Genomic DNA, 144179 nt, shown 5'->3' on the forward strand with positions numbered 1-144179 from the left:
TAAAACACTTTCTAACATGCTATCATAGGCAACTTTTTCATGAGTTACAGGATATATTGAACTTTGTTTAATGGTGTTAGCAATGTAAGTTGGTTTCCAGTAAATATTAAATGACAGGTGATTATTCTTATGGCTTGATAATGTTGTGGCTAAATAATTAAGCGAGTTATTAATCTCCATTTCCATAGTGAATTTAATATTCTGATCTAAACTGTTGAGTAATTCCAAAATTTCCTTTCCATCGTTAATGTTACTATCTATGATGGCTAGAACATCGTCAACATAATATGTCCAGTATTTTATGGCTTTGATCTTATTTATGATATTTGTGTTAATTTGTATTGTGCCAATAGTTATTACTTCTAATATTGACTAGCAAGCTTCCGTGGCTCAGGTGGCAGCGCGCTGGTCTCTCACCGCTGGGTTCCGTGGTTCAAATCCTGGTCACTCCATGTGGGATTTGTGCTGGACAAAGCAGAGGCGGGACAGGTTTTTCTCTGGGTACTCCGGTTTTCCCTGTCATATTTCATTCCAGCAACACTCTCCAATATCACTCCATTTCATGTGTCATTCACCAATCATTGCCCCAGAGAAGTGCAACAGGTTTCGGTAACTGGCACAATTCCTATCCTTGCCGCTAGATAGAAGCTTCATTCATTCCATTCCTGACCCGGTCAAATGACTGGAAACAAGCTGTGGATTATCATTTTCATTGACTAGGAGGATATCAACATAATTTTGTAAGACGATCAACAGTTGCATCCGTTTGTTTAAACTGTGCTACTGTCCAGAAAACAAATAATTCATTGATACCGAGAAGTTCAGCGTAGAAAACATTTCCTTGGCTTGCTTTCCACAATAAATGACGGCAATACAGCGATACAATTCTCATACACTCTACGCTCCATCTTTCACTGCCGAGGAGGACAGAGATTTGTCCTGCAATGCCATTTGGATGAGGTGGCGATCGTCTCGGGGGTGGTCTTGGTGGTGCGACCAGACCTATATCGTCGTGATCTATGGCCTTCTGTGAACCATTCTGCACACCCATTGCACTGCCGACACACTTCGTCCCACACGATCAGCAATTTCCTGGATGGATAAATCACGTTCTCTCATGCCAATACTGTAATGCGCCATCTTTCAAACTCACTCATTTGACAATACAGTTCTTGCATATGGCTACGAGGCATCCTGCATGTCTGCTCAAGTCACACTGATCCATTACCTTCGGTTTATAGCAACAAAGAGAGCCGCAGGTAGATTTTACCAGTTGGTGGTGCACCGAGATATCGATGTGGACCTTGAACCTGAGGGCCGACATGGTTCAAATGCTAATCATTTCTTCAGAACTACTATTCCATATGTCCTGTGAATATGAACTTCCTAGCTCTAGTCTTTCAAGGTGTTCTGGTATTTATGAACATGAGTGTACGAGGAAGGCAGGGATGAAATGGCTTCATAAAGAAATAAGATTAGCATAGTGTGTAATTAAGGTACCTTCTGATTGGACAAAAGCAGTAATTGTACCCATCTATAAACATGGTAACAGGAAAGATTGCAACAACTATCAAGGTATCTCATTGATCATTATACTAGGCAAGGTGTTCACTACGATTTTGGAAGGGAGAGTGCGATGAGTGGTTGAGTGGGATGAAAACCAGTGTGGTTTCAGACCACAGAGGGGTTGTTGGGGCAGATTTTCAGTATGTAGTAGGTACCAGTAGTTGAAAAATGCTATGAGAGGTACAGACAGTTATGATTATGTTCCATACATGGAGAGAAGACATAAGACTGAGTACTGAAGGAAAATATGTTCACCGTACTGGGGGACTATTGGATTAAGGGCAGATTATTAAAAGCAATCAAAGGCATTTATGTTGACAATTGAGCTGCAGTGAGAATTGATGGTAGAATGAGTTCTTAGTTCAAGGTACTTACAGGGGTTATACAAGGCCGCAATCTTTCACCTTTGTTGTTCATAGTTTACATGGATCATCTGCTGAAAAGTATTATGTGGCAGGAAGGGATTCATTTAGATGAAGATGAAGTAAGCAGTTTGGCCTATGCTGGCTACTTTGTCTTAATGGCAAATTATGCAGAAAGCCTGCAGTCTAATGTCTTGGAACTTGAAAATAGGTTCAATGAGTATGGTATGAAAATTATCCTTTCCAAGACTAAAATGATGACAGGAGGTAAGAAATCCAAGAGAATTGAATGTCAGAATGAGGATACAAAGCTGGAATAGGTACAGAATTTCAAGTATTTAGGATATATGTTGTTTTCCCAGGATGGTAGCATAGCAAGCAAGATCGAATCAAGGTGCAACAAAACTGTTGCGATCAACAGTTTTCTGTAGGAAGGAAGTCAGATCCTGGATGAAATTATCTTTACATCGGTGTGTTTTTGGGCCAACTTTACTTTATGGGAGTGTAAGCCGGGTGAACTCAGGATATCTTATTCATAAGTTAGAATTAACAGATATGAAAGTAGCGAGAATGATTGCTGGTACAAACAGGTGGGAACAATGGCAGGAGGGTACTTGGAATGAGGAGATAGAGGCTAAGTTAGGAATGAACTCAATGGATGAAGCTGTAAGCATAAACCTGCTTTGGTGTTGGAGTCATGTCAGGCGAATGGAGGAGGATAGGTTACCAAGGAGAATAATGGACTCCATTATGGAGGGTAAAAGAAGTAGATACAGACCAAGATAATGATGGTTAGATTCAGTGTCTAACTATTTAAAGATAAGAGGTATAGAACTAAATGATACCACAGAACTACTTACAGATACAGGATTGTGGTGGCAGTTACTAATTCACAGAGGCTTGCAGACTGGACATTTAAAGGTATAACAGTCTGTTATGAAGTGTTAGATAATGCTTAGGACTTTTCTTTTTTTTCTGTGACATTCAAGAACTTGTATTAATTTTGTGGCGTGAACACCAAACTTGTATTAACCCTAGGGACAGCATGCTATTTCATCAAGTGGGATATTTTTTTCTTCTTTCGGATGTAAAGTGTCTCATCCTTGGTAATGTACGGTGATATAATAAGATGTTCAGGCTAAATTGGATGCTTATAATATGAGATTTGTATCGGTTTCTTTAAGTTCTACATGAACTGTCTAATATTGGCAGAGGAAACTCCTCTGTATCTTGGGTGAATTTTGGTATAATGTGTTGTGTTATCTGTCAATAATAATTATACTGAGGAGTCTCCCCACTGGTTCCGTTGGCTCTTGTTGTACGTGTGCTGTCCGCTACGTGGTGGTGGTGATTATTATTTAAATAGGAAGTACAACTAGGCAACCATCCTCTATATAACACTAAAAAGAGGGGAAAATACAGAAGGGACCCGACACTTCAAAAAATGAAGGTATCGGCCAAAGAAAGACAAGGGCCATGAAGGGCGTGAAAATGAAAGACTCCCTAGGCCTCGAGTGCTCTAATACCACCGGGATCAGAAAAGAACAAGAGTTGACCGAGGGAGATTGGATAGGACAGATGAAAGTAAGGAGCCCGGCACAAGTAAGTGGAAACAATGCCAGGACTCAGCTAACAGCCCCGTGGTCACCAACCCATGCTCCAAAGTTCAGAGACCATGGGGGCCCCTTTTAGTCACCTCTTACGACAGGCAGGGGATACGTGGGTGTTATTCCACTGCCCCCACCCACAGGAGAAAAAGAAGCAAACCTATACAACAAGCATATTATCAGTTATTAACAAGTTTTTTTAAGGATTATAAAGTTGCTTTAATGCATTTTTATTGTCTATGTCATTTTTTGAACGTTTTTAGTTGAAGATGTCTCCAAAAAAGAGATGAAACGTCCTAACGTAGATATATATATTAAGTGTTAGTCATTATGTGAATATAAGAAAATAAACTTGACAGGTGGAAACTACCTCTAAATCGTGCAGCACACAATGGTCTTGGTCTTCTTTGAAGATGAGAGTCCTTGATGCTTCCATTACAGATTTTGACATCATGTGCATCACAGTGGCAACAATGTGATAGATAATGTAACTATGTTAATAAGCTCTTACTTCACCCTATTCTTTTCATAAGGGATCTTCCTTTATAATTTTTTTTTTAATAGACCCTTTCATCCATGATTAGTTTGGTAGCTTTTAACCTTTACTGAATAGCAGGGTGTATTGACCAGAATAACCATAACATTGTCTTGAAGGTGAGAAAGGACTCTTTGAACCCTTTACCATACATTTCTTTATAATAAATCTTCATGTACTTTGATTCAAATAGCAACAAACCCCTCTTCAAAAAGCCTCCCTAGCTACCAGTGTGCATAATTATCAACTTTCTTCCCTTTTCAGAAGGAATTTTCAATCTAGAGAACAATCCCTTCAAAAATTCACTCAAAAATGTATTCTATCTGAAAGTCCAAATACATACTCCATGCATGTCCACAGCTTATCCATGTCTCCAAAACATAAAAATAATAGATAGGTCTTCCCTCTTCCAGCAATCTGTTTGTTTGACATAGAGGAAGTTATTGCCAAGTAACTATCTTGTCCTTATCAATTAGCATTGGCTGGCAACAACGTAATGTTAACTTAAAACTTCAAAGCCTTTAAAAATTTGTATAAATTTGCTTGTGAAAATGTGGATATAGTATTGTCACTATTAACATAAACTGTACCAGTATCCTGTATGTAGTAAGAATTTCATTCCAAAAGAAGAACACACGTATCTTCCACCAAATTGCATCCTTTGTTAAATTATCATGTGGAGGTTAAGCTTATTGCATATATTTTATGGGATGAAATAAATTTCCTGGCAGATTTTCTCTATTTTTCTCAGCAATGTCTGTACCTTTGACACTGCATTCGTCACCTCCGTGAGAGTGCTGTTCAGATTTATGTACAGAGCTTTGTGAAAATGTTTTTCTCCACTCCTCAATGGTAGTAACATGAGCAGGACGAGCTATACCCATTTTCACATCACTTGGCACTTGAACATTACGTGAAACCTATGAATCTATCATATTTACCATGGAACTAAATACAACAGCATGAGAAAATTATATTCTGCATATTAGACTGATGTTAGCAGGCTGATTCATACTATGCTCACACCATAATGCTCTTGCAACCACTGGACTTTTTACCCAGTAAGTATATGTTGCTGCACACCAAATTTGATTACAACTGCAAGGGAAAAACATTTAGAAATAAAACAATATGACAATGGGCAAGGAACGAAGTGACATTGTGTAATATTCCATGATTTACATGGGAAAAAAGAAACCATATTCAACTGCTAAATTCTGTATACAGTGTGCATGAATCAAAATAACAGGGCTTCTTCCATTATTTCAATGTTTTGATTGCCAAGGCAAATGATGTAAGTTATAGAACAGGAATTATTGCATCATTCACACGGGTTGTGTCAGTGGACAAAACTATTCGACCTAAAAGGCCAACTCACCTTCATTCTATTTATTTTTAAATATGCTTTGTCACTTTGAGTTCACTAATTACTAGTTAAACTCTAATGCAAATTTTAAGTTATTCACTGTTCTTTACCAGCCCTTCCTCAGAAGACAGACAACCACAACAGTTATGTTGAGATCCATTATATCACTTTCTTCACTTTAAAAAACCCTATGAATACATACAATGAAATATTCGCAGTCCCAGTACTACTTTCTCCAATTGAGAAATAAAACTATGATACGTGGCATAAGAGACTTGATTTGCAAAAGGATAAATAGAGAATACAATCACATAATCAATTCCACTGTGCAATTTGCGTAACAAACTCAGCAATTCACATATTACCATAAAACAGTTTCTTATCTTGAAGTTTTAAATAATCTCTTCCAAATACTGCTGCACCGATTTCCAATGCCAGTGTGTTAACAAATCTGAAACGAAGTTGATATTAAGTGTAAATAGTTTCTATTACTCTGACATATGGATTTTCCTACTTTGCATAGCTTAAATATACGTCTTATAAAAACAAAATTATTTCATGGAATAATTAAATCAAGAATATTTCATGTTCACAGCTGTCTGGTATTCCAGGAAATGGGGATACTGCAGAAACTGAAGAAAGATGCGTTTTCTCCAAAACTGGTGAACGATCCAGAAGACACCCAAGTTGTCACCCTTCATCATATTACTCCGATTATAACTCTTCTTGCAGTAGCACTTCTCATTTCCATTATTTTGGTACTGTTAGAATGGGCATTCTACACCGTACAAGTTCGATACATGAAAGTATTTCAAAATTTACACAGACTAAACTTTAAAATGTGATCCAATATATAGAACACTTAGTACACAAATTAGGAATATGAACAGAAATAATGATTGAAATTATTTCTTGTGTAACTGTGGTACTGTAGTAGAGAGTGTGATTTTAACCGTTTGGATCTGTCGCAGAACTAAAAATACATATTACTATGGCATATTTTCTGGAGTCAATGTGAAAAAACTTGGGGACCGCTCAGAATGCCCATCAATTGTGCCAGGACTCAAACTTTGGAACTCAGAATAGTGCAGTTTGAAGCCATTCAGCTTTGAGGATAGGCAATAACAAACAAAGGTTTACAACCTTTCATAATACTGGAAATTTACCTCCACAGTATTGTCCTGTATAATTATTAGATACAGTATTATTTTTGAACATTACTGAATAATATTTTCATATTAAATCATGTGTAGCATTGGCAAAGGGGCTCAATTTTAGGGGAGTACCATAAGCTTTGTATTGTTTCTTTTTTTTTTTTCAGCAATCAAAAGGAATCCAATAGGAAAAAAATGAAATCTGTGGTATCTCTGATAAGCATTTGCAGTTAGTGCTATAGTATGATTCCATGAAAAAATGTCATACCAAGGCATAAATTGCCAAATTGATATTACTTTTCTTTTTTTGCTCAGAAATTTTTATAAATAGTTTAAAATGTGTTGTTACAGAAAAAAGCATCAGAAAACCATTTTGCAATAGCCCATATCTTACTTCAAATTTTGTGACATTGAGCACACTGAGAAATACACCAAATAACGTGCATTTTCCATACCTTGATATTTACAAGTAATTTTGTTTTCTTCAAGCTCACCTTTTTTTATATGTCAATATGCGATCTTTCCTGTATGTACACTGTTATAAAGTATAATTTTCCTAATTCTCTTAGTAGTTTGAAAGGACACTTTATCTGTTTAGGGTAGATTGAAGTCAGTCAGTCAGTCAGTCACGATAAACATAGGAAAAGTCGTCTACATAGCACAATAATCAATGGAATAAAATTTCCTGCAGGGTCCTATATCACCTCAATGACATCAACAAAAACATATCTGAACATTTTCTTCTACAGTGAATCAGTTCCCAGGGCCGATGACCTTCAATGTTAGGCCCCTTAAAACAACAAGCAAGCAAGAATCAGTTCCTGCTGTGGCACTTTGACTGACTGACATTGCGCACGCAATGCTATGCACACCTCTTCACAGTCCATTCAGTTGCTTTAGAGACACTGGTGAAGTTATAAGTGAACTGTGGTAGTGAAACAATAATATGGGGAAGTCCCCAGCAGAAAGACAATGAGAATACAAACAATACCTGAAAGAGAAAGGTCGGTATAAAGAATGGCGAGAAAATGTAAAGATAGCAAAAAAGAAAAGAAAGGTCTAAAGCAAGAATGACTAAAGCAGGAATAGAGACTAAAATTACAAAATAGAATACATAAACAACCCCGACAGAAAAGGGACAAATTGGCAAGAGTGCAAGAAGTTGACAATCGTGCCGATATTGCAATGCCTGATACAGCATTCAGAAGTAGGCAGCATTATGGTAAATGCAGAAAATGAGTAGAGGAAGCATTGCCCTTTTCACAGTGAAAAAGAAAAGAACTTGCTGTGTATTTAGCAGAAAAAGAGGGTTTACAGGCTAGCAAGACAAGAAAATGTGTGCCTAGAAAGCAGCTATTGGGTGATGTTAAAGTAGCTCTCATTAAGTTTTATGGTGATGACACAGCCATCTCATATCTGGCTCAGGGAAGAGACAATTTTAAGAAGATCTGTGTTAGTGGTGAAATAAAGGAAGTTCCAATCATATATTTAATGGCAACATTAAAGGAAGCCCTTGCTTTATTTACACAAGACTATGAAAATATGTCAGTCAGTTTCTCAAAGTTTGCTGAATTGCATCCTTCTTGTGTGTATCTTTAGTATGACATATCTCAACATTTTTTGCTACAGTGAATCAGTTCCTGCTGTGGCACTGTGACTGACTGACATTGCGCATGCAATGCTATGCACACCTCCTCACAGTCCAACCAGTTGCCTTTGAGACACATTTACCACAAAAATACGAAATCTCTTTTGAAGGCGCTGCATAGGAACCAAGCACCTGTACAGACTGATCTTAGGGAGTTTATATCTCAAGGGGTTTGTGACCAGAACTCGGGTGAATGCATACAGTCAAGGTCTGAAAAGTGACCACTGCTAAGTGCAAGCAATATCGCAGATGAACTTTGTAATTCACGGTGTGAATAGAGTCAATGGTTGTTTTCAAATAGACAAGCTGAAATTGAAGGCGAAGAAGGGTCAGTAATTGATTGCATGGAGGCACTGAGCACCTGTCTGCCACATTTACTAAATCATGTTTATGTCAATCGGAGGCTTTTAAGTGTGCTCAGGAAACAGTTGAACTAAACAAAGCTGTCATCTAAATTGACTTCTCTGAAAACTACACATGCAAGGAGCAAAATGAAATTCAGGCAGCTTATTGGAATAATAAACAAATCTATGCATTTATTGCAGTCACTTGGTTTAGAAAAGAGGGTAAACATGAAGTTCAGAAGAAGTAATTCGCTCTCGTGTTAAATTATATGGCACAACAAATATGCAATGGATGTTTTTCTTAGAACATTGTTTTCAGAAGCATTGGAGATTGTCCTGAACCTAGAAGTAATAAAATGATTTTCTGATGGAGTAGCGAGCCATTTTAAGCAAAACTATGCCGAGAAATTTGGCGTTACTTTCTGCCATATCTGGGTTTAAAATTTAATAGAACTTTTTTGAATCATACCATGGAAAAGGGGCCAAAGTAAAACAAACGGCATAGGTAGCAGTGAAATCTGGAAAGAAGGTACAGAGTGTTGAAGATTTTGTTACCTAATGTTTGAGCCACAGGTTGAAACAGAAGAGGTAAAGAGATATCTTGAATGATGATTGACATATTTCAGGTATTCCGGCCACACAAGAATTTCATTATGTAGCAGTACTGGTCATATATGTTATCGAGTATGCACATCTTTCATGTGAACAATCAGTGAGAAAGATTCACAAGTCTCGCAATTAAAACAAGAATTGTCGGACAATAATGTGTTACGTTGAAATATTGCACTAGGCAGCATTCCTCACAGCTGTGTGAGGATTGCGTTGTGTGTTCCATCCACATGCACAGACAGTGAAGAAGGTTACAATGTAAATTACAAACTACAATCAAAACACAGCATTATGCTCGTCTGACTATCAATGTCAGCTCACCACTAGTAGCTGACTAGATTATCTGATAAACTCACCAACAATCCAATCATGCTTTCCAGGAATAACATCAGTTAGGTTATTTACTCCGGTCTAGAAAGCCAAGAATAACGGCCAAGATGATTCATCATGCTGACCACACAACACCTCATAACCTGCAGGACTTCCGGCTGAGCAGTGGTCGCTTGGTGGCCCTTTGGCGCTGCTGTGCCATGGGTTTTTTTTTTTCATTTTTTAGATTATTTATTTCAAGGTATACTGTACATCTAATTGGTGAATACATTTACATTGTTGTACTTTAATCTTGGATAGTAAATATCTATGTCCTCACTCGTGATTAACTCTCTTGCCTTTATTTTTTTAAATACTTTTTTCAGAAATTCAGAGAAAGTCACAACACTACAGCATGGTGCAAAATCAAGCAGCAAATTTGTTGAATTAATGAAATATGTTACGTTTTGTTGAATGAACAAAGGGATTTTACTTTTTTTAATGAAAATACTCTTCATTCCCAGCCAAGGAATTGCAAATTGTAGCTTGTATGCTTAAACCCTGTACCTATCTTTGTAAGTTGTAACACAAAAATTATAACGTGTCAGTTTTCTTTGAATGTACAAATATAAGAAAACAACTGTTTATATAGAGTGCAGTATAAATAAAATCGGAATATCTTGAAAAGTTTGGTTTTCTTGTGATTATAGCAGTTTTTTAAAAATCTGTACCCAAGTCAGAATTTCACTGAGTAGTGAAGGAGAGCTTCGTAGTCACAATCGAACATCACTGCTTCCTTCCCTGCAAAATGTGTTCGCTCTTTCGCTTCACTATGATGTATGCTTGCTATGTAAGCTGCACGCATTTACCTCAGGCCAGCCTGGCCACACTGGGCTATCCTTAATGGGTGCCCAGCTGAGCACCTCTGCTCTATACCACAGTTAAATAATACAAACAACAGTCAAAACATGCACATACCTCCAGGCATTCCTTGCGATGAGAAAAGGAAGCCCTTATCTAATGCGTGGACTCACAGAAGAAATGTAAGATGTGACACAACAAAAGTGTCAAAAATAAGGATACAGAAAGCGTCTGCATTAAAACAACCCACAAATTCTTTTTTAACATTATCTACCCAAATTGTAACAAGCAGGCTGCATACTGTTAAACTTCACTCTCAATGCCCATAGCGAGGCCCATCATTTCATTTTCAACAGCATGAGGCATGTAATAGCTGAGAAACGCACTATGCAGGATGGACTGTTCTTGACAACCATCTGGAAATGTTTGAAGTGACCCTGGAAATGTTGCATGTCAAAGGGGAGGCTTAGGGTTGTTGTTTGGTGGAATCACATGGGATCATTATTCACTTTTCCTGGTCATTCAAGGCTCCTCTCATTATCATCCAACCCACTGTGGAACATGATTGGGTATTTAAAAAAATAATTAATCTAGATGTCCAACATGCAGGCATTCTGCCTGTCTTTGCACTGCCAGTACCGTATTGATCAAACAATAGGGCTTGTTGCTTTGAGGCATGAGCTCTGTTTAACATGTTTGAGAATGATTAAGAAAGTTGTTTTTAACATGTCTTGACTAATCACAATCTGTAAAACCCATACAAAATCACCACTGATGAATGGAACAAACAGAATCAACAATGACTTGATTGGTTGGCAGATGATATGCCAAGAGAGAGACAACCATGCATCACTGCAAAGGGGCGAGTTAGTTCCGTTACTTCTTCTGCAAGTCTCTCCTTGGGCCAACATTTTTGCAGTTTAACCTACCTATGATGTAACTGTTTAGAGCAACAATATCAAGAAGCATGTAGAAGATTCATAATGGCCAGCTGTTAGTTTTTCCTGGCAACTGTGTAGAAACTCTTCAACACATCCATGCAGTCTACACTATCCTTTGTCATATTGTGATGACTTTGGATTTAGCCTGCTCCTTTGTTGTTCCATCAGTGTATTCTCCTTCATGCACTGTGGAGATTAACAATTTTTTTTCTTCTGTTTGATACATATGAACAAAATAATGTGTCTTTTCCATGAGCAAACATTCTTGAAAGTAGGAATGGGAATTTCTCTCATTTAAGAAGATTGAAACCAGTCCCAGTATTAATAAAAACTACGATCCTAGAAATTGATAAACAATGGTTTCTAGAGGACCCGCTGCAATCGTTGTTGACGATTAAGATGCCAGATACCATACCACCTGGACTACATTTACGAAATAAAAAGCATACGCCTCAACCCAGGATCAATCCCTCGACCTCCTGCATGCTAACCCAAAACTCCATCCGCTGCACCAACTGTACAGCATGACTAATATGTGCTGACATGTGGTTACAGTGTTGCCAGATTGCCACTCTTCAACATACTTTTTCTGCCGAATATACTCAGACGAACTTTTGTGAGATACATTTTTTTACTGCTGACATGTGAGGAGTCGCGCTGCGACGTCCGAGTGCGCGAATTTCGGTTCATCCTGTATATAGCTCAAGTATAGGGTTGAATAATTTTTTCTCTTTCAATTTTAGTAGGTAGCTAATGAAGGGTACAAAAATTTTAAAAATATATATAATTAACATTATACAAGGACATTACAATCAGCATTTTAACATAATAGAAAAAATCCAATATATATAAAACATTCCATATCACACAACAATCTTGTATTATTGTCTGGGCTTCTTCTCAGGGGGTGGCTTCATATTCCGTGGTGTATCTGGTTTCTCAGTTTTTATCTCGGTTTTAATCTCAACTTTTGGTTCTTCTGTAAGTAGAGGACATAGGTAACAAAAAATATAAAAATAGAAGCTATACAAAACAGTACACTGGTAATTAAAGAAAGAAGTGATTTGAAGACAAGGAAAACTATGAATAACTGAGCATTACAACAGCAGCTTACCATTAGCATGAACTTGATTTAACAGTCAATTAATTATAAATAATAATATTAATTATTAATAGAGCCCAGAAGTTAGGCAAAATGCCTTTTTAATCTGACTGGATATATTGGAGAATCAGATAAATATGTTTTCGTGCATTTAGAAAGTGTAGACACAATTTTTTTTGCCTATTTTAAGATTTAAAGCCTTTTTTGCCTTTTTTGATCGTTATGCAATTTTTTCTGCGATTTACACATTTTAAAAAGCACATAATGAATTTCCATACATCAAAGACAAAAAAAAAAGGTTGCACACATGAAATTACATATTGCCGTCACAAATATCTATTTAGAATATTGTTCCCTGTAAATCATTTATTTGTTTTCAGGCATTCGAAAGCTTATTTTCTCAACCCATTCATTTAACCTCTGTAAATAGCAGAACCTTCATTAGTGAAAGGAATACACAAGCATAATGAATACCAGGAAAGAGAGAGGATGAGGGAAGTATGTCTCTTCTCCTTCCTCACACCCCTTTTGCTGTGACAATGCGTAATTACCTGGTATTCCCGATTTTGAAATGATAAGATAATGCAGAGGAAGGGAGGAAATAACTTCTGCCTAACACGTCAAACATAAAAGAAGCTGTTAGTCTACTGTTGAATTTGTTAAACGCAACTCGGGTGTTCGCGCTGACTTATTTATCATTCCAAAATTTTCATCGTTGCATGGTAGTTTTGGTTTGGATACACTTTCTACTGTTGGAGCTATACTCTTTTGCAAAATCTGAAAAATCTATTAAACATGAAAAAAAGTACTTTATAACTCAACATTTTGCAACAACAAAACATAAGTCTAGGTTAACTATTGTTGGCCCTAAGATCAATTTAATATCAACAGCAGTTACAACATCCAGCAAGCAATCTCAGTTTTCCCTGGATCTATATGAAGCTTTCTTGGACTCCGGAATTTCGTTCTGGAAACTGGAAAATCAATCCCTCAGGACGTTTCTGCAGAAGTACACTAAAGAAGAAGTTCCGTCAGAATCCACATTAAGAAAAACGTATTTGAATATCTCCTCTGAAGAGATCCTGCAGAGGATTCGAAGCCGAGTTGCAGAAAAGAAGATCTGGATCTCCATTGATGAAACTACGGATGCAATGGGACGTTACATGACCAACGTCATCATTGGAACTATGGAACCAAAGCAAACTGACCTATCATCAGTATGTCTTTTGATGACAGAAGAGATGGAGAGAGCAAATGGTTCCACAGTGGCACAGTTGTTCACAAATTCATTAATGTTACTCTGGCCGGATGGAATACAGCATGATGATGTCCTACTTTTTGTCACAGATGCGGCACCTTACATGAAAAAAGCAGCTACAGCCTTGAAAGTTCTCTTTCCTAAAATGCTCCACCTCACATGTCTAGCCCATGGACTGCACAGAATTGCTGAAGAGATAAGGAGTTTGTATCCTCACGTGGATAAGTTAGTTTCAAATACCAAGAAAATCTTCCTAAAATCACCCTCCCAAATCCGGGTTTTGAAGGACGTGGCACCAGAGCTCCCTTTACCTCCACAGCGAGTTCTCACCAGATGGGGAACTTGGATCTCAGCAGTCATATATTACAGTAACAATTTGGTCAAGATACATGAGGTACTTAATGCCCTATCAGTGGACGAAGTTGCTTCAGTTCGCGAGGTAAAACGTACCTTTTCCATGATGAAAAACATTCTTTCTGACAAGTGTCTGTCTATGACAGTTGATACTTTGAAAAAACACCTTGTTGTTGCTTGTAACCAAAGAAAGTAAGAGTAAGTACGCTTATTATGTGATAAATTGATAATAAAGAAATGAATGAGTACTTAAAGTACATAATTTCATTAATAATGAGTGAGATTCCTCTTTGCTTTCACTCCTAATAAATGCCTATTTTCAGTATTTCAAGTGCCTTTTTGCCTGCCTAACCAAAAATAAATTCCTAACTTCCGGGCTCTAATTATGAATATTATTAATACAGTATTAATATTATGAAGGTGGGAATAATAAGTGTTATGACACTGACAGAGAAATCGTAAGAGTTGATTGATTTTTATGGAGATGGAGAATGTTGCAATGATGAGACTGAGTGAGGTCAAGTGGAGGGGAAAAGGAGTGAAGAGGGTGAGGAAACAAAGGAGTAGGAATGATTTTTAACAAAATCGTGGATGAAAATGGTGATAGGGTAACTACGTTAGCAATAGAATAATCAGAATGTGACTGAGGACGGAAGGAGTGAAAGACTTCATCCAAGTTTATGCACCCCAAACCGGAAACGGTGAGGAAAATGTAGAGGAATTATTGGAGGCACTCGAGGAAGTAATCACCGATGTGGAAGGGATAATCATAGGAGACCTCAATGTGCAGCTTGGAAATGACAGAATTGGTGAAGTAGTAGTGAATGGTCCATCTATAGACATACAATAAGAATTTTGTCTGTACATTGCTCAGATTAAAAAGAATGGTATTTCTGTACTGGTCATGTCCACAGTAACAAGGAAATGCACTTTTATACTTTTCCATAATGTCTGTCTGTATGTATGTACGCCCATCACGAGAAAACGGCTGAAGAGAATTTGATGAAAATTAGTCTGTAAAGTCAGGGAATGAACCACTACAATCTAGACGATAAATCATTTTATTAATGCTGAGTGAAATGGTAGTTTAGGGGTGCGATAGTACATAAAGCACACCCTCGCACTATATTCAGAAGTAAATTATATTATTGTCATATTAATGTTTGAGTCATCAGTCCATAGACTGATTTGATGCAGCTCTCCATGCCACCATATCCTGTGCTAACCTTTTTGTTTCTACATAACTATTGCAGCCTACATCTGCTCTAATCTCCTTGTCATAATCATACCTTGGTCTACCCCTACGTTCTTACTGCCTTCACTTCCTTCAAAAACCAACTGAGCAAGTCCTGGGTGTCTTAAGATATGTCCCATCATTCTATCTCTTCTTCTTGTCAAATTTAGCCAAATCGATCACCTCTCACCAATTCGATTCAGTATCTCTTCATTCGTGATTCGATCTATCCATCTCATCTTCAGCATTCTTCTATAACACCACATTTCAAAAGCTTATATTTTCTTTCTTTCTGAGCTAGTTATCGTCCATGTTTCACTTCAATACAATGCCACACTCCAGATGAAAATCTTCAGAAACATCTTTCTAATTCCTATATCAATGTCTGAAGTGAGCAAATTTCTTTTCTTAAGAAAGCTCTTCCTTGCTTGCGCTAGTCTGCATTTTATGTCCTCCTTACTTCTGCCATTGTTAGTTATTTTACTACCCAAGTAACAATATTCATCTACTTCCTTTAAGACTTCATTTCCTAATCTAATATTTCCAGCACTACCTGCCTTTGTTCAACTGCACTCCATTACTTCTGATTTGGACTTATTTATTTTATACTCCTTACCCAGGACTTCATCCACACTTTTCAGCAACTTCTCGAGATCTTCTGCAGTCTCAGATATAATAACAATATCCTCCGCAAATCCCAAGGTTTTGATTTCCTCTCCTTGGATTGTGATTCCCTATCCAAATTCCTCTTTGATAACCTTTTCTGCCTGTTCTATGTAAACATTGAAAAGGAGGGGGGACAAACTGCAGCCTTGCCTCACTCCTTTCTGGATTGCTGCTTTTTCAAAGACCTTGATTCTTATCACTGCAGACTGATTTTTATACAGATTGTAGATAATTCTTCGTTCTCGGTATCTGAACCCAATCACCTTCAGAATCTTAAATAGCTTGGTCTAATCAACATTATCGAATACCTTTTCTAGATCTACGAACGTCATGTACGTGGACTTGTCCTTCTTAATTCGTCCCCTAAGATTAGATGTATAGTCAGGATTGCTTCACGTGTTCCTACATTTCTTCTGAAACTGAATTGATCTTCTACCAACTCAGCTTCTACTTGTCTTTCCATTCTTCTGTAAACAATACATGTTAGAATTTTGCAGGCTTGAGATACTAAACTAATGGTGTGGTAGTTTTCGCACTTTTCGTCGAAGAGAAAGCCCATTTTTCTTCATAAAATTACCCTCCAAGCCAACATTCTGATGATGAAAATTTTTTCAACCAACAGGTCGGACCAGCAAACCACAATGTCAGATCATATGGACTTGACGCCGTAACGGTCATGGTCGCTGGCAGGCTTTTGGAAATACATAGAGGCCAGTCAGTTTGACATGCATTGCATGTAAGCTTTGGTAAAGCATTCTTTCTGATTATATTAGACAGGTTTGCAAAATTAGTAACTGGTTTGATAGAAGGCAGTTCAGGTTTAGGAAAGGTTATTCCACTGAAGCTCAACTTGCAGGATTCCAGCAAGATATAACAGATATCCTGGATTCAGGAGGTCAAATGGACTGTATCACAATTGACCTATCTAAGGCATTTCATAGGGTAGATCATGGGAGACTACTGGCAAATATGAGTGCAATTGGACTAGACAAGAGTGACTGAATGGATTGCTATGTTTCTAGAAAACTGAACTCAGAGAATTAGGGTAGGTGAAGCTTTATCTGTCCCTGTAATAATTAAGAGGGGAATTCCTCAAGGCAGTATTTTTGGATCTGTATGTTTTCTTATATATCAATGATTTGTGTAAAGAAGTGGAATCAGAGATAAGGCTTTTTGCAGATGATGTTACAGGATTGCGAGAAACTGCAAAATGACCTAAATCAACGTTGTGAGATGGACAGTGGGCAATGGTATGATGATAAACGGGATTAAAAGTCAGGATGTGAGTTTCACAAATAGGAAAAGTCCTCTCAGTTTGAATTACTGCATTGATGGGGTGAAAGTTCCTTTTGGGGATCATTGTATGTACCTAGGTCTCAATGTATGGAAAGATCCTCATTGGGATAATCGCATAAATATGATTGTAAATAAAGGGTACAGATCTCTGACATGGTTATGAGGGTATTTAGGGGTTGTAGGAGGGATGTTAAGGAGAGGGCATATAAGTCTCTGGTAAGACCCCAACTACAGTATGGTTCCATTGTATGGGACCCTCACCAGGATTACTTGACTCAAGAACTGGAAAAAATCCAAAGCAAAGCAGCTCAATTTCTTCTGGGTGATTTCCAACAAAAGAGTAGCGTTACAAAATTGTTGCAAAGTTTGGGCTGGGAAGACGTGGGAGAAAGGAGACGAGCTGCTTGACTAAGTGGTATGTTACACAAGTTCATATTCTCTATTTTGGTCCGTATTGAATTGTACATTAAAATCAAAGAAATATTAATGTTTATAAAATTCCACCTATTCAATACATAAAGAGTAATTTTAATTAAGAATTAAAACTTATTAAGTAAATTACGGGGACATGTTTTGCCCTTTTTTTAAGGGCATCTTCAGTCTTAATCTCAAACCTGAAAGATAATAAATCAGGATCCTGATTGCTCTTAATTGTAGTTTTTTAAGAAAATTACAAATTATAAATATAAGGATGATGATGTAGGTACATGCATCAAAAAAATGAGCGAGAGGGATGACAGTAGTTAAAATATTCTTACAATAAAGCCTTTATAAAGCTGGGAAGACTTGGGAGAAAGGTGATGAATTGCTCGACTAACTGGTGTGTTACAGATTATTATTCTCATATTAGCTGCCTCTGTGGATCAGCGGTAGAGTGTCGGCCTCCGGATCCCAAGGTAGCGGGTTCAAACCCGGCAGAGGTAGTCGGATTTTTGAAGGGCGGAAAAAAGTCCATTTGACACTCCATGTCGTACGATGTCGGCATGTAAAAGATCTCTGGTGACACATTTGGTGTTTATCCGACAAAATTAATTAAATCTCAGCCATAGACGCCCAAGAGAGTTTCGGTTTGCTCGGTCTGCCATCTAGTGGGGGCCTAGAGTAAAACGGAACGTCGAAATTGACGAGCAGACAGCCAGATGGCGTCAAATTGAAATGTCTGCACACGGTAGCTGAGGCCATACGATTATTATTATTATTATTATTCTCATATTTTGGTCCGTATTGAATTGTACAGGAAATATTAACGTTTATTAAATTCTATACTTTTCATCATTATTCTAAAGATTTTTTGTTTTGTTTTTTTGTTTGCTATTTGCTTTACGTCGCACCGACACAGATATGTCTTATGGTGACGATGGGACAGGAAAGGCCAACGATGGAAGGAAGCGGCCGAGGCCTTAATTAAGGTACAGCGCCGGCATTTGCCTGGTGTGAAAATGGGAAACCACGGAAAAACCATCTTCAGGGCTGCCGACAGTGGGGCTCGAACCCACTATCTCCCGATTACTGGATACTGGCCGCACTTAAGCAACTGCAGCTATCGAGCTCGGTATTCTAAAGATTAAACTCAGTCCTATTTATATACACTTTTATTAATTGTCCTTGTCTAAAAATGTGGTAATAAGTTGCATATTAGTAGTTCTACAACCGAGCTCGATAGCTGCAGTCACTTAAGTGCAGCCAGTATCCAGTATTCGGGAGATAGTGAGTTCAAACCCCACTGTCGGCACCCCTTAAGATTGTTTTCCGTGGTTTCCCATTTCCACACCAGGCAAATATGCTGGGGCTGTACCTTACTTAAGACCACAGCCGCTTCTTTCCCACTCCTAGCCAATCCCATCTTCGCCATAAGACCTACAAAGTACCTGTCAATGCAACGTAAAGCAACTTGCAAAAAAAAAAAAAAAAAATAGTAGTTCTATAAGAACACGATTATTGCTGCGTTGAATTGAACCTTCTTAAAAAGTGCCCTGTTTTGGTTGAGGGTGTAAGAAATAATCTTGGGAGCTTAAAACAGCTTAATATTTAGAATAATAACGAAAAAAAGTGTTAATGATTACTCCAAGTGGAGTTAAAATAAAATTTTAAAGTTGCTAGATTGTTGTTGATCTATTGTGATGAGATAAGTCTGCTGCCTTCTTAAATTACGTTGTGGGAGCGAGGAAAAATGCTAGATAGTAAGCAGCCGTAATTATAAAGTTCTGTAAGAACGCAGTTAATCCTGCGTTGAATTGACTTGGAGTGATCAAACGTACTTTTCTTCGTCATTATTCTAAAGTTTAAACTGTTTAAGCTCTAAATTTATTTCTTATGCCCTCAACCTTTACAGAGCGCCTTTTAACAAAGTTCAATTCAACGCAGGATTAACTGTATTCTTACAGAACTTTATAATTATGGCTACTTACTATCAAGCATTTATTCTTGTGCCCACAACGTAATTTACGAAGGCAACAGACTTATCTCATCACAATAGATTAACAACAAACTAGCAATTTTAAAATTTTATTTAAACTTGACTTGAAATAATCAATAACACTTTTCTTTGTTATTATTCTAAATATTAAGCTGTTTTAAGCTCCAAGCTTATTTCTTATACCCTCAACCAATACAGAGCACCTTTTAACAAGGTTTAATTCAACACAGCAATAATTGTGTTCTTATAGAACTACTAATACACAACTTGTTACCACATTTTTAGACAAGGACATTCATAAAAGTATATAAATTAGGACTGTTTAAAACGCTTTATTTTAAGAATATTTTAACTACTGTCCTCCTCCTCGCTCATTTTTTGACGCATGTACCTACATCATCCTCCTCACATTTATAACTTGTAATTTTTCTTTAAAAACTACAATTAAGAGCAATCAGGATCCTCATTTATTATCTTTCAGGTTTGAGATTAAGGCTGAAGGATGCCCTTAAGAAAAAAGGGCAAAACATATCCCTATAATTTACTTAAGTTTTAATTCTTAATTAAAATTACTTTTTATGTACTGAATAGGTCGAATTTAATAAACATTAATATTTCTTTGACTTTAAGGGGTATGTTCCAAGCTGTCAGTGGAGAGATGGTGTGGAATGACATCAGTAGACGAATAAGTTTGAGTGGTGTCTTTAAAAGTAGGAAAGATCACAATATGAAGATAAGGTTGGAATTCAAGAGGACAAATTGAGGCAAATATTTGTTTATAGGAAAGGGAGTTAGGGACTGGAATAACTTACCAAGGGAGATGTTCAATAAATTTCCAATTTCTTTGCAATCATTTAAGCAGAGGCTAGGAAAACAACACATAGGGAATCTGCCACCTGGGTGACTGCTCTAAATGCAGATTTGTAGTAACTGATAGTGATTGATGACACACTGTGACTATATGCAAACCCACATTTATAAAGTAAATGTCTGATTGTGCTTCATAGAAGCTGTACATTCCAAGAGAGTATCAATTGAATTTGAATTTTCGGTGTGTGATTATTATTTGTGAAATCACCGCATCTTGTAAAAACATTTGTAAGATGTTTCGAAAATACATAATACTGCTCATCTGCAACCATGAAAATGCTCAGAAATTTCTGGACAATCTAATGAAAACGATAATGTTACTTAGGTAATGAGACTGTTTAATATACCCACCAACAGGAGGCTTTTGCTGAGGTATAGGTATAGGGAATTTACGTGTAAGTTCAGCAAGCAACATGTCAACTCTCTGCCGCTGGAATAATGAACTTGGCTCTTCCCTTTGAGTTTCCTTCTTACGTTCGGGCATTTTCCTTTCCTTCAAGTCCCATGAATAGCCCTTAGATGGATGATAGCGTGAATATGAACTGGCCTCTTCGAAAGCAGATTGTAAGTGATGGATTGTCGACATCTATATATGAAGAGATAAAATGAGAGAAAATTAAAACAAGTTACTTGAAATATTAAAAGAAAGAACAAATCAGAACATTACAAGCTAGTGGATGGTTTAGGCAGTTAAAGTGAAGTGGATGACTCAGTTTCAAGTTGATTTAAAAGCAACCCTACCCTGTTAATAGTAATTCCACTGACAATTAAAATATTATTTGGAACAAAATACAAAACATCCCAGCATCCCATTAGCAACAAATGGAACTTTAAGACAAACACTATTATTATTTAGAAAAACTGGTCACTGCGGGTTGTACAGAATTGTAATTTATTATGAACAAATCATGGACGATGTAGCTCTTTACTACTATTACCAATAACCGCTTTCTTTGTACCAGCCAGCCACTAATTACCATCATTTTATCCAATACAAATACAAATTGATATTAAAAAAAGTGAGAGCCTCCATGGCACAGGAGGCAGGGCACCGGCTTCTCACCGCTAGGTTCTGTAGTTCAAACCCTGGTCACTCCATGCAAGATTTGTGCTGAATAATGCAGGGGTGGGACAGATTTTTCTCCAGGTACTCCAATTTTCCCTGTCATCTTTCATTCCAACAACAGTCTCCAATATTACTTCATTTCATCTGTCAGTCATTAATTATTGCCCCAGAGAAGTGGGACAGGCTTCGGCAGCCAGCACAATTCCTATCCTCGCCGCTAGATGAGAGCTTCATTCATTCCATTCTGACCCAGTCGAATGACTGGAAACAGGTTGTGGATTTTCATTTATTCATTAAAATCACTCATAAATGGCAAAGCTGCACGACAAAATGGAATCTATCCAGAAGTACTAAAAAGCTGTGGTCAAGCTACAAGAAGATGGCTCGCTGCATTCTTCAGCTCCATACTTCAGTTAGGCAGACTTTCCCCAATCATCAAGAAGTCAAAAATTATTGTCTTTCTGAAACCAGAAAAAGGATCCAACTCTCCCACAAAGCTATCGACCTATAGCTCTCCTCAATTACAATAAAAAGGAAGCTTCCACCTAATCAATACTTTATTTTATCATATTTGATCTACAGGACCGGTTTCAACCTTTCTTAGGCCACCTCAGCTGGTCACACAATCTGATATTGACATACATGCAATTATAAACAGTACTAAATCTAACAAGGAATGTCACATGACAATAACACCATCAAATTTGTTTCTTCTCATGATTAGGGACAATCGTCGAATTGGAAACTTGAATTTGATATTTAAATTCACTATCTTCTCATAGATAACATATATAAAAAGACATTTATAAAAAGTCTGGAGTGTTCTTAAACTTGAAAAATTCGTAACATTTCTTGGTTCACTCTAAAACTAGCCTCAGAGTTACTAGACTTACAAGAAGGAATGTTTGGCCGTTGTCCTTGGCATTGAGAAATTCCATTCTACCGCGAACACAGTCATTTCTGGGTACACACCGACAATCAAGCGTTGTCCTGGATAAACACAAATGTGAAAAAGTTAGGGAGAACGATTCGTTGGATTCTTCGTTTGTTTTTTTATAAATTTATCGTTGTGCATGTGAGGGGCAATGACAAAGTTGTGGCTGAATGTCGCGTGTGTTTGAGGGTGTAGGGAAACCGACCATAGTTCTGAATGTAATCCTGTGTATAGTTTTCCTTTCAACATTCTTCAGAAATAACTAATAAGTTAAAAGAAAGTATAAAATGGTTTGACCTTTCAATACTAATAAAACAAGAAATGTAAGTTCACATTCCTATTTAATTAAAATTGGTACCAGTTTCGATCAGTATTTTTGGTCATCATCAGCCAATCACAAATAAGTGTAAAACAATGCACAGATAAATAAACTGCAAAGTCACAAGTGTCCCCGGAACAAGTCTTCTAAGGTATTTGTTCCCCGTGACTTGAGGGCTATGATTCATGTCTAGGTGCACACCGTGGGCAACTGAAAATCTTCCACAAGATTGCTCGGAACTATTACTGGCCAAACTTGAAAAGGGATGTCTTTGAATACGTGAGGAGCTGTGACGTTTGCCAAAAATGCAAACCTGCTTGAAACAGTCAAGTCAGTTTCCACTCCGCTAACATTCTGGACTCTCCTGGGGAGAAATTGTTCAATGACTTCTTCGGTCCACTGGTAAAATCCAGAAATGGAAATATTGGCATACTATCTGTCATTGACGGTTTTTCTAAGTTTGTTTGGCTGTTCCCTGTTCGTAAAATTAATTCCGCTGTCACCGTTAAATTGCTATCAAATCATAGCTTTGCTATTTTTGGCCCTTCCACGACTTTGGTGTTGGGCAACTCCTCTGTTTTCACCTGCACCCACTTCCGGAACATGTCCTTATCATGGGGTATAAAACACGTTTGTCTTAGTCAGCAATATCCTCAACCATCTCATATAAGGAGATTCCACCGTAACCGTAAGACGTGTCTATCTGCCTTTCACCGTAACAACCAAACTCGTTGGGATTCCTGCTTATCTTTTTTCAGCTTAGGTTTCAACACCGCCATCCACAGAATCCTGCCATTTTACTCCTGCTGAACTATTTTTGGGCAGAATTCCTAATGATCTGCTTACATTGCAGAGGAATATAAAATATCTGTCTGCTCCTTCTTGCCACATGACTGTCCAGGATAAATGGAAAATTGCTTCTCAACATCTAATCAAGGCAAAAAAACAAGGTGGCTCAGAAATACAACAAGGGAAGGAAGCCTGTTCCTTTTTGAGTTGGAGACCTTGATTTGATTAAAAGATCCCCACCAGTTCTGCCGTTGACCACGTCAATGGGAAACTGTCTCAAAAGTGGTCCAAACCAAAGAAAACTGTCGAATTTCTGGGACCTGTAATCATCAGACTGGAAGAAGTCGCTAACCAGGTTTCATCCAAGCTCATGTTTCGCTTTTAGAATCATAATATCCGAGGAGCCCGTGATATCTGACTATTTCTTTCCTAATGTAGTATTTTCTGTTCTCCCTATATTCATTAGAAAATTTTAAAACAAACCTGTGATAAGAGAACTGTACGCTCACAACTTTTCTGTTTCAGGTATGGAAATCATTTCCCTTTCCTTCTAAGAATCTGTATGACGACAGGGAGAAAACTAGGTTTAAAACTCCAAACTAATAATATAAAAAATAAATGGAATAAGATATACGGAGTAAGACCATACCTGACATATTCCAGTCTTCACGATTTTGATGGACCGCAATTGTATAACTGTCTGAAGATACAATTTTTCTTCAGGTGTTGTGTTGACCCGAGTGAATGAACATTTGTACCAATATATTCCTTCAAAATTTGTTTATGTTTGTGTAAACGTGTGTAATTATCTTTCTAAAATGTTTAGATTATCCTTTAGTATAAGTTTAGCTGTAGTCACACACACGCATTTGGTTTTAAGTCTTTGCCCTTGTATAAAATGAGCCCCCCTTGCTTGATCAACAAGGGAGACTCGTTTTGGAGAGGTGGTGGGAATGTTGATCCACACCTCGTAACCTAGTTGCTTGTTTTCATATTCTTCAGATACCGCATTTTATGTGATGTCTTATGTCAGTCTGTCATGGCTGCTTGGCATCATTTATACCATGCCCGATGTGCAATTTATCCCTATTTAGACAGATGGCAGCTCATGCCATAAGGATCGCCAAAGCATTTCTTTCTATAAGAGTTGGACGGTGAGAAAGAAAAATAAGATGGAGACTGTGTTTTGTGATGTGGCCTTCGTCTCTTACAGAAGGTATTATAAACCTTTTAACCTTTTCCAGTCCAACGACGAGGTCACGCCATGGTTTATTGTAAGTGGTCCAACATCGACATCACCTCGACATTATGTTTCATTCTATTTAAGAAGTTATTTACTGAAGTTCTTTGACCTGATTGAGGTCAATCGATATCCCTGAAGCTTCTAGAGCAAATTTTTTGTGCACAAAGAAAGCTGTTCTGTTATCTTCATGGAAATAATACGATATATATGTAGCCGTGTATCGCCATGGTTACCCACGGCCTGTCAGCTGTGTTTTGTTTACATTGAGTAGTGCTGCACACGTGTTGTACTAGGCGTGTTTATCTGTGAATGCAATTTGTCTCAGTTGAATTTGCGATATAAAAGCGGCCAATAAGAATGATGAAGAGATACATATGCACGTTTGTTTAGAGAACAGTGATGATGATTATTTCTTTGAATTAGACGAAGTGTTTAGAGAACTGCCAAGTGAAGAAGGAGGTGCAGTGAACTCCAGCATTGCAAGTGAAACTTCAGCGACTGGACCTGTGCGTAAAAAACCATGAAATGATCCCGGACCATCATATACTGTTTCTGAAGATTCAGAAGGGGAAATTCGAGTGACTGCTACAAAAGCAAGACGACGCACGAAAGTAATGGACTGGGTGGAGGAGGGTATACGCCACGTGACAATGATGACACTTCTCAGGTCAGTGTTGATATATGAATAACAGTGATGCTGAAAATACTTCCACACATACAAATGGGAATACAAACGACAATAGTGTTTACCAGAATGTAACATTTCATGATAGTGAGCCTCCTAGACTAAGTTATTCGTCAGATCAGGAAACTAGAGGACCTCCGGTTCCTCCTAGCTGCATCACTCCACTTTTTTATGTTATTTTTCATTCCTGCACTGATGACTTTTGCATAAAGCTGTAAGTAACTCACTAGACTTGTGTTTATAGAACATAATAATCATATAATTATGTTTACTAATAAAAGTTCTGAGTTTAATCTGACTAGGTAAAAATGTGCAAAATTAATTTGGACCAGACTGTTGAAACATGTGACAGAAAATTGGACTGCAAAGGGTTAAAACGTTATTCCGTACAACTCTCAGAGTTTGGAGTCGGAATTATGACTATTACTTCTCGAGGTAGTTTTCCTATCATTCTCGGTTTGCCATAAGGTAGTTATAAGTAAGCCTGTTTGTAAGGAGATATCTCGTTTTGTGTGTTATTTCTATTATATCTTGGTGCAGACTTAAGTTACCTCCCTTCCTTTACATGTCTGCTTGTGTGTGCTCATTTCGGCTAAGAGCAAAAGGTGGCATTGGTCCGATTGTTCATGTGCGTGGTGGGTTTGCTTGCTATGTTTGATTGGAGACCTTCAATTTTTCTTTATCTTCAATGTCTTGGCCTGAGTTTGTGCTCTACATCGTGTTTTGTCGCTGATACTGTATGATTCATGTTCGTCTTTCTGTACGATATGAATATGTGTAATGCAGTGAATAAGTTGTTTACGTTGTGTGTTTGGACTGGATGTGCCATACCTTTTTGCAGCAATCCAGATTTCTGATCGAACTCATGAGCCGTTGACCGAAGTATTTTATGCTGCGCGGTTCTTGTCGTCGTGTGTCGTGCCATCGTACTCAAGTACTTCATATTTCGTATGCTGGTCTCTATGTGTGTGCGTGAGTGTGGTGTGATAACCGAGCACATGCTACTTTTCAGTATCTAGTTATTATTTATTATCATCATTGTTCCCATTTTGTCTTACTTTCATATCTGGCCTTCCTAGCCAAATTATCTGTTTGATTTGGATTTTAACCTCATTTTTACGCCTTCTGCCACGTGTTTATTTCTTGTTGCTATGGCAAACCTTTTCTTTACTCTTTTATGTTCCATGATTGTTCTTTTCAGCTGTTCTCGATTTCGCTGGCAACTTAGATTTTATTGGGGATTTAATCTCAGTGGGGATTGTCAAAAAATAAAAAAGAAGAGAGAGTAGAAATTCAGGATTATTATATTTTTTATTTTGAGAAAGAAATACTTTGGAATTTCATCTAAAGCATTATGCTCACTGTGTGGTCAAAGAAATATTATATCACAAATCAAATTCCTCTATCGTGCTTTCTAGAGGTATAAAAAGTAATTAAGAGATTGAGTAACACTCCCTTTGGATGGGCCATTGTTGAACGTCATGTATGTAACTGACTTCCCATATCCCTATTTATCTATTCTTTTATGCCAGTCTTGGGCTGATTTCTTCTCAATTTGTGTTAATAAATGTGTTTCATCTAACCCCAGATCTACGTTATTTTGTTATTACTTTTGGGGCGTGCCTTTTTCACTCTGTTTATAAGTCTAAGAGGCCCAGATTCAGCTCCTGGTGATTTTCTTAACCAGTTTCGACCAATCCAGTGAAAATAGGTAGTAGTAAGTAAGTTTGTTGACACCAGGTATGTCCATTTTTCTCTGGGTCTGCCCACTGGCCATTTTCCTTTTACTTCTCTTTCATATTCTCTTCCTGTAGTCCTGCTTGCACTCATCCCACTTACATGGCCAAACCACTTCAGTCTTGCTTTCTGGATCGTCTGCAGTAGGGAGTCTCCTATTCCCACCTCCTCTCGGACTTTTTCATTCCTGAACTTGTCCTTCCTGATCTTCTCTATCATGGTGTGTAGGAACTTCATTTCTGCAGCTTGGAGTTTTGAGTAGTCTCCCATCTGGATCTCCATCATCCACTTTGGCATTCTTCTCTCTTTCATCCTCTTAACATGTCCAAATCACCTAAGTTTTTTCCTCTTCATTCTGTTTAAAAGTTTTTTCCTCCCATTTCCTTCCAGATGTCCTTGTTTCTTACTCTGTCCTTTCTTGTCTTTATCACACTTCTTAAAAATTTAATTTTACTGTCCTGGATTTTATACTCTAGTCTTTTTGTCAGTCTGCATTGTGTCAGTACTCAGCAGTAGTACAAATTTTTTACACTTCACTGGTACTTCCTTCTTCCACACCAGGTTTCTCACACTATGGTAGAATGAATTTCGCAGTTGAATTCTTTTACTTGATCTTCATGTCCAACCCTGCATCAGTTCACTTCACAAGTATTTCTCTCCACAATTTTGAAGGTTTTGTCCCTTTATTTTTATAATTCCTTCCCCTCCTCCTCTAGTCAACACCACTGTCTTACTCTTTTCCACACTGATTTTCAGTAATCTCGCACAACATGCGAGTTGTCCCAGTACTTCCTCTCTGTTTGCTCCCCATACCACAACACCATCTGTAAAGAGCATTACTTTCAGCTTCCTGTCCCCATATTTTACTTTTCTCTCCTTCATAATTTCATCCATAACCATTATGAATAATAGAGGTGACAGCACACTTCCTTCGCGTAGTCCAGTTTCATTCCAAATCCACTCTGTCCTCCTCACATGTGTCTGGACACTGCTACAATTTTTGTACATTGCTTGCACATATTCTATCATCTGTTTTCCAAATCTTTTCTGTTGCATTACTTTCCATACCTCTGCTCTGGATACACTATCGTAAGCCTTTTCTAAATCCAGGAATGTCATCATATCTCTTCTGCATTCCCAATGTTCTTTCATTACTACCTGATACCGAAGATGAGGTCTAGTGTTGAGCATCCATTTCAAAAGTCATATTGCTCTTCATGCAATTGGGTTTTTTTGTTATTATTTTTTATGTCTCATACCAGAATTTTGTTCCGTATGAGTTCTTTTACTTGCCAGTAAATCTACAGACACAAGGCTGACATATTTGAGCCCCTTAAAATACCACTAAGGCAGGTCTGAACCTGTCAAGTTGGGATCAGGCCAGCACCTCAACTGTCTGAGCCACTTCTCATTTTCTTTTCTAGTAGCCTTTCAAACATTTTTGCTACCTGAGATATGAGTGTGATTCCTCAATAATTATCACATATCTTCTTGTCCCCCTTCTTAATACAGGTATTATCAGTCCATTGCTCCAGTCATTTGGTACCAATTTTTCTTTTCAAATACATCTAAATAGCCTATAGAGCCACTGTAGACCAACAGGTCCTGCTGATTTTATCATGTCCACTCACAATTCATCCAATCCTGCTGCTTTTCCCACCTTCATTTGTTTGACAGCAGTTTCCACCTCTTCCATTGTAATTTCACTCTCGGATTCTGTCTCCTCATACTAACACCATCACATCGTCTACACCCCATTCCCATATTCACAAGTTTCTCACAGTAATTCATTTTTTCCTTATCCCCTCCGCTTGTGTTATCCTCGCTTCTTGTTTCCCTTTCAAATGCTTTGTGTAGACTAACAAGCACTCTCTGCACAGCTTACAAATGCCTTCTTGAAATATCCCATTCCACTTCCACATGCTCCCTCTCAATTCTGGGTTTCTGATATTTCAACTGATATTGGGAATTTTCTTCCTTCCATATCTTTTAATTTCCATAGTTTATTTTCACTATTTTTTCTACTTTCATTTTTTTACTACTACTACTACTACTATGCTATGCTCTCCATTAAAGGCTACTCATAGTAGAGCTGTTACATCTAACAACTGTCTACGATTTGCTCTTTCCACAAAGAAGTAATGAATTACTGTTTTTGGCCTTCTGTTTCCCAATCCATATCTTGTAATCCTTCTATTATTCTTCTTCCTGAACCAAGTATTGCCCACATTTAAACCATTTCTCACACAAAAATCCACCAACTTCTCCCCCTCTTCATTCTTTTTTCCATATCCAAAAGGTCCAATTGTTTCTTCCATTCCTTTTCTGTCGCATCCCATCACTCCATTAAACTCTCCCACGACAGTCACTTCCACGTTCTTTATTTCTCTCTACCGTGTCTCCAGGAATTTTTCCTTATTTTCCTTATCCAGTCTACAGTGCACACACTTGGATGAAATCTTTACTCCATTCTCGCCCAAAATGGTATCTTTATTATTCTATCACTCATGTAGACAACTTTATCTACATACTCATCTAAGATCTTGTTGGTTATTATCCCCACTCCATTCTTAGCCTCATGCCCTTCACTCCATTCTTCCTCAACTTCTTTTCTTTTCTTTTCCTCTCTACTTAACCTCACTCAATCCCATCCGAGTAATATTGTCCTTCCATCATGAAATCAATTACCTCTTCTGCCTTTCCATTTGAGGAAGATGATTATCGTCACCTTCATAATGTTCTCTACTGGTTGCCAACTTCTCACAGTTCCCCCAGCATTAGAACTACCCGTCACTTCTAGAGAAATCCCTAGCCTTTTCTGAGGCTGATTTAAGAGTGCCATTTTCATTTTAGGCTGTTATTGTGATGGGATCGCCACTCCCAAAGGCACTTTAGAATTAATACCAGCAGGTGATCAAGCTGCTCCTAACATGGAGTACAGGCGTCTTTTGCTGCCGCTCCTAACCTGGGGTCAGATTCCTACTCAATGGGTTCCAGTGTTATTTCCTACAGTAAGGAGACTATCACCCTGCCGAAGGAAACCCATCTCCCCAAAGCCATGTTGCCTTAGGGGATTGGGTTATTTACCGCTGTCCAGCACTCAGCACTGAGACACTGGCTCTATGGTCTACTCATTACCATAGCAAGATAACTGGCCACACAAAATGATATCAATATAATAATAAATTTGAGATTCTGAAAGAAAAATTACAACTTGTAGAATACAAGCCATGTTTTCCTTGGCCCCACATCTGTCCTGATCTTGATTTCAGGTATCTGGCAACCCTGACAGGGAAATGCCTCATTCATAGCACAAATAAGTGCAAAAGTTTTACAATTTGCTTCATGTCGCATCAATATAGATAAGTCTTATGGCAACGATGGGATAGGAAAGACCCAAGAGGGAGAAGGAAGCAGTCGTGGTCCTAATTAAGGTACAGCCCCAGCACTTGCCTGGTGTGAAAATGGGAAACCACGGAAAACCATTTTCACGGCTGCTGACAGTAGGGTTCGAACCCACTGCCTCCCGAATGCAAGCTCATAGTTGCGCAACCCTAACTGCACGGCCACTTGCTCAGTAAGTGCAGAAGCAAAGCCCGTGGTGTTACATTATGAGGGCTAATTTTACTATCATCTTCGGTGATCATTAGCCTTGACGTGCTGAAATCCCTTCCAGCAGAAGCACTCATTGCAAGGATTGCTAAAATTCTGGCGGTTTTGATGACGTCATTATCTCCAGGGTTTCCAGGTGTCCTGTAATTGAAGCCAGAAAAGCATTTCCTGTATTGACCCCTTACAAGATGACAAAAAAAAACTGTTTTAATAGACCAGTAACAAACAATAAATTAACTTTTTCTTCATTAAAATTGTAAGGCATTTTGCTGTACGTAGAAACATCACTTCAAGATAAAAATACGTAGCTCAACATATCATAGGAGTATAATCCAGCATGTCGAGTAATCATAAACAGCCTTGATATTCATGTTCTTGAGAAGGCTCATTCTTATGTGCTTGTAAGTGGCTAACGCGGAAGAAATAGGATAAAAACAAATTGCAACAACACAATGACATTAAACTATTAAAAATGCAAATGAACTTGAATTCTCATTTAGTAACAATGATTATAATTTGTTAAGAAGGGAGCCATACTTTTCAGTGTCGACTCAATTAATGTAACTTAAGTTTTTCAGTCTGTTGAACACCTATAACATACCTGTAAAAAAACTATTAAACAAAGAATAACATGTTTTGTGTTTGAAACATCATCAGATTCTATCAAATCGCACTTTTTTTTTAATTGTTGTAAATGGTTTATAAATATAAAAACAGTTATGTTATACCCATTAATGCCTGAAAGAAGTGCTCACCTTGTTAATCCAACAAAGTATGTGAGGTGGTGTAATGCTCTGTCACTGGTGTGAGTTCAGCTGGCTAGTTTGTTGGTAACTTTCCGTTATATCATGCTCCCATAATTGTCACCTGCTACTTTGAATTGTACTTTCAGCCATATTCTTATTATCGTATTTTAATTGTGCTGAAAATTATATAGGGGTTGTTTAACGAGCATTTAACGGGCTGGCTAATTTACCAGTAATTTTCCATTACATCATATTCTGGTGCCGTCAATGCTCTTTGTTGTTGTTGTCGTCATTATTTGCTTCCCCTACCCCATTAGTCTTGTCACTAACCAGACCTAACCAATACAGTCCAATGGTCTTGTCACAAGCTGGACCTAATCAATACAGATATAGTGTTCTTGTCATTAGCCAGACCTACATTCCTAAGCTGGGAGCCTTGTGTAGTATGCTGTGACGACATGTGAGCTGCACCATGTTGGACACCTAATGTCTTTTTTTCCGTACCCATTAGCAAAGTTTTACCTTATAACATTTTTATCTCTTTGAGCCAGAATTTGCTACTGTAAGGACTGCCTCTTCTGAGACATCTGGTAAGAGATATTGAATATCCATCAACAGAAGCTCAGATATATTATGAACATCAAATGGGACGACTACATTCCAAACACAACAGTTCTACAGAGGGCTACACTCGCTGGCCACAACTATTGCAGCTGCTGTTGCACAGTTTGAGCACAAACATTGTAGAAAAGAAGCAGAAAAACATCATAGGTGTAAACAACGCCAGGCTCAAACACAACCTCCACTCTTTATTAAGGTGTAACCAATGTGATCTTATGTTTCATGCCAGAATTGGTCTCCATATTCATCAAAGGCATCTGCATTCCTGAATTCAAGTATCAGAAGAATCTCAGGAGAAATATGAATACTCTGATACAAGTACTAGGCGACGACGACGATACACCATTTATACATCTATTGCCTGGGTACTTTCTTGAATGTTTACTTTTAGGATTTATATTACCTGTTTTTCCTGTGAAATGAATTTTTGTAGATTTCTTTATTGTGACACTGATTGACATTTTACAAAGTATTATGCTGTTTATGTGAAATTTGTTACTAATAAACCGTGTATAAGTCCCCTGTGTATACATCTGTTATTCATTGAATTGCTTCTACAGGCCAGGACCCTTATATAAGCGTTGTATAGCGGTGAAAAAGAAATGAGTGATCAGTGTTCTATTTTAGTGGTATTTACTGTCTGCAGAAATTTAATCGTGGTCAAATATCCGACTTATCCATTAAGCACACACAGAAAGAATGGAAAATAACGATGATCTTTTCTAGTCTTGTTTATTGGAACATTCTATTGTCACTTTTCTCTCTTTCTTTATCAACAGATACAAGATGATTTGGCTTCATGGCATAAGTCAACAGACTGCAGCAAACATGTCGCAGGCTAGCCACTACTCTCGCTAGCAGAGCCATTGAATTCATTAAGATGCCATCAACAAATGCTGAGCATGAAGAAGAAATTATGAAATATAGACACATATGCAGATTCAGGAACATTATACAAAGGGCACTAGGAAAGTTTTGCAATATGCAAAAACAATTGGCTGGACACTCCTGTTATGGTGAGGGATGAAAAGACAGGTGAAAACCGGTCTAGAAGACAGCAAGGCGCATCCTTCACACCAGTTGTTACCAAGCAGTGGGATTGAAAGCAAGTTAAGATGTCAGTGTGGTCTAAAGGTGAATATCGCGCAATTATCCGCTACAATTTTGCTCGTGGATTAACCCTTGACCAGTGCCTGGAGGAAATGACTCCTGTGCTGGGGAAAGACTGTCCACATCAGACAATTTTCTGCTGGTACAAAGAGTTCCAGAGGGGAAATTTTGGGGTTGAAGACGATCCTCGTTCTGGGCGACTGTCTGGATCAGTGACTGAGGAAAACATTGAAGCTGTGAGGAAAATGTTGCAGCAAGAGAGGCGGTTGACATATCATCAGATAGAAGAGACCCTCCAAATCTCTGTACAAGCTATTCATTTAATTCTACATGACCATCTCCTTGTTAGAAAGGTTTGTTCCCTTTGGGTGCCCCATTCACTTTCAGAGGAACAAAGGGCACATCGAGTGAAATAGTGCCGAAATATGCTAAAATAGTTTGACAATGGGATTTCACGTAACGCCAGTAGCATCGTTACAGGTGACAAAACTTGGCTTTATTATTACGATGTCCCAACATAATCCCAGAACAAGGTGTGGCTGCTTGAAGATGAGGGTACTCCTGTGACTGTGTGAAAGTCAAGGTCAGTGAAGAAAAGGATGATTGCAATATTCTTCACTAAACAGGGCATCCTGACTTGGGTTGTGCTAGCAACACAAAGGACTATTACTGTGAAGTGGTACAGTGAGACTTGTCTGCCTCAGGTCATCCAGGCTCTCAAGCAGCTCCGTCCAAGGTCACGGCTCAACACTTGGCTCTTGCACCACAACAATGCTCCAGCACATCGTGCTAATGTAATATGGATTTTCTTACCAGATCAGGGTTGACTGTGCTTGATCACTCTCAATACAGTCCTGATCTTGCCCCATGTGACTTCGCACTCTTCCCAGAAGTGAAGATGAAGCTGAAAGGGCAATGTTTTGCATCCGATGAGGAGCTTCTGGCAGCATGGGATCAAGAATGTGAACATGAAACCGAAGAAAAGTGGCAGAGTTGGTTCAGTGACTGGTTTCGACGTATGGAGAAGTGTATTGAGTGTGATGGAAATTATTTTGAAAAAGACTAAAGCGTTCACTCACATTGCAAAACTTTCCTAGTACCCTTTGTAGGTGCAATCGACAGCGTTCATATTAGAGTGGAAAAGGTGCCAGGTGAAGTATCACAGTACTACATAAATAGGAAGGGATATTTTTCTTTCAATGTTCAAGTAGTGTGTCACACATCCTTGCGCACAAGGGATATTGTAGCAAGCTGGAGGGAAAGTATGCACGACAGCAGAATTTTTCGCAGAAGTTGGATTAAACTAAGTTTTGATACGGGTGAATTTAAGGGATGTCTTTTGGGAGATTCTGGCTATGCCTGCATGCCTTATTTATTTACTCCAATCTTATATCCAACTACTGCTAAAGAAGAAAATCTGTACCAGAAACTTAGTTGAAAGGTGTTTCAGAGTATGGAAACAACGATTCAGCTGTTTGTTGAAGGGTTTCAAAACCATCCTGAAAAATAGATAAGTCCGCATTGTAGCACTAGCTCTGCTACACAAAACATTGCTATTGACATGGATGAAGACCCCGATGACAAATCTGTAATTACTCCAGAAGAACCTATCGTACCCAGAGCTCGCAATCTGAGAGGTAATGCTATCAGAGCAACTATTGTTAATGAATGGTTTTGAAGGAAATTGTCCAAAAATCAGTGGATTTAAATTACAAATAATTCATGTATTCATTTTTTCTTTTAATAAGAAATTTAAAAAAATTAGATTGTTTAGCAGGCACTCTTTCATTACAAGGAGAAAATCCATTTTTATAGTGTGTTGGGTTTGTTTCTGCTCTCTTTCTTCCTCCAAATTCTTCATTCATGCATGGTGCTCTTTTATCCTCATTTCCACCTCCTGCTGCAAATTCTGCATTTATATAAAAAGTTGTTGTTCTTGCTATTTTTTTTCTTTCTTGGAGCTCATACACGACCAAGCTGCTGAAATGTTGTCAGATACAAGTCAATTGCCTGCTATCTTTCATTTCATGTTGCCACAGCCATTTCGATATGAAAAGTTTATTTTTGCTACTATGCAACTTCTCAAGCTGCTAGCAAAAGCGATTATAAAGGTGGTGAACGTGACACATTACGTCAGTGAACTGCAGGAAGAGATTCCTACAGCTTGGAACGAGTGTATACGTGCGGTATAGTAATACAATGCCTATACCACATTAAAATAGTAAGGAAAAATCTGCAATGCTTATACACGGTTTATTCAGTGTATAACTATACACGTGCTAAATAACTTTATAAGGATTTTTTATTACTAAGACTGAATCAGTCTTACTAATAAACGGTGTATAACCTTTATACAAGGTTTATACACCGTTTATGTCCAATTTGTTACTAATAAGCCATGTATAAGCCTCCTGTGTATACATCTGTTATAGCTATTCATCAGTCTTTTCATCGCCATAAGACATATCTGTGTTGGTGCGATGTAAAGCAGGTAGCAAAAAAAAATCATCAGTCTTACTAATAAACTATTCATCATCATCATCATTTTCCTTTATCCAGCTGTAGCCGGGTAGGGGCAAATATGGTTCCTCTCCACTTTCTTCAGTCTTTCCACCACTCCTCCTCCAACACTGTGTCCCAGTCCAGGTTTCTTTCTATAATGCTGCGTTGGATGGTATCTTTCCACCTCAATCGTGGTCATCCACGGCCTCTCCTTCCTTGGATTTGCATTTCCATCACCTTTTTTGGCATTCTTTCGTCGCTCATCCACTTTATGTGCCCAAACCATCTTAGTCGGCTCTTCTCTATTCTATCATTCATTTTTTCCACTCCGATTTCTTCCCGGATTTTCTCATTCCTTATTTTGTCTCTTCTACTCTTCTGTATCATACTCCTCAAGAACTTCATTTCGGCTGCTTGTGTTCGACTCTCATCCTTCTTTGTCATTGTCCAAGTTTCTGCTCTGTAAGTTGTTATGGGTACGTAATACATCTTGAACATAGTATCCTTTGCTTCCGTTGGCACATCTTTGTCCCATAACATGTTTCTTACACTATGATAGAAACAACTTCCAGCTTGAATCCTTTTACTAATCTCAGCATCCAGTCGAGCATTCTCCATTAATTCACTCCCCAGGTATTTAAACGTTTCCACTACTTGCAGGGGCTTGTCTGCAAGTCTAATGTAACCTTTCCCTTCTTTCTCCCCTCTAGTCATAACAAGAGTTTTACTCTTTTCTACACTTATTTTCAATCTACATTCTTCACTCTTCCCATTCACCACATTCAACTGTTCTTGAACCTTCCTGTCGTCTTCTTCCCAAATCACAATGAAAATGAAAACCTGCAACCTGTTTTCCAGTCATTGACTGGGTCAGGGATAGTAGGAATGAAGCAGATATAGGCTATTAGTACGATGGGGTCACCACTCCCAAAGTGATTTATTAATGACTGATAGATGCTATGAAGTGAGAATGGAGTGTGTTGCTGGAATGAAAGATGACAGGGAAAACCGGAGTACCCGGAGAAAAACCTGTCCCGCCTCCGCTTTGTCCAGCACAAATCTCACATGGAGTGACAGGGATTTGAACCACGGTACCCAGCGGTGAGAGGCCAACGCGCTGCCGTCTGAGCCACAGAGGCTCTCCAAATCACAATATCATCTGCAAATAACATCATGTTCATTTCTCTTCCTCCATATGCTGCTTTTGCTGTTCTCATGATGTCATCCATTACTATTGTAAACAGGATTGGTGATAGAACACTTCCCTGTCTCAGCCCACTAGTTTTTTTGAACCAACTTGTCCTGCCAACTTGTGTTTGCACGCAACTACAACATTCCTTATACAATGCCATGATCATTTTTATTAATCCCTGTCCAATTCCTTTTTGCACCAGACTGTCCCAAGCTTTCGTCCTGGGGACACTGTCATATGCCTTTTCAATGTCAATGAATGTCATCACCATATCATTCCCGTACTCCCAATGCTTTTCCATTAGTTGTCTCATAATGAAAATGGGCTCTATTGTTGATCTTCCACTTCTGAAACCAAACTGATTTTCCTGTATCTGATTCTCAACCCTCACTCAACCTTATTCTACTTTCCAGTATCCTTTCCATTAGATTAGCAACATGGGATATTAGAGTAATTCCCCTATAGTTCTTCAAAACTTTCCTGAAAATTGGGATGATTATTCCTTTCTGCCAATCCTCAGGGACCTCCTTATTCTCCCAGACATTCCTGAGAACCCGATATGTCCACTGCAGGCCTACAGCTCCAGCTGCCTTTATCATCTCCACTGAAATTTCATCTATTCCAGCAGTTTTTCCATTCTTCATCTTTCTTACTGCCATTTCAATTTCATTCATTGTAATTTCTTTATCCATTTCATCATCAACTAATTGCCTTTCCTGGTCGTCCATTGAATGACTGTCATTCGTTCTTATGTTCAGCAGCTTCTGAAAATACTCTCTCCATCTATTTCTTATTTCTTCTGGCTTTGTTAAAATTATGCCACCTTAATCCTTCACAAATCTGGTGTTTACTTGATCTCTTTTTGTTTCTTAAGATACCATACAGTAATTTCTTGCTGCCCTGCGTATCATCTCTCAATTTCTGTGTGAATAAGGCCCAGCTTTTCCTCTTTTCTTCCTCCACTACTTTCTTGGCCAAATTCTTTGCCTCCACATATTTTCTTCTACTTTCTTCAGTCTTAGATGTTTTCCATGCTTTCCATGCCATTTTCTTTTCCTTCACTTTAATCTTTACCCTATCATTCCACCAGTGTGTTTCTTTGTCTTTCACATTTCCTGATGATCTACCACACACCTTTTCTGCACATCCAACCAGTGCTTCCTTAAATCTTTTCCATTCCTCTTCAACATTCCCCACCTCTGTCCTGGGTACCAAGGGTATTATTTCCCTTTGAAATTCTTCTTGTATCCTTTTCTCCTTCAACTTCCATACTTTAATTCTTTTCTCTCTTCTTAATTGGGGTTTTTCAATCAACTTTCAATTTTCCTATCACAACTCTATGATCTCCACCAAAGGCTTCTTCAGGCATGGCTGTTACATCTACAAGGTTCTTCCGGTGTTCTTTCTCTATGATTATATAATCAATCATGGTCTTTGTTCGTCTGTCTCCCCAACCATACCTTGTAATCTTCTGACTGTTCTTCTTCCTAAACCAGATGTTTCCAACAATCATTTGATTCCTCATGCAAAAATCCACCAACAACTCGCCTTCTGGATTAACATTTCCATATCCAAAGGGCCCTACAACATCTTCCTTTCCTTGTCTTTCCATTCCAACTTGTGCATTTAGATCTCCCATCAATAGTACTTCCTTATCTTCTGTCTCTCCACTTCCTCTAAGAAGTCCTCTAGATGTTCATTTATGCAACCAGTTTGTGGGGCATACAACTGAAATAGATCTATCACGCCATTTTCAAACTGGAGTCTCATCATCATCATCCTATCGCTGACGTACTTTGTACGTTCCACATATTCTTGGATTTCTCTTCTAAGTATGATGGCCACTCCATTTTTTGCTTCAGGTCCTCCGCTGTAATACAGCCTGTATCCTTCTCTCAGAGAGATCTCCCCTGTACCCCTCTTCTTGGTCTCGCACAGTACAAGTATGGCTATATCTTTTTCTATCACGAAGTCAACCAGTTCTTCTGTCTTTCCCGTCAGTGTCAGTACATTTTACTGTTGCAATTTTGATGTAGTTTGGTGCTGGTTGCCCATTTTTCACAGTTCCCCCAGCACCTGAAGAGCTGCGCGTCGCTTTTAGCAGGGGACGCCCTACCCTTTTCCGAGGCACCATATCTGCTTTGTCCATATGGGCTATTGTTACGATGGGCTCGCCATACCCAAAGGCATTTTATACCTACTGCCAGGTTCAAAATTAGGCCGCCCCTAACATGGAGACAGACGCCTTTCGTAGCTGCTCCTCTGGAGTACAGACGCTACGGGTATGCCCCTTCCGCCATCTCCGCCGTGCCGAAGTCCACCTTCTCCGCCGTAGATGCCGTTGAGGTCCTCACTCGTAACCCTCAGCTGGGACCCATACCAGATGTTACACACCAGGTCAGTGTGCTCCAGGACTCACATAGGCAGGGGCGCCACTCCCTGGGTAGGGCTGCCTCCGAAGAGGGTCCCTACCTGCTACCTATTATATCAGGTTAATATACCGATTATGTACAATTTGTTACTAATAAACTGTGTATAAGCCTCCTGTGTATACATCTGTTATAGTTATTCACTGAACTACTTATACAGACTAGGACCCTCGTATAAGCGTTGTATAACAGCGAGTGACGAAAAAGAAACGAGTAATCAGTTTATTTTAGTAGCATTTACTGTCTGCAGCAATAATATCATGGTGAAATATCTGACTTATACATTCAGCACACACTGGACGAACGGAAAATGATGATGATCTTCACGATATTTCTAACATACAGTAGAAGATAGAACATTTTGAGGTTATGGAGGCTGGAAATGTTCGTAAAATAAAAACTTTAAGAGGCAGAGTGACCCATTTCTCTTAGATGACAGAAGTTTTAAAATTATATCACCTGGACAGAAACTGAGACAGCCTTAAAATCTAAGCCTAAAGAAAAATCTTCAGATGCAGATGAATTGAATGTAGACATGATAAAGGCAACAGGCATCCAGGGTATACAATGGCTACACAGAGTACTAAATGCCATATGGACAGACAACAAAATACCTGCAGATTGGAGCAAGGGCATTATAATTCCCGTTTTAAGAAAGGGAGCAGACGGAAACCCACCAATTATAGAGGAATAACACTGCTGTCTCATGGGCTAAAAATTCTAGAGAAGATCATAGAAAGAAGATTGAGAACCATCATTGAACCACAGTTAGAGGAGCAATATGGATTCAGAAATAACAGATCAACAATGGATCTCATTTTTTGCACCCGTATGCTGATGGAAAAATGTTGGGAGAAAGGGAAGAACCTGGTCATTGTATTCCTGGATATAGAAAAGGCCTACGATAGTGTTATAAGAGATAAGATCTGGGAGTGCCTGAGGAAAAATGTGCCTATAGGACTGGTAAGGAAAATTCAGATGTTGTACAAAGACTGTACGAGCTGTGTACAAATTGGGGAAGGTCGATCATCATGGTTTGAGACCAAGAGTGGAGTTCGGCAAGGAAGTGCACTGTCCTCACTACTGTTCATTACTGTTATGGACAATATAATGAAGAACGTGAAGGGAAAGTTAGGTGAATTGAATGCAATGGCCTTTGCTGATGATATCATGATTTGGAGCAAAACAGAAGAGGAAGTACAGACCAGACTCCACGTACGGAAATCACAGTTCCAGGAATATAATCTCAACATCAGCGAGACCAAGACAGTGGTAATGGCAGTCAACAGATAAGGGCATCCAGCAAGTGTAAAACTAGGAGACAACCAGCTAGAGTGTGTGGATAGTTTTACTTACCTTGGAAGTGTAATCTCCAGTGATAATTTGGTCAGAAAGGAAATTACAGAGTGCAAAAGGGATCAGAATTCTACCAACAAATAAGAACACTTTTATGGGATGACATGATTCCAAAACCAGCCAAACTGATGATGTTTAACAGCTATTTCATACCAATATTGGCCAATGGTATTGAAGCATGCACCCTCACAAAAAGACATTCATCAAGACTGCAAGCATCAGAGATGAAATTTCTTAGATCAACCATCCAGAAGACCAAGATGGACAAGGTAAGAAATGAGGAAAGAAGCTGGAATAAAGACATCCCTATTAGACCGAATCAGTACATCCAGACTACGGTAGTACGGGCATGTGATGAGGATGGAGCCTACAAGAACAGTCAGAAAAAATTTGGACAGACAGCTGGAGGGGAAAAGACCTATACAAAGACGTAAAACCCAATGGATGGACATGATCAAGGTTGATCTAATTACCAGAGGATGGACAGTGGATGATGTTCTCCAAGACAAGTTGTATATGGATAGGAAGAAGTAGAAGAGGCTCATTAACAGTACCCGGGAAACTGGAACTGTACAATGATGATGATGATGATGATGATGATATTGATTTACGAAGGAGTACACTCGAATTGTCATTAACACAGAAATAATGAAAGATCCTAGAGGTGGCTTTATATCTTGCGAACTTCAAGTTCTCACAGCACTATGAACATGAGCGCGAAAAGGGGTTAGAAATTATTATCGAGAGCGAAAAGGGGTTAGTAATTATTATCGGTGACAGTTTCTTCTTAATGTGAGGATCCATTGTGCACCCTTCTGCCTTTGTTCTTTGAACTAAGAACGCACAAGCACGCACTAACAAACTACACAGACTTCACAAACACAATCCACTTGTCCTCAAGAATTGAACATTTATCACTGAATTTTATTTGATCAATATTATACTACTGATAGAATGAACACTGTACTGTATACGAACGACTGTCTGGAGATATAAATGCGCACTGTTTGGGAGATCCCCACTGGCAAATCAGCCAGCCAGCAGTGTCATGTGTGAAACCTAAACAAAGGAGAGATTCTTCCTGTCATAAATTAAGAACTAAGCAATATAAAGACTTGAGGTTTGTTTTAAAAATAACTTCCGTATCCGAAGACCATTTGCCTCGCTCTGAACCCTCGTGTGAAGTTAATAGTAAAGATGTTGGCCAGGGAGTGACTTTTTAGTGCTTGTGCATACCAATTTTGAACATGACTGTAAGGAAAGACACATACTGAATCTTTTTATCATTCAAATTTAAAATCAAACTTATCTACGTTCAGCCGAAATGTTTCTTTACCAGCAATGAAAAAAATCAGAAACATAATGAAGATGAAATGGGAGATATGACATGTTAGTTCCATATAATGAATTTTTTTATTTGACATAACTTTCATTATATTTTCACACTCAATTACTTTTAAACATTATATTTCTTAGCGGCATTAAATGCGGCTTGAAATTCTGTACGTAACTGGATATTCACCTATTTCAGCCGATAACATTCAGATTGATATACAGATAGGCCTAATCAGCAAAAGTGATATGAACGTGAAGAAATATGTCAGTGAACGGCAGGAAGATATTCCTACGGCTTTGAACGATTGTATACGTGCAGTACAGTAATACAATGCATATACCACGTTTATTAGTAAGAAAAATATGCAATACTCATACAGGGTTTGTTCAATGTGCAAGTGTTAAACAAGTGTATAAATTTTTTATTAGTAAGACAATGTGTTTAAAGAGTAATGGCTACGTAGGCAATATGCATGATCAGATAGTACAACAGGTTTGTCTATGGCCGCCTATCATTTTAAATCCTTTATTTTGTTTTTTGTTTTACGTCACACCGACACAGATAGGTCTTATGGCGACAATTTTTTAATCTTTTACTTCACTGATGTCTTTATGTACGATTACTGAAAGTTGATTGAACTTTGAGACCTATCAATGCTTGACTGCTCATCAGTAGGTAATTTTAAAAAATGAAGGAAATCAGTCCAGTAGAATAGCTGGACAGACAAAGCTATTTTAGTAATTTTTTTAATTATATAGATTCCCAATTAATGGCAAACAATTATCAGAAACACAATGAAAACAGTATACAGAAAGTTTCTTATTTTCACCTTAATGCTAAAATTAAACAATCTTATACTAACCAATCTTGAATTAATAACAGATAACAAGTCTGGAGCCTGGTAGACAATGCCTGCAATTATATAATAGTCTGCTAAAGGTGTGGCTTGAGTAGGTGAATGCCGATGCTGCTTACGAATAACATACAAAATTGGCTCTTGAACATGTAGCAGTATGTACTCCAAGCCTGTCATATTGCTGAAAAGAAGAGGAAACATTAACAGAAAATTTGCTTCTCAAGAGTTTAACTGCTATCAAATAGATTAAAAATACGATCGATCATGACAATTGTTTATGTGCTTTACTTGACAGATCTCTCCAACAAACATTTTCAATACCAATATAAATGGTCTGTTATTCGATATTATAAATTTTCCAGCTAACTCATTCCTGGTTGCCAGCATTTTGCCCCAGTGTGCTAAAGATTCACAATTAAGTATTTATGTATTTTCCTACCTAGTCGATACAATGATTGCTTAATGCAATTTAATGGTTAAAAGTGGTACATGTTTTGTAATTTCGACAATTACTTATAAATTGTATAATTTTTAATTTATGAATTGACCTTTTTTCATGAATCATTAAGACATATTCTCTATGAATATTATGTATATATATTGCCGGGCTGAGTGGCTCAGACGGTTAAGGCGCTGGCCTTCTGGCCCCAACTTGGCAGGTTCAATCCTGGCTCAGTCCGGTGGTATTTGAAGGTGCTCAAATACGTCAGAATCGTGTCGGTAGATTTACTGGCACGTAAAAGAACTCCTGCGGGACTAAATTCCGGCACCTTGGCGTCTCCGAAAACCGTAAAAGAGTAGTTAGTGGGATGTAAAACAAATAACATTATTATTATTAAAATCTATGAATATTGTACAAGTGTTTCCTTGACGACTGCTTTCAAATGTAGAAATAATTTATATATTTTCTCTTGAGTTATTTGTTTGTTTTAATGTTGTCAATCTTATGTTAATTTTAAGGACACTTCCTCTAAAGCATTACTCTGTCAATTTATATATTTTTCATCTAAACAGTGTTATGTGGCTGAAGATGTTGATATTATACGAAACATGTACCACTTTTAACCATTAAATTGCATTAAGCAATCATTGTATAGACTAGGTGGACAATAAATAAATACTTAATTGTGAATCTATTGAAGTGCAATACGGACCATGAAACTGATTTTATGTAAACCAGTGTGCTAAGTCGGCTGTCTGGCCAGTCCGGTCCACTACGGTAAAAGAGTGGACCATACAGCCAGAGACTCTACGCCGAGAGTCAGGTAGCGAGAAGTAATTTGACCCCCCTAAGAGGACCAACAACTTCGGGCAGGTGACTTCTCTTAGGTGAGGTGATGGTCCCTAGGAAATGACACTGAAACCCATCAAGCAGTGCCTGTCCCTAGGTCAGGGGCAGCTAGAGAAGGCATCTATACTCCATGTTAGGAGCAGCCTCATCACCTGCTGGCAGCAGCTCTAAAAAGCTTTTGGGAGTGGCAAACTTGTTGTAATAAAAGCCTAAAATGAGTGCAGATATGGAGCAGCCTCAGAAAATGCTACGGCTTTCCCTGCAAGTGACACGCAGTTCTTCAGGTACTGGGGGGGGAACTGTGAGTATATATATCCAATATATCCAGTCAACATCCTAACCCTGACAAGACAAGACCAAAGAGCTTATAAGAGTCATGAAAGAGAAAAACATAGCAATCCTTGGTCTTAGTGAAACAAAATGGAGAGGAAGAGGGGAACGAAAACTGAAGGAATAGTACAAGTTGTTTTACAGTCAAGGACAGGATGCACTAAACAGAGTAGGAATGATCATTAGAAAGGATGACCTGGAATATGTAGAGAAGGTGGAGAAGATCAATGACAGAATGATCATAGCAAGGGTACAGTTTGAGACAGGAACATGAGATCTGTTCCAAGTATATGCTCCAAAAACTGGAAATAAAAGAGAGAATATAGAATAATTCTTTGAAGAAATGACGAAATACACTGAAGACAAGGAAGTAATTATAATGAGAGATCTGAATGCACAAGAAGGATGAGAGAGACTGGGAAGAGAAGAAATTCTAGGGCCATATGGATATGGCAACAAGAATCAAAAAAGTTATATGATAATGGACTTTTGCCAGACGAACCAACTAATAATAGGAAACGCATGGTTCAGAAAGAAAAAGCCAGAAGATTGTCAGGTATGGATAGGGAGATAGAAGAATGAAAACGTTGATTGATTATATATTAGTTGGAAAAGTACATCGGAAAGATCTTACGGTTATGCCAGAGGAAGTCTTTGGTGGTAACCATAGAGAAGTGATAGCGAAGTGAAAGTAGGCAAGGTCACAAAACTACAAGGAAAAAGAGAAAGATTATGGTCTGGAGATTGAAAGAAAAGAAGGCCCAGAAAGAGTTTAGGAAGGAATTACAAAAACTGATACCAAAACAGACATTAGTCATTTTGAATAGGAATGGAATAATTTTAAGAGTACATTTGTAAGGTGTGCAGAGAAAACATGTATTAAGAAGGAAGCCATATATTCCAGTGTCAAGACAGTTAAGTGTAACTTAAAACCGTTCCACTCTGTCGAACACACAAGTTCATTATAAATATTACACTATAATGAATCTGTAAAAAGAGACGCTATTAAACAAGGAGTGTCTTGCACTCAAGTGTGTATGGAAAGAGAAAAAAGTGCCCAAGGAGTGTGTATTTTTATTCCTTCTTTAATAGTGATTTTTTTACAGGTATGTTACAGTATAATATTTACTCTGAAGTTGTGCGTTCGACAAACTGAAAAGCATTTAAGTTACACTTCGAGAAAACATATGGCAGAACATCAGAAAAGGTAAGCGAAAGAGATACAACATGGTGGAATGTTACAGTTAAGGACGAAGTAAAGGAAAAGAAAAAACTTGGAAGGAATGGAAAACACAGAAGACTGAAGAGAGTAGAACAAGACATATAAAAGAGAAAAGAACCTGCAAAAAAGTAGCAGCCAAAGAAAAGTTGGGAAACATTCACCTAGGAAGTAAGGACAGATTTGAACTGTGGGAAAAAATTATTATTTGGAACTATAAGAAACTGTAGGAATGAAACAGTGCATGTAGGGTTTATGAAGAATGAAGGAGTAATACTGACAAAACCAGAAGGGATAATGAATAGATGGAAAGAATATTTTGGTGAGCGTGGCGAACGTGTGAAACCAGACATGTGGAGAACGTATCCAGGCAGCAGGAATATAAGAAGCAACAGAAAAGGAAATTAGATATTACAATGGCAGAGGTGAAATGGGCAATTAAAGATGGGGAAAAGCTGTGGAAATCAATGAAGTAGCCATAGAAATGATCAGGACTGTAGGTCCAGCAGGACTTCAGTGGACTTACATAATACTCAAGTGTGTAGTATATGGAGACAGGAAAGGTGCCCGAGGATTGGAAAAAGGGGGGTTATAATATTAATATTCAAGAAAGGAGATAAGAAGATGTGAGGTAACTACCGAGAAATCACAATCATCTCTCATGTTGCAAAGGTAATGGAAAGGATATTGGAAAGAAGAATCAGAGAAAAGGTGGAAAGTCAGTCATATGATGAAAAATTTGGATTCAGAAGTGGATGGTCGATAGTGGAATCCATTTTTATTCTGAGACAGATCGTGGAAAAAAGCTGGGAATATGGGAAGGATATACCGTATTTATGCGTATACAGGCCCCACCGTATGTAATATTTTATAAAACAAATATAACTTTTTCCTGGTAAGGTGTTATGAAATGTGTCAACACTGTAAATTGTTTTGTTGCCTTGAATTACATACTGTACGACCTTGAAGGGGGTGGTTATGCCGCAGGTAGTCCCAACTTAACCAACCCAATAAACCTGCCCGACAGGTTTTACCAGTCTGTACGTACCTAACCATAGCTCACTGAGGGTTTTGGAAGTGAAGGCCTTTCGGGGTAAAGAAGCAAAATACCCTCAGATGAAAACAGAGCTGCTAGAATATGTGTGCAAAACAAGAGCTCCAGGTTCAACTTGAAGCTCAAAAGATAGCCAGTAAACAGAATATTTTGTCTACTGAATTCAATTACAAGTTGTCCATTTCATGACCGTATCGATGTTTAATCAAGAAGTAAGTATAAATAACCACCTAATCGATACTTTATTAATGCCTCAGGCAAAATTGAATAAAATTAAAACTTGCAAGTTTCATCTTCAGATTAAGATAGATGTTCGTAATGTCATGAAATGGACAACTTGTAATACGAATGCTAACCAAGCAGGAAACATTACGAACATCTATCTTAATCTGAAGATGAAACTTGCAAGTTTTAATTTTATTCAATTTTGCCTGAGGCATTAATAAAGTATCGATTAGGTGGTTATTTATACTTACTTCTTGATTAAACATCGATACGGTCATGAAATGGACAACTTGTAATACGAATGCTAACCAAGCAGGAAACATTACGAACATCTATCTTAATCTGAAGTTGAAACTTGCAAGTTTTAATTTTATTCAATTTTGCCTGAGGCATTAATAAAGTATCGATTAGGTGGTTATTTATACTTACTTCTTGATTAAACATCGATACGGTCATGAAATGGACAACTTGTAATACGAATGCTAACCAAGCAGGAAACATTACGAACATCTATCTTAATCTGAAGATGAAACTTGCAAGTTTTAATTTTATTCAATTTTGCCTGAGGCATTAATAAAGTATCGATTAGGTGGTTATTTATACTTACTTCTTGATTAAACATCGATACGGTCATGAAATGGACAACTTGTAATACGAATGCTAACCAAGCAGGAAACATTACGAACATCTATCTTAATCTGAAGATGAAACTTGCAAGTTTTAATTTTATTCAATTTTGCCTGAGGCATTAATAAAGTATCGATTAGGTGGTTATTTATACTTACTTCTTGATTAAACATCGATACGGTCATGAAATGGACAACTTGTAATACGAATGCTAACCAAGCAGGAAACATTACGAACATCTATCTTAATCTGAAGTTGAAACTTGCAAGTTTTAATTTTATTCAATTTTACCTGAGGCATTAATAAAGTATCGATTAGGTGGTTATTTATACTTACTTCTTGATTAAACATCGATACGGTCATGAAATGGACAACTTGTAATACGAATGCTAACCAAGCAGGAAACATTACGAACATCTATCTTAATCTGAAGTTGAAACTTGCAAGTTTTAATTTTATTCAATTTTACCTGAGGCATTAATAAAGTATCGATTAGGTGGTTATTTATACTTACTTCTTGATTAAACATCGATACGGTCATGAAATGGACAACTTGTAATACGAATGCTAACCAAGCAGGAAACATTACGAACATCTATCTTAATCTGAAGATGAAACTTGCAAGTTTTAATTTTATTCAATTTTGCCTGAGGCATTAATAAAGTATCGATTAGGTGGTTATTTATACTTACTTCTTTACTGAATTCAAAGCAAGCGATAGATGGGTAAGGCGTTTTATGAAGTGACATGATCTGGCAATAGGGTGGCGGACATCAATGGTGCAACATCTTCCGGAAACATACCCGGAGAAGCTACTAGAGTTTCAAAAATATACTATCACGCTTTGAAAGAAGAATGACTACAACCTGGCGGCCATCAGTAATACTGACGAAACACTCGCGTCGACATGCCAGGCAATACAACAGTAGACGAGCTTGGTGCTAGTACAGTTTAGGTACGTACAGCTGGTGCACTATGATGTAGCAATCACTGCTGATGGGCACAAACTTCACCATACGCTATTTTTAAGCATAAGACTCTCCCCAAAGGAAAGTTACCATCAGATGCTATTGTCAAGTGAAACAAAAAGGCTGGATGACTGAAGACCTTTTCATGGACTGGTTGAAAACACTGTGTTTTTAGCGACCGGGTGCACTCCTACGCCCACGTTCGATGTTTGTACTTGATAATTTTCCAGGTCGTTTGACAGACGGTGTTAATTTGTTAAAAATGAAGCCATGTTTTCCAGTGTTGACTTAGTTAAATGTAGCAAAGGCTTTTCAGTCTGTCAAACACATAGCAAATACAATGTAAATTAAAACACTAAAAGCATATCTGTAAAACACACACTAACATACAAAGAATGACATGTTTCGTTCTACAAGAACATCCTCAGATTCTATCAAATCACTTAAAATAAGCTTATATATGTACAGTATTGTTTACGTAGCGTAAACTTGTCAATGATAGAGAGATAAGTGATAACATGAAACAGTAATGACAAAAAATAAATTATATACAATTATAATATAGTGAAAAACTTACGTATTTTTCTAGACTGCCGATGTTAAGTCTGTTGTCACCAAACACTATTTCAGGACTGTGGTCATGGAAAGTTTGTGGTGAGCCACGCTGTGCGTGGAGAGGGGAGGGCAGGACAGGGAGGGGCCTAGTAGATCGATGTGGATCTCTCCTATTGGATGATAAAATCGGGTAGACTATAGAGTGGAGAGGGGGGGGGAGAGATGTAGGGCGGAGCGGCTGGAGCGCTGTGGAACTTTCCATCAACATTGGAGGGGGGGGGGGGAGAGATGTTATTGACCTATTTCATGTTAATTGTACCTGTATGTAATATGGATGAATGTAATTATTATAATTTTTATTATTTATAACAGGAGAATGAAGTACGGAATGGTATTATTATTATTATTATTATTATTATTATTATTATTATTATTATTATTATTATTATTATTATGAAAAAAGCAATTCACCTTCCGTCAACATTGGAGAGGGGAGAGAAGTTATTGACCTTTTCCATGCGAATGTACCTTTATGTAATATGGATGAATGCAAATTAATAATTTTTAGTTGAATAAAGTAAGGGACGTTATTATTATTATTATTATTATTATTATTTACGATAGAAGCAATTTAAGGAGTAGGTGTTGTCAGATATTATGCGAGTAGAGCAAATAGGGGGGAATTATTTAAATGTGTATTATTATTATTATTATTATTATTTACGATAGAAGCAATTTAAGGAGTATGTGTTGTTAGATATTATGTGAGTAGAGCGAATAGGGGGGAATTATTTAAATGTGTATGCTCATTCAGGTTATTGGCATTAGTATTTTTTGCGACGTAAATTTCTATTGCTTCTTTTATATTCAAAGATTTACTTTTATTTTCGAAGTGTAAAATTTTTAGATCAGTGTTGATGTCTGTGAAATGGTGTGAACAGTCGTAGATGTGCTCCCCGAAGGCTGAATGCCGATTATATCTGATCGCGTTTTTGTGTTCTTTGTATCTTGTATGGAAATTACGTTTTGTTTGACCTATGTATGTGGCGTTGCAGTTAGGTTCTTGGCACTTGAGTTCATACACTCCTGACTTTGAGAAAGGGTCCTTTTTATTTAAGTTGCACCTGCTGAAGTGTCTCTGTAGTGTGTTATTCGTTCGAAAAGCTACTTTTAAACCTTGTTTCTTGAAAATGTTAGCTACTTTGTATGTGTTATTGTTAACATAGTTGAGAACCACGTAGTTTTCTTTGTCGTGTGTGGTGCTTTCCCGGCGACTTATCTTATGTTTATTTAAAAGTTTATCCACTGTGCCTGGAGGATGGTTGTTTTCTTTCGCGATTTGTTTAATTATTTGCATTTCTTCATTGAAATCTGTTGTGCTCATTGGTATGGAAATAGCTCTATGTATCATTGTATTCAGTCCTGCTATTTTGTGTGTGTATGGGTGGTTCGAGTTGTTGTCAATAGTGTGTGACGTCTGAGTGGGCTTTCTGTATACCTTGTAAGATAGGTTGTCATTATTCCTGTTGATTGTGATGTCTAAATAGTTTATTTTCTTGTTATTTTCTGGTTCCATTGTGAAGCTGATGGATTTGTGTAAAGAATTTAGAGTGTTTAATAACTGGTCTGCATTAGTGACGTCATTATCATATATGCATATGACGTCATCCACAAATCTGCTCCAATGTAAGATTCCTTTTGAAAGCTGGCCCATTAAGAACATGTTTTCGAAGTTATTGAGAAAAATGTTTGCTATTATACCTGATAACGGTGAGCCCATGGCTAGCCCTTCTGTTTGGCAATAGATTTTGTCGTTAAATGCAAAGCAATTTTGGTGTAGTGTTGTTCTAAGAAGGTTAATAATTTCTTTGGTTTCTTGTAGAGAGGTGTTTTCCTTAAGAAGGTTTTCGATAATTTTAATGGATTCATCTATTGGTATGTTGGTGTACATGTTAGTGATGTCAAAGGATATCATACGTGTGCTCTCTGTTATTTTAAGTTTATTTAATTCTTTAATTAGTTCTAGGCTGTTTTTAATTGATCTGTCTCCTTTAAGTGAAATTTTCTCTTTTAGAATGATGTTTAGTTGTTTGCTTACATTGTAACTTGGCGCACCTTTAAAATTTACTATTGGTCTAATGGGACAAAGCTCTTTGTGTATTTTGTGTATTAATAAGAAATGTCTAGAATTAGAGCTCGTTCCTAAGTACATACCCATAAAAGCTAAACCCACAACAACTTCGGCTAAAATATCAACATCTCAATCACAGTTACTATGGATCAGAAACGAAATCAAATTCGCGTACATAAAGAAACAGCAAATCAATAAACAAATTCTACGCATCCATTTAAACCTAAGCAACTTCTGGCACCGCACACAATGGACATCCTATTCCAACTTTTTACACGATTACATTAAAAAGGAAGCAATCCGGAAACAGAAAGTTATTGACAATAAATACGTAACCTAATGATTAAACAGAAAAGTCCAGAAAACGCTAAGCACAGCAAACTCGCGAATTTTCACCCTAGATTAATTAACAGATCAGACACTACCTTTTCAAAGAATGAAATAGATCTGCTAGAGAAAGGTCTCAAATTCAACTGCCAGGAACGTCATAACGAAAACAACATAAAACAGCTCATCACTGACGTAGAAATTGCCTGCGACAAAATACCCTCTCCACAAAGAGAAATAATAAAAAACGTAGCCACCAACGAAGCCCTAAAAATAATCGCACATGAAAATTCCACTAAGCAACCGAATTACGCCACTCAATACTCGGCAATGAAAACAGTTAAGAACAAAATTAAAAACGACAACCTTATCATCACGAAAGCGGATAAAGGTAACACAACAGTCATAATGAAGAAAGACGAATACATAGAAAAAACAATAGAATTCATCAACAACAACGGTATTCAAGAATTGCAACGCGACCCTACAAATAAATTTCAAAACCAAATAAAGCAAGCTATCAAGGAAACAGACTTAATTTTCACAAAACAAGAAAAAGAAAGCCTCATAATCAAAAATCCTAAACTCCCCACACTAAGAGCCCTGCCCAAAATACACAAAGAGCTTTGTCCCATTAGACCAATAGTAAATTTTAAAGGTGCGCCAAGTTACAATGTAAGCAAACAACTAAACATCATTCTAAAAGAGAAAATTTCACTTAAAGGAGACAGATCAATTAAAAACAGCCTAGAACTAATTAAAGAATTAAATAAACTTAAAATAACAGAGAGCACACGTATGATATCCTTTGACATCACTAACATGTACACCAACATACCAATAGATGAATCCATTAAAATTATCGAAAACCTTCTTAAGGAAAACACCTCTCTACAAGAAACCAAAGAAATTATTAACCTTCTTAGAACAACACTACACCAAAATTGCTTTGCATTTAACGACAAAATCTATTGCCAAACAGAAGGGCTAGCCATGGGCTCACCGTTATCAGGTATAATAGCAAACATTTTTCTCAATAACTTCGAAAACATGTTCTTAATGGGCCAGCTTTCAAAAGGAATCTTACATTGGAGCAGATTTGTGGATGACGTCATATGCATATATGATAATGACGTCACTAATGCAGACCAGTTATTAAACACTCTAAATTCTTTACACAAATCCATCAGCTTCACAATGGAACCAGAAAATAACAAGAAAATAAACTATTTAGACATCACAATCAACAGGAATAATGACAACCTATCTTACAAGGTATACAGAAAGCCCACTCAGACGTCACACACTATTGACAACAACTCGAACCACCCATACACACACAAAATAGCAGGACTGAATACAATGATACATAGAGCTATTTCCATACCAATGAGCACAACAGATTTCAATGAAGAAATGCAAATAATTAAACAAATCGCGAAAGAAAACAACCATCCTCCAGGCACAGTGGATAAACTTTTAAATAAACATAAGATAAGTCGCCGGGAAAGCACCACACACGACAAAGAAAACTACGTGGTTCTCAACTATGTTAACAATAACACATACAAAGTAGCTAACATTTTCAAGAAACAAGGTTTAAAAGTAGCTTTTCGAACGAATAACACACTACAGAGACACTTCAGCAGGTGCAACTTAAATAAAAAGGACCCTTTCTCAAAGTCAGGAGTGTATGAACTCAAGTGCCAAGAACCTAACTGCAACGCCACATACATAGGTCAAACAAAACGTAATTTCCATACAAGATACAAAGAACACAAAAACGCGATCAGATATAATCGGCATTCAGCCTTCGGGGAGCACATCTACGACTGTTCACACCATTTCACAGACATCAACACTGATCTAAAAATTTTACACTTCGAAAATAAAAGTAAATCTTTGAATATAAAAGAAGCAATAGAAATTTACGTCGCAAAAAATACTAATGCCAATAACCTGAATGAGCATACACATTTAAATAATTCCCCCCTATTCGCTCTACTCACATAATATCTAACAACACATACTCCTTAAATTGCTTCTATCGTAAATAATAATAATAATAATAATAATACACATTTAAATAATTCCCCCCTATTTGCTCTACTCGCATAATATCTGACAACACCTACTCCTTAAATTGCTTCTATCGTAAATAATAATAATAATAATAATAATAATAATAATAATAATAACGTCCCTTACTTTATTCAACTAAAAATTATTAATTTGCATTCATCCATATTACATAAAGGTACATTCGCATGGAAAAGGTCAATAACTTCTCTCCCCTCTCCAATGTTGACGGAAGGTGAATTGCTTTTTTCATAATAATAATAATAATAATAATAATAATAATAATAATAATAATAATAATAATAATAATAATAATAATAATAATAATAATAATAATACCGTTCCGTACTTCATTCTCCTATTATAAATAATAAAAATTATAATAATTACATTCATCCATATTACATACAGGTACAATTAACATGAAATAGGTCAATAACATCTCTCCCCCCCCCCCTCCAATGTTGATGGAAAGTTCCACAGCGCTCCAGCCGCTCCGCCCTACATCTCTCCCCCCCCCTCTCCACTCTATAGTCTACCCGATTTTATCATCCAATAGGAGAGATCCACATCGATCTACTAGGCCCCTCCCTGTCCTGCCCTCCCCTCTCCACGCACAGCGTGGCTCACCACAAACTTTCCATGACCACAGTCCTGAAATAGTGTTTGGTGACAACAGACTTAACATCGGCAGTCTAGAAAAATACGTAAGTTTTTCACTATATTATAATTGTATATAATTTATTTTTTGTCATTACTGTTTCATGTTATCACTTATCTCTCTATCATTGACAAGTTTACGCTACGTAAACAATACTGTACATATATAAGCTTATTTTAAGTGATTTGATAGAATCTGAGGATGTTCTTGTAGAACGAAACATGTCATTCTTTGTATGTTAGTGTGTGTTTTACAGATATGCTTTTAGTGTTTTAATTTACATTGTATTTGCTATGTGTTTGACAGACTGAAAAGCCTTTGCTACATTAGACGGTGTTAAGGAGAAGTCTCGGCAAGAAAAGTGGAATTCTTAGTGGAATGTTGCAACTCCTCTATGTTTCTATCAACTGCCCATTCAAGGCAAATTTGAGACTACCGTACCGTAACCGAATAAGCAGCGCAGCAGAAAAGACCCCAACTAGACGCCTTAAGAGAGCTTCCCTTTCACAGACATGTGAATGGATTGCTGCAGCATGGAAATAAGTATCTCCAGACAGGGTTCACAAAAGTTTCACGGTGACATCAATTTCTAATGCAATGGACAGAACGGAAGATGACGCTGTGTGGTGTAGCCTACATCAGACACTGAATGTGAATCTAGCGATGACCAAAGTATTAGTAAGTGATCAGTAATTCAGCAAATGTAATGATTCAGGTAATTTCTTTGTTCCGAGTATAAGCCCCACCCCAGATATTTGTCTCAAAATTCTAATATGAAAAGTGGGGTCTATACACGTGTAAATATGGCAGTAATGACTTTTATAGACTTAGAAAAGGCATATGACAGCATCCCTAGAACAAAAGTCTGGGAAAGCATGAAACATAGGGGCACAGCAATGAACTAAAACCTGAGTCTGAAGAGTTTGGTGAATGGTCGCCCAGGTTGTACACCATGCTAGTTCAGACGATGCGGTCGCACATACGCATTGCGAGACATGACACCAAGTGCCCCCTATTGGTCAACTCAACACAGTTAAACGGAGTTGAATGCTGCAACACATCGCATGGAGTCAGTGTGAGGACTCGTGTCATTGCACAATGGAGTGCAAAACAGAGCAACGCGTTAACATGAAGTTTTGCTTCCACCTAGGCAAAATGGCAACGGAAACACATGCAATGTTAGTGCAAGTTTTCCACGCTCAAGCAGTGAGTAAAAAGTGCGTTTTTGACTGGTTTAATGTTATTTGCTTTACGTCCCACTAACTACTTTTACGGTTTTTGGAGTTTGACTGGTTTAAATGCTTTCGAGATGGAAAGGAAGGTGTTGAGGACAAGACGCATTCGGGTCGACCAATCACAAGCACATCTCCATACAACATTGAACGAGTGCGACAGATGCTTGCGAATGATAGCAGATGAAGTGGGTGTAGGCAAGGACAGTGTAAGGATCATTGTTCACGAACATTTGAAAAAGCGGAAGATTTGTGCCCGGTCTGTACTGCGCAACCTGACAGACGAGCAGAAGCAAAACTCGGATGGAAACGTCGGGAGATTTCATTGACGTTTGTGACCAAAATCCGGAGGTGCTGAAAACCATCATTACAGGAGATGAGTCGTGGTGCTACCAGTATGATCTGGAGACCAAGAGACAGCCAATGGCGTGGTGTTCAGCGTCTTCTCTGCCTCCCAAGGTAAGTTGGCACAAAAAGTTCAAGATTAAGACAATGCTGATCACCTTTTTCGACAGCAATGGTGTCATTCATCATGAATTTGTACCCCAGGATACACCTGTCAACGCAGAATTCTACAAGGGAGTTTTGAAACGGCTACTGCAACGCATCAGACGGGTTCGGCCTGAACTGTACCGGAGTGGACAGTGGAAGCTCCTCCACGACAATGCCCGTCCGCACACCGCGATCCGCATGACCCAGTTTCTCGCTAAACGCCAGGTGACTGTTCTTCCACACCCTCCGTATTCTCTGGATTTGGCGTGGCAGATCTTTTTTGATCGTCGCCATAAGACCTATCTGTGTCGGTGCGACGTAAAGCCCCTAGCAAAAAAAAAAAAAAAAAAGATCTTTTTTGTTCCCCCGTCTTAAATTAGCCCTGAAAGGCCACCGGTTCAACAGTGTAGCAGGTATCCAACAACATGTGACAAGGGTTCTCCAGGATATTCCAAAAGAAGCGTTTGCTGCCAGCTTCCAGCAGCTTTACAGTTGATGTCAAAAGTGTTGTAGCTAACAGAGATTACTTTGAAGGCCAGTAAAGGAGTTTTGTGTGTAACTTACGTTGCCTTTATTTCATGAGACCATTCACCAAACTTTTCTGACACAGGTTGTAATAACAATGGTAAAAGCAATATATGATAACTGTTGGTTGCAGCTATATGAAGACAATAGTGGGTAGAAGAGAATAGTTTGGAATTGATAATAGGCTAAAACAAGGGAGTGTGCTGTCATCTTTACTGTTCATAATGAAGATGGATGACACTGTAAAGGCAGTAAGGGAAGATTACAGAGGGGAAAGAATGAATGTAATGATAAAAGCCCAGATATACATACACTACCAGATCTCAAAATATGCATGCAAATGCATGCATAGGAAAACATCCACAAAAATTAGAAAATATGCATAAAACTAGAAAATATGCACGATCAAAATTCAGTTCAACACAATTACATTTTCAGCTCCTTTTGAAACATTGTTCAACTAATTTCTTCAAACTGTCTTGATTTAACCTCATCTGTTTATCTATCAGCACATTCTTAAAAACAGAAAAGTTACAACGTTGCAAGAAGTGGCAGGTGCATATTTAAATGAAGACACTTGGGATGAAGTGAGGTCAAATTGTACGTCTTTTGCATTCTCACCACACAATAAGTCTTATAAGCTTGACGAATTCAAAATCAGGATTTGAACAGATCACTTTGTTCAGCTTTAGCTGCTGCAGCTAGTTCTCCGTGCGATGATTGCAGGCACATCTGATGTCTTCAATAACTACTAAAGATTCAACGAGGGGTAGACCTAGAGCTTCCAACTTTGTTATCGCAGCAGGCAATTTGCTAACACTTGATTTTATATACATTAAGTCTTGTTGCACACATTCTTTTTACTGAATTCCACTTGTGCATCTTTAATGCAAGCAACGTCCTCTACTGGAAAAATGTTCACGACCTAAAGCCAGAAAAAATTAATTCAATTAAGTGGTATTATACCTAATCAGTGACATTAAGTTCATTGGTGGTAAATTCAACACAATCACTAACTACTACAAAATTATTGCAGCATTTAGCCAGGTACCCCATCTCATTAGAATAGGCTGTGGTGGCGAAGGCAAATCTGGCAAGCTCCCTCTGTTTGCAGAAATACAACCAGGAGCTTTCAGGAATATCTTCAGTATGAAAATATTGTGTCAGTATATTATTTAGAATATATAATTATCACTTTTCAGTACACAATTTAAGTAATATTCAACACGATGCATTTATTTACCTTCTTTTTGGAAGAAATCATTGTATTCAAGTTCTCATACGTAGGATGTATTGTTTCTGCCACACGATGCACCGTATGGGTGAAACATGTAACATGCTTCAAATTGGTGTAAAATACTTTAAGGGCCTTTCCAGTCTTTACCATGTATGGCGCAGCATCACTCAATTGTAGAAGAACCCTTTTCTTATCAATCACTCAATTGTAGAAGAACCCTTTTCTTATCAATCACTCAATTGTAGAAGAAACCTTTTCTTATCTAACGTATGTGGCTACAAAATCCCTGAAATATCAGTACAAGTATTAGAATTAATTTACATTTTAAAACGCGATGTACAAAATTTTGTATGATCATTTACTAAAATTAAAGCAACTGCTCACGCATTCCTTTGTCGAAAAAGTTCGGAATTGAATTTTTTTTTTTTTTTTGTAGAACTTTGCAGCACACAAGACGAGCTTGACCAGGTCCATTCTCACTTAACTTTGCAACTTTCAAACTGACAACATCTCAACCTGTTGAGTCCATAGTTTCATCCACAGAAGCCCGTATGTTTGAATCTTCCAAGTTGTTTTGAATTCCATCTAAAAATCTACTTTGCAAAATCATAAGTAAAATACTATTCATGCTTTGAAGTTACCTCTTTTCAAAAATGAATTTCACATTTCCAAATAACATTAACTGTAGATCATGTAAAACACAGAGGTGCCAACCTTTGAAGTGGATTATCAGTAATCGCCCTTCGCCCCCGAGAAAAATTTCGAGTCAAAACCAAAGCATCCTCCTCCCTTCTTGATAATGACACCCCTTTTGCCCTTCCCTCTAGCAATCTATCTGAAAGTATATCATATTACACAATAACATTTGCACACAACCTGTTAGTTATGTGATAAAACATTCCTTGTAGTTTGTTTCTCACGCAACAGCAGCTTTTCAGTGTAGGTTTTCTTGAAGCATCCTTCCCACTCTGATGGCATTTTCGTCTTCTGAACCATATTACAAGTTGTCCATTTCATGACCGTATCGATGTTTAATCAAGAAGTAAGTATAAATAACCACCTAATCGATACTTTATTAATGCCTCAGGCAAAATTGAATAAAATTAAAACTTACAGGACATGTTTCGACCACTTAGTGGTCCTCTTCAGCTGTATAAATAAAGAACTGAAAAGAAAAACATTGACAATAAGCACAAATAAAAGTTCTTTGGAGACTCCTTTGATAAAAATGGAGGTCGTCAGAATAGGTCATCTTGCCTTTCGTTCTTGTTTGGAAAAGATGTTTATTCTGCGCTGTCTAGAGGGTCTGTCTTTGAGCGCGACCTGGTGAAGTAACGATGTGATACAGTTTGACAGTTCATGGAAAGCTCTGGAGAGAAGGGAAGTAGAGTTTCATCGTCATCTAAAATAACATGTGAGGGAGGAGGGAGATTGGGCTGTGCTTCTGCGATGTCGTGTTTGATTATATCTCTTGTTCGTCTAGTCTGTTTCATGTCTACCCATTCTAAGTATTTGCTAATATTCTCATATAAGATGTTTTTATGCTCGTTGTTTTCGTTGAGATTCTCTTCACCGTTTTCCAATTTATCAAGAACGATGTGGATGTTTTCCAGGTTGTTCATAAGATTACCTTTATTAATCATACAGATAATTTGAAGGTCCTGTTTTATATTGGTGAATTTGTGGTTGGACTCTTTCATATGGGATCCCATGGCAGAGAATCTTTTGTATCTTTCAGCATTGACGTGTTCTTGATATCTAATTGAGAAGTTCCTTCCAGATTGTCCCACGTAAGTTTTTTTACATTGAGCACAAGTCAGCTTATAAATACCCGATTCCTGGAATTCGTCATCTTTAAGTTTATTAGCTTTATTATGACTAAAGAACCTATGTTTCGTGTTGTTGTTTGTAGAGAAGGCTACCTTGGTATTGTGTTTCTTGAATAAGTTGGTGATTTCGTAAATCTTCGGGTTATTAAAGGTGAATTTTACATATCCTTTTTCTTTTTCTGAATGCTGTTTAAGTTTAATTTGTTGTTGGTATTTGCATTTAGTGATGATTTTATTGATGAATTTCAAACTGAAACCATTATGTAGAGCCTGTTGACGAATGAAAGAAAGTTCCTTTTTTCTGTCTGTTTCTGTTAGCGGAATTTCAAAGGTTCTGTTGACGAAACTATAATAAGCTGATTTCTTTTGCGAGATGGGATGTAAAGAATCACTTTTGATTGTAGTCGGGGTAAAAGTGGGTTTCCTGTATATTTTAAATTGGAAATGGTTGTCTTTACGAATTGTTTGGATATCCAGAAAATTGAGTATGCCTTTCTCTTCTTCTTCAGCTGTAAATTTTATGTTTGGGTCTAAATTATTCAAAGTATTAAGGATATTGTGACTATCATTTATTTCCTTGTTAATTATGGCATAGGTATCATCAACATATCGAAGCCAGAGATCGAGTCCTTTAATGTGACCTACTATCTGAGTGTGTTCCAAAAAGTCGACGTAAATGTTAGCTAAAATTCCAGAAGCCGGCGCTCCCATTGGAAGTCCATCTTGCTGATATATTTTATTATTAAAAGAGAAGAAATTGTGGTTCAAAACGAATTCCAAGATAGTAATGAAGTTTTCTATTTCAGGTATACTGATACGTTTGTGAATTAATAAATTCGTCTTTATAATCTCAATGGTGTTCTTAATAGGAATGTTCGTGTACATGTCCTTGATGTCGAAGGAACTTGTTACATGAGATGAAGTTAACTTGAAATCTTTAATAGCAATGCAGAACTCTTTGGAGTTTTTTATCGAAGATTTGGTATAAAATACGCAGTTATGAGTTAAGAACCTATGAATAAATTGGGATATTTTGTATGTGGGGCTTCTCCGAAAATTAATTATAGGTCTCATAGGTGCATCCTTTTTATGTAATTTAGGCATAGCTCTTGCTTTAGGAAGTCCTGGATTCATATTAATGAGTTTTTGAATATCTTGGTCGTTAAAAAGGAAGGAGCTTTGCTTCAGTATCCCTTTCAAATTCTTTTGAATTTTTAGGGTGGGGTCTTTCTCAATTACCTTAAATTTGTTGTTAGTGAAAAAAGTTTCTGTTTTATTGATGTATTCGGTTTCATTTAATATTACTACTGTTCCACCTTTATCAGCTTTCGTTATCACTACATCACTTTGTCTAATTTTACGCTGAAGATCCTTCTCGATTTTAGTGTTTGTGGAATTGGTTAGTAACCCTCTAATTAAGGAGGGAATTTTTTTCTTTGCTTCGTACCGTACGTCATTCTGAATGTCGACTGGAAGGGTTTGTATGGCTGTCTCTGTTTCTGCTAAAGTTTGTATTAATACTTGTCTGTTATTGAAACTATGCCAATTGTGATTAGGCCCTTTGCTTAATAATTGTAATTCTTGTTCTGTAAACGTCGTGTTCGACAAGTTCATGACGGGGGGTGGGAATTCTTCACAATTAAAAGAAGATTTAGGTTGATGCTTATTTAGATTTGTTGGGGGATTGTTTTTTAAATTTTCTAACTTCTTATTCAAAGTTGTACGTTTCTTGTTTATTAGAATTTCAACTTTATCTCTGCCGTATTTTTGTACAGAATCTCATTCTAGCGGAACTAAGTTACTAGAAGCAGAAAGGTGCGCTAGGTAAAGCTCCTGGTTGAGGAAGGATTTCTTCCTATACATAAATTTAATTTCTCGTTTAAGCCATATGCGGTTAACTGTTCTTTGTGTGGAAATTTGGAAAACTGAGCGTATGTTGTTTCTTTGTGCCCCTTTTAAGAATTTAGGAATTAGATTATTGTTTAGACATTCTTTAAGGAAATATATATCTGTGCTTACTTTTGCAAGTTTCATCTTCAGATTAAGATAGATGTTCGTAATGTTTCCTGCCGAAGAAGAAGAGAAAGGCATACTCAATTTTCTGGATATCCAAACAATTCGTAAAGACAACCATTTCCAATTTTAAATATACAGGAAACCCACTTTTACCCCGACTACAATCAAAAGTGATTCTTTACATCCCATCTCGCAAAAGAAATCAGCTTATTATAGTTTCGTCAACAGAGCCTTTGAAATTCCGCTAACAGAAACAGACAGAAAAAAGGAACTTTCTTTCATTCGTCAACAGGCTCTACATAATGGTTTCAGTTTGAAATTCATCAATAAAATCATCACTAAATGCAAATACCAACAACAAATTAAACTTAAACAGCATTCAGAAAAAGAAAAAGGATATGTAAAATTCACCTTTAATAACCCGAAGATTTACGAAATCACCAACTTATTCAAGAAACACAATACCAAGGTAGCCTTCTCTACAAACAACAACACGAAACATAGGTTCTTTAGTCATAATAAAGCTAATAAACTTAAAGATGACGAATTCCAGGAATCGGGTATTTATAAGCTGACTTGTGCTCAATGTAAAAAAACTTACGTGGGACAATCTGGAAGGAACTTCTCAATTAGATATCAAGAACACGTCAATGCTGAAAGATACAAAAGATTCTCTGCCATGGGATCCCATATGAAAGAGTCCAACCACAAATTCACCAATATAAAACAGGACCTTCAAATTATCTGTATGATTAATAAAGGTAATCTTATGAACAACCTGAAAAACATCCACGTCGTTCTTGATAAATTGGAAAACTGTGAAGAGAATCTCAACGAAAACGAGCATAAAAACATCTTATATGAGAATATTAGCAAATACTTAGAATGGGTAGACATGAAACAGACTAGACGAACAAGAGATATAATCAAACACGACATCGCAGAAGCACAGCCCAATCTCCATCCTCCCTCACATGTTATTTTAGATGACGATGAAACTCTACTTCCCTTCTCTCCAGAGCTTTCCATGAACTGTCAAACTGTATCACATCGTTACTTCACCAGGTCGCGCTCAAAGACAGACCCTCTAGACAGCGCAGAATAAACATCTTTTCCAAACAAGAACGAAAGGCAAGATGACCTATTCTGACGACCTCCATTTTTATCAAAGGAGTCTCCAAAGAACTTTTATTTGTGCTTATTGTCAATGTTTTTCTTTTCAGTTCTTTATTTATACAGCTGAAGAGGACCACTACGTGGTCGAAACATGTCCTGTAAGTTTTAATTTTATTCAATTTTGCCTGAGGCATTAATAAAGTATCGATTAGGTGGTTATTTATACTTACTTCTTTCTGAACCATAAGCGGTTCCAGTGCAGATGTGCTTAATGTAGGTCTCACTTCTTTCTCAATCTTTCTGTCAACTGTCAGTGCACTTAACACAGCAAATACAACATTACTGAACGATTTATAGTGGAGAAGAGCAGCGCTTGAGCTCCTTCATTCACAATGAATTTTACAACGCTTATGGGTAGCAAAAGGAAATCACGATCGAATAAGTATCATTGTCAACTCACAAGCATTGAAATGAGGACGATTTAGGAGAAATGTTCAATCCTTTCGAGCCTTTTTCCTTCTTTTCTTTCTTCCCGCTGAAAATTATTTTTCCTGATAATGTCAGCTTTTCCGTAATAATTTCCCCTTTGACCGTAATTCCGTAATCGTGAGGTGAAATCCGTAATCTTTACGGACAATCCGTAATAGTTGGCACCACTGAAAACGTACTGTAAATAAATTAATAAAAATCAAATTTTATGTACCTGTGCATATGATATTGGAAAATATTTCTTTTCTTCAAGTTGCTGGATCTGGGATATGTTGTGCATACTTCTCTAAAAAAATTATTTCAATATGGGATTTGTCAGTTTTTGAAGAGCATCACATATATCCATAAAAACCTGCTCTGGGCCTGGCTTAGCTGGTGTTGTGGTAATAAATGTTTGGACACATTGCATTTCAGTTTACTTTCATTGTTTTATTTTTGCAATGTGTGAAACGGAACATCTGTTGATCAACTTGAAACTTTTCTGAACATTTCATCTGCAAACAAAACATGTTGTGTTCCATTAGTGTGCAATTTAATAATAATAGTGTTATTTGCATTACGTCCCACTAACTACTTTATGGTTTCTGGAAATTCAGAGGTGTCGGAATTTAGTCCCACAAGAGTTCTTTTACACGCCAGTAAATCTACTGACACGAGGCTGATGTATATGAGCACCTTCAAATACCACCAGACTGAACCAAGACCGAACCTGCCAAGTTGGGGTCACACACCGTCTGAGTCACTCAGCCCAACGTGTGCATTTTACAGAAATAGTAAGATTTAAATAAAGTGGGTCACTGCTACTTCTTCTTCTTCTGGTCCCTATCCGTTCCGGATGTCGGCAACCATCTTGGCTGTGTCTTCTTTGTTGTCAGCTGCCTGGAGTAACTCTGCCGATGTCTTGAGAGTCCAGTCTCTGAGGTTTTTTAACCAGGAGACTGGTCTCCTGCCAACACCTCTCTTTCCAGTTATCTTTCCTTGCAGGATTTCTTGCAGTAGATGGTACCTGCTTCTGTTTCTCATGATGTGACCGAGGTATTGCAGCTTTCTCATTTTTACAGCGGTCAGTACTTCCTTATCTTTTCTCATTCTTCGAAGGATCTCTGCATTTGTGACATGATCCGCCCATGACACTCTTAGCATCCTTTGGTATAGCCACATCTCAAAGGCCTCTAACATTTTACTGAGAGACTTCGTTAAAGTCCATGTTTCAACACCGTAACAGAGAACAGAAAATACATAGCAGCGAAGAAGTCTCATTTTTGTAACTAGTGTTAAGTCACGACTTTTAAACAGTTTTCCCATTTTGTTGGACACAGTCCTTGCTTTTCCAATGCGGGACTTCACTTCAACCAAATGATCCCATTGATCATTAACGATGGTGCCAAGATAAGTCTATTTCCGGACTCGTTCAACAGGTTTATGGTCAATTACTAGATGACATGCAGGGATGAAGTTTTTACTTATGATCATAACTTTGGTTTTCTTTATATGAATGTCAAGACCGTATTCATGGTTAGTGAATGCTACTCTTTCAATGAGATATTGTAAAGTTTCTAAATTACCTGCAAAAATTACAGTGTCATCTGCATATCGAATGTTGTTTATCCATTGTCCATTTAATAGCACTCCCATTTCTATATCATCCAGTGCTTCCCTGAAGATATATTCTGAATAGATGTTAAACAACAATGGAGACATTATACAAGCCTATCGTACATCCTGTTGGGTAGGTATGTCTTCCGTATTTTCCTGTCCCAGTCTAACAGAAGCAGTCTGATTCCAGTATAAGATGACAATGATTCTTAGATCTCCATCATCTAGACCAATACTTCTTAATATTTCAATCATCTTGTGATGTTACACTCTATCAAAGACCTTCTGACAGTCAAGAAAACAGGCATAAATATCACAATTTATGTCTCTATATCACTGAAATAGTACCTGAATGCTAAATAGAGCTTCCTGTGTGCCAACTGCATTTCGGAAACCAAAATGTGTAGGTGAAACTTGATCTTCGCAGAGTTTGTATATTCGTTTGTGAATGACCTTCAGAAAAAGTTTCAACAAATGGCTTAGAAGACTTGTCATTCTGAAATCGCCATATAATTTAGCTCCAGTTGTTTTCGATAATGCAATAAATTCTGATTTTAGCCCCTCATACGGAATGTTGGCAGAATCATAGATGGCACTGACCATTACAGTCGGCCACTTCACATTGTTTTCATTAAAAAGTTTTTAAAATTCTGCACTTATGTTGTCTGGGCCTGAGGCTTTGCCATCTTTAATTACCTTTATTGCTGTTCATACTTCCTCTACTAGAATATCTGGTCCTGTTTCACAGTTTAGCTATGGAGGCTCTGGTCAGTTGTCCAGAAACAGTTCTATATATCCCTCCCATGTAAGTTTGATTTCTTCTAAGTCGACTATGACTTTTCCTTCACTCTCTACCAGCTTGTTTGCTATCCTTTTTTTTTTTTAATTTTCCTGTCAGCTACCTAACTTTACGATGAATGTTGAAACTGTCATGTTTTAGTTGTAATGCTTCTATTTCAGCACATTTTTCCTGCATTTCGTTTTCTTTAGCTTCTCTTATTTTATTCCTGATCTCTTTATTAATGTTTTTATATTCATCAGTGTTACGATTTGCTATCCTCCTCCTCTCCATTAATTTAAGGATCTCATCAGTCATCCAGGTATTCTTTTTGACAAAATTTGTTCGCAGATGTTCATCTTTAATTAATTCCATTGTGTATTTTAATTTTTCATTTACACTTCAGTGCATGAATTATTAGGTACAATGCTATTATGTTATTCAGTTGTAGTTCAACTTGATCTCTTGTGGAGGGTTGTTTAAGTTTTCGTAAATCATATACCGTAATCACTTTCTTTAAAGTTTACTTCAACCTAATTTTAAAAGTACAATTGTTCCTGTATCTTTCATTTACTAGGATATACAGAGATGCCAACTTTCAAGAAAGGCAAGGCAGTAATGCAGCCGTTATGGCGTTGGGGGCGGGGGGTAGTGGTTTTTTTTTTTTTTTTTTTTTTTCAAGATCTCACTAACTTACATATCATTGAAAAATCAATGAACAACATACAATTCAACCAAAGACTAGCATATAAACAGTGTATGATTCTTACCTGCTAAAGTAACAGGTGATCTGCAGTACATATTATCTGAGTGGAGGTTGAAGGATCATTTCTTTTGTTGAATACTGTAATTGCCCCTTAGCAGCTTGCAGTTCCCGTTTCATAAAGGTACACTGGTGACATGCTTTTTCTTTTGATATTATGTGCATCCTCTGCACTAACAGAGCACTTAAGTTTGGTGTTCATATTAGCACGGAATTCAGTCTTGTTCCTCCTGACCAAACTAGAAACTCTTTCCACTGGAGCATTACTACAGGGTACTAGAAGAATTGCCGTCATTTGCTTACTCAGTGAAGGGTGCTTCCTTATACCAGAAGCATCAGTGATCTTCGATATTTCGAACTAAAGTCTGCTGGCCTTTTCATCCTTGCCAAAAGGGAATTCATCAAACTGGAAACGACTAAACTCGGTTTCCAAAGAATCAATTTCTTCTGATGATATAATTTTAGGAAACCGGTCAATCATAAATTCTACTGATAAGAAACTTTTGGATTTCCTCTGGAAAACATCAGTAACTTCAGCATGCTCGAGAAACTTATCACTAATTGGCCATTTGCTGACAATGTACTCGCATGTTTTTGTATAGAACAGTCTCACATCGGAATAAAAGTTATTCAGCGTAGTTTCATCTAGAGAAACTGCCCTTATGTAAGCACTTGTGTTTGCCCCAATGACCAACTCACTGTCACTTTTCTGTAACTTAGCAGAACTAAATTTCACATCAAGCAATTTATTTTTATTTTTTTTGCTTTATGTCGCACCGTCACAGATATGTCTTATGGCGACGATGGGATAAGAAATGCCTAGGAATGGGAAGGAAGCGGCCGTGGCCTTAATTAAGGTACAGCCCCAACATTTGCCTGGTGTGAAAAATGGGAAACCACAGAAAAACATCTTCAAGGCTGCCGACAGTGGAGTTTGAACCCACTATCTCCTGATTAATGGATATTGGCCGCACTTAAGTGATTGCAGCTATCGACACCAACAAGCAAATTAGTATCGGATTCAGGAACAGAGGATGCTCTCACAAAGCAAACAATAAGGTCACTGAAATATTCATTTAACTTTGAATGTTTATGAATAAGTGGTGTCTCTTGTTGGAGGAATAAATTTAAGGAGTTGAAAGTGGAAGAACAGAGCTGAGAAACAAAAGGTAAAGCTTAGTAGATGGATTTTCAAATTGTTCCTTAACTTTCAGAAATTTTGAGTTGACCTTGTCAGAATCTGATTCACAGAGGAGCATTTTTAAAGAGTTCCACTGTTCTAAGACCCTTGATACACACTGTAGAAGAGATAACCACCAGGTTGAAATATACTCAAAATTTTGTGAGGCTTTTCGCTAAAGACTTCCTGACATACCTTTAAAGCATTTTGCTTCTTTGAACTCTTCAGTAAATAGTCAATAAACATCAATTATCAGCAAATAGTAATAAACATAAATTAAAAACTGTTCAATATTCACATTTACAAGAGCACTGCACCCCTTTTGAGCAGCTAAATGACATAAAATTGTTAGTGTTGAACTGTAGAAGTATTGTAAAGAAAGGAATAGAATTAAGTAATTTAATAGATATATATTTACCAGATATTGTAATAGGAGTTGAATCATGGCTGAGAAATGATATAATGGATGCAGAAATTTTCTCACGGCACTGGAGTGTGTATCGTAGAGATAGGATAGGAAAGGTGGGAGGGGGAGTTTTCATTCTGGTGAAAGAAGAATTTGTAAGCTACGAAAAAGTTAAAGATGAGACACATGAAATTCTAGGTGTAAGGCTCATTTCTAAAGATAATAGGCAACTTGATATATTTGGAGTGTACAGATCGGGAAAGGGTAGCACTGATGCGGATTCGGAATTATTTGATAGGATAGTCAGCTATGTGGGAAACGACATGGAAAGAAATGTGATTGTAGCGGGAGATCTGAATTTGCCAGATGTCAATTGGGAAGGAAATGCGAACGACAGGAAGCATGACCAACAAATGGCAAATAAGTTAATATGGGAAGGACAGCTGATTCAGAAAGTGATGGAACCAACCAGAGGGAAAAATATCCTGGATGTCGTGCTGATAAAACCAGATGAGCTCTATAGGGAAACTGAAGTAATAGATGGTATTAGTGATCATGAAGCTGTTTTTGTGGTAGTTAAAAATAAATGTGATAAAAAGGAAGGTCTTAAAAGTAGGACTGTTAGGCAGTACCATATGGCTGATAAAGCAGGTATGAGGCAGTTTCTAAAAAGTAACTATGATCGGTGGAAAACGGTAAATAAAAATGTAAACAGACTCTGGGATGGGTTTAAAGAAATTGTTGAGGAATGCGAAAACAGGTTTGTACCTTTAAGGGTGGTAAGGAATGGTAAAGACCCACCTTATTATAATAGAGAAATAAAGAGACTAAGAAGGAGGTGCAGACTGGAAAGAAATAGAGTTAGAAATGGCTGTGGAAGTAAGGAGAAATTGAAGGAACTTACTAGAAAATTGAATCTAGCAAAGAAGGCAGCTAAGGATAACATGATGGCAAGCATAATTGGCAGTCATACAAATTTTAGTGAAAAATGGAAGGGTATGTATAGGTATTTTAAGGCAGAAACAGGTTCCAAGAAGGACATTCCAGGAATAATTAATGAACAAGGAGAGTGTGTATGTGAGGATCTTCAAAAGGCAGAAGTATTCAGTCAGCAGTATGTAAAGATTGTTGGTTACAAGGATAATGTCGAGATAGAGGAAGAGACTAAGGCCAAAGAAGTAATAAAATTTACGTATGATAACAATGACATTTACAATAAGATACAAAAGTTGAAAACTAGAAAAGCGGCTGGAATTGATCAGATTTCTGGGGACATACTAAAGACAGTGGGTTGGGATATAGTACCATATCTGAAGTACTTATTTGATTATTGTTTGGCCGAAGGAGCTATACCAGATGAATGGAGAGTTGCTATAGTAGCCCCTGTGTATAAAGGAAAGGGTGATAGACATAAAGCTGAAAATTACAGGCCAGTAAGTTTGACATGCATTGTATGTAAGCTTTGGGAAGGCATTCTTTCTGATTATATTAGACATGTTTGTGAAATTAATAACTGGTTCGATAGAAGGCAATTCGGTTTTAGGAAAGGTTATTCCACTGAAGTTCAACTTGTAGGATTCCAGCAAGATATAGCAGATATCTTGGATTCTGGAGGTCAAATGGACTGTATCGCGATTGACATGTCTAAAGCATTTGATAGGGTGGATCATGGGAGACTACTGGCAAAAATGAGTGCAACTGGACTAGACAAAAGAGTGACTGAATGGGTTGCTATATTTCTAGAAAATAGATCTCAGAGAGTTAGAGTAGGTGAAGCTTTGTCTGACCCTGTAATAGTTGAGAGGGGAGTTCCTCAGGGCAGTGTTATCGGACTTTTATGTTTTCTTATATATATAAATGATATGAGTAAAGGAGTGGAATCGGAGGTAAGGCTTTTTGCGGATGATGTTATTCTCTACAGTGTGATAAATAAGTTACAAGATTGTGAGCAACTGCAACGTGACCTCGAAAATATTATGAGATGGACAGCAGGCAATGGTATGTTGATAAACGGGGCTAAAAGTCAGGTTGTGAGTTTTACAAATAGGAAAAGTCCTCTCAGTTTTAATTACTGCGTTGATGGGGTGAAAGTTCCTTTTGGGGATCATTGTAAGTATCTAGGTGTTAATATAAGGAAAGATCTTCACTGGGGTAATCACATGGGTACCGATCTCTGCACATGGTTATGAGGGTGTTTAGGGGTTGTAGTAAGGATGTAAAGGAGAGTGCATATAAGTCTCTGGTAAGACCCCAACTAGAGTATGGTTCCAGTGTATGGGACCCTCACCAGGATTACCTGATTCAAGAACTGGAAAAAATCCAAAGAAAAGCAGCTCGATTTGTTCTGGGTGATTTCCGACAAAAGAGTAGCGTTACAAAAATGTTGCAATGTTTGGGTTGGGAAGAATTGAGAGAAAGAAGAAGAGCTGCTCGACTAAGTGGTATGTTCCGAGCTGTCACCGGAGAGATGGCGTGGAATGACATTAGTAGACGAATAGGTTTGAATGGCGTCTATAAAAGTAGGAAAGATCACAATATGAAGATAAAGTTGGAATTCAAGAGGACAAACTGGGGCAAATATTCATTTATAGGAAGGGGAGTTAGGGATTGGAATAACTTACCAAGGGAGATGTTCAATAAATTTCCAATTTCTTTGAAATCATTTCGGAAAATGCTAGGAAAGCAACAGATAGGGAATCTGCCACCTGGGCGACTGCCCTAAATGCAGATCGGTATTGACTGATTGACTGAAGATGACAAACACAGCCTTGCACACGAATGTTAGGATTTTCTTTACAAATAAAGGAGCTCACACCTTTGGAAATACCAGTCATAGTATTTGCGTTATCACATGCAAAACCTACGTAGTTATCCCATGGAATCCCTTTCTTCTTCAGTTCATCATCCAAAATATTGAATATTCCTTTGCCTGTACTGTCGTTGGATTCCCAAATTGTAAGAATTATCATTGAAATTTGCGTAGATAACCCATCGAAAAGCATCACAACTAATGGGTAGAGCTTTTTGTCATTCATATTGTTACAGCCATCTGTCGCCAGGGAAAAGGGCTGGGACTTCATTAACTCTGTTACCTTTCCCTCAACTGTAGAAGGCAAACTTTTAACTAGCGCTCCTGTTTTTGCTCTCGCACAACTGTACTTCAAAGCTATTTTCTAATGGGGAATCATTTTCTTGAATAAACATTCTGCATGGTCACTGCAGGCTAAAGGCAAGTTGTGTTCAACAAGAAAAATCGTAAACAACTCCGCATTTGTTACTGAGCTTTCATCTTCCGAGGATTTAGCAAAAATGGTTAAATTCTTGTTTCTGTCCCTCGGCTTAAGTATCCATATGAATTTTGCTAGCCACGTGTTTGCGACAGTCGTCTCACCCACCATGCACGACTGAAAAATCGCGGCTACACACACTACAAAACACGTGTGAAGGAGATTTTGAGGAATGCAGTAAACAGGGCCATTCTTTTGAGTATTCTTCTTCTTCTTCTTCGTTTTGCCTCATGACTGAGGCGTCGTGACTATCATAAAATTCAGTTATCTAGCCGATGAACTATACTCCGCCATTCTTCCCTATCTAACGGTCCTTTCACACAAGGCGACTAGTAGCGGCGATCGGTGGCAGCAGCTTACAGCGGAGTATTATTTTAAATAACAAGCACTGCATTCATTGTCAGGTATGAGTGCAAACGTGGAAAGAAGTAGCCTTATTAGATTAACAGATGAACAAGTGAAACGGAAGACCTGATATATGGAGTTGAAAAACAGCCCACGATTTGGAACGCTTCAGTTGACGAGTATAGAAAAGTGAACGAAGAAACGCATGGCATAGCATTATATTGAGGTTCTTCCTCGAGTTTGATGACAAAACACCAGCAGAGAGAAACGAGATAAGTAAGCGTTTTCTTTATATTTTACATACCACCTTTTGTTAATTTGTTGCAAGAAAACTCAATTTAGCAAGACAATTCTGTAAATTACCGAGTATATTCAGAAAAGAGTATTTCATTCATTACTTGCTTCAATTATTTTTACTGTACTGAAAAGTTTTAATCGTGCAGGAGATTTATATGGTAAGCAAGATAGCAATAGAATGAAAGATAAACGATCATCACTACTTAACTAATGTAATTAAAAAGAGCCCATTGGCAAATTAAAAATTATGAAATGCATGTAAAGTACAATTGTATTTTTGGTGTCCATCTATGATCTGTATAGAACTGTAGACACAATACTTATGTCTCTAAATACGATCCATTTGCCATGAAACTGCACCTTCCTCACTGATAAAGTAGTTGGCAAACTTGTATCATAAATTTCTGGCAAGCCTTGATGTAGGTCCTGAAGCAGGGTCCATTTCAAACAATCCATCTACTGTCAAAGAATCTTCGATTTGAACACCATCCCTCTCTCGTACAAAATTATGCAAAACACAACACACTTTCACTATGTCCTCTGTTAGTGTGGTGTCAACATTCACTGGTCTATGGAAAATACACCATCTGTTTGCAAGTATTCCAAAGGTACATTCAAAGTACCTGCGTGCCGTTGAAAGTCTATAATTAAAAGACGCATTTCTTTACACTATGGAAAAGTGCCCGCATATGATCGCAGTATATGACGGAAAAGACCAAATCCCTCATCAGCTACAAATACAAAGGGCACTGACTCATCAAATCCTGTGTACGACCTCTGTGGCGGAGGATGCACCTTCATTGCTCTGCAAAAATGAACAATTTCAGTGTTATCACGACAACGATGTAACAGAGTAGTTTGAAACTCTAGTGTTCTATTGCTCGTTCATAATCACTCGGTTGCTGTGGAGAGCCAGACGGGTTTGTTACGTCCCGCGGAATCGAGTGATTGCATGCCATTCCACGCTAAACCAGACACCTCTTGTGCACGCCACTACGTGATAAGCTGAACTCCGATGTAACTCGCGCATTTATGCTGACAATAATGACGATTTTTCATTTAAATAAACAGTTTTACAGTGTTTACATTTTAATTTGGAAAACATAAGGACTGGAATATGTGTAGCCTCCGCGGGTAAGGCAGCAGCGCGCCGGCCTCTGACCGCTGGGTTCCATGGTTCAAATCCATGTGAGATTTGTGCTGGACAAAGTGGAGGCGAGACAGGTTTTTCTCCAGGTACTCCGGTTTTCCCTGTCATCTTTCATTCCAGCAACACTCCACTATCATATCATTTCATCTGTCAGTCTTCGGCAGCCTGCACAATTTCAATGACAGAAATATGTATTAATGTTACGTAAACAGAGGGTGTTAGGAGCGCGTAGCTGCGCCTGCATTCGGGAAATAGTGGGTCGGCAGCACTGAAGATGGTTTTCCGTGGTTTCCCATTTTCACACCAGGTAAATGCTGGGGCTGTACCTTAATTAAGGCCACGGCCGCTTTCTTCCCACTACTAGCACCTTCCTATCATTGCCGTGAGACCTATCTGTGTCGGTGCGACGTAAAGCAACTTGAAATATTATGTAACTAGCAGATATCTAGGTTATGACAGCCGGACAGTCAGTAAAAATGGCTGGGCGATGCGCCCATTAGAAAGGTCCTAGGGAGAACAATGCCGACTGTCAGCCGGGTCGCATGACAAATTAGATCCATTTAAAGCAGATATCATGATAGTGTTCATGGGAATAATATTGTAGTGAGGTCCCTCTCTCTTCCACACCGCAGTACCACAACCGAAAAACCAGTCACTGTGGTGACGCTTGAGGCTCCCCGCTCTTGACCCATCTCGAACATGAATTGCTCTGTGCATCAAGTTGATACTGATGGCGCTGCTCCCCGACATCAGATTTTCAGTGGATTCCAGTGGCATTTCCTCCACTGAGGGACCACCGCCCTTCCTCAAGGAGCTCATCCGCCCGAAGCTGTTGGCTCCCTGAGGGTGTCAGGTTATTTCCCGCCGCCTAATACTCAGCGTGGAGTCACCAGTCACAGTAATGTTACTACACGTAATTTCCTGCACAAGGAATCGCTTCATTGTTTATTTCAAAATGTTCACATTTCGTAACACGCGATTAGCATATATCGCAATAAATACTTCAACAGTCATGCACGCAGTATTCACAATGAAACTGACTTTGTCACCACCGCCACCACTTTGCTGCCAAAACAAAGACAAAAACACTCGGATACTTGCATGAAAGTCTGATCATGTGACACAAAGACAACAACTCATCAAGATATACCACTTCACAGGTGGCCGTTTTCCAATACTGGAAGCACACACCAGACTCCTGCAGCCAGACCCACCGCGCAGCACTTCGAACCCACGGGCTCCGGCAGCCCAGCCCGTGCAGTGCCTTTCTCTTTCTGACGCGGCAGCGTACTGGCCCACAGCACTGGGCTTATACGGCCCACCGCAGTCCACCGCACTGGGCGGGCTCCAGGGAATAACCTTGAGTAGTTCTCCACAATAACATGTGCGCTGTGCACAACGAAATGTTCACGTCACGCTACTATGCGGATCATTCACTGTACGAATTCCGTACGCTACTAACATATTGCAAAGTAGGCTAATCGCATTTTGAAATTAAACGGTAGATATTTCTCCTGCACTATAATAATAATAATAATAATAATAATAATAATAATAATAATAATAATTGAAAACAAACACAAACTTTATTTTAAACTAATATTCATCTGCAATTGATAACAAGTTAACTGAAAATGAATCTAAATAACACGAAGCATGGGGCCTCATTTGCGTGTAACTTATACTACAATACAAACTGAAATGACGTGCAATATGCCAACGACAAAAACAAACCTGAACATTACTTTTAATTAGTGTGAGTAGTTTATTGGTCACTGATAATTGGTGGCGGAATTGCTGTGAATGAAAAGGAGGGCATCAACATTGTCGGGGTGTAGATGAGACCGTCGTGCGTTGAGAATGAAGCCCGCTGAACTGAAATTCCTCTCTGAAGCTGAACTTGACGCTTGTATACATAATACCTTTTTAGCGATCTGGTGAAGTTTCGGATAGTTTTGTCCATTTGTTCTCCAGTAGGATGCTATATCTTCTTCCATTCCACAATTTTGCCTTAAATATCTTTCCAGCTCATCTGTTGGAGTAGGACCATCATCAACGTCAGCCCACGAAGCAAACTTCATTACTTTGGCAGGTTGTGGCATAGTCGTGGAGTTTGATGACCCCGGAAGATTAGAATGGTCGTCATTCATGAACGTCTCGTCCATCATAAGGCTTTTTACCTAAAAAAAGGAAGAGAAAAATCAAATAAGTCGCTATATAAGTCGGCATCTCGTTTTGTTTTTACCATTTGCTTTACGTCGCACCGACACAGATAGGTCTTATGGTGACGATGGGATAGGAAAGGCCTAGGAATCGGAAGGAAGCGGGCGTGGCCTTAATTAAGGTACATTTGCCTGGTGTGAAAATGGGAAACCACGGAAAACCATATTCAGGGCTGCCGACAGTGGGACTCGAACCCACTATCTCCCGATTACTGGATACTGGCCGCACTTAAGCGACTGCAGCTATCGAGCTCGGTAAGTCGGCATCAGAGGGCGTTGTATGAGGTAAAAATATTACGCAAACAGTGGCTGCTAGTAGGTGAGAAGGTGTAGGAATTGGTACGTATTGTATCAACTCTTACGCTATTTGCACGCAAGAAATGTGGAATTAGTTAGAATCAAAGAAAGTACTTACACATCTGATTTTTGAACAAACTACTATCCTGAAGAACACATAGGTTAATATTCAAATTAGTGCATCACGTGCCTTACCTCCGCTGTTACATCACACCTTTCATTGTCAGGCATCATTTTCAGATGGCGAAATGGTGCCCACAGAAACGTTGCTACCTTATGGTACTTGTGAATGATGAACTTCTCTTCCATATACAATTTGATGTGGTTCCGCAAAAGTTCTATTTCAGAAGCCTCCCCGGTATTAGGTTCCTGAGTCAGATGCTGTAGGAGCGTCATTTTCCATGGTAAGACAAGGTGCAGTGTGGGTGACTTCTCGCATTCCAATTCTTTTGATGCTTCCTTGAAGGGCTGTAAAATAGGCTTACATAAGATGTGTAATAAATTCACCAAATGGAAACAATTTAAACTGCCCGGTATTACTAATGGCAAATCAAAAAAATGTAGAAGGCTACATAACAAAATACATACCTGAAGGAGTGCGATCACGTCGTTCAACAGCTTGATATCGATTCCATCCATATGATTTGTCTGTCCTTTTTCAGCTAGTTTTTCCCACAAAGCCGAATACTGACATTGCACAGATTCTAGCATAGTTAAACGAGTGTTCCAGCGAGTGTCGTTGGATTGTTGCAATGATTTTTCAAGAGCGTTCAATAGGCCACTTTGTTTTACGTATGTAACAAGTCCTTTCGTCGCAGACATAAGGGTATCAATGTGAGGGCAACGAACTGATATAAACTGAGGATTGAACACATTTCGTAGCACCGTGTTGAGCATATGACAGGCGCAATTCAGCCTCGTATAATCACGCAGTGCGGCAATTATGTTGGCACCCTGATCAGTTGTAAAAGGCACGTCTTTAAGAATGGTCTCGGTGACACCTAGGACCCTAAATCGTCTCACCAATTCTCTTTTAATATTATCACCTGTTTTAGGCTCGTCTGGAAACCTGGTTGTGAACAAGACACGAGACTTGAGTTCCCATTGAACAAAATAAGAAATCGTGCACGTTAAGTAATGGTTCCTTTTTGTGCTACATGTCCACATATCTGTGGTGGCTGCGCATTCCCTTCTACTTATAAGGTCGAGTACCTCCGGCATAATTGAATCCCGTAGACGTTTAGCACTTTCTGCTATGTGTCGGGAGACGGTTGTTGGATGAGGTATGATATCTGTTACGGATACCTTTCCATACACCGATCCAGTGTCAACCAATGTCTGAGCGAGATCCAGAAAGCCATCACCTCCGACTGTCTCATACGACCTTAAGTCTCGAGCACACAAAGCAACACATTTAGCAACAATCAAGTCCTGGGCAGGTTTAGGAAGACGATGTTCTTTTACGGGAGATGATTTGTTGTTAGATACACACGGATGACGGGAAATGTGTGACGTGCCTGTCAACCCTTTAGTGTGTACATACAGTTCACCGCAGATCGTGCAGCACACAAAATTAACGTCTCTTCCATCACTGTCAACAACAGGCTTGAATACCGACCAAATACGACTTCTAAGGTTAGGGTCCGGTTCAGAAGTCTTGTATTGTCCGGTTTCTAGTTTTTCTTTCACTTCACGTTTTCTTGCCACGGTTTCTTTTCGTTTGGAACCACACTCCGCACTCATTTCCAATAACAGGATAGACGGGCGAAGTCAAACAGAAAAGCACAGCAGACCTGATCGTCTCCACTCGAACGTAAGACAACACACTCCGCTAACACGCAGTACACTGTACACATCGAAGCAGTCAGCCCATAGTACTACCACAGCGCTGCCCTTGGCTCACCGCGTACGCACGACATAGCGCTGCCCAGCCCGGCCCGTGCGATGACGTCACGGGCTTCGTATGTTCGAGCTTTGGAAAGCCCATTGCCGTTTATCACCGAAGCAGCTCATGGGTTGGGCCGCTCCGCAGGACTCTGGCACACACTCCGTTCGGCACGTGAAAACTCGAAATAATCTTAAACGAGGGACAGGAAAGGGCAGGATATAAAACATTACTGAGAAATACGAAAAGAATATTCTGAGAACTCAAGGTGAAATGGCATTCCTTGTGTATCTTTCTGAACACTCATACACTTACCTTTAAAAATCAAACAAAAAATCATAATCTGTGGTGTGTCATTCGCAAAGGCATAATTATGATGAGTAATTCGTAATTATTACGATTGAATCATAATTACTACGATTGAATCATAATAGTTGACATCTCTGGATACAGTCAATCTGGTTTCTAACAATATGTTCAGGTGAGTCTCTATGTGACTTCCAGGTATACAGACGTCTGGGTGGAAGGGTAAATAATGTATTTGTTATCACAAATCCATGTTCCCAACAAATGTACTAAGCTGTTCCCCTCTTTCATTTCTTTCACCAAGACCATATGGGCCTATGAAGTCACCTTCAGAACCTCTCCCAATTTCGGCATTGAAATCCCCCGTTATGATTGTGAGATCACATTTTGATCATTTTTTTCAAGACATCCCCAATCTGGGAGTATAGTTCTGCTACTTCATCGTCGCTCCCATCTATATAGGTAGTTTGAGCATACACCTTGATGCTATTCACTTGTGCAGGTCTGGCATTTATTTGAACTAACATGAGTCTCTCGGTGATTGCAACAAAATCAGTAACACACACTGCAACTGATTTAGATACTATAAGCCCCAATCCAACGTGGAACTGCACATCAGATGTTCCGGAATAATATACTCTGTGTTCATCAATGTTACAATAACCTGATCCCAGCCATCGCATTTCACTCACTCCCATGATCTTAATCCCCATTCTTTTCATTTCCTGGATTGCACTGTTAACTCTTCCAGCTTGTGCCAGTGTCCGTACATTCCATGTACATATTTTAATACTCTTGCTGAAAGCGATCTTCTCAACCACACCTTTGTTCAAAACTGCCCCTCCCCCCGGAGATCCAAATGCGGGACTATCTACAGAAGAATTTGGTTTGAACACAGATATGATGTGTTACTAGAGGATATCCGAAGAGCTTTGATGCAGTAGTTCCTTGTTGCTTTCTGCATCCTCATGCCATTGGCTAACCTTTAGCTCACCTGCCTTTTGGGATAATTTCTCGTCCCATGGGCAAGAGAGTGCCCTTCCTTCTACCCGCTCATCCAACCTCTGAGGAGGAGGTGAATGTGAGAATTCTCCCATCTACGATTCTAGGACAATTAGACATTTCCTATACTCTCCAGTACCTTTAGAGAGGGGGTCACTGCTAACAGAAATATATATATCCTTTTAAACTATTAAAGAAAAGTAAAAGAAAGCACTGGTGCTTGTATATTTATTGCAACGATCACAATAAACTACATCACTATCCGAAATTCATTTAGACAAGATGTCTCTTCTTACACTTTTAACAAATGGCATGACAACAGTTCACAACACAGTCCAACAGAAAACAACAATCTGAAGTCTGCAAGCATGCTGCTTCCCAACTGCCTTCTTTCTTAATTATTTTGGCCTTAAATGTGTGACGAGTGACAGTTCTGGATAGGAAATTCCAGGATAACAACGGAAGAGGGTTCAGTACCTCAGTAACGTGGCATCACAGAAGTGTGATACAAGTTTTGTTTTGTTTTCATCTAATGTAGACGAAAAGATGAGCAGTAACTTCGTAATACACAATTTACGGTTCAATTTATAGCAATGTATACGGGACACCTTATTTTTCAGAATTACAGTGGTCCACGTGGGGCTTTCCAGCTTACATCAACGTTTACTCAAGTAACAGATAACAAAGTGCTTGGCTAATTAAATTATAGGAACTCTACTGTATGTACTAACTTTGGTTGTCAGGTAGGATGACAGGAATACATTCTCCTTCTCTCCATCTTAATAATATGGCCCCAAATTCTGCAAACTAACATTCATAAAAGACACTATCATGCAACTTAACATTAATGTCATATATGCGCCAAAATCGGAAGAAAAATCATATTATGCCATATAAGCATCCAAATATCAGTTATTAAATCCCCAACCTTCAAAATATGCATTATGCATGAATTTTCTCTTACAAAAGCCAAAACATGCTAACATGCAGGGAAAAAAGAACGGTTATTTGGAATCGTTAAGTCATAAAACAAATATTTGCGACATTTCAGAAGCGTAAATAGCTTATTTAAAAACATGCATTTGCATCAAAATCCAGGCTCTAGTAATGATGTTTGCATATGATTATGTAATCTGGGGAGAAGATGAAGAGGAGGTACAAAGGGTCAACGTGGAGAAGAGCAAGACAATGGTGATGAGTAGATGAAGTAAAAATGGAAAAGGAGCTATCAAAACTGGAGACAAGGAACCAGAAATAGTAGAACACTTCAAATACTTTGGAAGTGATGACAGAAAATGGATGATGATATGGAAATTAATAGAAGGATACAACTGGGGAGTGCCTTTTACCACCAGGTATGGAGATTAATATGGAATAAAGATGTAAGAATGAGAATACAGGCAGCTGAAATGAAATTCCTGAGGAGTATGATACAGAATTCAAGAAGATATAGAGTGAAAAATGAAGACATGCAAAAAGAGCTAACTGTGCAAAAACTAAGTGACAAACTGGAACAGAACAGATTGAGATGGTTTGGACATGTCAAGCGGATAAAATACGAAAGATGGCCAAGATGAGCAATGGAAAGACAGATGACAGGGTAGAGAGGACGAGGAAGGCCAAGATTACGATGGACAGACTCTGTGAAGAACAGCATAGGGCAACAGAACCTGGATGGAACACAGTGTTGGATGAGGAATGGTGAAGAGACAGGACGAAGTAGAGAAGAACCATATTTGCTCTCACCTGGTGTCAGCTGGAAAAGGGGAAATGATGATGATGATAAGGAGGAGGAGGACTTAAGCAGTTCCTAACTTAAAATTATGAGGTGTTGAGTCTATGTAGTTGACCCAAACTTCTGGGTGAACAATAGGAAAGGAATGGCAAACTTAGAAAGGACAAATGCTATTACAATATTCCTGTATCATACAAAATACTATCAATTACAATTGGCCTTAGCACCAGTATTGGGTGAACTGAAAATGACAAATATTGTACATGAAGTATAGTGCACTGCCTATCTTCGACAGGATTGATCAGGAGAACTGATATTATCACCATCCACCATCACATGCATATGAACATAGTGCTTGATGCTATGGTGCTCCTTTAAAATGATATTTCTCAAGCCAACAAGGTTGATACTCATAAGAGAAATATCTATGAGCTGCATGACCCACATCTGAGAGAGTGCTACAAATTCCTGTCAAAATATGATCTGTTAAGGGCTAATCTTTCAATAGCAGAGTGCAACAAAATACTAACGGATGTTACTAAAGAGTATGGAAATCCTTCACAATTCAGTGAACAGCATATTAAGAATATTTTAAAAGATTTGCTCAGCATTTGACATCATTTATATTACTATATTTATATTATTATTATTATTATATTATTATATTACTCTCCTCTCTGGCTTTAAGTTATACACCAAACCAACTGCATTAAACAGACAGTATTGCCACAAGATCTATGTTGTCATTCATTTCCGAAAATACCAAAACAAGTAACACAGAAAAATTGCAGTTCTAAAACAAAATTTACAACACACAATACAGTTAATAGATGGAAAAGATTCCAAACAAAACATAAACTCACCAGAAATGACAATTCATGCAAGCACTAATTATAGTAATCTTTACATTTTTAAGATTAAGCCTATATTACTTAGAAATATGTTGGTATAGTGAAGAATTGGAAAAAGTGAGTGTTATGTCGAACGCGAAAATCTACCCGATAAAACGGAATTCGTCTGATAGTTACACAGGCGTTGGCGTTTATTATTTTCCACAAACTTAAAACTTAATTTACATTGTTCTTTTTTTTCTTTTTTCAAAACAATCTGTTCTCAAAACCAAAGAGTACAAAATCTGGTGGGTACATTCCATTTAGTCTCTGGATGTAACAATGAGTATACTCTAGTATAAGACAACACATGCAATAGCATGGGAAGTAGATACATAACAAATACACTTTACAAAATATGAAAATATAATTATTGCAGAAATCAATACAACTTACTTTAACTGTTCTGGATTTAAACGCTGCATTTTGACAATTTCATTATTGCAAGTTCTGTCAAAGAAAGGGTTGCTGCGTTCAGAAAAGTAGTCCATTACATTTGATGGATTGAGCATTGGGATCCAAGCACTGTCGTGCCATGATAAACCCAAGGGATTTTCTGGAAGAAAAAAAGTATAAGAACAAAATTCAACCCAACATAATGGAAGAGACAAAGAAAACTTAATTCTAACTCAGGATAAATGTTCATTAATAGGGCTCGAATTATTAAGACCTAAAAATAGCCCAAAAAAGCAATCAAATACGACCTCAAAAGTGATGAAATATAATGTCAAAATTATAAAAACATGACCCAAAAATGATTAATCAAAATATGGGCATTTTAAAATAAGTTATAAATTGAAACAGCAATTCCTTTGATACAAATTTGTTAACTAAATTCTTTATTCATACTTTCATATTAATTTTCTGAATATACATGTTTAGCAGTTATTCACAGTCTATTGTCCTTGATTCACTTATCAAACATTTATGAATACATACCCATAAAGTACTAAGTTTGCTAAGATTATCAGACCACACAACATTTTAAAAGTCCATGTGATTGTTGTACTACAAGTTCACACTTCTCACAATTTAAATACTGCATGAATTTCTGAGTTACCAGCTTCTAAATGAGTAATTGCACTCAATATAATTCCAAAGTTCGACTTCAAATGTGCCAGACTTTCTTACAAACTGTTGGAAAACAATTCCTACACCATCTTGATAGAAGAGGCAAAGTACTCCACTTGTATTAACTGCAGATGTTATACCGAGAAGCAGTTTTGTGAATACTAGTTCACATTCGATAAGTTGAAGATGATTTTGCACAGCTACAGCTGTCGTCAAACCACCAAAATATGATGAAATATGATGTTTCTACATAAATACCTCAAAATATGACCTTATGACAAAAAAATCCAAAATATGCATTTATATGACAAATAAAAATCACTTTCTCCCTCCTATTCTACCCAAACCATTTTAGAGAAGGACCTAAAGTCATTTAATCGTGCCCTGTTGTGCCCACATGTCAACAGCCAATCCTTCGTTACTCATCTCTACGAACTGAAGATAATATCTGAAGACAGTCCAATTCATATTACTGCAATAAGCGAGAGCTGGATCCGTAGTTCAATCCCCTCAAGCATGGTTGACATATCGGGCTATGATATTCACAGGCATGAACAGACGAATAGACTAGGTGGTGGGGTTGCCCTATATTGTAAATCTATGCTCAAGAGTAGAGTCATTCACACGTCTACTCCTGCTGTAAATACTCCCCTGAATATATGTTTGTGGAGGTGTTTGTCAATTCTGTAAAAATAGTTGTAGGCCTCTAGGTGTAGTAGGCCTCTTGACGCAGTGCGAGACTTCTGCGACTTAGAAGACAGCTTTCTGAGACTGCTACCATCATACACGCACGTGATACCTTTGGAGACTTAAACACAAATTTCTTAACCCAGAACAACGACGCCTTATGACTACAAAATATTTTAAAATCCTGTGACATGACTATATTGCCCCTTAAACCCACCCATCACGTCCATAAATCCACCATTTCCGTTTATACATTCATAGACCTAGTAATAACAAATAACCCCCAAAAAATCCTTCACCATGGTCAAGTATCTGTTCCTAACATATCTAAACATGATCTCATATACTTAGCATACTCTCTTTGGGTGCCTAAGTACCGACCGAAATATGTAACATTCAGTGACTTTAAAAGCATGGATTTAATACAACTGAGACAAGATGCACAACTCTGCCCCTGGTATGACATAATGATAACAAGCGACACTGAAGAGAAAGTGGAAATATTTAATTCCTATTTACATGAATTGTACAACAAACACACACCAAAGTGTAATGTGAGAGTAACATACCCGCCCTGTCCTTGGCTGACTTCTGATTTTAAGACTATGATGAAAGAACGAGGCGCACTACACCGACGCTATAAGCAGACTCAACTAGCTGACGTACATGAGCAGTACTGTGTTCTTCGAAACCGAATTAAGCTTGTAATTCGCAATAAGAAATATAATTATTTCCAGCATTTAAACAAAAATATTAACAATGGTCCCACATGGCGACAACTTCAGTCACTGGATAATGGCAAACCACTTGCGAAGCATACTGATCCCGAGGTGTCTCTTGATGAATTAAATACATATTTCTCCACGGAACGTCTCACTCCTGACTCGCCGACAGTTCAAAACACCATTGACAATATATTAAGGCAACAATCACCAGTCCATCCAGTATTTGAATTTGATAATGTTACAGAGCATGAAGTAAGAAGGGAAGTAATGTCAATTAAATCTCATGCAACAGGAGCTGATGAAATTCCCATTTCGTTCACGACCTGCATAATCGACATCATAATGCCCATTATTATGCATTTAATTAATACCTGCCTTACTTCAGGCAATATCCCAATTATATGGAAAGATGCACTCATCGTGCCAGTCCCAAAAAACTCTCCTGCAAGCAATACATCTGACTACCGACCTGTCTTCATTCTCACAACACTTTCTAAGGTTCTGCAGAAAATTATGCATTAACAAATAGCTAAATACTTGGAAAAACATTCTGTACTTGATCTCTTACAGTCTGTTTTTAAGAAAGGACACAGTACTGCAACAACACTAATCAAAATCATGGATGACATTAGACGGGCTATGGACGAACGAAAACTGACTGTACTTATCCTACTTGACTTCAGCAGTGTGTTTGACACTGTAAATATTGACATATTGTTAGCCAAGTTACAAAAACTTCACATGGCTCATTCTGCTATTCAGCTCGTGCTAATACCTCAAAAATAGACGACAGCGCGTTGTATCAAACATGATGACTACAGAATGGAGGACTAAGCTATCTGGTGTTCTCCAAGGGTCTGTTCTTGGACCTCTTTTATTCTTAATTATTAATAACATTTCTTCTCATCTGAAAGACTGCAACTACCACCTTTAGCTGACGATCTTCAGATATACTCACACTTCAAAGTCTCCGACACTGACAAAGCAATCCACCAAATGAACTCGACTCTAAATTTAATTAGCTCATATGCAAAAGAGAACTGCCTATTAATTAACCCGAAGAAAACGCAAGCTATCATAACAGGACAATCTAGGCTTTTAAATATGCTAAACATCACACAACAGCCTACTCTCATGCTCTGCAGTGAAGCTATACCTTTTCAGAAGCCTATAAAAAACCTAAGTGTTGTATTGATACATTAAACTGGAATGACCATATAACAAGTGTTTGCAGAAAGGTATATGCATCTCTCCACCTCCTAAAAGTGAAACAATCCATTCTTCCACATAGCATGAAAATAAAAACTCATTTTTCCAATAATTTATTACTGTGATGTCGTATTAACTGATGCAACTGTAGAACAAACTATAAAACTTCAAAGGGCAATGAACTCTTGCATACGATTTATATTTTCTTTTAACTTCAGGACACATATTTCCCCGTATTATGCGAAGCTATCCTGGCTGAAAATCGATCAACTAAGAACTCTACATACTGCAACACTAATTTTTCGACTTCTGAATGAATCTACACCCGAATACCTATCCTCACATTTTAACTTCCTCTCATCTAATTATGGACATAATACCAGATCGACTTCTACCCTTATGATACCGGTTAATCATTCATCTGTATACAGCCACTCTTTCCAAGTGTCTGGGGCAAGGCTATGGAACACTCTCCATGTCAGTATACGTAATAGCACTTCAATAGGCTCATTTAAATGGTCTTGTCGAGAATTCCTCTTAAATACGTGATCAGCTTGTATGAATGTTAGTGTGTATGAGTGCAAGTATGATTTAGAGCTAGGTGATGTAAATGGATATTATTAATTAATTAAAAAACAATTATAATAAGTTATAGGCTAATATTAATCCATTAATTTAAGTAGTTTTTAGACTGTTAACAATGCTATTTTTCTAATTCATGTGACTATGTACTCTATGTTGTGGTTAAGTGTAAGAGAGGGCCGTGAGCCCTAACTTCGCCACAAACAAAGGCATAAAATAAATAAATAAATAAATAAATGTGACAATAATCACCTGATTTGCACCAAAAGCCAATCAGGCAAGAAAATGGAGACAAAGAAAAAAATATGACTTTTCCTAAACATCCAAGCCATACACATTAACAACAGCAATAATAATAATAATAATAATAATAATAATAATAATAATAATAATAATAATAATAATAATAATAATAATAACCATATGGTCTCAGCTACCGTGCGCAGACATTTTGATTTGATGCCATCTGACTGTCTGCTTGTTAATTTCGACGTCTGTTTTACTCTAGCCCTTCTAGATTGGCAGACAGAATAAACCAAAACTCTCTTGGGCGTCTATGGCTGAGATTTAATTTTGTCGGGTAAACACCAAATGCGTCACCAGAGATCTTTTACATGCCGACATCGTACAACATGAAGTGTCGAATGTACTTTTATCCGCCCTTCAAAAATCAGACTACCTCTGCCAGGTTTGAACCCACTATCTTGGGATCTGGAGGCCGACACTCTACCGCTGATCCACAGAGGCAGCTAACAACAGCACTTTCCACCAGGGACACACTATAAGCAAAGAGAGGGTAATTAGTGCCTATCCAAAGTTAACAAACCGAGCGAGTTGGCTGTGTGGTTAGGGGCACGCAGCTGCGAGCTTGCATTCAGGAGATAGATGGTTCGAACCCCACTGTCAGCAGCCCTGACGATGGTTTTCTGTGGTATCCCTATTCCACACCAAGTAAATGCTGGGGCTGTACCTTGATTAAAGCCATGGCCGCTTCCTTCCCACTCTCAGCCCTTTGCTATCCCATCACCACCATAAGACCTATCTGTGCACTATTAAATACGATATTATACACTTCTATCACAATTCAGTTGACAGCTGGGGATAATTAAAAATAGGAAAGGAATTCCACCTTATCAATACTTCTTTTGACCCCTAGTTTTGGATCATCTTCAGCTGAACAATACATTCACATATAGTACATCAAGCAATGATTGATATTACTTTGTCTGGGGAATGCCATATGATAACAAAAGTTTAAATACGTCCAAGTGGGGCATGTCAAATCAGGAACTGACATGTGTGCCACTATGTGTGACACTGCAAGTATATGTCTATAATAACATACTTTAAACTTAAAATTAGTCTGTACAACACTGTCTTAACTTAAAGCTAACTTATAAGTATATGTGACTAAAAACAACATATATGAACACTTCATACACATAAACGTTCGTATCATGCGTATTGCTCATTTCATCAGTTGACTTCTGTATTTGAGTCTTTTGTCATGGTTGTGTATTTGGTTGATGCTTTTGAGCTTAAGTAATATGATATGCTTGTAAAATATCCTATTCTTTTTATAGAAGATTTCTGTCTTCATATATATGCATAGAATAAAACACTTTCAAAATTAAAAAAAAAAATTATCCCAGTTGTATCTACATGCCTGGAACTTTTTTTAATTTCGGAAAGCGTTTTATTCTATGCACATATATGAAGACAAACTTTTATATAAATAATAGGATAATTTTACAAGCAAATCATATTACTTAAGTTCAAAAGCATCAACCAAATACACAACCATGACAAAAGACTCAAATACAGAAGTCAACTGATGAACTGAGCAATACGTAAGATACGAACATTTATGTGCATGAAGTGTTCATAGGGGCCTATATGTTGTTTTTAGTCACATATACTTATAAGTTAGCTTTAAGTTAAGATAGTGTTGTACAAACCAATTTTAAGTTTAAAGTATGTTAGTATAGACATATACTTGCAGTGTCACACATAATGGCATACATGTCAGTTCCCGATTTGACATGCCCCACTTGGACGTATTTAAACATATGTTATCATATGGCATTCCCCAGACAAAGTAATATCAATCGTTACTTGATGTACTATATGTGAATGTATTGTTCAGCTGAGGATGACCCAAAACTAGCGGTCAAATCCGGTACTGTAGTATAATAATTATAATAAACAAGTACTGATAAGGTGGAATTCCTTTCCTATTTATAATTGTGTAATTCATCAATACGGATATGAAGATTATAGATTACGAAACTGGGAATAACACAGGATTACCTTCCCCTTTGACCATAACTACTCAGTCCGGTCTTCTAGACTGCAAGAGATCCCTAATATTTTGATAACTCCCCTTCTGTAGTTAGTGTCGACTCATTCAGCCTTGTAACCACTTAGCTCAGTAATTCAGTCGAAAGGCAACAATCGCCAAGTTGTTCACAAGATATAGCTTGTTATAGCACTGGGTATGTCTCACAGACCAGACCCATGTGTAAGTGTAATACGGAGGGCTACGGGAATGTCGGACACTGTTACATTTGGCGACAGTAATTTTGATAAAATAGTACAAGAGTGGGTAGATTATGTTTCAGGAAGTGAAATATCAAGAGAACAGGACATGTATTTGACCTCAGATCATGACAATGCTTTGGAACAAGAAGACTGATGTTTAGGAAGAGAAAATTCTGAAAATAACAGTGATGATTCATACAATTCATCAGATGATGCTGGTAACTTCAGCACATCTCCCAAAGCATTTTATGGTCAAAACAATTTCAAATGGAGTTCCTCTCCCTGCATTAGCCACTCGAGAAGGAGGAAACACAACACCATGGAGAAACTTCCCAGCCTTATAGGTCAAGCACGCAACTGTGATGTAAGTATATTAGAAGATAATAATAATAATAATAATAATAATAATAATAATGATAATGATAATTAATGTTTTTATGTCCCACTAGCTACTTTCAGGGTTTTTGGAGACGCCAAAATGCCAGAATTTAGTCGCACAGGAATTCTTTTACATGTCAGTAAATCTACCGACATGAGGCTGACATACTTGAGCATCATCAAATACCACCAGACTGAGCCAGGATCGAACCTGCCATGTTGGGGTTAGAAGGCCAGCAGCTCAATCGTCTCAGCCACTCAGCCCAGATGTATTAGAAGAATTCTGGAGACTTCTTGTCACAGATCTACACTGGAGGATATTGTGAAATGGACAAATGTTAAGATAAGACAGGAACAAGTACAAGGATGTTCGTTTCATGGGAGATACAGATAATGGAGCTGAAAGCATTTACTGGTCTTCTCTTTTACAGTGCTATATTCAAATTGAACACCGAAACTTATCAGTCTCTTTTTGCTACAGACGGTACGGGACGGGACATATTTAAAAACGTTATGGCAAAGAATTGCTTTGAAGTGTTACTTTCATCTCTTCAGTTTGATAATCTTGAAACAAGGGTGGAAAGAAAGAGGACTGATTCTTCAGCACCAATCTCTAACTTTTTCTAACAATTTGTTGAGAACTGCCAGCATGTGTACAGTATTGGTGCCAACGCCTGTGTTAATGAAATGCTGATTGGTTTCCGTGAGAGCTATGAGCAAGCTTGTGAAATATGACATAAAAGTCACGTGCTTGACAGACGCTAGGAGGAGTTAATTTTACAATGGTTACATATACAGTGAAAAGAAAACAGTGATGGTCGTACACTTACCGAAGAAGAGCGAAAACTAGCTGTACCTACCCAAGCAGTTCTGCGGCTTTCAAAACCTATTCAGAACACTAACCGAAATATCACCGCAGACAACTGGTTTGGATCAACTGAATTTGCAACAGCCATGAAGAACAGAGGTCTTACAATTGTATATATTCTAAGGAAGTAAAAGGCAGAAATTTATCATGAATTTTTGCCCTCAAGAGCCCCTCGTAAGGAAGAGTCTTTTCTCTTTGGAATCAGTCATATCACACTGTTATCTTTTGTGCCAAAAAAGGGGAGAGCTGTTCTGCTAATATCATCCATGCACCACCACGAAGCACATGAAGATGGGAAACTCAAGATGATCCCTTGCTACAATTCTACAAAAGGTGGAGGTCATTCACTTGACTAAAAATGTGCTACTTATACTACTGCAAGGAAAACCAAACAATGGTCTACGGATGCATTCTTTAGAGTCCTGGACATAAGCGGTGTTAATTTGTGACTTCTACATAGTGGCCACAAAAACAGCAATCCAATGATAAGATTTAATTTCATGAAAGGCTTAGCAAGAGAACATGTGAAACTACAGTTAGGAGAGTTGAAAACTGCAACCTAAATTACAAATTGAGGACGAGTATCTGACGTGTTCTGGGAATCAAAGAAGAACTCCAGTCACCTCCAGAAGAAAAGCTGACCAAGAGGAAGACATGCACTATCTGTAACCCCAAGAAAAAACTAACAGCTTACATGCACTATAGGTGTGGTAAAGCCATATGCCTGTAGTGTACAGAAAAATACGCAAGCAATGCCAGGAGGAAGTCTGAAAACATGTGGATGTAAAGTGTTCGCAATTTTCAAGAAAGCATTGTGTAATTCAAATAGTCTTTTGCACTGTGTTTTATTAACATATTAGCTTTCCAAATATGCTTCAATATCAACTCTACCGTATTGTAAATATTTATTATGTGCATAGGAGTAAACATAACTGTGTTCCCCTTTTTTCTTTCCTGATATTATATTTTTTTAAATATTGCTCGTCTTTTCTTACAATATTTCACTTTTTCACTGTAGAAATTTGAAATAGGCCCTTCTCAATAATAAAATATGGAAATTGTACCGGGAGGTACACCTCAACTCCACTCATTCAAAAGAAGCGCCGTAAGGACCGCTATCTCTCTAACAAAACGTGAAATAGCTACGGCATGAAGTTGGGATATTGACCTGAATTTGTCACCATTGAAGTATTGAGTAATTGTGTTATTGTTAAGTTGCCTAAACTGACTGGATTTATTTGCTTTGTGTTTGGTTACTTCAAGAAGTTTGAACTTTTCTCCATAGATGTCTCTACAAAACTGAGGTCACGCACTCTGGTGCAAATTGGAATAATTTGTTATTGAAAGAAATTTTGTGTGTAGCTTCCACCGAAGTCCCAGTCTCATCCATGGCTGTGACAATATGGAAGCTGCTGGGGTATGGGTGGTGCTGAGTAATGACATTCAGAGCACGTCTAGTGCATCTGAGTGTTATGAAAGGTGTTGCTCATAGGGTCAGTCGTGCTGCAATAGCACTTTCTGACCCAGTGAGGAAAGCAATGGCAAACTACCTCACTCCTCGTCTTGCCTAGTACGCCTCATTTTGGTGCTGCCATTGGTTTTTGCGGTTTCCTTATAACCGCATAACTTTTGGTGGTGCTATTTGAGGATCCAACCAGCCTCTGGGCTGATGACCTAACAGACAGACAGGTTTCCTCAAGTAAATTAACTTTCATTTATTTTTGTATATATTTCTAGGTTTGCAACACTTCTCTCTCATTCCGCCAGTTTTTGAATCTGACCAATCACTATTTTTCTAGTCTGGCTCCGCAGCGTAACGGTTAGTGTTATTAGCTGCCGTCTTCGGGGGCCCGGGTTCGATTCCCGGTACTGCCAGAAATTTAAGAATGGCAGGAGGGCTGGTATGTAGTTCAAATAGTACATGCAGCTCACCTCCAATAGGGGTGTGCTTGAAAAGAGCAGCACCACCTCCGGATGAGGACACGAGTTTACTTTTTACTATTTTTCTATAATTATTTTACAGCCTATCACAGGCTTCTTGTTGGTTTTTGGGTGTAACTTTTGATTCTGCCAATAAAATTGAGAAGGCGTGTCCGGATTAGTCCAGAACCCTCTAGAACCGTCCCCTCGTGTATATAAGCTGCACTCTTGCAGGCTACCTTGTCTTGTTGATCGTTGTCTTTCTGAGTGTGTGGGTTAAGATAGGAGGCGGGGGGGCGCCTCATTCTTCGGCAGGTAAAACAACAGCCCAAGTAATGGCCACCAATATTCTATCTTTCTAGCTGTCTCCACAAACTTATCCGAGGGAAAGGTTTTCTAAAACGTAAACGTAAATTTTCGTTTGGCTAATGTAAAATTTCATAGTCTTTAACTGTAAACCGGGGATAGAGAGTGCGTTACTCTCTCGAGTTCCCCTTCAACTTGGTTTGAGGTGACTACGATTCTGTAACTGTTTTTCTTTCCTGCAATGCATTAAATTAACCTTCATTCAAGTCATATCAGTAGCTTGGGATTAGCCCCTGTATCATCGGCTTGAGAACCCCGTTAGGATTTTATACTTCATTATCTAGGAGTGCAAGTGTACGCCTCCATTCAGTTTGTGTTCGGGCCATTAATTTAACCTGTTCTTTTTCCACGAAGGCCCAGTAGGTTGGGTAATAGATACCCCTGTGTAAAAGAAATTTTAAATTGTAAATTGTGCTGAGAGAGGCCAGAGATCGTAAGGTTTTATGTAATGTTGTCTTAAGCGGGCTGTTAAAAATTGGTTAATGTTGGAGAGCATGTAAGCTCTTTTCTAAGTTTTCTGTGCCTCTGGAAGGCTAGAGATTGTAACTTTCGGAGCAAAGTGCTTTTGAATTTGGGAGATTTCTATCCTTGTCTAAATAATACCACTTTAGAAATTGTAAATGTGTAAACTAGGGGCTTGAAGCCCAAAATTGTTAAATTCCCTATTCTGGGGTTCTCTATTTTAATACCCACATCTGTCGTTATTTCACTAAGTTTTTGTTTTTTTTTTTAAAGAAATATAACCCTTATTTAAAGTTTTAAATTAATTTTTGATATTGTAGTTGCCCACACCTTCTTTCACCTCTCTGTGTTCCACAGATACCCCGGAACAGAAATAACAAAGGAAAGATGTCTATTTTTAATACTGAAAGTAAACTCTGACAGAGGTCTCTCAGACTGGTCCTGGGTATGTATGTCCTTACTGTGGTACCTGATTAGTTAAGGGTTAAAGAACACTTGTATTCAATTGGAAACTAGATAAAGTTTTACCAGGCGAGTTGACCGTGCGATTAGGGGCATGCACCTGTGAGCTTGCATCCAGGAGATAGTGGGTTCGAATTCCAGTGTCGGCAGCCCTGAAGTTGGTTTTCCATATTTTCCCATTTTCACAACACGAGGCAAATGCTGGGACTGTACCTTAATTAAGGCCATGGCCGCTTCCTTCCCACTCCTAGCCCTTTCCTATCCAATCATCGCCATAAGACCTATCTGTGTCACTGCAACGTAAAGCAAACTGCAAATTTAAAAAAAAAAAAAAAAAGATACAGTTTTGTAAACGAAATGTACCTGTTGTCATTCCTGAAGTCGTAGGCAACAATCACCAAACATTATTTCAATTGCTGATACAGTGGAAAAAATACAGATGTCAAATACTCCTTCTAATCAGCATGTTATATACCATTAATGCTCATGAATAAGAAACAATAATTTCAATAATACAAAAAAATGGAGAAATAATTTAACAAAATCATTGTTGATCAGTGTGTTCTGTTAACCCGGGAGGGGTCGCGTGTCGAGTGTAACGTCAGGAGTCTCGTACGGTCATTTTGACCGGAAATCAATAAAACACGAAACGCTTACTTAATACGCCATTTATTGTTACAATAATATAAGATAGTACTATATCAACACAGACAAACACTTTTTAACATAATTATAATAATGAGATTGCCTTTTGGTGATGAAATTGAAAATAAATATTCAAGTTCTGTCTATGGAAAATACTTTTAAAATTATGTTTAATTTCATTTAACACACATCTAGACAATGCTCCTTCTCCCTCTACTCAACAATGAATGATAACAGTGCACTTTCCACGTTATAAATAAGTCTGCGCCATAAGTCGCATATGGCTGCATAGAACGGAGAAAGGTAAAGTAAGGAGTCGCGTGCGAACAAAATAACCAGATAGCCAGCTTGTAACTCACTGAAGGAGTGGAAAGTGATAACAGTGGTGTGACGGAAGTATGGTCGAGTCTATTGAAAGATACTGAGGAATAGAAAGTATAATAAACAGTGTTCGCAGAAGTATTGATCAAAATAAACAGAAATGGTCTAAACGACCGGATGCGACCCCTCATGGGTTAAATATTCTACAAGCAAAATTCTCATTTTATGCAACTGTTGATATCATAACTACAGCCACAGCAGCTCCAGTTTTACACGCAATTGGAACAACAGGGATATGACTCTGTTAAAATATCCCACTTACATTGGCTAAGTTTCAAACTGTGGCCACCTTGGTGATAACTCAGTGACTATGCCACTTTGCTATCAAACCACGAACGTTATGCTGATAATGTAACTAGGTTGTACAAAACCTTTGTTCAGACAAGCACTAATTTCATTAATTTCTTATAGCCAAGCTGAGTATGCAATATGTATGGACACACGGTGAGCCTGCTTCTTCTGTCTCTACAAGTTCTAGTTTAAAAAACATGCGAGAGTAGGTGTTGAACTCCATAGTTCTAATGCAAGCTGGCAGATATATCTAGCATATTACAAGGAAATGTTTAGTGTTACTGATCTGCAAGGGCTGTTTCTTGCTACAGATTTTATTTCTTGGAGTAAAGCATAGAAAAATCAATCTGAATAGTATAATGAGGCTAATACAAGGCACTACGTTTGTTGGCTTTGTGATTAAACAATTAACTATAAGAATTTTTTTCATACATTTGATATCTACAGCCTATAGGCCTAATAAATATAAAAATGCTTATTTCATAGAGTAAATTGTATATAGGTAAAGGTACCTATACATGACACCATTAAACCTCTACTGCATGAGATTTTTTTTTTGCTTCCGTTTGGTGACAAGCTTCAAAGTTCAACTTAAGTCAATGTTTTAGACATACCAACAATTCTTAACTGGGACTAATACCTTAACACTCGTATGTGATGTGGTTTGCCATAATGGGATATATACAATTTTTTGTGATTTTACGCTAAGTTTTTAACATTCAAAGACCGAACATTACTACCTACTGGCCATGGTACGTATTGCAAGGCACAAGTATACTTTACATGTATAAAACAGATGATTTGATTACTACAGTCGCGGAAATCGAATCCAACATTCAAAAACTCCCCATAGAAGTTCGTAACGACATTAAATATGATAATATATAAGTAATAATAATAACAACGTAAACGTTTCCACCTTTTCAATACTAAAATATATTCACAAAATTATAAATTACACGGTACTAGTTTCGACCCATCTAGGGGTCATCATCAGCCGTATTGGAGCAAAGATCACTTTTGGCGAAATCCTAAGAAAATGTTATTTTAAAGAATAACAAGTGAAATGAGATGTTATTATGGTAATAGTTAATAATACAAGGAATATACATACTAAGAGGTTTTTAACAAAGAATAAAGTATAAATGGGGTGTTGTAAAAATTATAATCATGGAAATCAGTAAGTTCTTGTATTGAAATGACATATATAAAATTATATACTCTTCGATCTATTTATCACTTTCCTCAGAAACAATAATGCAGCCAACCTAAACTCAATCCTAAATTTAATCAAAGGTACTTTTCCAAGACAATTACACTTTCCCCCACACCCTTCAGCCCCACCTTAAGCCCTCTTCCTAAGCCATATATAATTTTATATATGTCATTTCAATACAAGAACTTACTGATTTCCATGATTATAATTTTTACAACACCCCATTTATACTTTATTCTTTGTTAAAAACCTCTTAGTATGTATATTCCTTGTATTATTAACTATTACCATAATAACATCTCATTTCACTTGTTATTCCTTAAAATAACATTTCCTTAGGATTTCGCCAAAAGTGATCTTTGCTCCAATACGGCTGATGATGACCCCTAGATGGGTCGAAACTAGTACCATGTAATTTATAATTTTGTGAATATATTTTAGTATTGAAAAGGTGGAAACGTTTACGTTGTTATTATTATTACTTATATATTATTCTCAGTTCAATACGGACCAAAAACATGAAATTCATAACCATTAATTAAATATGAGATAAAGAAGATGCTCCCCTCTCTGACGAATGAACTAAAAACTACCTCTAATCCGACCCTCAGCAAACAAATACATGACGTAAGAAATAAAATGAATAATAATATAATTGTCACTAAAGCTGATAAAAGTCCCACCTTTCTTCGATACACAGATCCCCCTCCAGCACAAACCTTCAGCTATAACACATGTAGCAAGAAGTCTACTGTTGCAAATACTTCTAACTCATAACGTTACAAGCTATCTTTGTCACCGTCAAATGATAAGTGCACACGATTCTACTTCAATATTTTCAAATATCTTTTCACACAATTAACTCTACGTTTCTTGCTTCCTTTTACAGATTCCACTATTATATGCTTTTTCAACTAGAATATCTACAAACTCACAATTTACAACATTTGAGCATTACTTCAAATTTTGAGATGGTCCATAGAGATCCTATTTGAAACTGTTCTTCAACTTCTATCCCACAACTTCATATCCTCAACGTGTTCTACAACTTCACCATATGCCTCTGACTTTCGTCTTTTATCTTCAAGATCATGATTAACATCGGATCTCTTGACTAACTTTGACTTTTATTCTCTCTTCTTTACTTTGATTATATACGATTTTTTGCCATCGTCTAATTATAACCGCCAGACTATCAACTTTATTTTTATGCAATCTTACTACTTGTTGTATAACAATCTGTTGTTTTATCTATTGCACTTATTTTAGCAGCCTTCTAATGTTAATTTTGTTAATACTTCCACTATTATATCTCATCACATTGTATTTTTTAAACCATCATTGTTATTTTTAATGTTAATTTACTTCAAATCTCTTCAAGATTTTAAAATTCATTTCATTATTACATGTTATTTAGATGCTTATTTTTAATTTAAGGTTAAGACTATGCCTGATGATGCCTTCAGGGAAGGCGAAACATGTACCACTATTAATTAACAAATTTATGTAAATCATCCAAGACGATTTTGTATTGATTAGGTGGTCTAATAAATAACTTAATGTTATTATTTCAACATAATATGTTGTTAATATAATCACAACCTTTTTTATTCGGTACCGGTTTCAGTGTCTATGGACACCATCACCGGCTGAAACAGGTTGTATGAATGTCACTTATTACTAAGGGTCTATTATATATACTACATACTTGTATATCTTTGTTCATACAACCTGTTTCAGCTGATGATTGTGTCCATGGACACCGAAACCGGTACTGAATAAAAAATGTTGTGATTATATTAACAACATATTATGTATTGAAAAAAGGTGGCTCAATCAAATTTCCCTCTATTGTATGTTATCTCCTTTCAATACGGACCAGATATGAAGGTTTTAATGTTGAAAGGTCCCACCACAGTATTACTACATAAAGATAATTACACCGAGCTCGATAGCTGCAGTCGCTTAATTGCGGCCAGTATCCAGTATTCGGGAGATAGTAGGTTCGAACCCCTCTGTCGGCAGCCCTGAAAATGGTTTTCCGTGGTTTCCCATTTTCATACCAGGCAAATGCTGGGGCTGTACCTTAATTAAGGCCACGGCCGCTTCCTTCCCACTCCTAGCCCTTTCCTGTCCCATCGTCGCCATAAGACCTATCTGTGTCGGTGCGACGTAAAGCAACTAGCAAAAAAAAAAAAAAAAAAAAAAAAAAAGATGATTACATCAAGAAAACCAAAATTTTTTTCGCTAATAGCAGTTACACTATTATTAACACGCACCTGCAGCAATTTGCCGCACTTTCTAAACATTTGTTAATAATTTCATTGCTAGCCGCTGTAGGGCTTACGGCGCTCGTTTCATCCCTTCCCTCGCTCTCTCCCACCTAACGTTGATTATCGTCAGTGTATTGCCTGCTGCGTTCCGGAGTAGTTTAAGTTTTCTTTCACTCTCGCATTTGCCGCGACAAATTGCCTTCGAGCGACCCCTCGTGTAGTGTATTCTTACATGACTGCATTTCCAAGAAAGTTTCTTAAGTAAAGTTCATGAGGTTTACGGTGACTTTCAGTGAAGTGTGGTGCTGTAGTTTTATCTTGAATTGTGACCAAATCATTCACTGAAATGTAAAAAATGCAAACGTTGAGGCAATTTGCTCACGTGCGACCTCTCGCGTTCTTTACAAACTCACGTAATTTTACCAGATTTTGCAAAAAAATTTCATTAATTTTTTACATTGAGAAAATATTGTTACTGGGTAATTATGTTAGTACCAGTTGAAAGGCAGTTAAACAGGGTACATACTTATATTTTTATCCGAGCATTCACTGCAAAAGGAAAAAAGTAGCTCATTAGAATATTAAGCATGAGCAATTTGCCTTCGCGCGACCTCTCACGTTTTAAAACGGGTGCGACCTCTTGCGTGTTAATCAAGACCCTATTCCTAAAATCCAATTAAGTTTAAAGAACCTATTGAAGAATCTACCATTCTTATCATAAGAACACGAGTATCAGAAACTTATAATAATGAATCCAAAACTTCCAACTGGAAAAGCTCTGCCAATAAATCCATAAAAAAAAGATGTACCTATGCGCCATATTATTAATTACATGAATAGCCCTTCTTACAAAGTTTCTAAACTTCTGCATAATTTTCTCAGTAAACACTAAGTTCAATAACACAGCTTATATAAGAAATTCTGTCGAGTTCTGTGAAAAACTATTGAAATTTAATCTTGAGCATAGTCACATAATGATATCTTATGATATTACCAATATGTATTTCAATATTCTGGTAAATAAAACTGTCAAGATTATTAAAACGAACCTTTTAAAACATAGTAACCTGAGCAAATGCAAAATAGATCATTTCATCAGTTCGTTAGAATTTGTTCTTAACAATAACTATTTCACCTTCAATAATAGAATACATCATCGAAAGGGCCTAGCAATGGGTGACCCGATTTCGGGCATTCTAGCTAATATTTTTATGGATGATTAGAAAAATAACAAAATAATCAATAATATCAACGGTCTTCAATTATGGATAGGCCTAAGATATGTAGATGACAATTTTGTCATAAGTAAAGTAAACTCGTGTCCTCATCCCGAGGTGGTGCAGCTCTTTTCAGGCACACCCCCATTGGAGGTGAGCTGCATGTACCATTTCAACCACATACCAGCCCTCCTACCATTCTTAAATTTCTGGCAGTACCGGGAATCGAACCCGGGCCCCCAAGGACGGCAGCTAATAACACTAACCGTTACGCTACGGAGGCGGACAATTTTGTCATTATAGATACACAGAAAAATGATAGTCAAAGTGTACTAGCATCCCTTAATGAACTTTACAATGATGTCAAGTTCACTAAAGAAGATGAAGTCAATGGTTCTTTGAACTTCTTAGATTTAAACGTTAAGAGAGAATAATTTCATTTTTCAAATATACAGAAAGCCTTCTTGTGCCCCCATCACTGTAAGAAACGATTCCTTACATCCGCAATCCCATAAACAGGCTGCATTTTTAGTCTTGTCTACAGAGCGTTAAAGATCCCGCTTACAATTGAAAATCATAAGAAAGAACTAAATTACATCATCAAGGATTTGACCAGACTTAATGGCTATAATCCAGTGATAATTAATAAAATCATCAACAAGATAAAATTAAGAGCTGCAACCAAGTTGATCCTGGACAAGCCTAAGAAGACAAACTTTGCTGCCTTTACTTATACGAACCCAGGGTTATTTCAAGTCACTAACTCACTAAAGAAATATGATATCAATATTGCTTATAGAACCCGGTACATGAACCGTAATATATTCTTCAACTCTAACACAGTTAACATTAATTACAATAAATTCTCGAACTCTGGTATCTATAGACTTAAATGTACCCATTGCGGGTTTTCTTATATTGGACAGACTGGACATAGCTTTTTGACCAGATACCTTGAAAATTACAATGCTTCAAAACATAATAAGTATTCCGCCATGAGCACCCATATGGAAGAGACTGGTCACAGTTTTACAATTGAAAAAGATCTTCAAATCTTAAAATACGTTAATAAAAGTAAACTGATGACAGAGTTCAAGAACACTTATATATTTTTGGACCAGCACTTTAATGGCTATCAAAATTTAAATGACACTTTAGAAACTAAAAGTCCAATAATCGAAAAAATTCCAGAACTACTTTCTCTTTTCAATATAAATAATTTCATGAATATCTTTAGGTATAAAACCGCTAAAAACATTTCTTCTGTAACAACAGCTACTGTTCAACCATCCCTTCATGCCATATCCCATCCACGTACATCTGACCTGTCCAAGGCATCAGCCGCCCCACTCCCCCTCCTCACATGACTTACTCCCCGCCTCTACGTATACATACGTACAATACTAGAAGCAGTAATAAGGCTACTCACCAATTTGCTTCACGCAGCCAACACTAACGGACACTTCATACCAGCTCCAGGGGTAAGCTTCCTTTTCAATTTTTCCTTTTCACCTTCCGTCATCAACTCAACTTTCATTCCCCCCCTTTTTTTTTTCTTTTTCAGATTCTAAACTCCAATACGGGCCATAATCTGCTCTCTTTCACATAAGGATTGCTAGAACTCCCCCTACGTTTAAGATTGTCGTTAATTCATAAGGAGTCCACTATTTGGTGATCCACGTCACATATAGTTTCCTAGTCTTATTGCTAGCACATGCATATTGACTAGCTCAACTTGAACACTTGTGATATCAAGATTGTGCCTCTCCTATGGAATTCACAAATATTGGTGTTCACGTCATACATAAACCTTAGTCTGTATTGCTGTTATGTGCCTCTTGATTGGTTCAACTTGGATACACAATGATTCAACGAACCCTACTTTAACTTTTGTTTTTAATCAATTTGAAGGAATTCCATCCTCACAATTTTTAATTTAATCCACGCTTCACGCACTAATGTATATTTTATTGTCCACAATGCCTACTGTCATGCTTTTAACAATCCCATGATTGTTATTAATTTACAGGTTGTTTATTGTTAATGCATTTCACGATAAATACTTGTTTTTAATTTGCACATATTTTGTTACAATCTCAAGTCTATTGTTTATATTGTGTTGATCATCAAAGATCACTTTTATTACGACACGGTATCTCTTTTGATATGAGAATACTATTTTGATCATTTTTAAACTCAAGGCCCTGACCTAGTCTTTGTGCATTAATGGCTGATGATGTTCGCTATGTCGAACAAAACATTTCCCATTATTTAAGCTACTTCATGATTATACTATAATCCAATGAGTATATTGTAATGTATTGCATAGATGGTTGTGAATAAAATTTTATTATTTTAACAAGTATACTTGTTGGTAATGTCTTTGAGGTTGAGCCAGAGGTACTCCTGAAGCCTGTGGTAATGTCATGGGGAGGGCCCACGGAAAATAAAATAAATGGTGGTTGGTACGCGTGGATGCTGACGGGTTGGGAGGAGTACCTTTGGCTGTAGGGTTGTTTTGTCATCTGTTATGCCATAAAACTATGTCGGTCCACAATATGTACATCCATTTAGACAGGTGAAACTTTATATGTTGCCTGATGGCAACACTATGCAGTAGAGGGTCAACCCGCCGTTCGTCGAGCCTCCCGGACGGATTTTTTTTGTTTTTGATAGTTGCTTTACATCGCACCGAGTCAGATAGGTCTTATGGCGACGGTGGGACAGGGAAGGGCTAGGAGTGGGAAGGAAGTGGCCGTGGCCTTAATTAAGGTACAGCCCCAGCATTTGCCTGGTGTGAAAATGGGAAACCATAGAACACCATCTTCAGGGCTGCCGATAGTGGGCGTCAGCTGGTCAACTTTCGCTGTTGTGGTCATTATTTACCTCATCTACCTCAGATTCATCAGAAGAACTGTTACCGTCCTGAAACACATTCCCTTCATGGTCCAATTCTTCTTCCGACTAATCCCCCTCACTCCTGACAGTCCAATGAACAGCACTCATAGTTACACGCCACTACCTGCGGCTTCCGGACTTTTACAACAAAATTATTTTAATGGTGAACACCACGCTCACCCCTCAATCAATGGTGGGTTAAGAGGAAAAACTGGCAAAATGAGAACGGTGCTTACACATAATGCTATTTTATTGAACAAAAAACTAGCTTAAGTGTCCTGGACTATCCCCTGCTGGAATATGGGTTTAGTTTTCCATTTTCTTCATTCGATTACTGATAATTAAATTTATTCTCACGTTTAGCATTACATGACACCCCTTAAGTCAAGATTCCCATGACAATTGTCTTGGCCCAATAGATGACATATTTTAAAACACACAAAAACATTTAATCTAGATCAATGTTACAAGGAAGAACATGTCTAACTGTGCTAGTCACGGAAAACAGTTGCCAGTACTTTAAAAATATAAAAAGTCAGTCCCAAGAGTAAAAATAAAAGAATTTTCTTTTTTTTGCTAGTTGTTTTACGTCGCACCGACACAGATAGGTCTTACGGCGACGATGGGACAGGAAAGGGCTAGGAGTGGGAAGGAAGTGGCTGTGGCCTTAATTAAGGTACAGCACCAGCATTTGCCTGGTGTGAAAATGGGAAACCACGGAAAACCATTTTCAGGGCTGCCGACAGTGGGGTTCGAACCTACTATCTCCCAAATACTGGATACTGGCCGCACTTAAGCGACTGCAGCTATCAAGCTCGGTAAAAATAAAAGAATGAAATCAGATTTTTAAAGTTAAAAAAGGCAATGGAATCAGTCTTCAATTTAAAATAGCTATGAGATCAGTCTTTGGAGTAAAAATGCAATGAAATCAGTCTTCAAAGTTTTAAAAATTCAAGCCACACAAACAATGAAATCAAATGACCTTATACAGTACATTAGTGTTACCCTAGGAATTCCCTTGGCCGCAACCCTCATAGAACTCTCATTTCTCACTTCTATTGCACCAGCCATGGTCTCTTGTGAATATATTTTTTTTTTTTTTAATTTTGAATCTAGCCGAGGGATTAAAAAGTTGAAAAGAAATTGTAAAACGAATCAAGGAGCCAATATCTGACAACTTGGACACCAATGGCTAACACCCCCTGTCAACTACTGGTTCTGGACGTCAAATTATAATGAAATTAACATTGTTTACCATGTATGATAAAAAGTAACTCTTATAACATAGCCAACTCCCTTGCAGAACAAAATCCTAATGCCTGACACATCATTCTGTCAACCATTGGGCCAATGGGGTTCAGTAAGTCCAATAGATGACACCCATAATAACATATGCAATTTAAGATTAATCTTTTCAACTAAAGCAAATAAATAAAGCCTAGAACCCTGCAACCCATTATACAGTAAGAAACTTCACCTTCCTACATAAAACAAGTAGTATAAGACAAACTTCCAACTTACCTCTTAAGGAATCTGTTTAGAAGAAGGAAAATACTGAGTCATACATTTACAAGTCTTTCAAAGATCTGTTTTCATGAACACAAACATACCACTGATCCCAAGGATCAGTTCAGGTAGTCAAGTAAGGGTCACCAATGTTACCAGTACTTGCACTACCCGCTGGGAATGTGGAAATTCCTTAGTGTTACAACGTTTAAACTGAGTGTCACCTATTGGTATTGCTAGGCATGGGTGTCGTCTAATGGTACATTTACCTTAAGGGATTTAGTGCATGGTATTACAGGGTAGAAGATTATATCGAGAACCTTCCTGACCTTGTATAAAAGAAATTAATATACGGAAATATATTTTTAAGTATTGTATACAGAATTTAATACTAGATTTTTAACACATAACTCAGTTCTTCCTACAGACTTGCAAAGGGGACAAATGTAGTGAATAGTTCGTGTTATGAAATGCCGCAGTGAACAACATATTTTGAAGGACATAAATTTCCAACGCTAATGAGTGGTAACTATCGAGAGAACATATGAACTCCATGTCGATACTAAAAGGTATCGAAGAATGCCAATGAGTTAACATCTCTTCAGTTTAATAGATTTTAACCCGCAGTAACTTGCGTGGCGGGGAAAAGACCACATGCTGGCTCTTTTACTCTGCCATTGGCTGTGCAGTTGGCAGACCAATTGCCCCCTCTATGATATCCACGGTGGGTGTACTACCAAGCAAATCAAAGCAGTCACGCAGTCACCAGGAGTCACCAGGAGTTGGCAGACCAATTGCCCCCTCTGATATCCACGGTGGGGGTACTACCAAGCAAATCACAGCAGTCACGCAGTCACCAGGAGTCTTGTCTGGAGTGAAGACTGTTACACTGTGGCGCTTTAGACCACACACGCTCTCCCGTAATGAATGGTGAAGTCTTTTGGACCATGCACGAGTGCTCATGTGCTTTAATTTGTGTTACCAAGATGAACTCAACTGAACACGGAAACATTCTCAAGTTGCTTGAAAGTGTTGAAATAGAGGAGTTATATAATGAACAATTACAGAGGGAACTAGGTGCAGTGAAAAGAAATCTGTTCAGTGATGAGGAAAATAAAAGTGATGAAGACTCGTATTCGAAGGAAGAGGCAGATGATGTAGATGTTGTAAAGAATAGTGACCACAACACTGACATTGAGGAATCTGCTGACTCTTGAAGATGAATGTGAATCACCTCAACATTTTGACCCTCCAGAAGAGATATGGCTGCAGTTTGGGAAATGCACTGCAGAGCAAACAATGGCCGCGGGACTACCAGACGGCGTAATATTGTTACCCACCTGCCTGGACCAATGAACCAAGTCAGAAATGTCACCTCACCTTTGGAATCCTGGATGTTCTTTTTTTCCAGAGGGCGTACTGGACCAGATTGTTACGTACACCAATATTTGGATTGCACGAGCAAGAGAAAATTATAAAAAGGACAGGGATGCTGTCGATACTAACAGAGCAGAGATCAAAGCGGTCATTGGAATTTTGTACTTAGCTGGGGTACTAAAATCTTCCCAGAATAATTTGAGAGAATTAGGGGCAATTGACGGAACTGGTGTAGAACTATTCTGTACTTCCGTGAGTTGGAAAAGATTCTAATTCCTTCTGCAAGCTGTTCGTTTTGATGACATCCATACCACAAACGAAAGGAGGAAAGAAGATAAACTTGCTGCGATACGAGAAATATTTGAAGGTTTTGTTGCCAGCTGCAAAAGTAATTATTCGCTTGGGGAATATGTCACTATAGATGAGATGCTTGAGGGGTTTCAGGTACGGTGTCAATTTTAACGCATATTGCTAACAAGCCTGCGAAGTACGGCATAAAGATCTATGCCCTTGCAGATGTAAGAACATATTATACTTGCAACATGGAAGTATACACAGGCAAGCAACCTGATGGACAGTGTTTAGTGAGTAACAGTGCTCAAAGCGTCGTTGAGAGGCTGGTGGAACCAATTTCACAAAGCGGAGAAATGTCACCATAGACAACTGGTACACATCCATTCCTCTTGCTCAGAGCCTGCTGATGAATCACCAACTTATATTGGTCAGTACTGTCAGGAAAAATAAACGGGGAAATTCTACAGATCTTTGTCGAAACAAAGAAGAGACCAGAAAAGTTTGGTTTTGGCCAAGAAGGAGTTTTACTATCATACAACCCCAAAAAGAACGATGTTGTCTTATTGTACTCGTCTATGCATGGAAGACGCAATTGACCCCTCATCAGGAGATGCCAATAAACCAGATATGTTGATATTTTATAACCTTACGAAAGGTAGAGTATGTGTCGTTGACGAGTTAAAAGTTGTTTTTTTTTTTCGTTTTTTTTTTTTTTTTTGCTAGTTGCTTTACGTCGCACCAACACAGACAGGTCTTATGGCGAGGATGGGACAGGAAAGGTCTAGGAGTGGGAAGGAATCGGCCGTGGCCTTAATTAAGGTACAGCCCCAGCATTTGCCTGGTGTGAAAATGGGAAACCACGGAAAACCATTTTCAGGGCTGCCGACAGTGGGGTTCGAACCTACTATCTCCCGAATACTGGATACTGGCCGCACTTAAGCAACTGCAGCTATCGAGCTCGGTACGAGTTAAAAGGTAGGCCTAAATAATCTGTTTCAAAAATCAACAATCGTTCGTCATTAGCTCTTTTCTATTGTCTTCTAAATATTGGTGGCATAAACAGTTGCGTGATTCTCCGAAGTAAAGTCGACAGGATGAACGGAAGGCAGTTTCTGAAAGACTATCTACAGTATTTTGCAGAGACTACATGGAGTATCGCGCATTACTGGCATGCATTCGCTGGGCATCAAAATGAAAATGAAAATTTTAGTTTTTCAGCATTTTTTTTTTTTCAATATACTTCATTCCTTATGTCCATTTTAATTTCAGAAATTTGAGTTTTATGCAGTTTTTTTTTTTCAATATATTTAATTTCAGAAATGTTAGTTTAATGTAGCATTTGTTAATTAGTTTGTATACCAATTAATCAAATTTGTGTTATTATGTTGCTTATGTGTTGTGTGTTGTAATGGCAAATAAAAACAATACAATCAGTAAAAATACAAAAGCATCAAAATCCTAAAACAAAACAGAAACTTTTTTTTTAAAGCAACAAATCAATATTCAGTCCATTTTAATGTGATATTTCAACTAAGCATAATTGTGGTCTTTAAGACCACGCTTGCGTCCTCACGTGACAAGTCAGCACACAAGTATTTGCGGGTTGAGAGACATTCAAGTTTCACAGACTTTCCTTGAAAAGGATTCCTTTAATGAATCGATAAATGTACTGTCACACATCTCTTGCATATAAACACTGCTAAACAACAATGTGATGGAATTTAGTCTGAAACAATTAACAAACAAAATCTTTTAGTTTTACATGTCTGTTGATACCATGATCACAGCCAAGGGACCACCAGTTTTACATGGAATCCAAACCACAGAGATGTGACTTCTCATTACAAATATCCCATGTGTTTGCTTCGAATTCGAAGCACAGCCAACCACCTTGGTGAAAAGCTAGTAACAAGAGTTGCCCAGGGCAGGTCAGATACGAACAATGAAAGTGAGGAAAATGGCACTAGTAAGCAGAAGCAATGCCAGGCTAAGCTAAGGGCCCCATGGTCACCAACCTACTCCCAAGTTGAGAGTAGCTCTTACGACAGGCAGGAAATATCTGCATGTATTTTATCATCCCCAACCACAGGGGGAGGTTGGTTAGCTAAATGAATAAACATGATATATGCTGCCTCACATCAATTATTTTTTGCAAGCAGTTTAACATTGCACTGACTCAGTTAAGTCTATTGACAACGATTCGATAGCAAAAGGCTAGGAAACGGAAGCAAGTGGCCCGTGGCCTTAATTAAAGTGCAGCCCCAGTATTTGCCTGGCATAAAAATGGGAAACCACAGAAAATCATCTTAAAAACTACTGGCAGTGTGGTTCAGATCCACTATCTCACAAATGCAAGATCACAGCTATGTGATCCAAACCGCGTAGGTATCTCACTTGGCTGACGTCTCCGAATTCCACTAGTGTAGATATTTCGATTGGCTACAAAGTCACTTGGACAAAAGTCATGTATGAATATTAGGTTCGGCAAAACTTCACTATCTGACGATCAACATTAACACCAATGGTCACCACTTGTAGCGCAGACATCTAGGAATGGTATATACGAAACAGCACACTGTTAGGTACCCTGTGTCTCCTGTTTACTTATTACTTCTGTTGGTTGGCGCAGACATCTAGGTGCACTACGTATGGAACAGCACATTGTTAGGTTGCCTGTGTCTAGGCCTATTGTTTATTCATTACCTTTGTTGGTTTCCTTTGTTTGTGCCTCTCACAGATGGTTATTTTTCTCTTAGTTCTTTTGTTACTAGACAAAACACGTTTTTTGACGACTCTAAACTGTCATTATAAGAGACTAGTTACTTTGTGGTCCTGTGGTGTCTTCCACCAAAACCTCTCAACCCTGTGGTGAAGCTTGAGTAGCGTTTCAGTGAGAAAGCTATCGTGGATTGGAGTAACTTCAGTCGTGAGGCAAACTGTACCATCCACTGCATTAAAGTACGTGTCATCAAGGCCCCCCCCAGGGTTATGGCCATTAGCAAATTGAAGTTGGGTGATAGCAGCATAATCTACCATCCATTGTGGCGAAAAGCTCTCCTCTAAAGGATACTTCACGTAATATTTTCATCATTTTCAAATTTCATTATTATGTTATTAAGGGTGACAGCAGATGGTGACGTTCCAACAAAATAACATTGTAAGGCAAGATTAAACTCCAAAAACAATTGTAATCAATACTTACCGGCACCGGGCAAACAGGCCCTTCCAGGAATCATGATTGTGTGAAATCCTACTCAAGTACCAGTCTGGAAGAAAAAAAAAAAAGGCATAATACATATCAGTCAAAAACCACAAAGTACTGCAGTTTTACAATCCCTACCAAAACAGCTTAACACCGAAGAAACATTAAACATATTTTTTCAACACATCCAACATCAGGCAACGGAAAACGAAAGAAACCGATAACGATCCGCAAAACAGAACCCTTACCTTTTGCGTAGCAAACAAACAATCTACAACGTCTATACCTCCTACATGCCGCGAAAGAAAAATGGATAACATATACAATCCCGCAAGCTGCCAAGTTAGAAGTAATGAGAAACTTATGAAAGAATTTGACAACTTCAAATCAGTTTCAACACATAAACAAGCTATCAGCTGATGAATGCACTATTGCCAACTGTTACAACTTTAATTCAATGGAAATGAATTTCAGTTGATTTCAGGGTTATGTGAACGAATCCGATCCACGAAATGTCACTGTAAACTTGTCCCAAATGGAAGATAATAATTGCCTTTATCAAATAAAGTGTAAAATCTGCGGTAAATAAAGAAATGCCGTCTCTACTACAGCTATATGCGCACTTTTTCTTGAGCCCGATTTTTTCGGGGTGAGGAGCAAGGAGGGAGTGTTGTCAGTTCCGGTTATACTGCCAACTGGATGGAAATGAAATCTGAATTGAATCGATAATATGATCGATCGATATGAATTTTCTAAACATTTATTATCTTACGTCAACAATTGTGTCACACATACATTATTTAACATTATATAACATTTCTCAATGCGAATCTTGTTACTAGCATGAATTATATAGTTTGGCTTTGCTGTGTAAACAACAACCACGGCCGACTTGATGCGTCGCTCTAGCTAGCTCCTTACCGGCCTTGACAATCGGGTCCACGCACTGTAATCGGAATAGTTACACAGTTCGACACGTGGCGCTGGCGGCCGACCTATTTGCGGTTGAAATGCATACTTCTTTATGGAAAATATATTGACTTAGATTACCGATTTATCGTAATTTAGAGTTATGGAGAATGTTACATAGGTTAATGCTGATAAAATGATTAATCCTAAAGGTTACTTTCGTTGATATTTGCCAAAATGATGTCGTGAAATGAAACTGCGGGGAGATGACTTAGTCCACCTGACGTTCTGATATTGACTCTGATAGCCGATGCATCTTAATTTAGGGAATAAAATAGTATTTACATTGACTAATATTGTTAAAATGATTAATCTTAAAGGCTACTTTCATTGATATGTGCCAAAATAACGTCGTGAAAATGAAACTGCGGAGGATGGAGTAGTCCAACTGACGTTCCTTAATTGTGAGGAATAATAGTAATCGTTTTTATTATCATGGCATTTAGATACATAGCAGAACTAACCATAATACTTTTGTCTTCTGATGTTAATATTGAGATTAAGAGTTATTGTTTAATTAGAGTTTTAAAATTCTTCAAGCGCTGCTCTCAGGAAGGGGGCTGGACAAAATATAAAAGTCTTCCTTTTTGCATATTCGTTGTATGAATAACATAAGTATTTTGACTCAAACATGTTTAAATTTTAATTTCAATATATATGGTTTCAGATTACATTTCATTCATACCTTCCACTAGAATATTAAATACCGAGCAAGTTGGCCGTGCTAAATTCAGACAATAATTTTTACTTGAAATGCAGTAGGGTGGAAAAAGTTGGCCGCGCGGCGTGTAGCTGTGAGCTTGCATCCGGGAGGTAGTGGGTTCGAACCCCACCGTCGGCAACGCTAAAGATGGTTTTCCGGGGTTTTCCATTTTCACATCAGGCTGTACCTTAATTAAGGCCACGGCCGGTTCCTTCCCACTGCTAGCCCTTTCCTATTCCACCGGCGTCGTAATATCTATCTGTGTCGGTGCGACGTAAAACACATAGCGAAATAATAACAATAAGAATAATTTTATATAAAAATTCAGTGAGAGAAAAGTATTTTGAGTAAATAAATTGTAAACTGTTCTCTGCTCGATGATGATGATGATGATGCTTGTTGTCTAAAGGGGCCTAACATCTCGGTCATCGGCCCCATTGTTCAGGTAACAACACTTCATACGTTGGCCTTACCGTCATAGCAGTAGTGATTCTTACTTGTCAATGTTTAAATGTTGAAGTTCAGATTATCTTGGATAAAAATGTGTTGTGTTGCTGTCATATGGCAAATACGACACATCCTAAAGGATTATTCTATGAAAGAAAATTCGTGGGTAAAAATAAATGATTTGCGCGATTAGTTGCCACTTGCGGAGGTCCTGGTTCGATTCCTGGCCCTGCCACGAAATTTCAAAAGTGGTACGAAGGCTGGAACGGGGTACACTCAGCCTTAGGACGTCAACTGTGTAGAGTGGGGTATCGATTCCCACCTCAGACATCCTCGAAGTGGTTTTCTATAGTTTCCCACTTCTCCTCCAAGCAAATGCCGGGATGGTAACTAACTTAAGGCCACGCCTGCTTCCTTCCTTCTTCCTTGTCTATGCCTTCCAATCTCCCCATCCCCAACACAAGGCCCCTGTTCAGCATAGAAGCTGCGCCGCCTTTGCAAGGTACTGGTCATCCTTCCCAGTTGTATTCCCCGACCCGCAGTCTCACGCTCCAGGACACTACCCTTGAGTGGTAGAGGTGGGATCCCTCACTGAGTCCGAGAGAAAAGCCAACCCTGGAGGGTAAACAGAGTAAGAAAGAAAGAAAGAAGGTAAATACCCGAAATAGAAACGGAAAACTAAGATGAGAGTGGTACCTGCTTTTAGCCACTCCGTAGTTTTGTCCTGGTCAACAGAGAATTCGTGAAATGATAGTGTCCCTTTGCTCTTTTTTCCTGTTCGGAATACAAAAAAGGCACACATCAATATATATTCGAATATATGCTAACACAGTTAAAGAAAAGCATATCACCACACCATTAAAAAACAAATTAGCGCATAAATTAAAACCCTTGTTCAGGACGAAGTTACAGCGAGAAATCACTTTGTTCTTGTTTCCATACAATTTCTGCCCGAAGTACGAAAAGGTGCACAAGAATGTCATAAATTCCAAGATTTGTAAACACAATTTAAAAAATATAATCACCACACTACACAATAAAAAGTAAACTCACTAGAGCATAACTCTCAGATCTCAATATCCAGCCAACAAGCACCTCATTGCGAACACATTGCCAACATTTACGACAGCAAAACTATGGAAATGCGGCAATTTGCGGTATACAGCTTCCTGTCAGTGGGTAGTAGGCCAGCGCTCCAGCGGCATTACGGTGAAACTTTCCAATTACAGCTTTATGCTGGGCTTCACAAGCGATTGTCAAGGCCGGTATAAGGAGCGCAGCGAGGGATCCAGTCGGCCGTGCAACAACTGTACTAGTTTGTAAAGTGTACGCCAGATGTCGCATAGCGATGAATAAGCGATTCATAGTTTGTGTTTCAAAGGTTGCCGATATGGATGTCGAAGATAACCGAGGTCTACCGATTCAGCACTAGGGAGCTCCGGGCTCAAGAAAAAGTGCGCGTATAATACACGTATTACTTCGGGCCTTAGCCGCGACTCCCCTGTGTTGCATTCCGCTGCTCATGCCGACTTTTGTTTCTTTCTTGAGGTACAGGGCTAGCATCACCGAATGGGAGTGCTATGTCTGTGAATTCTTATTCTCTTTATCCATATGACTAGCGCGGGCAGTTCAAACAGCAATATAGCATAATCCCTGGACCAATAAATATTACTTTTTGTTGAAAGGAAAATAACATAATCCCTGGATCAATAATAATGAATGAGTTAGGGCATAAAAAGATTGAGCAACATGAAGAAACAACACTTAATTAATCCAAACAACTTCAGTGAGCAAAGGCATCACACACGAAAGTGTTGGACAAGCTAAACACGTACGGAAGCGCTGCGACGTAGCAGAAAAAATAGTTGAAAGGTAGTAAAGTATGTACACGTATTATTCTCTACAAGTAAAATATTTCGTACTTTTTTATTTAACGCAGGTTTCAGCTTTATTTGAGTAAAAGCAATTATTATCTTCCATTTGGGACAAAATTACAGTGATATTTCGTGGATCGAATTCGTTCACGTAACCGATTTCAGTAACCTCAGCAAAGATGTTGGTTTAATCATAGGTCACCAACGATTTTCTTATAGAAAAAGGTCTCTCGGGTTACTCTGATCATCGCCCTTTACTATAACTGCGCTAATACGCCTTCTCATTCGCCCAGCCACACATGCAAGCGAGCGAACACGGCATAGTTACCAGTTCAGGCGCTTGGAGTGCTGAGAAGCTGGCATTAGTCTGCTTGACGAGACACGCTCGGTGATCACTGCTAAGAGTGCTGGTGTAATTTGAGCCTGTGTTTACCTTATTTGGATTGTTTCTTTGGTCGTGAACCTTCTTAAGGTGTATGTACATACTATTGTTTACTGCTGTGTGCCTTAATGTAAGATGAAAAGCAGATCGGGAAGTGGGATTTCGTTTCATGAATTTCCTCTCAACGAGCAACAACGTCATAAACGGCTAAATGTTAGGGATGGCAGTTTTTTAAAAAAATACCGATATATCGATATTTCGATATATTGAAAACTTATTTTCGATAATCGATATTTATTGCACATAATATATCGGTATATTCAAGCGATATCGATATATCGTAACCCAAGAGTAACTACAATATCATCACCAGATCTCAATGCATATATATCAATATTGGTTTATTCTGCCTGTGCACGCGACTGGTTGGTTGAGTTTATCTTGCTACTGGAATTCGCGGTTTAATTATCCATGGAAATTATCCATCAACGGCTGCTAATTTCAGATGACCACTAGCCTGCACGGTTGCTAGGGTTATACTTCCATAACACAAATTTTCATTCACCCGCAGCCACAAGACAGCAGTCGAGGCATAGATCCTGAATAAATAGCTTTTTTAGAGTGAAAGAAGTAGTGTCAGTAATGCTTGATGTTCATATAAACCTCGTAAATTAGTAGAAATGGCTGAAAATAGTTAAGAATATGATGCAGCATCTACCGTGCAAGTATTTATGGTTTTATCATTGCATTGATAGGATAAACAAGGAAGAGGAAAGGAAGCGGCCGTGGCCTTAAGTTAGGTACCATTCCGGCATTCGACTGGAGGAGAAGTGGGAAACCACGGAAAACCACTTCGAGGATGGCTGAGGTGGGAATCGAACCCACATCTACTCATTTGACCTCCCGAGGCTGAGTGGACCCCGTTCCAGCCCTCGTACCACTTTTGAAATTTCGTGGCAGAGCCGGGAATCGAACCCGGGCCTCCGGGGGTGGCAGCTAACCACACTAACCACTACACTACAGAGGTCTTACCACGCTTACGTCTCTTGGTTAACTGTTTTGTTGAAACATTCAAATTTACGTGCAAACCAGATTCAGAATGACATAAAATCAAATGAAATTTTCCAATCATTTAGCAATACATAGAAGCAGATTCGAACAAATCAAAACATTGTTGATGGCTTCAAGCATGCTGCACATTTTAACAGACTTAAATTCTTAGCTGCCGCCTTATCTTATAAAGTAAGGAATCAATCAAATTCGGAATTATATACAAACAAATTAAAATTTATAATCATTCAGTATTATGTACAGATAGATACAAACAAATTAAATATTTCTTGATGGCTTCAAACAAGTTGCATATTGTTAATAGATCCCCGATTTATAGAACTTCAATATAATTTCAAATCCTTGTATTTTGGAAAAGAAATAATTTTATATCGAGATATATCGCTATTTTGTTTTGATAGTAGGATAATATCGGCATGTCGATATCGAATGAAATATCGATATTTATTATATCGGAACGTCCCTAGGTGTTATCGATGCCTACAAGATAAGTAAAGGCCTCAGCATGCACGGTCTCTTCAAGTACTAAATTGACAAAGTAGCCGCAGTTCAAATATCGCCGCTGGATGTGAGGTTTTCCCTCCATTCCTCAGCACGATTCCAATTGGCATTCCGATAATAACTTGCACATAAAAGCACATTACAAATATAAAACATTGCGTTTTGAGTAGGAAAGTGATGTTTCTATGATGTTTAATGAAGAAAAATAAATGTATCACCGAGTAATTCAAGATGAGCTCATACGAATCAGGTAGTATAATTGCAACCGGAAAGTACACATCCTAATAAAAATGAAAATACTTCATAGTATATTTTAAAACACTGCAGTATTCACAGAGCCTTCGTCGATGAATGCAGAGTGGGTCTCGGCCCACAAGTGGCCACGGCTGGTCCGTGGTCCAACAGCTCTGCACTCCGACCGGCCAACCGAGCAGAGGAAAGGGTGGCTCTTCGTCTCTGTATTCGGGAGACTGGACAGGGCTGGACCTCACGGCTGGTCTCCACTGTCGGTTTTCCTGAGAATGGTTTTACGTGGTTTTCCATTCTCCTGCAATAAGGCAAATGCTGGGAGGGTTCCTAGTATAGGCCACGGCCGCCAACCCCCTCACCATCGCCGAGCATCTCCTTCGTCGTAACAAATCTCCCGGCCTCACAGACGGCGTCACCATCTAAGAGGCCCGCCTCCTCCTTCAGGGGAGGAATTAAAACATTTTAGTATTAGTACGTAACCTAGTCTTGCCATGCAAATACCCTGAAAAAAAGTGTTGACATTGATTGCGACTAGTTTTAGTAGAAATGCTAAAACACGTGCTTTCAAAATGTTCACTACATACTACAGACTTCGAGGAAGGTTGTCACATGCTATTTTTCTCGTCACCGCGACATGACATAATTAAGACCCATTTTTCTCGTAGTTCCACATTTGCTCGTGGAAATAAATGCCACTACCTTTCTGAAGTTTACTTTTGCAGAATGGTGCACAGCAATAAACCATTGTTTATCACGCGCAATAAACATCTTGTGAATAGAATGTTTACAATAAATACTCTCTCGGCTCTTGTATATTTATCAATATGCACAAAACATTTTCTTAATGTAAATCCACAGCCTGTTTAGAGTCATTTGTCCGGGTCAGCAATGGAACGAATTAAGCCCCATCTAGCGGCGAGAATAGGAAATTTCCCGGCTGCCGAAGCCTGTCGCATTCCTCTGGGGCAATGATTAATGACTGACAAATGAAATGATATTTGAGAGTGTTGCTGGAATGAAAGATGGCAGGGAAAACCGGAGTACCCGGAGAAAAACCGGTCCAGCACAAATCTCATATGGAGTGACCGGGTTTTGAACCACGAAACCCAGCGGTGAGAAGTTGGCGCGCTGCCACCTGACTCGCGGAGGCTTCTATTTTCATAACTTTACGTTTAAATATAAACCATATACTCATCACAAGCTGAATACACAAATCAACGCCTTTTATAATGAATTTTAAGGCTTATCTCACCTAAACTTACCTTTTTCCTTCACAGTTTCCATATAGTCTGTGTTGTTAAATGGTGGAGGGCTAACACGAAGTCTAGCGGTGACTCTGGAACTAGAACGTATTTCGCGCTGTGTAAACTGCCATGCGGAGGCAACTGTGTTACATATTCCACCGTTTGTATTCGAATTATAGTCCGGCCTACCAGAGGCTCAGAGCAAGGTATTGATTAGATTGGATATTTCCAGGTTGCAATTCCACCTTCACTAGCACCATCTCTTGCAGAATTATCGGCGTTCTCTAGTGCGGATGTTGTTAATGAAAATAATAATTCAAAGAAAAACGATATATTAATGGAAAAACCGATATATTATTCGATAAATCGAATCAAAATTTCGATATCGATATATCGATAAATCGAAAGGAAAATATCGGTATTTCATAAAAACCGATAAATCGTTGACATCCCTACTAAATGTAATTTCAAGAAAGGATTTCTCGCCAAATTTCAATTCGAAATCATCGAAACGATATGTTTACTATATCGAATAAATCCACACTTTCATGCTACGTAGGAGATATAAACTGCGAGACTGGAATAACACTCTTAAGCCCCATTCACAATGCAAACGTAACGTAACGTAAACTTAAAATTAACGTTAACTTAGAAGTTAGCGGCCATGTTATGTAATAGAACCATTCACAAAGCGCCGACGTAAACTTAACTAGGAGTCCGTAAAATTAAGGGATTGCAAACTCAAGCTCTTGTGGTTAATTTTACATTAGGTTTAAGAACCAGCCAATCAGAGCAGACGTAAACATTGTATTTTGTGCGCGATACAATGTCTTTCAACAAAACACTTGTAATTCTCTTTAAAAATAACATTTATGTATATGTATGACAAAAGTAAAAAGAATTACAAAGTGGCTGTACCGAAAAAGAATACGTGGAAATAAATACCGTATACTGTAGCAATGAAATCTGATGGTAAATGACGGCAGACAAGCTCGCAGCGCTGGCGACCGAACGAGAGATAATTTCTGTCATAGATAAAACAGTATCCCTGTATGTATACCAGGTGGCTCACGGACGCCGTACATTCTACTTATAAATGTCCCGCATGCATAAGTGATGCGTGGGGTGTCTACCAACTGATTTTAACAGGGAACTACTGCCAGCAGGCAGGTTACTTCAGAATATGAAAAGATAAGAAACAGAGTCACACTCGCAGCATGTTACTCAGCGCTGCCGGTCGAATGCATCCCTTGCATTCGTAAACAACATGTTCGACCGCATAGTTCTAGGCTGGTGTATGGTACAGCCGCACTATATTTGCTGTCTGCATATCGGCAATGGCTAGTGTGATCAGCAGCGGTGAATACGTAGACATTATTTTAAGCTGGACAACCTGGTCGGAATGCAACAGAAGCTCCAAACAGACGTACGCCTTCCACACACATATTTCGCCGAACAGTATTCGTTTTTGTTCCATGCAATCATCTCTTATCGAGTTGAACGTCTACACGTGTCTAAATTAATAAGTTATTCGATTTCATTTACTGCATCTTTGGCGTGTCCACAAACAGTAGCGGCGGTTAGGGTTTGGGGTGAGGAGGGACAGTCGCCCCCACCCGCACTTTGTACAGTAAATATGACATTTATTCCATTTTAGCCAGCTGGAACTAGGGATTATTTTAAAAAAGCTATTTGTACAAGCCTTGTTGTCTTATATGCTAAATCTTTCCTTTATTGTGTAGCGCTACGGCAAGTAGTGGAGACGTTCCATGTGCTGTGAGGAAGGGTAGTAGGGGTACAAATTGTTGCCGAGGTCGTGACCACGGAGTTATAATTCACCCGCTTGCCGCGCGCATTCGTCAGTCTGGCAATCTCTTTATTGCCTGTTAGTTTCTTAGTGTGTATTCAAATACTAAATGATTATTAATTGCATAATCATGCCCTACATCTATGTAATTGTACAGGGCGACCTGGCCGTGGGGTTACGGGCGCGCAGTTGTGATCTTGCACTCGGGAGATAGTGGTTTCGAATCCCATTGTTGACACCACTGAAGATGGTATTCCGTGGTATCCCATTTTCATACCAGGCAAACGCTGAAGCTGTACCTTAATTAAGGCCACGGTTGCTTCCTTCCCATAAGTTCTATCCGTGTCGGTGCGATAGAAAGTCAATTGTAAAAACAGATATATTTAATTGTAATTTCAACGCGAGAGAATACCAACTTTACATTCACCGGACTAAATTATTTCCTTTGTCTTATGCTTTTTTATAAGTAAATGTAATTAATCAGCCCAGTGGATTAGGCCTATTCGTAATAATAGTTTTTTTGAGATTTTGATTCAATGCTGTATAATAAAATTTTCACCAGGTCTCACAAACATACTACGGGGCATTTACTTAATAAATAACATAACACAAGGAAATAACTTAGGAACGTTGGTATTAGCTCCTGTTGAAATACGATTACAACTGATTTTATTTTACAATTGGCTTTACGTCGCACCGACATAGATGGGATTTATGGCGACGATGAGACAGAAAAGGGCTACGCGTGGAAAGGAAGCGACCGTGGCCTTAAATAAGGAACATCCCCAGCACTTGCCTGGTGTGAAAATGGGAAACCACGGACAACCATCTTCAGGGCTGCTGACAGTGGGATTCGAAACTACTATCTTCCGAGTGCAAACTCAGAGCTGCACGCCCGTAACCCCTCCGCTACCTCGCCCGGTATAATTACATAGAAGTACGGCATGATTATGCAATTAAAAATAATTTAGTATTTGAATACTCACTAAGAAACTAACAGACACTAAAGAGACTGCCAGACTGATTAATGCGCGAAACAAGTGGGTGAATTATAACTCAGTGGCCACGACCTCGGTAAACAATATATACCCCTACTACCCTTCCTCACAGCACAGGCAAAGTCTCCATTACTTGCCGTAGTGCTATACAAATTGGTTAGCGGTGACGAACAGCATTTTGTGCGTATTTCCGTCAATAATTATGTTAATAATTAAAGCAAATAAACGAAGGAATTAGCAGATAAGATAACAAGGTTTGTACAAACAGCTTTTTTAAATAATTCCTAGTTCCAGCTGGCTAAAGTGGAATGAAAATGTAATGTGTACTCCACAAAGTGGAGGGGTGGGCGACTGTCCCTCCTCGCCGCACCCCCTAATCGCCACTACTGTTTGTAGACACGCCGAAGGTGTAGAAAAGGAAATCTAATAATTTATTTTTTTATACACGTGTAGACATTCCACTCGATGGAAGAGTTGCATGTATGAAACAAAGACTAATACTGTTCGGTGAAGTAGGTATGTAGAAGGCATACGTCTATTTAGAGCTTCTGTTGCATTCCGACCAGATTGTACAGATTAAAATAATGTCTGTGTATTCACCGCTGCTGATCACACTAGCTACTGCCGATAAGCAGACAGCAAATATAGTGCGGCTGTAGCATACACCAGCCTACAACTATGCGATCGAAAACGATGTTTATTAATGCAAGGGGTGCATTCGACCGGCAGCGCTGAGTAACATGCTGCGAGTGTGACTCTCTTTCTTATCTCTTCATATTCTGACGTAACCTGCCCGCTGGCAGTAGTTCCCCTGTTAAAATCAGTTGGTATACACCCCACACATCACTTATGCATGCGGGACATTTATAAGTAGAAAGTACGGCGTCCGTGAGCCACCTGGTATATATATCTTAACATTATGAGGGACTACTAGTTTACGAAAACGATAACATCCAAACATCTCATGGGAGTGTGATAACTAGGCGCATAGATGTCGGTAAAGAAGACCTTACACTTCTTTTTATTAGGAAAGGGTAATCAAATCGTAACATAGTGTCAAACAGTTCAGGTTTCATCCGCATGTACTAAACGAACTGATGAGGGTTATTTCTTACAGTAGATTACCGAAATCGCTCTGAAATAACCTTCTTTGATTCAAAGGATGAACCCATTTTCTGCACCGTTGTTTAGTTCGCCTTTTCATGTACATAAAGTAGCTCCCAGGAGTAAAGCAAGAGATGTCTGAAGTAATATGAATTCCGCCACCATGTTGTTTGATTCTATCGAGATATTAAAATATAAAACTGTGAGATAGCCTAAAACCCGACTTCCATGTTGAATAACATGGCAGTGTTTTGATTGGCTGCTGTGTACTCTACGTCCATGTTACTTTCCTCCATTGTGAACACTACAAATTTTACGTTAATTTTACGGTTACGTTACGTCGTTAAGTTTAAGGTTACGTTTGCATTCTGAATGGGGCCTTAGTAAAGGAGCGCCTCTTAGCAGAAAGTCAGTGCCTAAATGAAGCGGAGAGATTCTGATTGTTGGTAGTCCATCGAACAGCAGATGTTATATGACAAGAAACTCAACACCTTCTTTCAACAGTGAGATACCTCATTCTATGTTGAGCGAATAAAAACTACTCAAGATGACTGTCATGCAAGCGAAAGTATAAATCGAATTACCCTAGTCAATAACCTTTTCTGTTTTATAATTTCTGCTGTGGCTACTAACTAAAGGTTACGGCAGGGTTTTTCTTCTTTACGAGACTTTTAGGTACAGAGCTACGTAGTTTAACACTCAAAACAATAGAGGAAGTCGAAGCTTGCGGATTTTTCATGTTGCGCGTTGTGAGTGATAATCATAAGCTTAATGTTAGCAGGATACGAAGAATGTCTTCTTCAAAACACATTAAACCGAAGATCTTTCATCCTGTTGATTGTGAAATGCCTCTTCTTGCTTCAACAAATGGCACATTCAGAAAAGTAAGGAATTATTTACTCAAAAAAATCTATATTTGATGGTTCCCAGGATATAAATGGTGATTTTATCAAGAAACTGTATCAGATGCAATCAAATGAAACTGTGAAACCGGTTCATTTTTCTTAAATGCAAAAACATCGAGCCGTCTAAGTTTAAGAAAATGAATGTACGGCGCGAGAAAGATATTTTTGTTAATAACAGCCCTAGAATATATAAAAGACCATTCGTATACAGATGTGCACGATTTTTTAATGCAGGTACCACTGTCAAATACATGTTATCGATAAAAAGTTGATTCGACACAGGTGTCAGTAGCACAAATGTAGCAACATTGCAGCCGGACAAGATGCTTAATTCTTTTGACAAGACCAAGGTGTTCAACAGTGCTAATGGACTTGATTTATAAAAGAGATTAGAACAGCAGGCTGCAGTACCTATCTGATTTGCAACTGTGGATTTTGAAAGTTATTCATTATTTTGTATTGAAAGCACAACCATTTGTGCATAAAAATCCTGTTCACTTCAGTTGTCCTGGAATCGGACATTCATAGTTATTGAGTGAAGTTATTTGCGAGTGTGCTATTCCTGTATTCTTAAAGAACATAGCCACATAAATAACATAGATCTTTGTAAGATTTGAACGTGAGAACGCGAAACACTTAAACAGAAAAGTGTGTGAAATTATTTACTTTCTACAGTATTTACTACTTACCGTTAACATTATTTTGCACGGTTTTTCCGCAGTAAAGGGGTACGTTCTTCACTGAATTTCTATACTAAGGTGTAAGGTGTGATTCAAATATGTTTATTGAGTGATTGACTATATATTTGAACAGAAATATACAAAGCACTTACGTGTGCTGTAATGAACAATCATGTTTCAATTCCAGAGAAGCAGCGCTCGGTGGTAAAAATGGGAACTAGGCACATAGCGCTCATATTGCTGTATTGGGAAGGTGCATTAGCGCAGTCATAGTAGAGGGCGATGCTCTGATATATTTAAAAATTTAACAGTATTATAAACCCCCATGCTAATTACCAATTCCATGCAAGAGACAACCTCCAGTTCAACTAACTTGGGCCATTAAAAGTCAAGGTGTGGATATTTCTGATGGCACAATCCAGTTTCTAAAATTAATTTACAGCATCCCATAAAAGGTACATATACCAGAAATGAAAGTGCTAGTCCATTATGGTTCTGATGAAATGAAACTTTCATTCCTTACATGTTTAATAACATACATTGACTTATGACTCATGTCATAAACAGAAACGCACACTTACCACCGTGATAGAACAGTGTAAATATATTTTCAATAAGTACAACTGGTCTTATGTGCTTACTGCCAAATTGCAGACATATACGAGAAGACTTTTCACCTCAACATCAACACATGTCTGCGTCAATCGTGATCATCTTTTAATTCTACACAATTTTCTCAGTGATTTATTTGTTAGTGTACCGTATATATGTAACATTTTAAGCTTTTAGATGGCTTTTAGATAAACCGAAATATATCTAGTTAGACATTGTCCCATCTAAAAGATGGACACTTTTGTACTGAAAAGTAGGATAACATAAAGATTTTTCTTTTGTATAGTGACTATGAAAACATTTAAGAAAGCTATGTAAACAACTGATATGGATTCTGCCACCTATGCGACATCCCTAAATGCTGATCATTGATGGTTGGTTGTAGTTTTCGTATTTGCAGTATTTTGAGTTAAGGGATTAATGTGCGTGTTTGAACTATAGATATTTTTCGCGGGAGCTTGAGCGTGAGTTGGACCCCGTGATTCGTGCCCCGTAAAAAGAAAACTTAAAATTTGAGAGAGGTAGAAAATATAACGATTACAATTGAGGAGCTACCTGACTGTGAGATAGCAACCCCAGTCTAGAAAGCCAAGAATAGCGGCCGAGAGGATACGCCATGCTGACCACATGACACCTCGTAATCTGTAGGCCTTCGGGCTGAGCAGCGGTCGCTTGGTAGAGCATGGCCCTTTGGGGCTGTTGCGCCACGGTTTTTTTCTTGAGTCATATTTAGCTTAACCATAGTAGGGTTACAGAAATTGGAATTCGGAAACATTACCTCTGTTGGCTTGCATTATATCACAATAGTCGTCTCCAGGTTCTTAGATGTAAAAGATCGTCGGTTTTGAGACAGCACGTTGCAGAACATTGAGAAACATCCCTCCTCATCAACGGATGTTAAGGGTTCATACTTGAAGCAAGTGAGATCTTCCTCTTCAAAAACATTCGCATCATATATCTATACTTTCAATATTTCACTTACATTCGATCCCCCTAATTTTTCAGCATTGGTTTCATTTTTAAAATTTCATTTCGTTTTCTCTGTTACTACAGAAAAGATGTTTAAGAGATGGTGGATGAAGTAATGACGATTCGAATTGATAATGGGCAGTACAAATGTAGTCGAAAGAAGGCAGTAGCATAGCCAGAATTGACGGATGCCCACTCCCATTTTGTAACCAAAACCGGAGGGGGGAGGTGTTGATAGAACATAATGAAGGTACTTGTGCGTGTATGGTAAGCGCATACACGAGTGTCATAATGACACTGATATAAGGAAATTATGTTGATATTCAGATTGCAGTACCAATGCATTATAAAATCTTACATTAAAATACAGAACAAGAGCAATACAATCAAAGTAAATAGTTTTACGGCGAATGGTATGTTCAGATTACAATCTAAAATCCAACTTTAGAGTCTTCTTAGAAAATAGATTCAATACATCTGTTGGTTTTACAATTTTGTCTCTATGAATATTCCTATGTCAGTCAGCTTTCATTTGTTTATTTTCAGTTTCTATTTATTTTCTTTTGTAAAAATTCCATGGGGATTTCTAACCCCTAGTAACCCCCTTGGCTACGCCCCTGAAAGAAAGTGAAGTTGAAAAAAAGCCGTTAAGACCTAGAAAAGGCAAAGAAATCGACCTATAAGCAAAAAACGCCAAAAGAGGCAAAAAGCACAAATAAAATCCAACCTTTTCTGGCCTACAATGACCCAGAATGGACAAATATTTTATTTGACCTCGTTTTCGGACACTCAAGAAGAAAAAGGACTTTTCCTCAACTTCCGAGCCCTAGTTATGACTAATTTCTAAAGATTGCACTATATACGTAACAGATTCCCCACCTACATGTACTCGCTTCGGCGGTACTACTCGACCAAGGCGAGTGAAGTCCTGCACAGCACAGCGCCACTAGTAACGACTATGACTCATCGCAGTACAGTCAACCAAGGAAAACAACTGGAGCACTAACCAATAGCGACTACAATACTCAGACCTTAAGGCGTGGGTTGTAAGTGATCGCGGTTACGAGTTTAAAGTAAAAATTGTGAAATAATTATTTCGTGCTTGTTGCTTGATGATGATGCTTGTTGTTTAAAGCGCCCTAACACCTAAGGTAATCGGCCCATAATTATTCCTAGTCTGTTTGTGATCGTATTTCGTATTAATTTATTCGGTTTGCGTTTTATCACTAGCCAATAACAGGAATGAACGGGACTGTTAGGACAGAAAAAAAAGTACGGTACCCGTTTTATTCTTCTTCTTTATTCAAACACTACATATACTTATCATATGCCTGATCTTCCAATTAAACAGATTCACAGGGGTTTAGCTAAATCATTCTCAAAATTCTCAAGTTTCCCGAACAAACACAGCATGTCCAAGAACGTCTCAATGTAAGTGTTGAGGCAACATATCATCTAACCGGACAAACGAGCTAACGGTCATTAATTTTGCACCAGTGATTCTGAAATGGGTATTTTCAACATTTTTAGTCTTTCGACAGCCACGCCCCCTTGCAAAGTGACCACTGTAAACAGAGTGGACATTCGTTCAGTTAGCCTCAGCTGGCAGCGCTTCCGCCTCTCTACATTATTCTAGCTCGTTGAACCTGACTATACGATATTTCCGTGCGCTGCGGAAACGTCACGGCACTAGTTCACATTCTTCCCGCGGATCCACTCTCCTTAGTCGGGTAATATAAACATATGGATTATAGGATTATACCTTCTTTTCTCTTTTCTTTAAAATTTGGATTCATAGCAAAGAATGAGCTGGATGTTTGGTGCGACAACCACGTGGGTACAAACAGAATGGTACCGATGGCTGCTATCTACCTCGCTGTATAAAGATATTTTAATACTGTGTGTATTAAATTCCTCGTTACAAGCCACAGCTATATGTCATGTGATAGGGATTTCGACGTAGTCAAAAAGCCATGGTTCATGAAGAGAACCAGGAAATGGTCAGGCCAGCCGCATCGAAAAATCCCTCACAGTCCTTAACATGCAACGAAAGAACATTGTTGAGATGGGTGCTGCTGATCAAAGCTCCAGGGCCGAATTCATAGTCAGCACTTACACATAAGTGGAACCCTTAAGTAATAAGGGATCACTTATAATAAGTATTCACTTATATGAGTTTACGTTTCATAGACAGCACTTACAGAGTACCGTACACTCATTGATACATTAAGTATCACTGGAGATCTGGCAATGCTGTATATTATACTCATGCTTCCTGGGAGTTCTGGCTACCGAATAGTGGGATGATCTATTGTGTTTTGTTAATCGAAGGACATCGCGCAACCGCGCGTAATTTTTGAGGTTAAAATATCATCTATATTTATTTGGTTATCAGAATAGATAACAAAACAGCGAGCTGACACGGCACCTGCAAGAACTTGCGCATAATATAGAAGAAGACCGACGCAGTTTCTCATCAGAATATGAATGACGTGGGAAAATCTTGTTGTGGACAATGCAAACTACGAAAATGCCCAGGGTCTAAATTTCTTCATAATATGTTTATACTTATCCAGGTACTCGAACATATACAAATATTCATCCAAATGTAGAATATCTAGCCTTACAACGCTTTTAATGAAATGAAATATCGTATGGCTTTTAGTGCCGGGATATCCCAGAATGGGTTCGGCTCGCCAGGTGCAGGTCTTTCTAGTTGACTCCCGTAGGCGACCTGCGCGTCGTGATGAGGATGAAATGATGATGAAGACAACACATACACCCAGCCCCCGTGCTATTGGAATTAACCAATTAAGGTTAAAATCCCCGACCCGGCCGGGAATCGAACCCGGGACCCGCTGGACCGAAGGCCAGTACGCTGACCATTCAGCCAACGAGTCGGACAACGCTTTTAATGATTTGGCAAGTATATCCGTAGCCGTTACTTTGTAATAAGGCTAATTACTTCCCCCAATAAAATACAAATGGTATGTTTTGATGTGCAATGCCATAATTTCAGAAACTTCTGATATAATCCGGCAAACGATTGGTTGACTAACCTGATATAATTAGCACAAATCAACCTTAAAATAAATGGTGGCTGTGCAACACGTTCATTTTTCTTATAACTCAGTACAGTTCTTTACAATTCCATAAGCCTACAGTCTTGATAACTTATCAACTTGTAACACGTTTCCAATTAATTAAGCGAAATACCGGTAATGATGATGGTGACGATAATAATAACCTGAAATTAAGAGGTGGCTAAAATCTCAAAACAATATCTTCATTAATGGTGAGATAGTGAGTCCTCTAGAGGTTCTGTTCACTCTCTCAATCAAAGGAACAATAATATTCGTAACTCTCACTTTACTACAACGAAACCTTCTTTAAATTGTTGGTCACATTACATTTCAACAGGATTTTCCATCTCTACTGTGTTCATGGAAATCATTCTGTGAATGAAATGCAACATATTCAGCAAAATCAATATCCTGCATCTTGCTGCAACATAAGTGAGCCACTTAAGTGCGTGTGGGAGGTCAACTTATAGCAATAAGTGGGACACTTATGTAGGTAATATGAAATGAAACTTGGCTTATAAGGGGCATTTATGTATAAGTGCTGTCTATGAATTCGGCACCCAGATTACTAAACTAACTTCAATAAGGGTGAGTAATGCTACCAAAATTCTACAAGAAAAGCCTCAAAGAAATAGAAGAAGAACGGGATATCAATATTCAAGAAAAGTTACAAAGTGCAAGACATAACACGTCTGGTGAATCAAACAAAGATCTGATGTCTATTCTTGGTTTTATGGATGAAATATATCATAGGTCTTTGTTTAATGTATTTAATTATAATTTATTTATCTATTTAATTTTAATTTTGGACCCAAATCGAAACGCATTACAGTTTTCCGTATTGTTATTTTAATGTACAGGATCCAGAGAGGTATGTTTCAAAAGCAATTAAGCATTACGTAACATTTGAGATACTTTTTTATTTCCTGAAGAATGTGTCGGTGTCACTTGGCACTTGTGCCGTTTCTCATACCACTTCTCAATTAGGTAAGTGCGGGATAATTCAATATTTTCATCGCTAATCCGGACTCTTCGTTTTCGTGTTCATAAATCTGTCCTTTAATGCTCTGTTTGAGATCTTGGATTCCCAAATAAGCTTTACATTCGCGAGTGATTCTTTCATTTGATGTGGCTGCCGCGTGTTAACATCACACGGAAACAAAGTCAATCGTTTTAAGCTTGGAAACATCTATCGAAACGTCAAATAAATCCTAGGTCTGGATAAGATATATCCTTCCATAACATATTGCAGGAAGCAGTTTCTGTAGAGATCTATAATGCTGAAATTTAGGAAAGGATCTTTACTCCAGACTTCGTAAAAATGGTAGTCTATATTTAAACACTCATCTGCTGAAACAAGGCTACATAATTACTGCTACAGTCACTAGTACTGATAATTCCAGTCAAAATAATAATAATAATAATAATAATAATAATAATAATAATAATAATAATAGTAATAATAATAATAATAATAATAATAATAATAATAATAATAATAACCGCCCTCATAAGACCTATCCGTGTCGGTGCGATATAATGCAAATCGCTACAAAATGACGTGTCGACAAAGGAGAGACCTGGTGAAGGTCTTTCGAGTTGGCGCTCTGTGGTGACCTGCGCGTCCGCGAGGAGAGGGCCATACCTATATGAAGCCTAATGACCAAGTCTGCACAAACGTTCAGCCCTCAAGCCAGAGGAAGTGGAAGTTAAAAGTCCCCATCCTGGTCGGAAATTGAACGCGGGACCCCTTGGACCAATTGACAAAATGCTAACCGTTTTGCCATGGAGGCAAACAACACCGTCAGTTGAAAGTTACTTTGTTCTTCCTTTTTAGCCACCATCAAATTGAAGTAGTGTGTTATTTGTATGAATCTTGAAGATATTCTCGTCATTCCTGTTGGGACTTTCAAGTCCCAAATTATATTTTGACCCAAATTACTAACACTTCGCACATATATGGTTTCATGCATGTTTGTATATCTAAATCCACATATCAGTAAAAGTAATAATTCAGTAAACAACGGGTTAAAAAGTTTGAATATATACAGTTTCTGGGTTATCCGTTTTACAGGGGCAATTGAGATCTTGTCTGGCAATAAGAGGAGCAGCCACTAAACCGCACTTCTGTACTGAATCACAACAACTACTTACAGATTTTAGTACAGTACAATACACGATGGCAATACAGAGCGTTCCTCAAAAGAGTCAACATATCTACCAGCCTCTCATGAAGGTAATTGAAAAAAGGTAGATGAAGAACCATGACCTTATAAGAGAAGGAATACCATGATAGACTCCATGGGCATGCAATCTAACACCATCGATATCGGAAAAGTGCAAGAATTGACCAAGAGAGGCTGGACAGGAAAGTATTATGAGTAATAGCAGTAATGCTGAGTTTAGGTTGTGTCTCACTGATCTCACACATATCTCATAACATGTGATTCCCAAGAGTAAACTTTCATTGAATCTGAATTCGTTTGGAGAACACTGAGACATAAGAATATCGACACATTTTGAAGATTTTATGTTACTGGCTATATAAGCATTACTTGCTTTTGAATTTTTCTTGAGATTATTTCTTCCTCGATCGTTTGTTTCCAATTTTCTTGTTTTCGTTTGTCTTTGCCTTAATAATGTGTTCTTCGTCAGTTTCATTTTGCTCATCCTTCGATTCATCCACTTTTTCTCCTCCAAGTGTAACTTTGGCCTGTGGTACTATCGCACAACATGTACACTTACGTTTTTTGTTTTTTTCTGACTTGAAAAGAGTTTTCTTCTTACACTCATCCGAAGTTGCAACGCCTTTCTTCTCTCGGTGTGCTTTTCTTTTCTCCATATTCTCAACTAGTTTAATCAGATCTTGAATACGGCTTGCTATTTCTACTTCAGATAGGTTTTCTATTTGTTCATCCCATTTTGGAGGAAAATTCATCTCATAAGCTCGCACCATTTCCTGAGAGAAACACTCCTTGAGCCTCTTAAAGTCTTGCATTAGTTTAGTCCCAGGTGGAATCTCAAGAGACATGAGGTTTTTAAGACCTCCAGAGTAGATAAATAAACGAAGTAAAGAATCGTGCCTCGATAAAATGTTATAGAGGCGGTCTAACAAGTGGTGTAAGAGATCAGAAGGAGTATCAACTAAAAGTTTTTCCAGAACAAGGATATTCGATAAATATTTAAAGTTTCTATCCAAGGCTTCCTTACATACATTTTTCAATTCTGGAGAACTCTCTTTGTTATAATAATGATAGATTATTTTTTCAAAAGCATGCAAGATACCAAGATGGTCTGCTTCCTTTGGTCCATGTTTTCCTATCTCTCCCAAGCATTTTACGCTTGTTCTAAGTAGTTCATCATCAGACTCATACGTTAGTAAACATATTAAATGTTCAGGAACATTCTTCTCGATACATTTCATGGCTAGGATATGTGAGTGTGATGCTATAATCGACAAAGTGGCAAGAGAATCTTTCCTTACGTTCGATTTGGGGTCAAATACCTCATCTAACAATACAGCGATTATATTTAGAGCTACTAATCTTTGAGCTACCTGCTCGCAGTTTTTAGCCATGCACTTTATTACGTTCATTGCCAGTTCCTGTATTCCTATCGTTTCATGTTTTAGGTTCTGTATAATATTGGGTAAGCTATCAATTTCTAATGTAGCTTTTGCAAAGTTCTCAGAATTTATTGAGAAATCGGCCAGAGTTCTGAGAGCTTGCTCCCTTAGTTCTAAATTTTCAGAGGATACAAAGTTCATAACATCAATGTGACATTTTCTGTCAACAAGACTATCTCCAACTCGTGTACCTGCATTACATAAATGTCCGAGAGAAGATAACGCAGCTATTTTAAAAGCATTCCTATTCTCATTATACATACATTGTATTAATGAAAATGCCCCCATATTTTCGATTTGCATTGCCAATGACATGTCTTTTCCTCCAATGGGTCCAATAGCCTCACAAGCCGCCAACTTCAGTCGAACTCGTGTTTTAGGGTCTTTGATGTAATTGACCATAACTTGTAAACCGCCAAAATCAGCAATACGTTGAGCTGTTCTAAAACTGTGGCTGCCAAGGTACCGAAACACGTGCATTACCTCAATTTTAAACTGTAAACTTCCATTTGCTAATAGATATATAAGTAAAGGTACGATTTCGAATTTACTATCAAGAATTTTAAACGCTACAGTTTCACTGTATTTTCCAAGATTCCCTACGGACTTAGCTGATTGGGTCTGGATCCAAGGTGAACCTAATCTTAATTGGTTACACAATTCTAAGACAATTTCTTCTTCTAAAAATGCATATGCTTCATCATGCATATTCTCGTCAACCAATATAATAGTCTGCAAAATTTTGAAGTACACTTTCAGTATTTTACGATACTTTTGCTCTTCGTAATATAATTTTCCTATACCACTCAGATCCATTGTAGTTTAGGTTGGTTCGCTGTCATGAAGGATTTAAAATCACGGGCATTCTTTCTTAAGTGATTTGATTGCAATTTGACATTGCGAAATATATTTGACAATAATTTGTATCCATTGGTGAGGTTATGGGTAGACCATCGTGCCCTAACAAGGCACACGAATCAACCAAGATGAGGTATTCTTTGCTCTATACTATACTGGGTCATGGTCATCTTGATCTCCTACACACCATATCGGAATAATTAGCCTGTTTGATCTAAGCGGGTCAGCTCATAAGGTATCGATTTCGCAGCAAAAAAAAGCTCGTTTAATTTTAAGGATGGGCTTATTTGTATCCAGTAAAGAATATAAGACATGGTCTTCGCGAATGTCCAAGATACATGGTACCTATTACTCATTGGCGGCGCGTGGATAAAACATGGGGGTTCACTACTTTGAAAAATAACACGTCCAAATTTAATGTTACTCGAAGTTTACATCGATGTAAAATAAGGACATTGTTTGATTAGAAAGGTGACTTTCCTTTGATGGCATACGACGATAACTGTTATACCAACGTCAGCAATGTCTTCAACATCAGACGAAACTGGATCAGCTTAAAGTAATTACACCTTGTGTTATCTGTCTTTCATTTCTCATAATTTTGGTAATTTCTTCGTCGGTGTATACAGGATTCTTTTTCTTTTTTAATATGTTGGTTTTCGGTCGTAACACCCATTTAGCCAGTTCCAATTTTGTAAGTTTCTGATTATTAATTATGAATTGACTTGATGAATTGAAATTATACATTTAAGACGAAAACACCCGAGCCGGAGAAATTAACAAAGACGAAGTTAAAATTCCCGACCCGGACGGAAATCGAATCCGAGACCCCAGTGACCAAAGACCAGTACAGGAAATTCATCCTCTTTTTCCTTCCTGGCGGCGAATAATTCCATTACCTTCTGATTAAAATCGACTAATTTATGATTCATATCTCCTTCTCGATGGACAACAGCGAGAGCAGATAGTCTTTCTTAGTTCACTGTACTCCTCAGGAATGTGTTAATCCGCTTTAAAGTGGAAAGAAACATCTTTCTTATTCAGAAATAGTCTTGGGGACAGTGATAATTAATTTCAAAAGTGCCATCACTTCTCCGAAAGTCTCCTTGAGATTGTTCTCTACCAAAAAGGGGAAAACAAGGAAGTTGCCTTGATAATTTCTTTTAAATCACGTCTTGAGTAAAACACCTGAAGGTCGGTTTTCAGCTTACTTTTGTCAAGAAAAGGATAGAATTCGATAATAGCCTATACGGTACCGGTACGTAAAATTCTTCTGTGAAAAATTATTTTGGAAGAATGGGAAGAATTGGTGGTCAAAAAGGATGGAAGCCATTAAGTGGCTGGGGAAGTTGAACAACTGTTTGCTGTGATTTATAATCACGTCATACACCTCCTTCGCCGCAATATTCCTTTAGTAACAACTATTTTCGCATCTTCTTTTCCCTCTGTTCTCTTCTTGTACATTTTCTTCCACAACGATGCTGTCCACATAGTCCCTTACTTTCGAAATGCAGATTCAAAGGAGCTTACTGCACTTCGCACTGATACGGGGTTGGCAGAACGTTTTTTAGTTGGTTGTATAGAACGCCCACGTGAGGCATAACCCTGTAAAAAACTAATGAAAAAGTAAACGTTGGCTGTTGTATTTTCAGACACTGCCCATATGCTTAGTTCATAGTAGCTGTTTGTTTGTTCGTGTCTACAATTTTCTACAAACCTTCCTTATGCGCATGCAGTGTAAGACCACATATTGATTTAAAGTTCCATCTCGTAGCTGAACCCCATGGAACTCTTCTGCCCACAACCTCATCAAGTGTGGCCACTCTCTGAGGCGAATGAGAAACAAAAGCTGGAATCTCCGCTATAGTGGCAAAGAACAATCGCACATCTTTGTTGTGGCAGCATCCTGGACCAGAATTCAATTCAATTGATGGACGTGGCAATGCACAAAATAAACAAATGTGGTCTTGTCTTACAATTGTTTGTACTCCGGAGTATCGGCCTCTCGTAACACTGGCACCATCGTAACTTTGGGAGACTAATTTTTCTTTGTGCTCTCCAACTACTTAGTAAGGACCCCCTTTTTTTTTGCTAGTTGCTTTACGTCGCACCGACACAGATAGGTCTTATGGGGACGATGGGACAAGAAAGGGCTAGGAGTGGGAAGCGGCCGTAGCCTTAATTAAGGTACAGCCCCAGCATTTGCCTGGTGTGAAGATGGGAAACCACGGAAAACCATTTTCAGGGCTGCCGACAGTGGGGTCCGAACCTACTATCTCCCGAATACTGGATACTGGCCGCATTTAAGCGACTGCAGCTATTGAGCTCGGTAGGACCCCTTTTACACAGTCGGCTAATGAACGGGCATCGTTCTCTTCTGGGTTTGAGAAAGTTCAGAACCATTCAACTGGATCCCAATTAACTAATATATATCGAAATATAATGACTAACTGACACTTTGAAGACACATCAGATGGTTCATCTGCTATCAGGACGACGAAGTCTGCAGTAGCTACTTCAGTTAAAATATTCTCGTGACACATATACCACATGAAATCCAGAATATCATTTTGAATGTCCTTCGACGTACCCTTAAAGACTGTAGCACTGTTGAAATGACCCCTAACGGTACCCAATGCCGAAGTAAAATGAATGAGTCCTCTGAATATGCCTGGATGGTTTGAATCGAGTGTTTCGTCATGACCTCTCAAAGCAAGTTCAAATTCACCACAGAACTTCACACAGTCAATGATCTTCGAGAGCACGTACCGGTACCTATTTTTTCTGATACTATCATTATGTCCCTAAATATTCCTTCTGAAAGCGCTACTTAGCTGCTACCTAATATCTGTGTTCCCCAGAACTGAAAGATCTGAACTTGCACTCTAATGTGTAATAGATGCTTCGTGCTTGTGTTTAATGACTGAGAGCAGATACCCCTGTTTTTGTTCAATTCGTGTCCTTACCCTTAGCAAAAAGGAAGCACGGGAAACAGAAAAGCATATTAATAGTATCGCAACCACATAGCCGTGGCTGAAATATTCTACAAAAGTCCTTACGTAAACTAGTTTGCTTTTGAATAATATTCAGGGAGGGAAGAGGCCTGCCACGCTGCTTTATTTTGCACTTTTCTTCTATACCAAGTGTTGAAATGGTATTCTCTAGAAGAAACCGAACGGTGTTCATTTTCACACTGATGAACAAAACGGCGCAAGCAGCAAGACACCGCCGAACACTGTGATAACGAACGTCAGATACAATAGAGCACTTCAATAAACACAGTCTTGGGAAGATATTCGCTACGGTTCTGTTCTGGAGGTGATTGAACTGACGAGTTAGAAATAAACACTCCTTCAAGAACGGGTTAGGCAGACTATTGGTATTGTTATTGTGGACGTATTTTGCTTTTATAAGCACTTCTTACTAATTAAAAGTTTACATTTATTACATAAACATAGACTACGTACGTCGATTGACGTTATACATATTGTGGTTACCACAATATCCTGGTTTATTGCGGTTAATTATATCTAAAACGTAAATTCATGAAATTGACATCTCTTCAAAACGTACTATATACAGCTAATTTTAACCGCGCGCTTTGAGACAATACCTCGGCTAATTTTCGGCTTCTTCGATGTAGATCGTGTTTAGCGCTGGCTTGAGTTGGTCTTGTCACCAGCGATAGTTTAGCTTTGTCCTCAGCTTACTTGCCTCACACGCCCACCCCCCGCCCTGCGCAACGTCCTTACGTCCCACCAACGCTCGCCAGCAGTCCAGAAATTGAACATTTTCGCTGGTTCCTGAGAGCAACCTAGTGTTGATATCAAAATTATCGCTTCGAGCGCAAATTTGCAGACAGAAATAAATATGCACTTGATTAACCATTTTACTAAGAGTTATACCGGGTGGACCACCAGCTCCTTCCGACTCAGTTTTATGAATCCCTCCACATTTACTACAATAGGGTACATGCATAATTTTCAAAAATATCTTTTCTGGAAAGTACACCGATGAAATAGTATGTACACGTATTACATTGTGGCCAGTTGCCTTGTTTTCTACCGTTAAAAATTATTTAAAAGTGCCTTTCCGCAAGGCAAGTGAAACGGCCTCTGACGTAAGCGGCGTGCTGTGACGTCACGATCCAGTACCGCATGCAGCTCTACCAGCCATTGTGCATCAGCCGTTACTGAAAGCCGATTGTTTATTATTCGTGATCGCGAATAACTTCAGAATGACAGAAGAAAGGTTTAAAACAGCACAGTCAGATAATCTACCATGTGTAGATGTTATCATTCTTGAAAAATTGTGGCTTTTGTGGCCGCAGAAATTCGCGGATAAAAATCAAGTTTGTAAGTGGCATCTTTTATATACGTGCAATGTACTGTAACTCATAGTATTAGGACAACAACAAACCTGGATAGAAATCACATCCCTTTCAACATTTCCTTCTAGACTGATTCCCATATTAAAGAATAATATTACATTTTCGGGCTTTCGGCATTAGTATCCCCCTGTGGGTGGGGGCGGTAGAATAACACCCACGGTATCCCCTGCCTGTCGTGAGAGGCGACTAAAAGGGGCCTCAGGGACTCTGAACTTTGGAGCGTGGGTTGGCGACCACGGGGCCCTCAGCTGAGTCCTGGCATTGCTTCCACCTACTTGTGCCAGGCTCCTCACTTTTATCTATCCTATCCGACCTCCCTTGGTCAACTCTTGTTCTTTTCAGACCCCGACGCTATTAGGTTTGCGAGGGCTAGGGAGTCTTTCATTTTCATGCCCTTCGTAGCCCTTGTCTTCCTTTGGCCGATATCTTCATTTTTCGAAGTGTTGGACCCCTTCCATTATTTCACTCTGATTAGTGTTATATAGAGGATGGTTGCCTAGTTGTACTTCCTCTTAAAACAATAATCACAACCACCTTTCGGCATTAGTAAAATAAGAAATCGGATTTCAGCATTAACATAAACATACATCGGATTTCAGCACTAACATAAACATACAGCACTAACATAAACAGGTACTGGTAGCATTATAATACAAGTCCGCCTCTGTGGTGTAGTGGTTAATGTGATTAGCTGCCACCCCCGGAGGCCCGGTTTCGATTTCCGGCTCTGCCATGAAAGTTGAAAACAAATTGTACGAGGGCTGGAACGGGGTCTACATAGCCTCGGGAGGTCAACTGAGTAGAGGGGTTTCGAATCCCACCTCAGCCATCCTCGAAGTGGTTTTTCGTATTTTCCCACTTCTCCTCCAGACACCTAAGGTCACGGGCGTTTCCTTCCCTCTTCCTTGTCTATCCCTTCCGACCTTCCCATCCTCCAACAAGGCCCCTGTTGAGCATAGCAAGTGAGGCCGCCTAGGCGAGCTAATGGCCCTCCTCACCAGTTGTATCACCATACCCAAAGTCTCATGCTCCAGGACACTGTCCTTGAAGCGGTAGAAGTGAAATCCATCGCTGAGTCCAAGGGAAAAGCCAACTCTGAAGGATAAACTGATTAAGAAAGAAAGAAAGATCATAGTACGAGAAAAATGGGGAGGGAAAAAGTTAAACATGATAAATATGACTTCATCTAGTTTTCACAAATCGGGCTGAGTTGTTCAGACGGTTGGCAGGTTCGATCCTGGTTCAGTCCGGTGGTAGTTGAAGGTGCTCAAATACGTCTGCCTCATGTCGGTAGATTTACTGGCACGTAAAAGAACTCCTAAAAGACTAAATTCCTGCACATCGGCGTCTCCGAAAACCATAGAAGTAGTTAGTGGGGCGTAAAGCCAATAACATTAACTACATTTGGATTTAACAAGCTGAGCGTATCACGCAATACAGGAATGTCTTTCGGTGCTGAGACTGTTACTTTTTTTTCTATTTGCTTTACATCGCACCGTCACAGATAGGTCTTATGGCGATGATTTAACAGGAAAAGCCTAGGAATGGGAAGGAAGTGGCCGTGGCCTTAATTAAGGTACAGCCCCAGCATTTGCCTGGTGTGAAAATGGGAAACCACGGAAAACCATCTTCAGGGCTGCCGACAGTAGGGTTTGAACCCACTATCTCCCAGATGCAAGCTCACAGCTGCGCGCTGCTTACCGCACGGCCAACTTTCCCGATATTTTTACCCTTCGGTTTATTGACTTGGCTTGTATAACATAAATTTATGCGTAGCCACGCATTAAACTGTCAGATGACCCCTCAAAACAAAGTGAATAGCGGTGTGTCCATGTGTCATTGTGAGGTACACAGCCTACTGCGGCCATTTGAGCACGTTGTACATATAACAACACACCCCATGAGGCATCTTAACGAGGTTCGAGTCACAAGGGCCGTCACTTTGATCCAGGAAGGACGGACTTTTCGTCGTGTTGCTGTGGATCTCAATGTTTCTCCGTCAGTTATTCACCGCTAGTGAAATCGCTACAATGAAACAGGCCAGTTCATAAGGAGGGTTGGACAAGGTCGTCGACGCATGACAACCCGACAGGATGACCGATATCTGACTATCTGTGCGTTGCGGCGTCATTCAGCAACTGCCAGAGAACTGCAACAAGACCTCAGGAGGGTCAGTGGAGTCACGGTGTCTGACCAGACAGTAAGGAACAGGTTAAGAGAAGTCTCCTTACGACACAGATGTCCTGTTCGAGTGCCCCGTTTAAAGCAGCAACATCGCGCAGCTCGCCTTCTGTTTGCCAGTACCCACGTCAACTGGCAACTTCACCAATGGAGATCTGTGTAGTTAACAGACGAGTCCAGATATCCCCTGACAGAGCATGATGGACGTCAACGTGTATGGGGACGCCGTGGTGAACAGTACATGCCAAATGTTGTCCAGAAAGGCAACTGATTCGGACAAGGTTCTGTGATGATGTGGGGTGGCATCAGTATTGATGGCCGTACGGATCTTGTCGTCATCCATGGTAATCTTACCACTGCGGGGTATCTCGAGCAGATACTGCTACAGCATGTGTTTTGCTGCATACGGCGTTGGCCCTGAATTCGTACTCATGCACGACAATGCCAGGGCTCATGTAGAGCGCATCACCAGAGCTGTCTTTCGAGAACTGGACATTCAAGAGATGGAATGGCCAGCAGTGAGTCCCAACTTTAATCCCATCGAGCAGGTGAGGGATAGGCTTGACAGAAGTGTTTGTGGGCGTCCTGTTCCACCACAGACTCTCCAAGACCTTAAACAGGCTCTCATTGAAGAATGGGACCGGATACCACAACATGCCTTCCGTCGACTTATATGGAGTATGTCACGTAGGTGCCAAACTGTGATAAATACTCGTGGAGACATATACCATACTGAAGTTCTCCAACTGTGATAAAAATCCACCTTGGAGGACTGTTATAACTTTGTTTCCATCCCTATTTGGACGTTTCGTTTGTGTTCTGAAAATGAACGCGAATCCATCAATGTTCTTTTGTATACTTCAACAGTAAAGAATAAAGGTTTAGTTGGTAATATACCTGGGTGTGAGGTATTGTTTTGTGGTGCATGCCATACATTCAAAAACATGTTCCCCTAATTTTTTTGAACTGTGTAGATAAGACTATGGCTAACATCTCTTGTTCTCCCAAGGTATATTTGCAAACCCTGACAGTTGTTGTTATGGGAAAGGGTAAACACAAACAGTGCGAGCGATCATTGATACCAGGTCTACTAAATCTTACATTGTGCGTACCCTAGCTGAACAAATGTGGTGCCAGTCAGTCAGAAAGGAAACTCTAATACACTCTTTGTTTGGTGGAGTACATTCCCAAGAGGCAAAGCATGACTGTTGCAACATAAGTTTAAGGAGATTAGAGGGAAAGTATTCCAAAGAACTGCAGGTTTTGAGCCAAGAAATTATTTGTGTATGTCTCATATGTTAGGACTGGTACCTGGAGTGATGAAATAAAGGTTCTGAAAATTTGTTTAACAGATGTACAAGACCGAGGACACAGACAGATTCTACTGAGTGCAGATGTTGCAGGTGAAATGCCTATAATACCAAGAAATGATGACAGTTTTGTGTGACATCGAAGCTGTGATGAATTCTTGGCCACTATCTGTCCAGTGATGGAAGTGACCTGGAACACTTCAACTAAAATGTCTAGTTTTAGTTGAGACTGGTCTAGGGTGGACACTAATGGGAAAAAATATAATTAATATACCTTGAAGGGATGCAGCATCACTGTTGGTGACAATGTTGTTTTCAAAACAAACAAAAAATTTCTGATCCCCAGGACTCAGAAACTCTTGGAATTACTGACCCTACAGAAAAGAAACCTACTATCAAGAAGAATGATTGCGTTAGGAAGAATTTCCTTCAGACTGTGAGGTTGAATGAAGACAAAAGATAGGAAGTATACCTACCTTGGAGCAAACAAATCCACCTCTTCTGGACAACGAAATAGCTTAACACAGATTGGAGACATTACGAGGGGTACCAGATTGGACGGGGCAAAGAATTATTGAAAGAACAGGTACCCGAAGAAAGATGACAAATTGCGGGCACTATTTACCACATCGACCTGTCTTGAAAGAGAACAGCACCACCAAGGTAAGACCTAGTTTTTGACGGCTCTGCGAAGCCGTCTCTAAATGACTGTATTGAGAAAGGACCATATAGAGCTGATTCCTACCTCATTACAAGTTCAGAGAAAATGATATTGTGATTGCAGACATAGAAAAGGCATTTCTACAAACAATAGAATTCCATTTGAATGAGATGAACACAGAGGCAGTTGATACCAATCCCTACTTGACTCTGACGATAGATAGGCTGAGAGAATGTTTCTATATCGATAATTGTACTACAAGTGTCAGGAATGAAACTGAAATCAGTTCGTTCATGAGAGAAGCAAATATAATTATGGAGAAGGCATCTTTCAATCTACGAGGGTGGGAGTATTCTCACGACAAAACAACTTAAAACATGTCGCAAGCGTTAGGACTCATTTGGAATAAAGAAAACAATACTATTGAGGTGAATCTGACACATGCCATTGATTTCATACCTGACATAAAAACAAAGAGTACAATACTAAGAGTTGCTCACAGAATATTTGATCCTATTGGTTTTTCATGCCCTGTATCTCTCTGCCCTAAATTTATTCTACAGGCACTTTGGGCTTCTGAGCTGGACTGGGACACTGACGTAAATGAATGATCAAAGAAAATGTTTCTGAAATGGTTGGCAGAACTATTTCACCTGGCTGAGATTAAGATTCCTAGATGAATGATTGGAAGGCTGCCATCGGTTGAAGATATCTCTGTACATATATTCTGTGATGCTAGGCAAACCGCATATGCCACAGTTATATTCTTGCGAGTACAGAGGATTGATAACGTGGATCTACAATGTATACAAGCGAAAACACAAGTAACAGCCAAGAAGAAGATCATCATACCATGTCTGGAATTAATAACAGCTACTGTAGGTGTTCAACTTGCCACATCAGTGTTACCATCATTAACATCAAAAGAAATCACTGTTCATTATTGGAGTGACTCATCGATAGTGTTATCTTGGATAAAATTAGATGAACCTTGCTGAACTTTCGTATGGAACAGAGTTCAAGAAATCTGAAGATTATCAAAATCGAACAGTGGCGACATGTTCCTGGAACCATGAATCCAGCTGACCTGGCATCAAGAGAATGTGATCCAAAGTATCTACTGGAACAGATGGTGGGAGGGTCCGAAATTACTGAAACAATCCCCTACACAATGGCCCTGCTCCGAAGTTGATAGAAACGATGACAAAGTGTTTGAAAGAAAAGAAGAAAAGTGAACACTATGACTGCATTAGAAAATTAATCGAATACGCAAGAGTAGAACCTCGACTATTTCTCGAGATTTCGGAAAACAGTTCGTATGATGGGGTGGACCTTGAGATTTCTGTACAATTATCAAAAGCAAAAACTGACTAGATAAATATTCAGAACTAACAGTTGAGAAGACGACAAGAGCGGAGAAAATTGTGATGAAGTTCATACAAAAGGAGTGCTTTGTAAATGTAAAGGCAGAGAGATTTAGTACACACTGCGTTTTCACTAATGATGGTGGAGTGATGAGACTGAAAACAAAGATTAATAGCACATTGGGACGATTACCCTTTCCGCTGTTCTATTATGCTTCCTGCAAAACATGCTTTAGTTCGTGCTCTCATTAGGGAGAAACACAAAGAATTATGTCATGCTGGAACACAAATTCTACTCAGTGGGCTCTGACAGACATATTGGATCCTCGGCGGAAGAAGAACAGTGAAGAATGCAATTGCATAATGTGTTGTCTGCCGAAGATAACATGGAAAACATCTTGAAACGGAATAGGCTCATTTACCTGTTGACAGAGTGAGAGAGACTTTGGTTTTTAAGATATCAGGGGTAGACTTTGCAGAACCCTTTGTTTTGAGAGGAGAGAAAGCCTGGATCTTATTTGTTCACATGTGCTGTATTTTGTGCAGTTCATCTGGAGCTTGTGAGATCTTTGGCTACCTCAGCATACCTCGAAGCTTTTCGACACTTTGTATCCAGATGTCTACAGCGACAATAGGACGAATTTTCACAGTGGCTATAATGCCTTGGAGATGATTCAGTGGGATAACATTGCTGAATATAGTTCTGCAAATGAGATTGAATGGAAATTTAATACTCCTGCTGCATCATGGTGGGGAGGTTGGTGGGTGAGGTCGATTGGTGTTCTGAAGTAAATGCTCAAGGAGGTTCTGGGAAATTCGTACCTATAATACCAAGAAATAATGACAGTTTTGTGTGACATCGAAGCTGTGATGAATTCTTGGCCATTTATTTACCTGTCCAATGATGGAAGTGACCTGATGGCAATAATCCCTGCAATTTTTCTGCAAGAGGTCAAGGAGGTCGGAATGCCCAATATCGACATGATGGAAAATGTAAGATTCGACAAAAGGTACCGTTATAGACAGAAAATAAAAGCAACTTTAAGGATGAGATTTAGGAATGAATATCTTGGACAACTAATTCAGAAGAATCACCCTACAAAAAGTCAGACTTCGTGGGTGAAGTAGTGCTAGTATTCAACGACAACCCCGAGACTGAATTGGCAATTGGCAAGAGTGATGGAGGTTACCCCTGGTAAAGGTGGTGTTGTGAGACTTGTTCTTCTGAAGTCTGCAAGAAGGGACCTCGTGAGACCGGTGCAGAGGGTATACCCACTCAAAGCAGCATCTGCAGAAGACCACGCCTTCAGACAATTTAAGCAGTGTGAAAATGAAAAGAAAGAAAGGGGTCAAATAAAATTAAATCATTGCCCAGTAGTTCCAAACTTAAAACCAGTAGTGAGAGATTGGTGATTAAATCAAACAGATATGAGGATTGAGTTATATTTTTCACAAGTGTTCATTTATTCTGAGTGATATTTTTCTCAAATGTTCTTTTATTCTGAGTTCCAAGAAAAATATGGAGAGATAATCTTGCTCTGTTTTTAATTGTGTATAGTAAATTAAACCTTTTTCTCATTATATAATGTCATTCTGCATTGATCAAGTGTTATTTAACCCTTCTTTAGTCGCGCGAAAATCATTACGTTACTAGTCGCGCACGGAGATAAACTCCGGGGCTAAAAATGCGCGTAATTTTTGTCCTTTGGGATGTTGTTTTGGCATGTTCATTTGCAGTATTCTTCGGTATAATTAAAAGAAACCCTTTTAAGTATTAGCAGGTTATTCTTACACAGTTTGTTTGATCTAAAATCAGAATACTGTAGACCTTAACTGTGACGAATGGTCTTATGATATTACCTACGATGATCACATCATATGAAATATGAAATAATATTTTTCTAAAATACGTTTAGAAGAACAGAACAACAAAGTCATCAACCTAGAAAATAAATAATATGCACTAAAATATAAGGTTTTTTGCTTATTTGCACATGGAGGAAACGTCCAGGTGATGTCACTTGTCACAACAATGATCCTACACTCACTCACAGGATGCACAATCGCACTGAAATGCTAACAGGACGAATCCAAATGAACAAGGAGAAAGGTATAGGAGTGGGGAGACCAACAGTTCAACTGAGAAGTTCAGTACCGTGCAAAATGTAATCGGCCCGGAGGAAATCTCCATGAGCGACTAAAGGAAGGTTAATGTAGATAAATAACATGTTGAGTTGTTCACACATGCCTAATAATTGAGTCACCCATGACCAGAGCCTCCACGCCACCCTCCTCATTTGATCCCCTCATCTCCTGGTCTCCCTTAACTTTCTGCAGAATCCACTCCCTCCTACCTTTTCTCCCTCTCACTGCCCTGTTCCACCTCCCTCTTCCTATCCTCTACTCTACATTTCCCTTTCCTCTTGCCCCGCTCCCTCTTAACACCTCCCTGAACTCCCATCTTTGCTCTGTTGATCTACCTGCAGTGACTCTTACTGATTCCTTACATATACCTTTCCTGCGCCCACTGCCTGGGGGAAAACCTTTAGCCCTCATTTCCTTTGTCCTTAAATTAGCCCACCTGTCTTCCACAACTTCTGCCCTTCCTCTTGCCTATCTATCTATCCTCCATTACAGGTCTAATTATCTCCCTCAAACTTGCTATCACTTCCCTTTTCCTCAGTTCCCACTCACACCCAATAAAAACAATATCATGATTACATTTGAAGTTTTTTTTTTTTTTTTCTTGCTAGTTGCTTTACGTCGCACGGACACAGATAGGTCTTACGGCGATGGGGGGACAGGATAGGCCTAGGAGTTGGAAGGAAGCGGCCGTGGCCTTAATTAAGGTACAGCCCCAGCATTTGCCTGGTGTGAAAATGGGAAACCACGGAAAACCATCTTCAGGGCTGCCGATAGTGGGATTCGAACCTACTATCTCCCGGATGCAAGCTCACAGCCGCGCGCCTCTACGCGCACGGCCAACTCGCCCGGTCACATTTGAAGTTTATTGAAATGTAAATTAATTAATACATTGAAAATACTACAAACATTATAAATGACAACAGGAAAAGCAGATGAAACTGTTCCTTCAGAGAAAGTAATCAATCAATCAATCAATCAATCAATCAATCTGCATTTAGGGCTGTTGCCGAGGTGGTAGTTTTATTACAATGTTCACAAACAATGTTTACCGCACACAAGTCTTAAAATTGCCTAGGCCTTCATCAGTTAATGAAGACAATACAGTACCATGGTTTCAGCAAAAGTACAAGCATCAATAAAATGCATACATTTATCTTCATTATAGACGGTTATGCCCTTCACCGTTCAGTCTACAATCCTCTGTGAGTTAACTATGGCTCCTTAAAACCATCTTTTCGCAACTAGCTCTGTGGTTTCGTTTAGTTCTACACCTCTGACCTTTAAGTGGCGGTGGTGATTACTGATTTATGAAGAAGTACAACTAAGCAACCATCCTCTATACAACACTAAACAGAGAGAAAAAATGGAAGGAATCCAGCCCTTCAAAAAATAAAGATATTGGCCAAAGGAAGACAAAGGCCATGAAGGGCATGAAAATGAAAGACTCCCTAGGATTCACAACCTAGTACCACCGGGGTCAAAAAGAAGAGGAGCTGACCAGGGGAGGTTGGATAGAATAGATTAATGTGAGGAGCCTGGCACAAGTATGTGGTCGCAATGCCAGTACTCAGCTAAGGGCCCTGTGGTAGCCAACCCACACTTCCTCTTAAAACAATAACAACCACCACCACCACTCATCCATTAATCATCCCATCTTTTTTCTTTATCCTGAACCTGCTGGCTGTCTAATCCCTGAAAATTTTCACTAATCTTATCCATATACTCCTTTCCAATTTCCTCGTTGTAGAGTTTTTCCACCTTTAACCGTCCGCAGATGGACTTCACTTTCGTTATCCTAGGTAAAATTCTGCAAAGAAGGGTGCTAACCTAACCTTACTTACACGTAGTCCCAGTGAATAAAAATGCTTCCCTCTAACGAGTTATGGGACCACCGGTGGATTTT

At 38.4% G+C, this 144179-nt stretch overlaps 2 protein-coding genes across 4 annotated transcripts; both read right to left on the minus strand.

Annotated features, from left to right (window-relative positions):
• Nucleotides 1-12069: 12069 nt before the first annotated feature.
• Nucleotides 12070-111805, minus strand: MED6 (mediator complex subunit 6). Of its 2 annotated transcripts, none has more exons than XM_067148913.2 (6): nt 111732-111805; nt 108145-108208; nt 81970-82129; nt 43038-43212; nt 20850-21084; nt 12070-12281 (listed from the first exon to the last, which is right to left on the minus strand). In XM_067148913.2, exons 2-6 carry the CDS (start codon nt 108176-108178, stop codon nt 12184-12186), a joined length of 702 nt encoding a protein of 233 aa, XP_067005014.1. In that variant the 5' UTR covers nt 108179-108208; nt 111732-111805; the 3' UTR covers nt 12070-12183. The 2 variants fall into 2 exon arrangements, with proteins under 2 accessions (XP_067005014.1, XP_067005005.1); XM_067148904.2 differs by lacking the exon at nt 111732-111805 and adding an exon at nt 108393-108790.
• Nucleotides 74966-76564, minus strand: LOC137496999 (E3 SUMO-protein ligase ZBED1-like). 2 transcript variants are annotated; one of them, XM_068225322.1, is made up of 3 exons: nt 76344-76564; nt 75951-76223; nt 74966-75416 (listed from the first exon to the last, which is right to left on the minus strand). In XM_068225322.1, exons 1-3 carry the CDS (start codon nt 76464-76466, stop codon nt 75009-75011), a joined length of 804 nt encoding a protein of 267 aa, XP_068081423.1. In that variant the 5' UTR covers nt 76467-76564; the 3' UTR covers nt 74966-75008. The 2 variants fall into 2 exon arrangements, with proteins under 2 accessions (XP_068081423.1, XP_068081422.1); XM_068225321.1 differs by having other exon boundaries at nt 75951-76564.
• Nucleotides 111806-144179: the final 32374 nt, after the last annotated feature.

Source organism: Anabrus simplex, chromosome 1, assembly GCF_040414725.1.
Source record: "Anabrus simplex isolate iqAnaSimp1 chromosome 1, ASM4041472v1, whole genome shotgun sequence".
NCBI classification, from domain to species: Eukaryota; Metazoa; Arthropoda; class Insecta; order Orthoptera; family Tettigoniidae; genus Anabrus; species Anabrus simplex.

What these genes read in the sequence shown, in the direction of transcription:
- LOC137496999 (XM_068225321.1), bottom strand. Translation starts at nt 76,466, where the DNA reads ATGCTAGAATCTGTGCAATGTCAGTATTCGGCTTTGTGGGAAAAACTA. An exon ending in GGTGTGATGTAACAGCGGAG is followed by an intron (nt 75,417 to 75,950) that starts GTAAGGCACGTG and finishes TCCTTTTTTTAG; the next exon opens with GTAAAAAGCCTTATGATGGA.
- MED6 (XM_067148913.2), bottom strand. Translation starts at nt 108,178, where the DNA reads ATGATTCCTGGAAGGGCCTGTTTGCCCGGTGCCG. An exon ending in GGCCTGTTTGCCCGGTGCCG is followed by an intron (nt 82,130 to 108,144) that starts GTAAGTATTGAT and finishes TTTTTCTTCCAG; the next exon opens with AAAATCCCTTGGGTTTATCA. An exon ending in TTAAATCCAGAACAGTTAAA is followed by an intron (nt 43,213 to 81,969) that starts GTAAGTTGTATT and finishes TCTTCTTTTCAG; the next exon opens with CAATATGACAGGCTTGGAGT.